Source organism: Homalodisca vitripennis, chromosome 3 (assembly GCF_021130785.1).
Source record: "Homalodisca vitripennis isolate AUS2020 chromosome 3, UT_GWSS_2.1, whole genome shotgun sequence".
Classification (NCBI taxonomy): domain Eukaryota; kingdom Metazoa; phylum Arthropoda; class Insecta; order Hemiptera; family Cicadellidae; genus Homalodisca; species Homalodisca vitripennis.
Window position 1 is genome coordinate 5,450,437 of NC_060209.1, and position 115,087 is coordinate 5,565,523.

The 115,087-nt window shown below is 34.5% G+C and overlaps 2 protein-coding genes across 3 annotated transcripts; both read left to right on the forward strand.

Annotated features, from left to right (window-relative positions):
- Window positions 1-1,286: 1,286 nt before the first annotated feature.
- LOC124356550 (WD repeat-containing protein 26) lies at window positions 1,287-58,730 on the forward strand. Its single transcript, XM_046807617.1, has 13 exons — window positions 1,287-1,654; window positions 18,228-18,327; window positions 26,845-26,904; window positions 35,160-35,296; window positions 37,896-38,030; window positions 43,371-43,490; window positions 46,786-46,924; window positions 47,484-47,744; window positions 49,242-49,387; window positions 52,025-52,233; window positions 52,765-52,959; window positions 55,523-56,510; window positions 56,869-58,730. Exons 1-12 carry the CDS (start codon window positions 1,449-1,451, stop codon window positions 55,588-55,590), a joined length of 1,776 nt encoding a protein of 591 aa, XP_046663573.1. The 5' UTR covers window positions 1,287-1,448; the 3' UTR covers window positions 55,591-56,510; window positions 56,869-58,730.
- A 13,813-nt stretch (window positions 58,731-72,543) lies between these two features.
- Window positions 72,544-99,970, forward strand: LOC124356551 (neutral and basic amino acid transport protein rBAT-like). 2 transcript variants are annotated; one of them, XM_046807618.1, is made up of 7 exons: window positions 72,544-72,724; window positions 74,649-74,842; window positions 78,701-78,847; window positions 78,939-79,072; window positions 88,504-89,649; window positions 98,236-98,450; window positions 98,743-99,970. In XM_046807618.1, the coding sequence occupies exons 2-7, from the start codon at window positions 74,662-74,664 to the stop codon at window positions 98,966-98,968; spliced, it is 2,049 nt and encodes a 682-aa protein (XP_046663574.1). In that variant the 5' UTR covers window positions 72,544-72,724; window positions 74,649-74,661; the 3' UTR covers window positions 98,969-99,970. The 2 variants fall into 2 exon arrangements, with proteins under 2 accessions (XP_046663574.1, XP_046663575.1); XM_046807619.1 differs by lacking the exons at window positions 72,544-72,724; window positions 74,649-74,842; window positions 78,701-78,847; window positions 78,939-79,072 and adding an exon at window positions 86,451-86,685.
- Window positions 99,971-115,087: the final 15,117 nt, after the last annotated feature.

Sequence of the window (115,087 nt, forward strand, 5' to 3'; positions counted from 1 at the left end):
ACAATTCAACATTGTTCTAATGGATGCACAAACTTTCCATGGTTCACGCTCCAATTACTTTCTAAATCCGTTCTTGCCCCCTTCACACTATTTTGGGGAGGGAGGGTTCCATATGAAACCGATCAGAAGTAATAGTTCTAAGTGATATATATAATAAACATTCCTCCCTCCCAAAATCACTTACACATCCTCGTCATTCAATACACAAGAGAATACAGTGTTGTAAAATACTCTGTATTCTATGTCAAATACACTGTATGTATAATTACAGCATAAATAAATTATACATATTTCATGGTGGGGCAAGTACTGTTTGTGATTCAATTTTTACTGAAATTGAATCAGGCTGTTGTCCTTTAAACACATTTAATGAATATATCCCAAGAAAATGTTTTGTAATACAAAAACAGTGTAAAATTAATTATTAAATACCTTAAATTTGTGTTTTTTTTTTACTTCCTTTTGAATGCTTTTAACTAGTTACATTTCTGATACAACCCTCTACATATAATAATCAAAGGTTACAGTCATTATATTTCATGACCAAATTCCGCATTAATGAGGAAACTTCAAAATGTATATATGTATACTTTATATAATCTTATTTAAAATAAGAATTGTGACAAGTAAACTCGAAACTCATATTGTGTCTTGCGGCAGTGAAATATTTTGATGAATGACTTAATTATTATACTTTTGGTTGTCCATCGTTACTTACTAAGTTAGATAGCACTGGAAACATTTTAAAGTAGTACCTTTCGTATTGTACAACATGATAGGAATTTACACCATTATGTAATAATTAACATTTTCATAAGCAAGGATCAAAAACGGAAAAATCCATATACAATATAGTTCCTAGTTAATTATGTAATTCAAACGTGCAGCATCGCTGCGTTGTCAATTTTGCGTAAATGTAAGTTACAAATTAATATCGTTTTAGTATATATTGCTGTAGTATTTAGTACGTCTTGAGCAACAGAATTACTCTAGAATGTTAATTAAATTAATGTTTTTAAGATTTTTGTACCATGCAATAATTATTTAACACGCAATTTTCATATTAATTTTATTGTTTATACCTTGGTGAGCTCTATCAGAAAATCATTGTACTACGTCACGGATCAGCTGCATCGCCGCGCGCAGCTGTTCTTAACCAATACGATCTATAACCAGACTGGTTTGTGACGTCACAATAGTCAGCTGTGTGGAAGAAGTAAGCAACTGTTTGTGTTTTCGCCATCACCTGGCTCGGGCTGGCTGCTGCTTGTGTCGAAGTGAAGTGACTGTTGGCATTCACACAAATTTTTTCCTCGGAAAATCTGTGTGAACGAACGAAATTTCGTCACGGCGTCCCGTTAGCAAGCCTGGCCTCGAGCGGAGAGTCAGACGACGGTGGACTAGCTCCGCCACCGCGAAAGAAGTCACGTCCTTCTTTGGAGGCTACAATGCAGCAACCAGCGAATGGCTGTACTCAACACAATGGAGCTACTGAAGACGACCATATTCCATCATCATCCGCCCAACAAAATGGCACTGATATTGCACCTCACAGCACAACCGTCAACGGAGAAATATCTCCCAAACGATTGGACAGAACGGATTATGAAATTGTGCGACTTATCGGGCAACACTTGAAAACTATCGGGCTTAAGTAAGTGGGGCACTGTACTAGATTTTCCTTTGTGTTTGTTTACTTTCGAAATGCCTGTGTTTTCTACGTCAAAACAGGTTGAATTAGTTTAATAAATTACTCTTGTTAGAAGTTTTGATGCCAGTGAATTTTAATATAGGCCTATTATGTTTAACTTAAAATGTCATTGACCTTACCGCTTGCCTTAAGACTTTGACATTTCTTCTGGTAATGTGAAATTTTATATTTTGTTCTCACCTAAACAAAGGATTTAAATTTTCTACATTTCCTGTTCTGGCCTGATTGTGTAATAGCATTTTGCCCTGTTGGAAGTCATGGAAGGTTTGTAGCTAATTAAGAAATAAACTATCTTTTAGTTTTAAATTGATTTAATTTTTAATTGAATTTACTAATTTAGTATGTAGACTAAGTCAAGATTTGATTCAACTCGTTTCTTGTGGGCTATACTGAAAAGAAAAGGGAAAATCTGGAAGCTAACATTACATTTTTTTATTTTTAGCTATATATTAATTTGGATTCTTCATTAGGCCTAGAGTGCAGGCAGAGAATGCATTTTTTTGTTTGGCCTATTAATACCATACCATTAATTATGGTCAAATTAACTAGTAGCATTTTGAAATTTATCCATTTATTCATTGTTACATACAATAAAGATTTTGGCTAGCTAATAATTTGTCTGGAAATTAACTTAATCTTAAATGATTTAATGAATTTAACTAGGTCAGTAAGTCTCCCATAAGTATATTTTGGTTCTAATTGATTGCATCAAATTGATAAACAGTTATGGTTTGGGTCACAAGTTCGGTATGTATTGATAAAAAAAGTATAGATACCCAAGTTAGAAAGTTAACTAAAACTTACTAGTAGGCTAAATCTGCAATATCGAGAATTATGTTTAAACTAGACCTAGCACCCAAGTCTTTCCACATAATTTCATAGGCTTTGCATGTGTATGAGTTCTCGTGGTTTGAGTGATATATATTTCCGAAGCCAATTTTGAGTTTGCTAGGCCTACATGACATGATCAAAAAAAAATTTTTTTAAGCGTATAATTTACTCCAGCCATAGTATTTTTGATCCATGGTTGATTTTGCCTTCTTCCCGATCAAGAAAAAAAATATATATATACATGCAAAGCTCTGAGATGAGAATCCTACTTCTACAGAATACAACAAAGAATCAGTTAACAAAGAAAAAGTAAAAAGTAAAAAACCTGGGAATAATTATCAACAAAAACCTAGGATGGGCTGAGCAGGTGTTGTTAATGTGTAACAGAATTTTTACTTGTATACATGGTCTCAAACGGTTGCCATTAAATGTCAAGGCTGCAGTATATGTACATCACTGTTCTTGCCGCCATTAGTCAATAACGAAACACATGATTTTAATTATGAATTTATTTCCAAACACAATTTTACTTTGAACTAATTTTGAGTGATAATGTCGAACTGAATTAAGTTTTAGGCTTTTAAAATCCATAGTGAAGCTACACTTTTGTATTTAAAATAAATACATTTGTTTCAGATTACATAAAATAACTAAACTTTTTAAACTAAACAGCGTTTGAGCAGCGTAGTACTTACAAATTACTTTAACCAATCTGAAAAGGTATTTCTGCAGGCACTGATGCCATCAAAAGTACATTCATTAATAAAAAAATAATAGTTTGATTTCAACTAAAATAGTACACAATTTTTAATTATTTTCATAATAACAAAATTTAGATTGTTCAAAACAAGTCTTCTCAAGATAGTTTTTAGATGCCTTGTGTTTGTTCTTATACTTTTCTTGCAGTAAAACACTATTTGATTTCCACCTTTAATAAATTATAGTTTACATCTAATCAATAAAAAGCTGGACAATTCTGATTTAAAGGAGCAAGGTCATATCTTGTAATCATTTAGAACATTGTTTACAAAAACATTTTGAGCCGATATCTGCATATTCATCGCCATTGTTATTGTCATTGTCATTAGTCTTCTCCTACATAAACGAAATAACAACAGCTGGTAATGACGGCACTAGTCTAAATAAAGAAAGCTGGCATTGATCATTTATGAATATAGGTCAAATGTCGTATTCGATAGTATCAATATTTAAAATTGATAATCATACTGTAATCCGATCTTGGTGGTGGCCGCTTATTATATTGTAGCCAATGTCAGAGTGTTCCTGGTGAAGATTCTAGTTTTGCCTCACTTCAATTACTGTGATGTTGTGATCAATGACATGACTGTTGAGCTTTCTAATGAAATTCAGCGTGCGGGCATGTCCATGTAAAACAGGACAAAAATATTTAAAAAATATTTTTATGAAATAACCTAGGTTTGAATGTTTTCAGATAAAGATTATTCTGAGCAATGTTGGCAGCATTGGCTTTTTAGAGGAAAAATTTTATTTTTGTTGGTATTTTGTGTTTAGTTAACACCTGTTAGCAGAGTTCATTGATGGCTGTTTGTTAAGTCTCACATCTCAATTTTATAACTGATTATACATTAATCTAGAAGGTGGCCAGTACCAAGAAGCCATCTTTAAAACAAAAGCTAACTAAAAATATGCTTTTTTTACATTTAGGTTAAGAATTGTTCTTTCTATTAGGATATGTTTTAAACCTTACTTCATGTAACGTGAGTTACCAAAATTACAGATTTTTTCAAGTTTACTTATGTAATACACAACCAATAACAATAATAAAACAGATTCCATTTAAAAAAAACTATTACAAGTATGGTACTATTTTTTTTTTAAATTTTTTAATTTGTTTCAGTTGCAGGAATTTCATATAAGTTTTTCTGTAACGTGAGTTACTGTAAAGATATTTATTCATAGCACTTTAAACATTGTTTATATATTGGAGTTAAATACTAATACAAAACAAGCTCTTAACATAGTTAACCTCAAAACAATTAAATAATTATGGTAATATTTATATTTGTATTGGTCAAAATATAATGCCTGTTTTAATTGTTCAAACATACTTCTAAATATAAGTGTAACATGAGTTACCGAAATTTGTTCCAATATTTTGGGTTTGATCTTATGATTTTAATAAATATAAAAACTTGCATTTAACTTAGATAACCTTACCTTATAAGCTTATATAAATCTTTTTATTCAGGAAATTATTATTTGATTTATTAGACCCACTTTAAGTACACACCAAAATGTTGTAACGTGAGGTTACCACTTCAACCTAGAAGTGAGTTCTCGAGGTAAGCTTTGTCTTTTATTTTGGTTACTAAGTATTCCCAAAATGTACAGTTCTGGGTAGTTTAGTAGGAGGTAAGATTAATATTAAGCCTAAAAAATTAATCTGTAATATTTTAAGATTAAGAAATAATCTTCAAACTTTTCTACTAAACAAGAAAATATATGAAGTGCCTGTTAATGACCCAATTGTTCCTTCGACAAGTAGTGGTACAGTAAAGAAATATTCTATATATAATCTGGTGCACAGTGATGACTCTGACCTTTCTGATGAAGAATCATCCGTTCCGAGTGTTTCTAGTGAACTAATTAGAAAAGAAAGCATCAAAAGTGGAACTTTTGTCCTTGTGCAATTTTCAAGTGAAAAAGACTCTTTGGTTACATGTAATTATGTTGCTATTTGCCAAAGTGGCCAAGTTTGGAGACATTGAAGTAATGTGTATTGAAAAGTGATAAAAACTGTTATACATTCAAACCGATCGAAAATGATGTTACTTTCGTCAAACTTGGGACAAATTTTGAGTGTTCTGCCTCTTCCAGAAATTAAAATGAAAGGTGGAAGATATTATTATTATTTTAAAAACAAAATAAATATCAGAGAAAAGTAAAATGTTAGCTACACAGGACTGTCTAATTGTTTTTAAGCGTTAGTGAATATTCTTTAATATATACAAACCATGTAAAAATGTAGTCTATAATTTACCATCAAGTTATTTGATCTTATCTTTTTATTCTTTCATAGTTGTGTTATAAGAAAAATACAAACTGGAAGTTATAGAACAGGCCTAAAGCAAAAAATATGTTGTTTTTAGAAATAATAAAAACTTGTTTGTACACTGGTAAAAAGTTGTATTATTTTTATAATTAAAAACAAATATTTAATTATGCCAAACTAAAATAATTAAGTGTACTGATACTAAAGTAGTTATTGAACACAATTCAATATATAAAATTACATAACAAAATTTATTTCTACAAATAACAAATGTCCTTAGGAAAGAGACACAATGTAACATGAGTTACTGTAAACGTGAGTTACTGTCAATTAGATCAATAGTATATTATTAAAATTATGTTTTTCAGTTTTTATTGTTGTAGTTGTCCACAGTTAAACTACAAACTCTTGAGCCAATCTTAAGTAATTAGATTAAGAAAATTAAACATTTAGGACAAAAGTTGTTTCATGTTAAAGTTTGCTTTCAAATTATGATGTCCTTTTTGTGTAACATGAGTTACCGAAACTAGAGAATTATTATTACCTTAATTATTAGTCTCAGGAAGTTGAAATCCGGCCAATGTGTATTATAATTCTTGCTTAATACTGCAAGATATTTTTGCTTAATATTATGCTTTAAAAATTCAAATGTTTCAACAAATAACTTAGGACCCATGTTGAAATGTAACGTGAGTTACCATGGACATTGCCCGTGCACAGAATTATTGTATTCAGTTAATTTTCAACTTAAGACATGATGATGATGTATCTATTTATTTTGAGCAATTATCTCTATTAAAATCCAAAGAACTTAGAGATCTTAATTCACTTAGTCTGTTGCATGCAATAATCCATAATGCTTGTCCAAGTTATTTGGGCCAAAATTTTGTTTTTATGTCTTCGATATCAGTGCTCGTAGAACTCATCTTTATTATCAATTTAAATTCATCGGACGGCCTTGTATAATACATCTTTCACTGTTTGTGCATGTCGATTGTGGAACGCTCTCCCTGATAATATCAGAATTATTGACAAGTGCAATGACTTTGGGGCTGAAGTTAGGGCCTTTCTGCTATGGACTCGGTGGGAGTGACGGTTGGTGGTTCTTGTGGTTGCACTTGGGATAACTGCATGTAAGCTGAGTGAATGGAGTGAGTGGAGAGAAAAGCTGATAACGATGTCATAATTTTCTTTGTTGATTATTGTATTAAAGATAGTTTTGTTACAGTTCAAGCAATATACTCAATTTTTAATTTGAAAATGTAAATTTTTATTTTGTATTGTAGTATGTAATTTAGTTTTACATGGCAGTTATAACATTGTAATATGAATTATTTTATTTTATTTTCTTTTTGTGTTTAGAGGTTAAGTGGAAGTTTTAGTCCTAACTTCACCTCTATAAATAAAGACATTTTTCATTTCAATCCTGTCAAGTGATAACTACTTAGGTAGGCTTCATATCAGTCTTTAAATGTATAGTAAAACTGAAGTAATAACTTTGTCTTTTATATCTAATGCTAAATATTTGCTAAAAATGTTTAGTTAAAGCTACATTAACAATGACAATATGTATGTGTTTGTTTCTTTATAAACTTATATATTGCTCTAGATAATAATATTTTAGAACATTTATTTAAAGCTGGAATTGGTACATTAGTTCATCTAGCATTGTTCTTCCTGACTGCTTCAATGGGAGTATTTGGAGTTAATTTCTTATCATCTTAGGAAATTTTCTAAAATAGATGAGTAACTTACCTAATTGCTGCAATCCAAAAACGATGTGAAAACTAATATTTACCCTTAGAGAATTTACACACTATAAATATAAACAAATTGAAAATAGTGGTTAAATTAATTAAAGATATGGTTGTGCTATCACAAAACAATGTTTAGACAGAAAGTTCATTACATTTGACAGGATTTTTCAATTGATATTTCGTAACCTTTTAGGGACCAAGATGGGATTGTTTGCTACTATTATTTATTGTTTCAGATTTAGCTTGTAACCGTACATAACTAAGTAAACTGCCCATAACTTCATCTAGATTCTAATGTGTAACATGATCTACATAAAGATGGGGGGGTTAATAACCCCTCTGTGAATGGGCTAAAACGGCTTCTGGCTGCAGTATATTAAGAAACCACCACAACATTAGGATTATCAATTAGAAATACCTAGGCTATCGAATACGGAAACATCAATAATTATAGTTATTAATTATTGTGTGTTATTTGAGTCATGGTGATGAACATGCTCTATTTGTATTACAAGATTTCAGACATGTTTGAGCTTAAAAAAAAGTAAGAAGTGAATTAACTTTTAATTAATCTCTTTTTCATATTTTAATAAACACACATAGGCCTAGCTAGTTTTTGATTAATTAAATTATTACTTTTTTTAGACATAACAATATATCTGAACTATACTATAATTTTAAATATTTATAACTTAGTTCAGTTCGAGATTTTGGTTTTTTATAGTTCTGTAGTTTATACAATAAGAAATGTAGAGGATTAGATTGTTGTGGTGGTTGCTTATTATACTGCAGTCCTTCTTTGCTTAGAAGCATTTTAATATATTATTTTTCAAGCAAACATTTACAATCATTTATAAAATAAAAGACAAATTTTCCTGGATAGTTTATTAAAAAAATATTGTAGCAATATATTCTTAAGCAAATAGTAAACATATGGAAGGAACCAGTTGTAGAGTTTTAGGACATTTAGGACATTTAATAAAACACATTATTGTACAGGACTATCCAGAAAGTAACAGATGTTTTGAAATAAAAAATTAACCAACTGAAATGGGAACATAAATTTAAAAGCTACACACTTAGGCTATTTTTCAACGTAATCCCCATTCAAATTGAGACATTTATCATAACGTGACACAAGTTTTTCGATTCCAGCTTTGTAGAAATCTGCCGCCTGAGTGAGATCTTAACCACTGATTAATGCCAGCATGAAGTTTAGCGTCACTGTAGAAGCGCTGTTTGCAGGCCAGGTCTTTATCGCTGGAAAGAGGTAGTAGTCACTTGGTGTCAGATCTTGGCTATAAGGCGGATGGTCAAACGCTTCCTAATCAAAATCATCCAAGACTTGTCGTGTATGATTGGCTATATGGGGATGTGCATTGTCATAGAAAAACAAAATTTTCAATTTCCCTTAAACTTGTTTTGTATCGCTCGCCTAGCTTCTGCAATGTTCCACAGCACCTCTCTGTGTTGATTGTTGATCCTCATTCAAAGAAATCAACCAGAATCACACCCTTAGTATCCCAAAAAACAGTTGCTATAATCTTTCTTGCTGACAGAGTTTGGAGACATTTTCTTGGATTTTTTGGAGAATGTGCGTGCCCCCATTCCATAAGCTGCATTTTTGTTTCACAATTGATATGCTTCAGCCATGTTTCATCACCAGTAACGATAAGATCAAGAAGTTTGTTACCATGTTTGTTGTATTCATGAAGGAAAGTTAACGTTGCAGCAAGTCTTTGTCTTTTGTGATCTTCTGTAAGGATTTTTGGAACCCACCTGGCACCAAATTTGTGGTATCCCAGCTTTCCTACAACAATTTCAAGAAGTAAACTTTGTGGGAAATTTTCCGAGAGCTCAGTCATTGTGAAACTGCGATTTTCACGAACTTTGTCATTGATTTTCAACATCAAATCTTCAGTCACTAGGCTAGGCTGACCGCTACGACTATCGTCATGAACATTGGTGTGATCATTTTTAAACTCAGTACACCACCGCCTTACTCTGCTGCTTTCACTCATTATTCCATTTCCATACAATTCACACAGCGATGGATTTCAATTGGTTTATGGTTTTTTGCCAACAAAAACCTTATCACTGAACGCATTTCACAAGTGGCAGGATTTTCAATTGCAGCACACGTTTTAATTAATTACAGTGAGAAAAGTAAAAGAGATACAGATCGCACGTGACTACAGCTCAATGTGTACTGAACGCCAGAGTGTTTTGACACCAAGATGGCGACTGTAGCCCTGCCCAATGCACCATTCAAGAACATCTGTTACATACTGGATAGCCATCGTATAATAGCCATGAGATTAAACATCATAATAAGACAATTGTTTAACAAAATCCTGTGGATAAGCCTGTATATCCTGTATATTAAAATATTTCACTTATCAAAATCTGTTGATTAGTATTATAGTTAAGAAATTATTGCATCACTTTAATTTTGCACGAAAAGATATCTTTAACAAAAAATTTCCTTGGTAATCTATAACTATATTTTGCTTCCTCTTCCAATTGTATATTTTTTATTTCTTTAGGATGTTAGAAGTGAAACAAATAAGTTTATAATAGTGTTTATAAAATACTATCTGTTTCCTGCGGCTTCGCACACATTTTCGTAAGCTTGGCCTGTGTATGTGCACTTCTGGTTCAAGTGAATTATATTTCCAAAACTGATGAAGAGTTTGCCTTGTTGCCACGATCAATAAACTCTGTGTATGTTTATAGCCATTGTACATGTACATGTGCTTTATTATAAAGTGGTCTAACACTCAAGCTTTAAGTTCAACCAGAAATTTATCTTAAAGACAAATATACATCATAACTTAGTGCCTTCAAATAGTGTTTGGCTATTTAATATACGTAACTGTCTCGTAATTGAGTTTATAGTGTACAGGCGCTTTGAAAACTTTTTATCTTTTGCAGCGCCGCCTGGTGGCGAGTTACATCAATGGGCATATAAACCTTCTTCGTAAAAAAATACATATACATACAAACTTTCATAATGATCGGTCAAATAGTTTACGATTCTATAAAGGACATACAGACAAAAATTCATTTTTATATAATATGTGGATTTTACTCTTATAGTAGTTTGAAAAAATACAGTCAGAATGAATAAAAACATTGGTTGTGATTATACAGCTTATTGAGGTGCTGCATATAGATTAAGGTATGCATAAAGTTTTGAAATTGAACAATTGTAAACTAAATTTTTTAAACAAATGTTGGCATACACACATATTACTAATTACATTTTATGTAATTTATATTGAATGTTTCATAAAATGTAATAATATATATTATACATAAATATTAGAGCTAAAGTAAAAAATTATAATGGATTTGAAAGACCAATATTTAAGGTATTTCTATGATTTAAAACTTCTGTAATGATTACACATGTTACAGTTAAAAAATATGTAATTTATTTTTCTCATTCAACTTTAGTTTGCACATATAAAACAACATTTTTTTAACATTCTAATCGAATAAACTGTTTACCAACCACAGAACTTTGTTATACTGTATTCTATTTCTGGAAACTTTGTACAACTATTTCCATTTAGTTGGTAGATTGCTGTAATTGGTCAAATATTACATATTTAGATTTTCTTTGACTTGATCAGTTTAAACTAAATTCTTGTATCATATTTTTATGTTATCTTATTTTATAAGCTAAATATATTGCTCCAGACAAATAAAATACATCAAAATATATTGGTACCAACATCATTGTGATAATGTGAAAGAAAATTGGCCTGTCCTGTTTGCTCCTGCCACATGCCTGTTAATAACAATAACAAAACATTTAATTGATATTTAACGACAATAAGTTGTTTATCAATGTCAGTTCAATACAAAACACTTTTAACAACTAAAATCTTACTGTAAAAAACAAATTTAAATGAGTATAACCTTAAAGATATCCAAATAATTTAAAATTTTTAATGTTAATCAAATGTTAATCTTAAATTTTTTGAAGTTAGTAATTTATATAATGTTATGTTTCATAAATTCATCCACTGTGTAGAATACCCTGCACCAAATTTCTTCAGTTTTCTTTTGAACGATTTGTCATTAGTTTATAATTTAATATATTCTGTGAGCTTGTTATAAAATCTGACTCCTGCTTGAGATGAAAGGTTTTTTTCAAATAAATTTAGCCTGTTGCTGGTGATTTCATTATACTGTATGTAGAGATTGTGGTAATCCCTTCTCTCAAATGAATTTAAATTTTGGATGCAATATTGTTTCAAAAATGAAAAAGAGGTAAGTCCTAATTCTTTCTAGGACAAATACAGTTTCTGAAACTCATTTACATTACAACATCCTCAAATAGCAGTACTGTATGATAACTGATTATAGGGCCATAATAGGCCATTTTTACACAGTTGCTGTGTGCAGCATTTAGTTAGATTTCTCAATACTTACCTATGCCAGAAGAAACTTTTGAACAAACATTATTGATGTGTTCCTTAAAATTTAATCTCTTATCAACGTAAATTCCTAAGAATTTTGTACAATTTACCTTTTCAATTTTTATCAATCATAAGATTTATGTTAAGTGTCCTCAATAGGAACATGGCAACTAGAAAATTTTATATACTTACATTTTGCTGTATTAATTTTAAAATCGATGTTAAAGAAAAGTTGTGCTCCCAAGTTTAAGTCCATAAAAGTTTTCAATTTTAAATTATTTAATGATATTTCACTACATCAGAGCTGTAAAAATATTTTCAAGAGAGTTTTATATACTCCTGTTACTTTCATTGTATTAAATAAAATCCTACTGTATTTAAAGAATCTTTTTCCTACTTTTCAACAAAAGGCAAGAACTGCCATTTATTTTTCACTATTTTGTACTTGCTTAAAATTTTGCTTTACTTTTTAGTTTTAAGTATCAACATTTTCTGTGTTCAGCTGTTTTTTTTTTTTACATTAAACATAATCTAATATCTTAATATAGTGTTTAAAGCTTCAGCATGGTAAGTGGCCATAACAACAAGCGAATTATCGATATTTATAATTATTTAAACTTCCGAACAATAATAAATCAAAATGACAAACTGAATTACGTTATAAGTATTTCATAGTATGGTATAGTTCAACTATGTTTTTATATCTAGAAAGTTTAAAAATAATTTAATGACGAGTTAAAAACTATATATGTTTGTTTATTAAATGTTAACAAACAAAGCAGTGTAAACTTATATCTTACCATTTTGAAGGATAAGCATATCTGACAGCTTGTGACACAAATAACGTAAGTTCATCGCTATTGTAGTTGCTGCCATTACTCAAATACCACACAAATGATTTTACATTGTTTAAATTAATTTTATTAAATAGTGTTATAATACATTAAAAACAGGTAGCTTTAATTAGTAGTAAATAACTATCTTAAAATAAAATTGTATTCGATAGTTCAAATATTTTTAATCAATAATTTAGTTTGCTGATTCAATTGTCGTGGTGGTCGCTTATTATATTGCAGCCCTTTTTAATATTAATACTGGCCTTCGATTAGAACTTAGTCGAAAATTATATATAACAATAACTATATATTATTATTTTCCTCTTATGAGGAAATGTTGATTCTTTGATAACATAACCAAATTCATAATTCATGTTGTAAAAACCATATAACAAGCATAATTTTTGTAATAACAATATATGTAAAATCAATTTAAAGAAGCCTTAACAAATCAGTCAAAATAGACCTATCAGTGCAGGAAACACATATGGCCCGTACTAAAGTTAAATCAAATAACCCTCTAAGCATCCATCATCAATATTTTTGACAACTCGGACTTTCAGTAAATGCCATCATCAAAAATTTTGATGATAAACATTCATGTCTGTAAACTTATTTTGCCTATGCTAATACCAATCAAATCACATTATAACCTATACCTCCATGAGTTTTTCTTTGTTTTTGTTATGGTTTTTTGATTTCTCATAGTCTTTACCAAACGTTAGTCATTTTTCATCAGCTGTTTTTTCAAGCAAAGTGTGTACAAACATGTGAATTTCGCTGTTTATAGTCTATTTTGTCCTTGCTTTCATTTCAATTCGTTATTATGTAGTTACTAATTGTTAGAAATGCATGTACATATTGTTCATGTTTTTCATAAAAGATAATCACTATTTTTACTTTCTTCTATATACGTAAATATTATGAATTGCTAAAAAAACTTACAGTAATGTATATTTCTGTGTTCAGGGCAAAATTTGCTACAAGTAGGCTTTCCTAATTGTTGTATTGCTAATGTATTTAGTACCGGTAAAATATAAAAAGTAAAAACATTGTTATATCAATGTTGTATATACTGTAAGTACTGCAAGTAGGACAAAATTTCAAATGTGCACTTATTCATAAAAATATTTTGTCAACAAATTATTTATGTAAATAGTCCAACATTATACATTTCTGTCTTGGGGACAAAATTTGTTACAATTGGCTATTCTGAATTTTGAATATATGTAATATTTTAAATACATATGCATACTTTATTGCAAATTTTATTTTTATTTTTTGTTTAGCTTTTTAAATTTCTAAACAAAAAAATAGTTTTCTTCTAACTTCATAGTTCACAGCCTGAAAGCACAGTTCTTTGCAAAAACAGTGATATTTCACTTTACATATAAGTTACTATTTAAATTTATTATAAACTTTACAAGGACAGAGGTTTTACACCTCACAAAACGGGTATGCATTTTACAAAATGTGATGGACGCTCGGAGGGTAAAATTCAAAAATGATTCAAATTATTTATTTCGTATATCCTGGCCTCTTTGAAGTACAAAGAGGAAATGTTACCTCTTCAACAAGCTGTTTTTCTGTGTTTAAGCAAGTATAATAGACTGATAAACAATCATTAATTATTGTTGCGTGTAAGTGAAAATAATGATTAAGTTGTACTACGCTGTGTCAGCACTATCATAAATGTGACCTTTGTACTATCTGGTCAGACCAGTTGCTATCATAAACAATGTAATACACTTAATAGTAGAAATTTACATTTCACTAGACTTATTATAGTTTAATTTATTGAAAATTGATTTTACATATTTTTTAGCATGTTGCAGTTTAACTTATTTTATTATTTATTGAAGTTCATAGTGTTAGACCTATTATTTAAATTAATCGTTTGGAAATTAAAATTAGAACTAGGAATCATTCTGAAACTTGTGGAGAGTGCTATTGTTACTAATCTTTTAAAGTAACTCATTCAAGAATGAAATAAAAGTAACCAGTTGGTTGTGTGATTCTGGTCAATAAACAGAAATACAAGTAACTCATTCAAGAATGAAATAAAAGTAACCAGTTGGTTGTGTGATTCTGGTCAATAAACAGAAATACAAGTAACTCATTCAAGAATGAAATAAAAGTAACCAGTTGGTTGTGTGATTCTGGTCAATAAACAGAAATACAAGTAACTCATTCAAGAATGAAATAAAAGTAACCAGTTGGTTGTGTGATTCTGGTCAATAAACAGAAATACAAGTAACTCATTCAAGAATGAAATAAAAGTAACCAGTTGGTTGTGTGATTCTGGTCAATGAACAGAAATACAAGTAACTCATTCAAGAATGAAATAAAAGTAACCAGTTGGTTGTGTGATTCTGGTCAATAAACAGAAATACAAGTAACTCATTCAAGAATGAAATAAAAGTAACCAGTTGGTTGTGTGATTCTGGTCAATAAACAGAAATACAAGTTTTCTCACACTATTTTTATTCTAATTAACAATTTCTTCGACTATATTCACTGTTGTAGGTTTGTTTACCATGGTTAAGGTGTAATAATGCTTTCAATGTTATATACTGCGCAGCCTGCTAGCCAAAGTATAAAAATCCAAAATAATCATAACTAGTTATTTTATTATTCTAATAATAATACCCTGTAGGAAGTTTAAGTTTCCTTACTGGCTGTATCTCATTGAACATTGATAATGAAGCCGTAGTACATAAATACAACCGTTTAAAACATTTTGAAAACTCATTTTTAATGTCTATTAAAAATCTGTAAACTGAACCAGATTGTAGAATAAAAATGAAACAAACTTGTGTCTTCCAAATATGAAGTATTGGAATAACTTAAATAGTTTAATAGGCGTACATTAGAGATCATGTGTGTTCTTGTAATTAGAAAGAGGATAATTTAATGATGGCCAGGAAGTAAGTTAGTTAGTGCATGGAGGGAGCTACCCCAGCTAGTAAAGACATTCACTTGACACGACACCCAGTTAACTGTCGGCAAGTCATGCAACCTTACAAATTACAACAAGCTACTTAACTAATACAGTGCAAAACTCCTCTCCTCGTTCCAGAATTTAAAGTACCAAAGTGATATAATTGAAAAACTGTTTTAACATTAAATTCTGATTTGTGAAGGTTCATTAGTAATGTGTTTTGTTATTCTTTAAAAATTACTTCAACCATTGAACTGTCCTCGATTACAAAGTATCCGATAGGTTGTGTATACCCATCTGTGCAATATCTCTAAATAGGAAGGTCCTAGAGGTTTGAAACTTGATACATGCATTCCTCTTGGTCCAAACAAGAATACTACAGTATTGAATTTGGGGCAAAAGGTGAAAGGGTAGCAAAGTAACATTGTAACATTTTTCGGGTAACCATGATTGCAGCGAGAAAAACATAGAATAATTATCAAACAGAGTGTACTAAAAAGTTAATCGTGTGACATTTTCCAATAAGTTGCCAACACATGTGATGGAAATACCGTGTTGGATTGGTTGGTTTCATAAAAAATAAGGAACACTCGAGTACCTGCAATGTTGTCTACTGTCTGGTCCTACAAAACCTCTTTGTGTTTCTGTTTATTATTTGTACTAGACAAAATAACATTTATTGGTGACATTTTCATTGTTTAATCAGTGAAGAATACACATTCAATATTTGATAAGATAAAAGAAACTGCTTACTGCTTTGGAACTATTAACGGAAATTTTAAAGTTAAATTAAGCTAAATATACATTTTTCAGCATAATTTTTAAATTCAATTTCAAATCAACAACCAAACAAACTGTCAAGAATTAATATTCTGACTCGTTCCAAGGGTTTTAAATAATTGAATGCAGACTACTTACAAACTAAAGTATTCATTGTTGAACTCATATTTTTGTTTAATGCTGGTAATTATTTTGTTCCCTTTTATCGCTGTGGTAGTAGTTCCAACAAACTGCAGTAGTTCATGTGGAATTATTATTAGATACAGCCCAATCCAATACCACATTAAAAATGTGTACAATGTGATGTTATTTATAAATGTATTAGTTTAATTTTTATAGCAAAATAAGGCATTTATTTTTCATGAAAATGTATCTGTTGTATTTGATAACAATCTCAACTTCTTGGAATCGATATGTAGTGTGAGGCTCTTAATTCTTGCCTCATATTTCCTCTCCCCTTCAGAGGTTATAAATAACCAGCCAGTGCCCAGTTCAGGAGAAAACTATGCTTCACTTCTGATTAACATGCTGACTGCTACCAAGAATAACTTTGTGTTCCGTTTGTGTACCATATGCTAGTGACCTTCTATTGTACCATCAATGGCTCTCTTATTTTCATTTTTAGTAGTTATTTTTTCAAAACTTCAATAATAACTCAGAAGGAAAGACTAAGTTTATAAAAAAATGTATCTTATTAAACAAGTGATTAAGTTTGTATATTTTTTCTAAAAACAACACATTTGAATTGATTTTTTACTGGTTTTAATATACAATTTTTTTGGCAAAACAATTAAATTCAGCGTTAATAAAGATAATTTTTATGAAAACAAAATACTATTTAGATACATAATAGAATAATATGAAACAAAAAAAAGACAACTGTGTATATTAGAAAACATTTCTTTTAAACAGTTGATTAAGTTATTATTTAGTTTAAATTGTTTTTTTTCACCTAATGGCTGCATTATGACATTGTCAGTGATTGTAAGAATACGTATTGAAAGTAAAGGCTTTATTTACTTGCCTACATTGACAGACAACTCTGTAAAATGAAAAACAATACAAGTTGTGATGCATGGAGAATAGTACAAGATAATTTTCTGTCTTTCTTTTTCATTTTTTGGGTAAAAAACAATAAAAAATAGAGCTCAGAACTTGATATACTTGTAGAATAAATAAAGTGTAGAATAGATTGGGGTGGAATTTTTTAATAAGTATGGAAAAATAGTTCTGCTACAAAAATTTGTTGTATAAAAAGAACCCTTAACAAACCTTTTGACCCATTTTCTCTTTGATATGGCAGATCTAATTATTTTCTTGTTCAATCAACCATTGCTGTCTTGCTTGTCTTCTTGTCAGCCAGTGTCACTAATAAATCACTCACAATATATCCATTATTTAAAAAAATTTGATTTATTTCATTGTCATTTTGCGTAATTGTTGTTTTCCCTCCTACCCTTACCGCCAGTGTTCTTAGTCTGAAATGTATGAATTGTGTAATGTCCTGTGTTCAGTACAATTTAGGGTAAGGAAAGTGTCAAATACTATGTGGCAAGATATTCTCATTAAACCGTTTAACAATGTATCTCTGTGAGAACAGCTTGTCAAAGCAGAAATTATGTTGGGATGCTTGTAACAGTACTGACGTTGATTTCATAGCCTGGCATGAGGAATGGCATTCATCTTCCCATTGGCAATTTATACCTAGGTGACCCAAAATATCTTTGAGAGCCACGAACTGGGCACGAAAAGGACCAAGGATATCTCTATTACCATGACTGTCTCTCACTCAAATCATTGAGTATCTACATAATTGGGGTTTATATTGTAAATAGTCTTAAGGATTGTAGGGAAGGTTAATTCTCTCTCGCAGAACTAAAATGTTCTAACTGTTGGATTTGTTACAGTCACACAGCCGAGGTGTTGATCCAAGAGTCAGGTTGTCGCCTGGATCACCCTGCCGCAGCCAAGTTCCGCCAACATGTCATGGACGGAGATTGGAACAAGGTAGAGTTGTCTCTCACATTCTCGTCACTTGTGAACAAAAGGATATCTGGCAGTAACTGTCACAAAACAGACCAATATTAGGTGTAATAAATATTGGATCAAGTGATATACACAGTCAATTTACAGTAGAAATGGTTGTAGAGTTCTCTCTCACATTCTCGTCACTTGTGAACAGAAGGATATCTAGCAGTAACTGTCACAAGACAGACCAATATTAGGTGTAACAGATATTGGATCAAGTGATATACACAGTCAATTTACAGTAGAAATGGTTGTAGAGTTCTCTCTCACATTCTCGTCACTTGTGAACAGAAGGATATCTGGCAGTAACTGTCACAAGACAGACCAATATTAGGTGTAACAGATATTGGATCAAGTGATATACACAGTCAATTTACAGTAGAAATGGTTGTAGAGTTCTCTCTCACATTCTCGTCACTTGTGAACAGAAGGATATCTGGCAGTAACTGTCACAAGACAGACCAATATTAGGTGTAACAGATATTGGATCAAGTGATATACACAGTCAATTTACAGTAGAAATGGTTGTAGAGTTCTCTCTCACATTCTCGTCACTTGTGAACAGAAGGATATCTGGCAGTAACTGTCACATGACAGACAAATATTAGGAGTGTAACAGATATTGGATCAAGTGATATACACAGTCAATTTACAGTAGAAATGGTTGTAGAGGTCTCTCTCACATTCTCGTCACTTGTGAACAGAAGGATATCTAGTAGTAACTGTCACAAGACAGACCAATATTAAGGTGTAACAGATATTGGATCAAGTGATATACACAGTCAATTTACAGTAAAAAAAAGAAAATAAAAATGGTTGTAGAGTTCTCTCTCACATTCTCGTCCACTTGTGAAGAGAAGGATTATCTGGCAGTAACTGTCACATGACAGACAATTATTAGGTGTAACAGATATTGGATCAAGTGATATACACAGTCAATTTACAGTAGAAATGGTTGTAGAGGTCTCTCTCACATTCTCGTCACTTGTGAAGAGAAGGATATCTGGCAGTAACTGTCACTTGCCAGACCAATATTAGGTGTAACCGAGATATTGGATCAAGTTGATATACACAGTCAATTTTACAGGAGAAAATGGTTGTAGAGTTCTCTCTCACATTCTCGTCACTTGTGAACAGAAGGATATCTGGCAGTAACTGTCACATTACAGACCGATATTAGGTGTAACAGATATTGGATCAAGTAATATACACAGTCAATTTTTACAGTAGAAAAAAAAAAAAAAATGGTTGTAGAGTTCTCTCTCACATTCACGTCACTTGTGAACAGAAGGATATCTAGCAGTAACTGTCACAAGACAGACCAATATTAGGTGTAACTAGATATTGTGGGATCAAGTGATATACACAGTCAATTTTACAGTAGAAATGGTTTGTAGAGTTCTCTCTCACATTCTCGTCACTTGTGAACAGAAGGATATATGGCAGTAACTGTCACACAAGAATGACCAATATTAGGTGGGTAACAGATATTGGATCAAGTGGTATACATAGTCAATTTACAGTAAAAATGGTTGTAGAAGGTCTCTCTCACATTCTCGTCACTTGTGAACAGAAGGATATCTGGCAGTAACTGTCACATGACAGACCGATATTAGGTGTAACAGATATTGGATCAAGTGATATACACAGTCAATTTACAGTAGAAATGGTTGTGGAGTTCTCTCTCACATTCTCGTCACTTGTGACCATAGAAGGATATCTGGCAGTAACTGTCACAAGACAGACCAATAATTAGGTGTAACAGATATTGGATCAAGTGATATACACAGTCAAATTTACAGTAGAAATGGTTGTAGAGTTTCTCTCTCACATTCTCGTCACTTGTGAACAGAAGGATATCTAGCAGTAACTGTCACAAGACAGACCAATATTAGGTTGTAAACAGATATTGGATCAAGTGATATACACAGTCAATTTTACAGTAGAAATGGTTGTGGAGATTTCTCTCATCACATTCTCGTCACTTGTGAACAGAAGGATATCTGGCAGTAACTGTCACAAGACAGACCAATATTAGGTGTAACAGATATTGGGATCAAGTGATATACACAGTCAATTTACAGTAAAAATGGTTGTAGAGGTCTCTCTCACATTCTCGTCACTTGTGAACAGAAGGATATCTGGCAGTTAACTGTCACATGACAGACCGATATTAGGTGTAACAGATATATTGGATCAAGTGATATACACAGTCAATTTACAGTAAAATGGTTGTAGAGTTCTCTCTCACATTCTCGTCACTTGTGAACAGAAGGATATCTAGCAGTAACTGTCACATGACAGACCGATATTAGGTGTAACAGATATTGGATCAAGTGATATACACAGTCAATTTACAGTAGAAATGGTTGTAGAGTTCTCTCTCACATTCTCGTCACTTGTGAACAGAAGGATATCTGGCAGTAACTGTCACAAGACAGACCAATATTAGGTGTAACAGATATTGGATCAAGTGATATACACAGTCAATTTACAGTAGAAATGGTTGTAGAGTTCTCTCTCACATTCTCGTCACTTGTGAAACAGAAGGATATCTACCAGTAACTGTCACAAGACAGACCAATATTAGGTGTAACAGATATTGGATCCAAGTGATATACACAGTCAATTTACAGTAGAAATGGTTGTAGAGTTCTCTCTCACATTCTCGTCCACTTGTGAAGAGAAGGATATCTGGCAGTAAACTGTCACATGACAGACCAATATTAGGTGTAACAGATATTGGATCAAGTGATAAATACACAGTCAATTTACAGTAGAAATGGGTTGTAGAGGTCTCTCTCACATTCTCGTCACTTGTGAAGAGAAGGATATCTGGCAGTAACTGTCACAAGACAGACCAATATTAGGTGGTAACAGATATTGGATCAAGTGATATACACAGTCAATTTACAGTAGAAATGGTTGTAGAGGTCTCTCTCACATTCTCGTCACTTTGTGAAAACAGAAGGATAATCTGGCAGTAACTGTCACATGACAGACCAATATTAGGTGTAACAGATATTGGATCAAGTGATATACACAGTCATTTTACAGTAGAAATGGTTGTAGAGTTCTCTCTCACATTCTCGTCACTTGTGAACAGAAGGAAATCTAAGCAGTAACTGTCACAAGACAGACCAATATTAGGTGTAACAGATATTGGATCAAGTGATATACACAGTCAATTTTACAGTAGAAATGGTTGTAGAGTTCTCTCTCACATTCTCGCACATGTGAACAGAAGGATATACTGGCAGTAAACTGTCCACATGACAGTGACTGATATTAGTTGTAACAGATATTGGAATCAAGTGATATACACAAGTCCAATTTACAGTATAAAATGGTTGTTAGAGGTCTCTCTCACATTCTCGTCACTTGTGAACAGAAGGATATCTGGCAGTAACTGTCACATGACAGACCGATATTAGGTGTACAAAAGATATTGTGAACACTTGTGAACAGAAGGATATCTAGCAGTAACTGTCACAAGACAGACCAATAATTAGGTGGAAACAGATATTGGATAAGGTGATATACACAGCCAATTTTACAGGTGAAATGGGTTGTAGAGGTCTCTCTACATTCTCGTCCACTTGTGAACAGAAGGATATCTAGCAGTAACTGTCACAAGACAGACCAATATTAGGTGTAACAGATATATTGGATCAAGTGATATACACAGTCAATTTACAGTAGAAAATGGTTGTAGAGTTCTCTCTCACATCTCGTCACTTGTGAACAGAAGGATATCTGGCAGTAACTGTCACAAGACAGAACCAATATTCGGTGTAACAGATATTGGATCAAGTGATATACACAGTCAATTTACAGTAGAAAATGGTTGTAGAGTTCTCTCTCACATTCTCGTCACTTGTGAACAGAAGGATATCTAGCAGTAAACTGTCACAACACAGACCAATATAGGTGTAACAGATATTGGATCAAGTGATATACACAGTCAATTTACAGTAGAAATGGTTGTAGAGTTCTCTCTCACATTCTCGTCACTTGTGAACAGAAGGATATATGGCTAGTAACTGTCACAAGAATGACCAATATTAGGAGTAACAGATATTGGATCAAGTGGTATACATAGTCAATTTACAGTAAAAATGGTTGTAGAGGTCTCTCTCACATTCTCGTCACTTGTGAACAGAAGGATATCTGGCAGTAACTGTCACATGACAGACCGATATTAGGTGTAAACAGATAATTGGATCAAGTGATTATACACAGTCAATTTACAGTAGAAATGGTTGTGGAGTTTTCTCTCACATTCTCGTCACTTGTTGAACAGAAGGATATCTGGCAGTAACTGTCACATGACAGACCGATATTAGGTGTAAAAGATATTGTGAACACTTGTGAACAGAAGGATATCTAGCAGTAACTGTCACAAGACAGACCAATATTAGGTGTAAACAGATATTGGATTAAGGTGATATACACAGCCAATTTTACAGTAAAATGGTTGTAGAGGTCTCTCTCTCAGACATACTCCAAACTTCAGCTCATAACATTTCTCGTCACTTGTGAACAGATGGATATCTGGCAGTAACTGTCCACTTGACAGACCAATATTAGGTGTAACCGATATTGGATAAGGTGATATACACAGCCAATTTACAGTAGAAATGGTTGTAGAGGTTCTCTCTCACATTCTCGGTCACTTGTGAAGAGAAAGGATATCTGGCAGTAACTGTCACAAGACCAAACAGACCACTAATATTAGGTGTAACAGATATTGGATCAAGTGATATACACAGTCAAATTTACAGTAGAAATGGTTTGTAGAGTCTCTCTCACATTCCTCGTCACTTGTGAAGAGAAGGATATCTGGCAGTAACTGTCACAAGACAGACCAATATAAAGGTGTAACAGATATTGGATCAAGTGATTTTACACAGTTCAATTTACAGTAGAAATGGTTTGTAGAGGTCTCTCTCACATTCTCGTCACTTGTGAACAGAGGATATCTGGCACCAACTGTATACAATGACAGACCAATATTAGTGTAACAGATATTGGATCAAGTGATATACACAGTCAAATTTACAGTACAAATGGTTGAGCAATAAAAAAAAACATGTCCATACTTTTCTGCAATGAATTATTATTGGAATACTTTAATCTTATTGCTCCCACAACCTTTGAACCAATTAAATATATATTAACACTTTGTATCCCTGCAGTGGCGTAGCGAAGGGGGGGTCCAGGGGGTCCCGGACCCCCCCCGAAATTTTAAGACCATATAAAAAAATAAAAAAGCATGGAGCAGGAGAAAAAAGGAGAGATTATCATTACTCTTTGTCTACAAACATTAAATTGATTGATTTTAATTGATTAAAGTGACCGTTGTTAAAAATATAATTGTCCTTTCGTTTAATAATCATAAAGTATCAAACGATACTTTTGGTCTCGGCCTTCGGATATTGCAGTGTAATCACGGTAAATTTCTATAGGGCTGCGGTCACAAGACGTCGCAAAGTAAACCTGGACCGTAACACGGCGAACAGTTTAAATTAGGGATCACTTCATTCAAATTCGTCTTGTGGACTAAAATGAACTGCTTAGAATTAAGTTACGACGTTGATTTTAGGTGTCATTAAACTGTAGACGTGTATATAATTATCGAAAAAAATATATAAAAAATCACTTTCGTTCGGACGGAAAATACACTTGAAAAACTCTACTGATTAGAACTTCAACTAATTTGGATTTCAATGATTGAGGAAAATGTGGTGTTTTCGACTGAGTTAGGACGACGATTTTTGTTATCATTAAACTGTACAATGTACCTATATATAATTATCGAGAAAAAAAAATCACTTCCCGGTTGGTAAATACCGAAGAAAAGGTCTCTACAGATTCAAGTTTTGACGATTTTTGGATTTCATTGATTGAGGTAAAAGTGGTACTTATAATTATGTTAAGTGTTTTATGTTAGGACGTTTATATATATATATATATCGAGAAACAAAACAATAAAACCACTTCCGGTCGGAAAATACCGAGGAAAAACTCTACTGATTTCAGATTTTGAGGATTTCTGGATTTCACTAGGTTGAGTCATTGAGATAAAAGTGCGTGGTACTTAGAATTATGTTAGAACATTGATTTTAGGTATCAATTGAACGCCGACTAATACCTATATAATTATCGAAGAAAAAATTGAAAAAATCACTTCCCGGTCGGATAATACACTTAAAAAACTCTAACTGATAAGAAGTTCCGACTACTTTGGATTTCACTGACTGAGGTATAATTTCATTTCCTTAATATATCCGATCGGAAGTATTTTAGTTTTTTTCTCAATAATTATATATTTATTAATCGGCGTTTGGATTAATACCTAAAATCAATGTCCTAACATAATTATAAGTACCACTTTTACCTCAACCACTCAACCAGTGAAATCCAAAATCGTCAAAACTTGAATCTCTAGAGAGCTTTTCTTCGCTATTTACCGACCGAAAGTGATTTTTTCCTCGATAATTATATAGGTAGCTCGAGTACAGTTTTAATGATAACAAAAGATCCGTCGTCCTAACTCAATAAAAAATAACCACGTTTACCTCAATAACTGAAGTCCGAAGTAGTTGAAGTTCTAATCCTTAGAGTTTTTCAGGTGTATTTTATTTCCGACCGAAATTGATTTTTTTTCCGATAGTTTATATACAGTGTAATGATACAAAAAAAATCGTCATTATAACTCATTCATAAATACCTCAATCAGTGAATTCCCAAAGTAGCCGAACTTCTAATCAGTAGAGTTTTCCGGTGCATTTTCCGACCGTTAGTTTGATCTGTAGGCTACCCGAAACAACACTTCGAAAATTGCCCTCATTTTCTAAAGGGTTTTCGGCCCGTCAGTGGCCAAATGTCCCCCGAAGGGGTATTTCATTTTCTCCACAGAATATAGTTGTGTCAATTATACGCTTGAGTGAAGCTCTGATTTTGTTCTTTTTCTTTCTTATCCAGTGAATCCAACATCACTTTGGTGCCTTCTACTCGGCCAGAATCGAACTTTCGTAAAGTTTTCTGTAGCTATACACAGAGAAAATTGGTGGTATTAGAGTTGCTGTGAGAGTTGAATTTGCTATTACATATTTCCACTTTCTATACGGCATAGTTACTGAAGCTCCAAATTTTTTTGTTATTTACCTTTTACATTGGCAAATAACACACAAAACGTCTCCCGGATCCCCCCGGTTTCGGACCCAAATTTTCGGACCCCACCCCCCCCCGAACAAAATTTGCCAGACGAGACGCAGATGGCTACGCTACTGGTACCCTGGGCCCTTAATACATGTTTTCGGCGTGGCTCCCTGGGGGTTTTATGATGATTTTAAAAAAATTCTGTGTTATTACAGTAATTATGTTATAAACTCATACTATATATCTTTTTAAAGATAGAGATACATACTTTTTTTAATGTATACAAATATAAAGTTTATTTTCAAAATAAAATTATTACATAATAATTGAAATGTTATGTAAAATAATACAAAAAAAGTTTTTGCTACATAGCTTGTTAGTTCAGGTAGTCATTCGCCTTAGTGTGGTAATGTTTTTAAGCACAATGGTCTGAATGAAATACAGGGATCTCGCACATTTTTCGTTTAGATCGTTCATAAAATCAATATTTGGGTCCCAGGCGTGTATCAAAATCATCGTAATTTTCCGACTCGGAAGTCAAACAAAAGATCGCGAGAATTGCATCACTTTTGATTTCATCACCCATATTATTTAAACTAGAAAATAATAAGTAAAGAATATAAAAGAAAATCAACGGAAAGTCGAGAAAGAAAGAACAAAGCGAGTGTAAATACAAAAACAAAACACACGGATAACCTCACATTGCTTACATTTGCCTTTACTTCATTCATAATAACTAAATTTCTGATTTTTTCAAACAGTTAATTCACATTTAGAATACATAATAATAACATTTGCTTCAGTATTTGTTCACAAGATTTGTAGAAAAACTTTAGTAAGGCATCACTAAGATTCACAACAAAACACAAACGTGAAACACTACAAAGCAAAATGACAGTACCGACGATCAGCCGCGGCGCCTACATTAGCTGTCTAGACTTGCTTGTAATACGACATAAATATATGTATTTCATTACTAAAACGTGACCCAGGGATCTCAAAACCAACAAATACGAACTTAAACAACCAAATGAACGTAATAAAAATGTTTGAATCCTAAAATAAGATGACTGAGCTAAATAAATACAAATTAAATAACACGACCCGAGTATACTCGGGCGCCCGGTAGCCGGCGTAGCAGTATAATCGCTGCTCGACGCGCCCGACCTATACTCGGGCTCAGGGTACAAAGTGTTAAACTTTTTCAAAGATGGTAATATAACTAAAATCTTGTACTAAAGGTGTACCCAGAGTTTGTTTTTTTTTATTGTGGCACTATTTACTTATTACAAATATTTTATTAAAACTAATATATTTTGTTACAAATTTTAGGCTGATAACGATCTTAATGAATTGAAATCTCTTCTTGAGGGATCTTCCAGCAGTTTATCTGTGAGTATCAAACTTTATACTGTTCAAAAATTACAACAACAGTAATAATGATAAACAATTTATTATTGTTAACCTATAGAAGTTTATAAAAGCATTTACTTACTAATAATTAAAACCAGAGAAAAAATATTAATTAAGAAGTATTCAAAACACACACACACACACACAGTTGTTAGTAATATATCCCTTGAGCTGGCAAATTAACTTCGCTTTTGGTTACTATCCATAATCATAATCATAATTTTTATTGCCATTGATCACATTTTACATATAATGAAATAGACATAGTCATGTATTAATAATAATAGACATAATAGATAAAATAGAATAAAATATTTTTTTAATTAGACATGTAAAATTTACAGTACAATTTTACAATATTGCAGTTTTACAATATGTGAGTTTAATTACTACTCTGGCACTATTTAGTTATTCAGAATCAAAATTCTACATCCACATCATGATTTAGGAAATCCTGTAGATTATAAAATGGATTTTGTTGTAACCAATGCAATACCTTACACTTAAACACCCCAGTTGAGGCAGTCCAAGCTGTTACAATATGTTTATTAAAGAAAACAATGCTGTTCACCATGTGAGATGAACCTGTTTTGGGCAGCCTGTGCTGGGGTATATCAAGCTTATCACAATTTCTAGTATTATATGAATGCAAATCCTGTCTAAGTGTGAACGAGCGCAGATTAGTTTTTACATATAATAATAGATGGAAGATGTATAGGTTTATAATTTATTGTGAGAATTTCTAAACTAATAAAAAGTGGTTTACAGTGTTCTAAGAATTCAGCACTACAGATTGTTCATAAAACCCTCTTTTGTATTATCAAAATATCTTTAACGTGAGAAGAATGACCCCAAAGTATTAATCCATAAGAAATATGAGACTGAAATAAACCAAAGTATGCTGTCCTCAAGTATTCAATAGAAACAACATCTCTTAGTTTGCAAAAAAGATAACTTACTCGCGAGAGCCTACTGCATAAGTTATTAATGTGATGGGACCAGTTTAGTTTAGAATCAATGTGAATACCGAGTAATTTTGTGGATTGGACATCTTGAGTGTTATTGGATAAGCTAAGAATAATGTTTTGAGTTTTTTCTTGGTTACATAGCAATTTGTTAGAGGAAAACCATTTTAAAGTTTCATTTTCAGCTTTTTTAATTTTAGTGAGTAAATAAGGGAGGTTTTTATTACTTGCAAAAAGGGAAGTGTCGTCTGCGTAGACTACTGAACTAACATTAAAATTATTTGGTAAATCATTTATTATAATAGTAAAGAAAAAGGGGCCAAGTACTGAGCCTTGGGGGATACCCATTTTCACTGGTTTTACAGAAGCATTATTACCCCCCATTGAAACATATTGATTTCTATTACTTAAGTAAGACCGAATTAGATTAGATGATTCTTCTGAGACTCCATAAAATTTCAATTTCTCTATGATAATATTAAAGAGGACACAATTGAATGCTTTACTTAAATCCATCATCGAAAGGGCTACTGATTCTTTATTTTCAAAGGCATTAAGAGAGTAATTTACTACTTCCATGACCGCTTTTATAGTTGAGCGACCTTCTCGGAAACCAAATTGGGAATCAGATAGAAGATTGAATCGTTCAAAGTAATGGGATAGCTGTTTATGCATTAGTGACTCTAATATTTTAGAAAATATTGGAACAATGGATATGGGTTGATAATTTTGAGGCAATAGCCTATCGCCCTTCTTATAAACTGGAACAATTTTGGAGGTTTTAAGCAACTCAGGAAAGTAACCAAACTCGAAACATTTGTTAAGAATAAATGCTAATGGTTCTTTGACAATATGAATAGTTTTTTTTACTAAAAAATTTGAAATCCAATATAAATCCGTACTTTTGGAGTTGGAGAAATTTGATACAACATTCACTACCTGGTCCCCAGTAACAGTTTGCCAATAAAAAGTGTTAGGAGGGACTGGATTATTTCTTAGAAGGTCAGAGAATAAAACGTTAGTGGATGGGATGCTGTTTGAAAGTTCCCAAAATTAATAGTGGTATTGAGTCAGATAAATATACAGGTTTTTTTTATGAAACCCATTTTTTTCATAGCATGGTAATACTGCAGATAACAAATAGGCTACTGCTATTTTAAATAGTTTGCTTTCCGTTTCATACATGTCATAGACTCGGTTAACATGAAGTCAACTGAGTGGCTAGGAAGAGCCACAAGACACTATTATATTTTTAATTAGTTTGCTTTCCAAGTCATACATGTCATAGATTCTGTTTATGTGTGTTCAACTGAGTGAGTAGGAAGAGCCAAAAGACACTATTATATTTTTAATTAGTTTGCTTTCCAAGTCATACATGTCATAGACTCTGTTTATGTGTGTTCAACTGAGTGAGTAGGAAGAGCCAAAAGACACGATTGAGTTTTAATTAGTATTTATTTCGAGTCATAGATGTCGTAGGATTGGTTGTCGTGGGATCCACTGAGTGACTAGGCAGGACCTAGTACAATTAAGCTGTACTTAAATCAGGCTAATTTATTATAAGCTTTAAATCTATGTAATTATGAAAGTAGCAAATTGCCAAATGTGTTTCCAATATATTATTATAGTGGAGGTCTCAATACAATGAATCAGAGTTTAAGAACATAACTGAAAAAACAGTAGGTGGAGGTGCAGGTAATGGTAAAACACTAGGCTTTTAGTTTAATATGTTATTTACAAACATTAAGTAATAATTTTACCATTAACCCATTGCTGATCACTGACGAGCAGCGGCCGGGCCTAACGGCACGATGACAAGCTCAGGTCGCAAAAGCGGTCTGCTTTTAAGTTTCCCTCCAAATAGTCTGTTAGATCGGGCGATCGTCTTCACTTGTCAACTAAAGAGTGTTTAACAACGGTCTACGTTTAGAGTTTTCAAAAGTTTTATAAATATCCTACAGATCGCAGTTGTATGTTGAAGTTGAAAAATCAGTCATATGAGTTTACTCTCTGCTTTTTAGCGCTTCTGATTGGTTGTTTTCCTCAGTTGTATTATAATATTTTTGAGGTTAGTGACACAGAACTAAACGACGCAGATGTACATGTTGGTGGGTTTAGTCTAGACAATGGCACGGATGTTGTAATCGCTTCACCCTAGCCGCTTCATTTAGACTATGATTCAGACATCATCCCTGCCACCCCGGAAGCTTGCTCGCATGTTATCGTTCCTACATGACGGATACCCCAGCAGGCCCATGTTCCATCTGAACGAATACCATCACAGCTGAATTTTCTAGTATACAATAGCGAGCGATACAATGTGGCACACCATTGCTGTTCGTGCTGCCGCTGACCGTAAATTAATTCGATTTAACGCCAAAACAATTCGATCCGCAATGGGTTAACCCTGGAACTGGCAAACGCCCGATATCGGGCGTTTTAGTCGCATCCTAGATGGCAGCGCCCGATATCGGGCGTTTTAATACGTCTTGTATTTCTCAATATTACGTACTTAAAACACGATCAAAGAGTATCGGTATTGATACCAATCGATAGAGGAAGGTTTCAATTTATGTAAATAATACACTAATAAATAATTTATCGTTTCGTTACACCTCCATATGTCTTATAAACTCTGAACTGTTTGTTTACATTCTCCCGCGTACCACGCTAGTTGCGTGCGCAGCGATCAGTCAACTGGTTCATTCGGCTATTGTTATTTCGTCAGCTGCTTGGTTTCCTGTCCTGTTTTTATTGTTTGTTTGAGTTCGTTGTAATGATGGTTGTCTATATTACACAATAATAGTAAAGTCTTTTGTGCGTGTTTTACGTAATGGATCGTAATTTCCGCGATCGTTCAAGTGACATTCGAGAAACTAGTTGTACATTGATACCAATCGAAAAGAGAAGGTTCAATTTATGTAAATAATGCACTAATAAATAATTTTATCGTTTCGTTACACGTCCATACATTTTGTAATCTCTAAACTGTTTTGTTTACATTCTCCCGTGTACCCGCGGCTAGTTGCGCGCGCAGCGATGAGTCAACTGGTTCATTCAGGTATTGTTATTTCGTCAGCTGCTTGGTTTCCTGTCTGGTTTATTGTTTGTTTGAGTTCGTTGTAATGATGGTTTGTACGAGGGCTGTTCAGAAAGTAACCTCCGTTGGTCACAGTGCGGGTAGTGGAGGGGAGTAGCGCGCCATCTGTGCATTCACGCACTAAGCAGGTCAGTCGGCATCAAGCTGTAAGTCGAGTGAACATCGTACCTGCGCTAGTTTAGTTTTGTGGCAGTTTGAAATGTGTGCTGCAATAGAAAAATACCGCCAAATGTGAAGTGCTTGCTGTTTTATAAAGACGGTTTTTTACAGCCAAAGGATACTCTGCAGCAGCTATTCATCGTGAGCTTTGTGCCGTGTACGGACCACAAGTCATGAAGTGAAGGAGTTGTCCGTGAATGGGTACGTTTTATTTAAAAGTGGACGAGAAAACGTTCATGATGAAGAGAGGGAGTGGTAGACCATCCTTGGTGGACTGACGAACTCGTTCAGACAGTTGATGCAAAAGTTCGTGAAAATCGACGTTTCACAATGGCGGAGTTGTCTACTGATTTTTCCACAGATTTCTAAGACTCTTTTGTACGAGATAGTGACAGCAAGATTGGGTTACCGTAAGTTATGTGCACGATGGGTGCCCAAAATTCTTACCGACCACCACAAAACTCAAAGAATGGCCTCTGCATTAGACTTTCAGTCACGTTATGCGGACGAAGGAGAACCATTGTTAAACAGAATCGTGACCGTGACGAAACCTGATTAAGTACGTAAACCCTGAGACAAAAGAACAATCAAAGATGTGGGCACATTCAGATTCGCCTACCAAACCAAAAAAAGCCCGGGCAAGATTTTTCTGCCAGAAAACTGATGGCAACGGTGTTTTGGGATGCCAAAGGGGTGTTGTTGGTTGAATTCATGGAACGTGGGACGACCATTAATCAAGACGTGTACTGTGAAACACTAAAAACATTACGACGGGCTATACAGAACAAACGCCGTGGTATGCTGACTTCCGGTATCGTTTTTTGCACGATAACGCCCGACCTCACTCTGCTTGCAGAACAAACAGCCCTTCTTAAGTCCTTCAAGTGGGACGTTTTCAACCATCCACCTTACAACCCAGATCTGGCGCCAAGCGACTATCACCTCTTCATGCATATGAAGAAATGGCTCGGGTCCCAGCGGTTTGATGACGACGAAGAGCTCAAAGATGCGGTCACAGCTGGCTCAAGGCACAGGCGGGTGATTTTTATGCAGAAGGAATTTCAAAGCTTGTGAAGAGATACGATAAGTGCCTCAATCGTGATGGAGACTATGTCGAAAAAATAGTGCAAAGATGTAGTTGTAAGATGTATATATTAAAATATATTTTTACTTAACTTGGTGTATTTTTTTCAATCGACCGGAGGTTACTTTCTGAACAGCCCTCGTATATATTACACAATAATAGTAAGTTTTTTGTGCGTGTTTTACGTAATGCATCGTAATTTCCGCGATCGTTCAAGTGACATTCGAGAACTAGTTGTACATGAAATAAGCAACGATGAGGATTCTGATTTAGACATTCAATCAGAACATAATTAAAAAAATAGGCTATATAATAAAAAAATAGAAAATTAATATAAACTAATAGTTACAAGATTGTACAAATCCAAGTGAGCTTTGAAGTTCTTACTTTTGTTGGTAAGTAGCACTTTCGAATGTCAGTGTATGATTTTTGTATCGTTTTACCACATGTAAAAATAAATACCTTATAAACTATGTGTTGTTTTTATTTTTACTCAGAATTAAATGCTCTTCCTTTTGTATATTTTGAATTTTGCATATCACTAACAACAACAATTTTATAAATCAAAAACTTTGAACTAACTTTTCTTTTTTCTAAAAAAAACATTTTTTCCTGGAGAGTGTAAAGTAAGGGTATTTTTTTGTTTTAATTATATTATGTGAAAAATGTTCCTTGAACAATGCTGAATAAAGAAATATATAATATGTTATAGGTAATTTATAGTAAACATGTAATAATAAAATAAATATAAGGCAATGTCATGAAGTACTAAAACACTCTGCCACTGAGAGAAATATGACCGCCAGTTCCAGGGTTAAAGAAGTAAAGTAGATATACACAAGCTGTATATAATTCAGTACCTACTTTTTTATCCAGCAATAACCCTGTGTACACTGTAAAGCTCTTTAACCCATTGGCCTAGACTCACGTATATACCATGTGCAGTGATGCACGGACCGAACCTGGACTCACGTGCGCAGCACGATCTAGTGACGTTGCGATGTACTATTTAAAGTATTTTTAGTTTTTTCCCGTTAGATGGTATGCCAATACGCTTTCTGCAGACCTTTTGAGTTGTTGGTGAGTTCAGGTGTGCCAACTATGGCAGAAAAATATTACTTTTGTCAATAATTGTAATTTATTACCAGTGCTTATTTTTTGTTGATACTAGGATTATGTTACTCTAAAATTACGGCTAGCACTTCTGACAATATTAGTGAAAGTTTATTACAGTAGTTTTATAAAATCCATTTAAATATTTATTTGTGATATTCGGTAAAATTTTGTTGTTAATAAAGGCTAAAGGCTAGCCTGCAAAATAGAAACAACGTCGTTTGTCGTTTGTTTGTGAAGTTTTATTTTTTTATTTATTATTTTTATTTTATTTTTACAGTGTATTTTTTAGTGTAAGTTCTGTGTTTTTATATGCAAATTGTGTGTGAATGCTACAAAATCTGCGACCCGTGCGAACTGATGGAAAAACTGCACTTGATGAGTACTCAAATATAATTTTTTAAAATAATAAATGTTCAAATAAAAATGTTAATATAATTTATTTTTCATGACATAGAGTTACTGAACAATAATATATATTCAGTTTTTAGATAATAAATCATTTTAATAGTAAAAAAAAATTAAAACTAAAGTTTTTTTACATAAAAAACCCAACATTTTTGTTATAATTAACATTATTAGTAAATTTAAAACTAAATAAAAATTAATTTTATAGTTGTAAAATGTAGCCTAGTTTCTTAGAAACATGATGGTAAAATAACCATGGTAATAACTTAATAAGTTAGGTTTCTATAAAAATTATACGAAACCTTTACACTTTCAGCAAAATTAAATGCTAGTTCAGGTCCATGCAGCACCAGAAAAACTACTAGGCCAATGGGTTAATGCTCTGGTTAAAAAAATATTAATATTTAAATGTATTTAAGTTAATATTTTTTTAGTTTTCATGGTGTCAAATTTAATTAAAAGCACATGTTATTTTTATTTACTGCATGTATATATGTACAGTAATTTAAATAAACCAAAATTAGGTATTTTTAGTATGTAATTATAATTTCACAAAGTTACAATTATTATAGCAGATACCATAATAGTAATGCTATACTAGATAAACAATTATTAAATATTAATAAAAGATAGCAAGGTAATACTTTGATATGGTTGTGTATTATAATAAAAATACAATAAAATGTAACTTTAGAAACTATATAAAACTACAAATTAAGTCACATTTCAAAGTAGATAAACTCACACAACAGTCAATAATAGCTGAGTACCAGTTTACAAACAAACTAAGCGTGCACAACAGCTGATTGTCACAAGCGAGTATTTCCACTTAGATACCAATGAAGCACTTTCACGCATTCTGACAAAATGTTATAGAACTAACAATAATATATTATGTTTTTCTGAGATAACACAATATATTATATTTAGAATGTTTAGAGTTCAATTTGATCACTAAATCGTTTCTTGTACAGCTTACAATGGATTATTTCCAAAATGCTGATTAGTTATGCCAAGATTAATCAAAATAAATTGTGAGGATTCCCTGTACCAAGCTTTGTTTGTGAGTTTAAGCCCAAGAAACAAGTTCCTATAATATAATGTAGTTTAATCTAATTGAATGACCTTAACAAATTTAAATTAGATATAAATAATAAATAATTAGATTAACAGAAAATAATACATTTCATTCATTAGCAATACGACACTAAAATCTATATTTCTAAACTGTAGTATTTTTGCATGTGACACAATTTCCTTTTTGAAACACTGTAAGAAATATTTTTATTTAAATACAAGAAAAGCTAAACTATATTTCTTTCTAAGTACTTAAATACTTTAATTTGCCTTTTATCTAAAATGATGCCAACTGAATGAGGCTGTAACAAGTGGTTGTTTTGGATAGCAAATGAAGTTTCTGCTGCTAGAACAAAAATACTTGGAGTACCTGGAGGATGGGAGGGTGCTGGATGCTCTTCATGTATTACGCAACGAACTGACACCTCTACAGCATAACACGGCACGAGTACATGAGCTGTCCAGGTCAGTACAATTACAATGAATAGCGATGTTACTGTAATTTATAATAATTAAATAAATAATAAATAAATTGAGCTGTCTACGCAAGTAATTTATGACAATTAGAAATAATATTGAGCTGAAAATACACCTTTGGAATGAACCTCCTTCTAAACAGTGGGAAGCAGATCGGTATGTATTATTAGAGCCAGCACTGTAGTGAACCTCCCTCTAAACAGTGGGAAGCAGATCGGTATGTATTATTAGAGCCAGCACTGTAGTGAACCTCCCTCTAAACAGTGGGAAGCAGATCGGTATGTATTATTAGAGCCAGCACTGTAGTGAACCTCCCTCTAAACAGTGGGAAGCAGATCGGTATGTATTATTAGAGCCAGCACTGTAGTGAACCTCCCTCTAAACAGTGGGAAGCAGATCGGTATGTATTATTAGAGCCAGCACTGTAGTGAACCTCCCTCTAAACAGTGGGAAGCAGATCGGTATGTATTATTAGAGCCAGCACTGTAGTGAACCTCCCTCTAAACAGTGGGAAGCAGATCGGTATGTATTATTAGAGCCAGCACTGTAGTGAACCTCCCTCTAAACAGTGGGAAGCAGATCGGTATGTATTATTAGAGCCAGCACTGTAGTGAACCTCCCTCTAAACAGTGGGAAGCAGATCGGTATGTATTATTAGAGCCAGCACTGTAGTGAACCTCCCTCTAAACAGTGGGAAGCAGATCGGTATGTATTATTAGAGCCAGCACTGTAGTGAACCTCCCTCTAAACAGTGGGAAGCAGATCGGTATGTATTATTAGAGCCAGCACTGTAGTGAACCTCCCTCTAAACAGTGGGAAGCAGATCGGTATGTATTATTAGAGCCAGCACTGTAGTGAACCTCCCTCTAAACAGTGGGAAGCAGATCGGTATGTATTATTAGAGCCAGCACTGTAGTGAACCTCCCTCTAAACAGTGGGAAGCAGATCGGTATGTATTATTAGAGCCAGCACTGTAGTGAACCTCCCTCTAAACAGTGGGAAGCAGATCGGTATGTATTATTAGAGCCAGCACTGTAGTGAACCTCCCTCTAATCAGTGGGAAGCAGATCGGTATGTATTATTAGAGCCAGCACTGTAGTGAACCTCCCTCTAAACAGTGGGAAGCAGATCGGTATGTATTATTAGAGCCAGCACTGTAGTGAACCTCCCTCTAAACAGTGGGAAGCAGATCGGTATGTATTATTAGAGCCAGCACTGTAGTGAACCTCCCTCTAAACAGTGGGAAGCAGATCGGTATGTATTATTAGAGCCAGCACTGTAGTGAACCTCCCTCTAAACAGTGGGAAGCAGATCGGTATGTATTATTAGAGCCAGCACTATAGTGAACCTCCTTCTAAACAGTGGGAAGCAGATCGGTATGTATTATTAGAGCCAGCACTGTAGTGAACCTCCCTCTAAACAGTGGGAAGCAGATCGGTATGTATTATTAGAGCCAGCACTGTAGTGAACCTCCCTCTAAACAGTGGGAAGCAGATCGGTATGTATTATTAGAGCCAGCACTGTAGTGAACCTCCCTCTAAACAGTGGGAAGCAGATCGGTATGTATTATTAGAGCCAGCACTGTAGTGAACCTCCCTCTAAACAGTGGGAAGCAGATCGGTATGTATTATTAGAGCCAGCACTGTAGTGAACCTGGTTGTGACCCCTAACAGAGCTATTAAACGAATAGAGAGAAATGTCTGTGTTACCATAACACTGCAATATACTTAACAAAATTTCATTGTCCTACACAATCTAAAGCATTCAAACTGATCACAAGTTGCCTCTCTCTAGTCCAAGGCAGTCTTTTCATTTAAAGCTTGATTTTTCAAGACTCAAAAAACAGAAATACGTCTGTACAGTACTCCTACCAGATAGGAGGCATGTACTTGTGCCCATGACTTGACCAGTAAGGTTGACAGTGAGGCATGGCACGAGACAGAAGTACTTGTGCTTATGCAAACATAGACTAGATACTTCCACTGCTTGACTTTCCGATACACAGACCGATGTTTTCATGTATGCCTGTATAACTTTGGACTGCTCCAGTCCCACACACTATGCCTCCTAATGTAATTTTCTTCAAGATTTGAGTTATTATTTTTAAATATTGGAGTTTTCTTGAGGCATTTAGGGAAGACTTCCTGATTCAGGAAGTATTTGTCATGGAGCAAAGATTTTTATATGAAACATGAATGTATTCCTTCAAAATCGTTAAAGATCCAGACTTAATGATATATTTGGTTTGAATTTACAACTTTTCTCTCTTCTGATAATTTGAATCAGCTGAGTGGCCGAACATAATAGAACATCATACCGGCTTTTTTTGCATTGTGCTATTTTAGTTTTATTTATATTTTATTCACTTAAAGTATTACACTTAATCATTTAAAAAAATACATACTATCAAAAACATTTTAAAACTAAATAAAATACTGTATTAGTGTATAAAAGAGATAAACACTGCTCTATAAGTGTTCAAGTTAAGAAGTTGTATGCCTACTTGTGAAACATGTTTATGAAATGTTCGTGTGTAATATGAAATGGTATGCGTGTCACTACAAACACTATGTTCTGTTTTTCGCAGCTACATGATGTGCAGTGAAAGGGAGGAGCTGCTGGCCAGAGCGGGGTGGGAGGGGAAGGGTGACAATTCCCGCACCTCTCTCATGGACAAACTGCAAGAATTTCTACCCCCCACCATCATGCTCCCTCCCAAGAGGTATGTTTGTACCATTCAAGCTTGCATTACTGTAATCTAGTGAGCACTAATGTCTTTATGTTGAGAAAAGAAATATAAAGACTTGGAATCAAAAAGATGGGGGACACGTATGTAAAGTCAAAATGTGGTTATTGCAATAAAAATGTAACCAAAAGTTGTGGTGGAATAAAATGTAATGGTGAACGTAGCTATTGGTTTCATTTTAAATGTGCGGGTATATCCAATAAAGGTTTTGGTAAGCAAGAAGTCAAACCATCATGGCAATGTAATAAATGTTCCTGGTCTAAACTAGAGGATGCTGCTGAAGCTAACTTGGTAAATAATGCAACTGGTACTGGTAAGGTTATAAGCAGTTATACTCTTCTTAGTGACTGTTGTTGATCTTTTGATCACATTAAAATTTTAACAGATCAAACTTTTGAACTTACTAAAAACCAAAATGAAATCAGGAATCAACTGAGTGAGGAATCAACTACAGTCTGATAACGTCAGGCTCATTTCGGCTTGGAATAGCCAAGAGGCTATTGGTGATGTATTGCTGCCTGATATTTCCTGTGCCGGAAATTTAAAACTACAAAGGAACAGAGAGACAATGAATAATCATAATGCTCATAGTCGATTGGGTTTGAATCATATGCCTAATAGGCTAGTTAGTGGTGTGACTGATTTACAGTCGGTTTTCATTCCTTACGACAATAATTTCTGTGTAAAACTTGGTCATAAAATGGAATTCAATCCTCAAGATAGGCATATTTATATAAGGAATGAGGTTATATTTGGTAATTCCCTGGATGGGACAGATACTGATGTTAATAACAAATTTCTTCTGTGAAGTCTCATTGGCCTAATCAACATGTTTTAAAGTCGGTAGATCGCCCTAAAGATAAATTCATAACTGGTTCTGCGACTAATGATGAACTAAAAGTGGCAGAAAGGCACAGGTGTCTAGACTTGACATTGATGTAGATTGCGATACAGTTTAACAATATCTGAACAATGCTGAAGTGAGGAACTTTGTGGTTTGAAAACATTACAAACATTATCCAGGTACCGATCTCTTAATTGGGACAAGGTTTTTACTCCGGAATTTTGGCTCTCTAGCATTTATGTTAGCCATTTAGTTTTTCAAGAAAACAATATTTTTTTTAAGTACTCTGAGAAAGTTCAGTTAAGTAATGAAATACATCCTTATGATACTATTTTTTTTTTTTTTTTTATTTAATATCTTTATTTATATTTTGCACATGAGTACAATAAATAGCGTCACTAAAAATAAGTTACTATAATAGTTATGAGTAAAATCATAATATTGTATAAAATTCTTCAAATGAAATAAAATGCCTTTTGAATTAAATACTTTTTTAACATTGATTTGAACTTCTTTATGTCTCGGACACTTGATATTATTTTTGGAATTGATTTTAAAAATTTGTATTCCAGCATAAGAAGTTTTTTTTTTATAATACTCCAAATTATGCTTAGGTTAATACTAATTCCTTCTTATTTCTAGTGTTATATGTATGATTTTCACAGTGACTCTTGAAACTGGACTGATGAGTCTTAACATACATCACACATTCTAAAATGTAAAGGCTATGCACTGTTAAAATATTTAGTTCAGTAAAATGATTTTTAAACTGATTCTTCCTTATCAATTTTTAACATTATTCGCAGCGCTTTTTTTTGCAAGATAAGAATTTTATTAAAATTTTGATTTGTGGTTCCTCCATAACACACCTATTCCATATGCAATATGGGATTGAATGTGGGCATGAAAGACCATCTTTAAAGCTGATAAGCTGCATAAATAAGACAGTCTTTTAATAGTATATATTCCAGAATTGATACGATTTATCACCTGTTCAACATGCAAATCCCAGCTAAGGTTGTTGTCTATGATTAGTCCTAGAAATGTTTGTATTGCGAACTTGATCCAAACAGGAATCATTTAATAAGATATTGGGACTTGAGTGTTTTCTACTTTTGTTTGGTACTGAAAGAAATAAAGTTAGTTTTCTCCGTATTTAGAACTAATTTGTTGTCAATGAAAAATGTTTTGTAATTTTGAAAGTTCCAAATACACCGTTATTTCTAATTCAGCTTTCCGTTTTGGCAGAAACGATTAAGTTTGAGTCATCTGCAAATAAACAGAGCTGGTTTTTTGTTATTTTCAAGAATACTAAGGCACTTTGGCATTTCCCTTATGTAACAAATAAATAATAAAGGACCCAAAATAGACCCTTGAGGAGGTACTCCATTTCTTACTATTTGGATGTTAGATTGAAATTTTTGTAATTTGTTATTTTCTATGTGAGATATCTCAACATACTGTTTTCTATTGGAGAGATATGTTTCAAACCATCTTAGATGGATGTTATTGATTCCTAAATTTTTCAATTTCCCGAGTAAAATGTCATGAGATATGCTATCAAAAGCTTTTGACAGATCCATGAATATTCCTGTTACATTTTTCGTTTTTGTCAACTGATTCTATTATAGATTCAGTGAACTCTACCAATGCTGTTATAGTAGATTTATTTTTTCGAAATCCATGTTGTGCCTTGTCATAAAGATCATTTACCTCTAGATGTTTGACTAACCTATGATACATGGTTCTTTCAAAAATTTTTGAGATTGATGGTAAGATTGAAATTGGACGATAATTTTGAATATCTGTTGCTGAGCCTTTTTTGAAGACTGGGATAACCTTTGAAACTTTTAATTTGTCAGGAAATATGCCTGTAATGAGAGAAGAATTTATTAAATGCAATAATGGTTTACTTAAGGAATGTTTGACAAATTTTATCCAATTTCACTGGAACTCCATCATATCCACACTAGACGATTTATTTTTGAGAGAGTCAAAAATTTGTATCAATTTCTGTTTCAGTCAAGGGCGGGCATTGAAATTTTAATAAAATGTTACCAGGTTTGTGATTGTCACATTTGTCATATTTTGGCTGTACTGAAGGAAGATCCTTTAAACAGTGCATCTGTTCACATTTATAAAATAATCATTAAAGGAGATTGCAATAAGAGATGGATCACTAATAGATGATTCTTTAGTTTTTTAGTACAAGATTGCCTTCACATTTACTTTTATTTCTTTTTTGTTTCTTTATTTATAATTTGCCATATAACTAGGTTTAGATGTCTTTTTGATGTTACATATGATACATAGATTAAAGAAAAGTGTTAAAAAGTCATCTGATCATGTCCTGCAAGTTACGAGGGGGTACCCAAAAGTAACCGGAATTGTATTGCTGGCAGCCGGCAGCGTGTAGTACACATTCCTGCCGCTAGGCGTGTGTCGCGCAACCCATTGCGAGCTCAGTAACCCCAGTTCCGTTGTCCTAGTGCATTCTGTTAGTTCGTAGTGACGGTTTTCTCTAACCCTGTTTTGTTCTTGTTTCGTTTTTTGTCATGGCAAGTTTAAGTGAACAACGTGCAGCTGTGAAATTTTGTTTTTTACTTGGTAAAAATGCTGCAGAAACTATTTTAATGTTGAATACAGCTTACAAAGATGATGCTATGGGGAAAACTCAGGTCTATGAGTGGTTCGCTCGATTTAAAAATGGCGACATGTCGATTGAAGACAAACCTCGTTCTGGACGTCCATCAACCTCTCGAACGGACAAAAATGTTGAGAGAATTCGTGAACTTGTGCTCACCAACCGTCGACAGACAATTGAGGAACTATCAGAGAGTAGTGGGTTAACTTGGAGCTCGGTTCAGCGAATTTTAACAGGAGATTTAGGACTGAAAAGGGTTGCTGCCAAATTTGTTCCTCGACTTCTGACTGACCATCAAAAGGCACATCGAGTTGAAACTTGCCGCCTTCTGAAAGAACATCTCGAAAATGATCCCGATTTTCTGGAAAAGGTAATTACTGGTGATGAGTCATGGTGCTATGGTTATGACCCAGAAACGAAGCAACAGTCAAGCCAATGGAAGTCGCCATCTTCACCTCGTCCAAAAAAATGTCGGCAAGTCAAATCAAACATCAAAACCATGTTGATTTGCTTTTTTGATGCTAAAGGCATTGTTCATTCTGAGTTTGTTCCTCCAGGTCAGACTGTCAACCAAACATTTTATTTGGAGATTTTAAGAAGATTGCGCAACAATGTTCGCCAGAAAAGACCCGATTTGTGGCAGACTGGAGACTGGTTCTTCCACCACGACAACGCACCGGCACACACAGCCATCTCAGTTAGGCAGTTTTTAGCCAAAAACGGCATGGTTCCGCTGCCCCACGCACCTTACTCGCCTGACCTCGCTCCATGCGACTTTTTTTTATTTCCACACATGAAAAGAGGCTTGAAAGGTCAACGATTTGACAGCGTTGAAGAGGTTAAGAAAAAAACGAAGCTCGAGCTTGCAGCCATTTCTAAAGATGACTACAAAAAATGTTTTGATCAATGGAAATACCGTTGGGACAAGTGTATTAGTTGTAATGGAGATTATTTTGAAGGAGATAAGGTCGTATTGTAAAAAATTTGATAATATATAATTTTTATAAAATAATTCCGGTTTTTTTTTGGGTACCCCCTCGTATTCAATAAAATTCCTCTAACTGTAAGGCGGTAAAATTACGTTAAGAAGAGCAAGATTAGTCAATTTTTTCTTAAACAAGCATTTTACTCAATTAGTGAGTTTGTATCTGAACAATGGACTGAAGAAGACTTCTTGTTATAAATTCCAATGTTGCTTATTACTGTGACTTGCCTTATAAATTTGTAATGAAATGTCTCTTTGGTGAATAAAAATTATATTCTAGTACTGTACCTTCCACAGTTTAAATAAACTGAAAAACATTTCAGGACAAAACCTCAACTTGTTGGCCAGAAATTGTTCTCAACCTACGTAGTGAGACATCCAGATTCCATACAATAATGATTGGACAACAGTTCTCAAAGTTAGTTTACTATATGATGCCCTTGCAAGATCTGTTGATATGTTTATTATTAATGCTCAAGTTTATGAATAAAGTGAGTAACATGAGAAATTTGGTCACAAAATATGATTTTTAAATTTCCAGATATTCGAAAATTGTCAAATATCTAAATTAGTCCATAAGGTGAATGTCCAAAAAGTACAATGTTGAGGTTTATTGTTTTAATTTTCCTGGCAAATATTTACTTGAGAATTTCGTAAGGTTATAAATTCAAAGTAGTAATTTGGAAAGCGAAGAGATTCTTGTGGTGTAATTTAGTGTTGTAAGGGAAAAAGATAAATAATTCATTGTTAGGCTTATACAAATCATGTAGCGTTACTGTATACATTATTTTATTTCTAAAGTAGGATAGGTTACAAGAGTATTAATTTGTATTTTCTTGTTAGGTTGTACACACTTCTGAACCAAGCAATAGACCTGCAAAAACACCGCTGCCCATACCACAACTCTAGCGATGATCTGGGGTTGAAAAATGTGTCTTTGCTTGTTGATCACCACTGCTCAAGGTAAACAAACTTATTCGCTTGCTGATTTGTATTATTAAACCAAGCAATAGACCTGCAAAAACACAGCTGGCCATACAACAACTCTAGCGATGATCTGTTGTTGAAAAATGTGCTTTGCTTGTTGATCACCACTGCTCAAGGTAAACCAATTTATTCACTTGCCAATTTGTATCGCTGACAAACAAATAAGGCTCTCCATACCAAAACTCAAGTAATGATCTGGGGTTGATAAAAGTGTGCTTGTTGATCACCACTGCTCAAGGTAAACCGTTCTTTATTATTAGTAAATCAGTTCTTAAAACAGTGTGCCGACATCCACAATCTAACCTTGGGACGCTTTGCGCTGGGCGTACCTTAATTATCCCTATCAGCCACGGTAATGGCTCGGCGTTACTGTACATGTTTATACGCATCTACAGCTGTTTATGCACCAACATCCTAGTAGTAGGATGCTAAATAAATGTCCGTTGTAAGTTGCTAATGCATTAAAAATAAGACATTTATAATATTCAATGGTCAGCTATATTAGAAAACTGTGGTTATAGTTGATGAGCTTATTATTTGTCAGTTATTAGATGATAGCCAAGTTACTGCACTACAAATTATTGTGTATGTAGTGCGTCTATTAGCAACCAAGGAGGAAGAAGGAAAACTATTTTCACTTGTAATATATGCAATACAGGCATACTCTGTGTTTACCAAACCATTCTATCACTGTTGTGTACAAATCGAGCTATTTAATCCTGGAACTGGCCGTAATTTTTCCAAAAATAGCACGTTTTGTGGTTTTGTAAGGGATTTTTATTTTAATCAAATATTTTTTAAGATACATAATGTATTTTTTCAAAATATTATATTAAAAAAATGTTATACAACATTTAAGAAACTAATGTCACATTGTTTCCGGTAGCCATGTCAACCAAAAATGTTTATATGTGAGTTCTATTGATTGATTTTTGTTAGTCAATTGATCAGAAATGTACTATAACAATTTATTTTGAAAAGAAAAGTTCTTAACAAACAATTTAATATAATATTAGTTTTTAAAAAAAATTTTCGATTTTTAGTAATTTTTTTCCTGAACATCTGGTAAAATTGGACGTTGGTATTTAAAGGGTCAAACATAAATTTATCAACATACAAAAATTAGTAAGGAATAACATATTCTACAATGTATAGATAGCATCCTCACTCACAAATTATCAAAAAAATATTTCAGTAAAAATAGTTTGTTAGTACTTTTGAATAATGTATCTATACAAACTACAAAATTTACAAGTCGCTTACTACACTATTTTGTATGTAATTATGAGAGTTTGGATTATTGTTGGATGAACTTTGTTTACTTAAATATGTGTAGAATAAAAAATTACATCACTTTGTTATATTTTTTCTATGACAAAGGGATTTTTAATTTCTACATAAGTAAAACCTGTGAAATAAAAGCTTAACTTTAAGGAAGTACATTGATTAAGCTTATTTTCAGTCAGTAGGATCAGGCATAATTAATTCACTAAGTAATGGTTTATCCATGTCAGATAAGACTTCATCCATAGATAACAAACTAACGTTGTCTTCTGATTCACTACCCAGTACATTCTTATGCCACTACTCTTCAAATTAACACTCATTATGAAATCTTTTTCATAAAAGAATGGTGGGGTTTCAGTAATTCGTAGGAAGATAGTAGGGACATTTCTAGATGTTATATTGGTATCTTTGAAAGCTCCAACCCAAAAGTGTGTTTATAAGCTGTTCTAGCCTCAATTATTTGGAGATCGATGGTAGGCCGGCAAGGACCTCTGCTGTGGCCTCCAAAGAGTTCAGACCTGACACCTTGTGATTTTTTCTTGTGGGAGTACATCAAAAGCGTTTATTCACAACAAATTCGCAACCTGAACCACTTAAAACACAGGATAAATGAAGCAATGGCAACCCTAACCGAAGAAATGTTAACTAAGCGACTAAGGGCACACATATTGAAATTTATTAGTTATGTAAAAAAACCTATTGATCACACTATAACCTCTTAGTGTATAAATATATTAGTTAAGTAATTTTTGATGCATTCAATGTATACAAAATGTATATTCAATAAATAAAAAGATTTTCAATTCAATATAGTGTCCGGTTTTTCAACAGGAAATTGTGTGCAAAGCTGCGGGTAACTACTAGTATACGATTAATTATTTACTCAACAATAAAAATATTGAACCTATATAAACATATGCAAACGTGTGGTTCCACCAAATTTAATCAGTTAGAATAGAATAGAATAGAATAGAATAATTTATTGGCCACAAGATATTTCACACAAATACATAGGCAGGTCAGTATAATTTATAATTGTACTTCACTAGTTAAAGAAGTCATTGTCAGTCCATTGACTCAATAAAAACTCACTTATTGAATAAAATGCATTATTTAACAAGAAATTATATAATTTTGATTTAAAAGAACAGTCTTTTAATTTTTTCATTTCCATAGGCAATTTATTCATGAATTTAGATGCAATGTGCAGAGGGTTTTTTTCACTTTTGCTAATTCTATGTGGAGGTAAATTTATTAAATGGCTATTTCTTGTATTGTACGAGTGGATTTCATTTCTGAGCATAATTCTGTCTTCATTTTTTCTAAGATACAACAAGCATTGCATTATATACAGACAAGGTAGAGTGAGAATCCTGAGCTGTACAAAAATATCCCTACAGTGATCAAGCCTACCAGCTCCAGCAATGATACGGATAGCCTTTTTCTGTAGTATAAATACCTCTTCGGCATGGGAGGCTCCACCCCATACAACAAGACCATAGGTAATATGTGATTGGAAAATACCAAAATAGGCAGTGCGGATCCCGTTCTGGTCCAATTCACCACATAAGCGTTTTAAGGCATAAATGCTTCTGCTAAGTTTAATTTTGAGACCAATTATGTGTTGATGCCAACATAATGTTGGATCAAGGGTTAAGCCCAAAAAAGTTGGATTTTCTGTGTGTTTACTTAAACCTTACACAAACTTCTATATTTTTCGCTTGATTAATTTATAAAACGCTATACAAACGTTCATACACACTAATGAAAAATCTAAAAGATACAAATAAAAAGTAAACAATACACTAGTATTGACAATGGTGTAATAACAACCGAGAAATCACTATGGCAATGAGATGATGGGTAGTTCATATCTAGCAGCTAAGTCGGTGATTGTGCAACAGAAAAATTTCTGTAGAATTAAGTTATTCCAAAGTTGTAATTATAATGAACACAATGAGTACAGACAGGTGTGGTGTTACAGAGAACAATTCCCCTGTGAGACCCTGCAGGTACTAAACGACCACTGCGACGAGGTTTGGTACTGCCGGTTCTCTCCGGACGGCCGCAAACTTGCAACAGGTTCCAAAGACACCACTGTCATCATCTGGGACGTCGATCCGGTGAGACTTAGACACCTGATTGTACCCATTTGAAAAAGTTAAAATCCAGCGTAAACATTCCAGTTTTATAGTATAAAACAGATCAGAGCGTGGGAAAATTGTACTCAACTGGTAGCTCTGGTCTCCATTAAAACTTTCAGTCAGTTCTGTCTCTTAAACAGAACTATTTAATATTTATTTTGTATCAGATCAAAACAAAATATGGTAAGCATTTCAGGATAAAATCCAGGAAATCTCTACGGCCCTGAGTGATTCTGTGTATTACATAGAACTCTTTTCTAAAAGCTAACCAACATGAGCTTATCAAACTGTTACTTGGGTAGGACTGAAAACCTAAACAGTACTATTATAGAAAATCTGAAGCTTGTAATTTTCATAGAAAATGTAAAGTTTGTAACTTAACTGTTGTCTTAGTAATTCATTATAACTCTACATAGAGTTTATAATTATATTTATTGAAGTAGTGAAGCAATTCAGATATAACATCAATTTAATAGGGATACTTTTATACTTTAAAAAATCTTAAAATATTTTATCTGACAGTGAATGCACGTTACAGGATACATTGACATGTCACCACCGTAAAACGTTGGAAGGCCATTCGTACGGGGTGGCGTACCTGGCGTGGTCACCGGATGGATCACACCTGATAGCCTGTGGTCCAGAGGACTGCCCGGAACTGTGGATCTGGAACATCGAGACCGAGGAACTACGGGTCAAGGTGTCCCAGTCACCCGAAGACTCCCTCACATCCTGCAGTTGGCACCGGGATGGTAACAAGTTTGTCACTGGCGGTATCCGTGGCCAGTTCTATCAATGCGTGAGTATTACTGTACACTTATCACTAGGAATTCGTACTTTCTTAGAGATGATAACATAAATTGATAACTAAATGACATGTGTTGTATTGGTGGTTGTGCAGATTTCTTTAAGTATTTGTAGATACAGCAAGTCTCTCTATTATTGGAGGTTGCTGTAACCAGAGCTGCACCTCATTTGCCTAAACTTTGAAATCTGCCGGACACTGAAGACAACTTGTTGGTACATGACAGAGTGTGTTCCTGCATTGTAAAGCTGATGTTTGTGTTCGTGCCTGCAGGACATTGAAGGCAATGTGGTGGACTCATGGGAGGGTGTGAGAGTAAACTGCCTATGGTGTCGGTCGGACGGCAAGACTGTGCTTGCGGCTGACACCCACCACAGAGTGTGTTCCTGCATTGTAAAGCTGATGTTTGTGTTCGTGCCTGCAGGACATTGAAGGCAATGTGGTGGACTCATGGGAGGGTGTGAGAGTAAACTGCCTATGGTGTCGGTCGGACGGCAAGACTGTGCTTGCGGCTGACACCCACCACAGAGTGTGTTCCTACATTGTAAAGCTGATGTTTGTGTTCGTGCCTGCAGGACATTGAAGGCAATGTGGTGGACTCATGGGAGGGTGTGAGAGTAAACTGCCTATGGTGTCGGTCGGACGGCAAGACTGTGCTTGCGGCTGACACCCACCACAGAGTGTGTTCCTGCATTGTAAAGCTGATGTTTGTGTTCGTGCCTGCAGGACATTGAAGGCAATGTGGTGGACTCATGGGAGGGTGTGAGAGTAAACTGCCTATGGTGTCGGTCGGACGGCAAGACTGTGCTTGCGGCTGACACCCACCACAGAGTGTGTTCCTGCATTGTAAAGCTGATGTTTGTGTTCGTGCCTGCAGGACATTGAAGGCAATGTGGTGGACTCATGGGAGGGTGTGAGAGTAAACTGCCTATGGTGTCGGTCGGACGGCAAGACTGTGCTTGCGGCTGACACCCACCACAGAGTGTGTTCCTGCATTGTAAAGCTGATGTTTGTGTTCGTGCCTGCAGGACATTGAAGGCAATGTGGTGGACTCATGGGAGGGTGTGAGAGTAAACTGCCTATGGTGTCGGTCGGACGGCAAGACTGTGCTTGCGGCTGACACCCACGACAGAGTGTGTTCCTGCATTGTAAAGCTGATGTTTGTGTTCGTGCCTGCAGGACATTGAAGGCAATGTGGTGGACTCATGGGAGGTGTGAGAGGGTGTGAGAGTAAAACTGCCTATGGTGTCGGTCGGACGGCAAGACTGTGCTTGCTTGCTGACACCCACACAGAGTGTGTTCCTGCATTGTAAAGCTGATGTTTGTGTTCGTGCCTGCAGGACATTGAAGGCAATGTGGTGGACTCATGGGAGGGTGTGAGAGTAAACTGCCTATGGTGTCGGTCGGACGGCAAGACTGTGCTTGCGGCTGACACCCACCACAGAGTGTGTTCCTGCATTGTAAAGCTGATGTTTGTGTTCGTGCCTGCAGGACATTGAAGGCAATGTGGTGGACTCATGGGAGGGTGTGAGAGTAAACTGCCTATGGTGTCGGTCGGACGGCAAGACTGTGCTTGCGGCTGACACCCACCACAGAGTGCGCTCCTACAACTTTGACGAGCTTACCGACCAAAACATGTGAGCATATAATTAGTATTCTAGTCTAGTACATCTGGTAAATAAATAGTTCTTATATACCGGGTGAGTTTTTAAAGTGATCCAATAGCTAACTTTTTAATTACACAACTTATCACAACACTTTAAATTTGGAACTTTTATAAATATGTGATTTACAATTTGTCATTGAGTTTAATGAAACAGCATTAAATGTTGTCATTATTATGTTGAGTGGAATAATGAATGGTTGATAAGACAAACTACCTGGACAGTCTGCCATTGTGCTAACCCCTGACATTTGGTGAAGGATATTCATTAAACCGCATGTCGATATAGTATTTAATCGTTAATTTAATTTAGTAGTTAATCGTATTTAATCGTCGGTTATGCAAATTTGGCATGACTCTGGCACAAGAAATCATCCTTCCTCCCTCTAACAGTGAAGTCTCGTGAATATTTATAAATAGAAGAGGTCGTCTTGTTTTTATTAATGAATGTATTGGATTTTTCACTCAAGGCACAGTGTACAATAAATAGTATCAATAACATATTTAACATTCAATATTTTAGGTATATTTGAATTAAAACATTTTAAATGTGCTATAATCTAATGTCACTTTTCTAAGTAATTAAAATGTACATATTTTACATCTCTGCCACATTAAGCCCCATAACATTCCAACAAGTAAGCCCTAGGGACAAATTTAACATATGTTTGAATGGAGAGAATGGAACAATATTGCATTTCTTGGATTGAAAATTGATAAAACAACTCACATGAGATCTCACAACAGTGACATCAACTCTGATCTCAACAGTATAAACTTGTGGTCAGTCAATCATTAGTACATGTTCAGTGCTCCATACAGAAGCACATCTACCTGTGGTTCAGGGAGAGTAGAACATTCTTTAGTGGCAGTGCATGGATTTTGATCAGTAGTAAATCTTTTCAGTTTGAGAATTCGATCCATTGTAAAGTTTATTACATTGTAACATTAACAAACAGGTTCTAATAAACTTAAACAAGAGGTGAAAAATGAATGCCTTAATATGTAAACAAAACTTTCACCAAGACAACATTTTAACGTTTAAAATTCAATTCATATTATACTCTCTCACCACTTACAAATGTCAGAAAGTGGAATACAGGTAATTTATGTAGGTTTGCACGTTTCAGTTGTGGTATTCATCCACGTCATGTTATTAAAGGGTGATTCAAAAAGAGCGCCGGTTTTGATATATCAAATTAAGAGATTTATTTTAATTATGATATATAATGAAATCTGAAATCAAATACATAAATATGTTCATCTAACCTTCCGATTTCATGTATGAAAAATAATGTCATGCATGTGTCCTCTTCTGCTACGCTGGCACGCAACAACTCTGTCCATGAAATTAGCCATGACTGCACAACAAGTTTCCACTTCAATTTGGCCGACAACCCGTCGAATTTCCTCCTTCAACTCATTGATGGTTCGGGGTTTATTGGAATAAACTAATGACTTTAGATAACCCCAAAGATGAAAGTCACAAGGTGTTAAGTCACACAACCTTGGTGGCCATTGATGGTCGGAATTACGAGAAATGACGCGAGAAAGTGGTCACGGAGCAACACAATTGTTTCACGGGCAGCGTGGCAGGTGGCACCATCCTGCTGAAACCACAACTGGTCAATGTCTATGTTATCCAAATGAGGCCACAAAAACTCCCTAATCATCGTACGGTATAGGTCTCCATTCACTATAACAGCTTACCCTTCCTAATCTTCAAAAAAATAAGGGCCAAAGACGCCGCCCGACGAAAAGCCGCACCAAACTGTCACTCGTTGTGGATACATTTCCCTTTCGTTAATCATGCGAGGGTTTTCTGAACCCCAGATACGGCAGTTCTGTTTATTAACAAATCCATTCAATTGGAAGTGCGCTTCATCACTGAAGATGATATTCATTGTGAAGTTTTCTTCCTCCTGCGAATTTCTCAATACCCAATCAACAAACTGTCATCTCTTCTGGTGATCTGCCACTTTCAATTGTTGCGTCAGATGAATATTACAGGGGTGATATTTGAGATCGTACCGAAGAATTCTCCGTACAGAAGAACATCTTAAACCCAATTGTTGAGAACGGCGACGTATTGATTTCGCTGGGCTAACAGCCACACTGTCACGAACCACCTCAATGTTCTGTTCAGTTCGGGCACAACAACGACGTCCAGAACTTTTGAGGTCGACTGTCGAACCCGTTTCTTGAAACTTTTTCATGAGTCTGCGAACTGTTGATTCATTCGGTGCTTCATTACATCCTAGAGTACCGTGAAGTCGCCTAACAGTAGCCGCATAACTCTTTCCACTCTGATAAAACGTTTTCACTATTAACACTCGTTGCGCAGAAGTAAACTTCTCCATGGTTAGACACAGAATGCACTAATGAGAGAAATATCAGCTGCGTCTACAATCGGAATGTAGTCAGAAAAGAATCAAGGTCAAACATTCTTGCCAACCGATAAAATAAAATTTACCAGTCTTTTCAAAACCGGCGCTCTTTTTGAATAACCCATTATATATTAATTGAATTATGTATTTATATATTAATTAATCATAATTTGATTATATATTAATACAGTAATGTGATCTGATATTGTGTTTGTGTTTTGTAGTCTACACGAGGATCACCCAGTTATGACATTCTGTGTGAACAAGGCTGACAGGTTGGCACTACTGAATGTGGCGACGCAGGGTGTACACCTGTGGGACCTCCAGGACAAGGTGTTGGTGCGCAAGTTCCAAGGTGTCACCCAGGGTCACTTCACAATTCATAGTTGTTTCGGAGGTGTCAATCAGGACTTTGTGGCAAGTGGCAGCGAAGGTACATTGAAATTACTGGTGCACGTTTTACAATATCAATTGTGTTATTATGTTTAATTCAGTAATTTCACAATGAAATATGAAAATTGGGTGAAAACAGAATTTCACTGTTTTAATTTATAGTACGTTTAACATAATTTTCACAAACATTATAGCACTGTGTTAGGAACTTATTGAATAACATTTTATTTGTATTTTTTGCAGTGTAATAAATTTTGTAAAGTATTCTTGGAGTCAAAATTCAAGAATAGTATTTAGTATCAGATTTGAAATTAAAAAATTAAGCCAAAATAAATTTTATTTTTGTGTACAAATATAAATAAAATTTGAAAACTAATTTTTATTTGTTGTTTTTAAAAATAATGCAAGGCTTAAAATAAATATATGGTATTCTTATTTATTAGAATGAAATAAATGTTTTTTTTATTTTATTACTTGATGGAAATGATATATTTCAAAATGGTGAACAAATAAAGGTGAAATAAGTAATTAAATAATAAAATTGTAAAGAATGAATTGATTGTGAATACAGATAACAAGGTGTACGTGTGGCACATGAAGCGTGAGCTGCCGATTGCCACACTGTGTGGACACTCCCGTACTGTCAACTGTGTGGCCTGGAACCCAGTGTACCACTCAATGTTGGCGTCAGTCAGTGACGATTACACTGTGCGCATCTGGGGCCCGGCACAGCAGTACCGCACATCTCCCTCACTCTTCAAGCCTGGTGAGCGTGAACATTCGTATCTTATCTTTTCTGTGTCTATAGATCCTCAGTAAAACACAAAACAAAATTTATAGTGATACTATATGGAACTATTTTGAAGGTAACAACATTAATGGAGACAAATAAATAAATATGAATAAAAAAAATAAAATTCCCTTTACTTTTTGCATCCCTTGTGTATTTGTATATATATTGCATACATGAGGGAATAAAAAAAAAATTATTTATTTGCCTACATTAATGTTGTGTCACCTTCAAAATAGTCCTCATTAGATATTATCAACTTGTGACAGCGCTTCTTCCAATCACTTCCAATAACACTTCTCAAACTCGATCTTTGGGATAACCTTTAGCTCTTTCAGTGATGTACTTTTAATGTCGTCTACATTTGTAAAAACAATGTCCTTTAAGGTTCTCTTTATTTTTGGAAATAAAAGAAAGTTACACAGTGAATATCAATCAATCAATCAATAATATCTTTATTCAAGACAAACATAAAATGTACATGAATGCGTCATTCTTAATAAATAAATTCAAGGTGATGTTATATTAGTTGTACATATATACAATCCTTTTAATGTAAATTATTTTCAAAAATCTTAACATAGTTATAAAATAGGTTTAATATTATTTAAATCGATTTTATTACCAAATTATAATTAATTCCACTAGACTTCAGAAATCAAAATCAAAATACATGGCTCTGGGAGTAAAACTCTCTTCAAAGTTATAACATGATAAATCAATTAAAAACTGTTTTAATTTATTTTTGAATCTAACACTATTGTTTTCATTCCTGATGCTACCTGGCAGGTTCCCCATAAACTTTATTCCCATATAAGTTGGGCTTTGCTTAAATTTTTCTTTATTATGTTGTTTTATTACAAAGTTATTTTTGTTCCTAGTATTATAATCATGAACATGTAGTTGTCGTGGTAATTTAGTCTCATTATTTTTTACATATAATACTGTTATATATATATAGAGGCTGTATACAGTCATAAACTCGAGCTCTGTAAAATATAACTTACATGACTCATCTTTTTTGAGTTTTAGAATCACCCTAATTGCCTCCTTTTGTAGACGTAAAATTTTATTCAGGTTTACAGCAACTTGTTCCCCCATACACTTCAATCCCGTATGCGATATGTGAATGAACCATGGCATAGTACACTGATTTCAAGATTTGTTTATTACAAAAAGGTGCTAGCCTTCTTATTGCAAAAATTCCTGAACCTATTTTGTTACATATTTTTTGTACATGAATGTTCCAATTAAGTGTATTATCTAACATGTAGCCCTAAAAATTTAGTTTCTTTATCCAGGTTTTTCATATTAATTTTGTTTGATTCAACATTTTTGCAAGTAAACTCTATAAAAGTAGTTTTAATATCATTGAGTAAAAGATTTCTGTTATTTAAATAACTTTTTAACAATGAAACTGATAAGTTACATTTCTTTTTAGTTGTACCTAATGTCCATATCGGCAATGCACAAGCTTATATCATCAGCATACAAACAAATTTTACTATTCTCAATTATATCATACAGATAATTAGGTAAACCCCCCAAGTAGCACAAGAACAGGAAAGGGCCTAATATTGACCCCTGTGGGACAGAGTAGGTCACATTTTTTGTATGAGACCTAACATCATGCTGATTATTTTTATTTAAATACTTAACATTAACAAACTGCTGACGGCCTTCCAAGTATGACTTAATCCAGCTAAGCTCTTTACCAATGATACCATAGCTTTTTAATTTTTCTAGTAATATTTTATGATCAACACTGTCAAATGCTTTGGTCAAATCTAGGAAGGCGCCAACAATGTTGTATCCCTCATCTAAGTTCTCTAAAATGTGTTCAATATAATTTCTCTATATGGAATACCGAATATAGATACTGGCGCATCGTTACAATATAGATACTAGCGCGTCGTTACAATATAGATACTGGCGCATCGTTACAATACTGTGTGAGCAGGTGCATTGTCATGGTACAAAGGCCATGGATTTATATGTCAAATGGTTTAATCACAAGAGATTGTGGCCGGTTGGTCTGAAACACCCTGTATAAGGAAATCACTGATCCCGGCTACCAGCTTACCACAGACCAGTGATTGTTATAAGTGCACACCGGACCGCAAAAATACCTAAAGTCAAGTGCAGGAATCAAACCCCCGATTCCAAGGCTAACTTAGTAGCACCTCAGAGCACACAGCCATCCTGACTTGATGTCTTAAGTGTGCGGATAGCTCACTTACGATATCCAGTATTGCTGTTCAAGTCAACTGGATTGCATGCCAGTTCTAGGGTTAATCTTGTACAGGTGATTGAATAATTAAAATACCATATAGTAAAATGCGTATGAACTTAAAGGAAAATACGTATATTCTATTATGAATTTTATTTTTTAAGTTTTAAGTGCTACTATGAATATGGGCTTAGTTCCCAAACATGCAAAGATATCATACATCTTATTCAAGTAAAAATTTTGTTTTCCATTGCTGAGGACTAACTGATGTCTGAAGTGGACAAGGTAAAGCTCTCTGTTCTGTTGCAGGATTTTCAGGGGACGGGTCGCCTTCACCTTCATCCAACGGCACATCTTGGCCCGACATGGTCTCGTAGTTTTGGCCTTCCTTTTGATCATCCATTGTTATAGATTTAAATATGTATTGTCTTTGAAATTACTATATTTTGAGTTATTAGTTTGGATTATCTATTAATAATTAATTAAAGATATATTTAATTTCTCTCATATAGTCCGAGTTACGTTTAGTTTAAATTTTAGATATTTTATGTTTCCGAACCAGATCGTAATACTGGAGTTGTTTGTATCAAACTGTGAAATTGTCGTTCAGAATTAAATTTTTATGACTGTTAACACTATGTTTGATATTAATTGTTGGCTTGCATGCTAGTTGGGTATCTGATCTTTGGAGAAAGCGTAATAAGTAATAAAATTCATACTAATATATACATTAGTTTTTAATATAATTTTAATGTGTTAACTTGCAGATGGTAGTGATTTATCCAAATGATTGTGAAATTCAATAGATGTGCCTGTTTTTATAAGATGTTCTCAAAAATTAACTAAAGCTGCCTGGTACCAGAAAACAAAGCAATTTAAATATTATTTAGTAACAAAATTAATTCTGAAAAACCAATGTAAAGGTTTATCTGAAGAAAATAAATGTATCCTATCAATATTTTAGTTTTTCTTTTATTGGTGTTATGTGTTTTCAAAAGAAAATAAATTATTGTTACTTACATTCTGTGAGAAAATATAATAAATAATTTTAAAATATGTTACCTTCTATAACACATTGTGGGGTGTAAACAATTAGGGGATATTATTAGATCATTTAATTCAAGTAATATTGTAGCCAATAACCATTATGAGCTTTATGCATTATAATGGCATGCCATTAACTTTAATTGTTTTATTACTAACGTTATTCAGCAATTATGTGATTCATTATTCTCCAAGGTCTGTAAACATATCTGGTGATACTCATAGGCAATTACATGATTCATTATTCTCCAAGGTCCGTGGACATAACTGGTGATACCCACAGGCAATTATATGATTAATTATTCTCCAAGGTCCGTGGACATAACTGGTGATACCCACAGGCAATTATATGATTCATTATTATTCTCCAAGGTCCGTGGACATAACTGGTGATACCCACAGGCAATTATATGATTAATTATTCTCCAAGGTCCGTGGACATAACTGGTGATACCCACAGGCAATTATATGATTAATTATTCTCCAAGGTCCGTGGACATAACTGGTGATACCCACAGGCAATTATGTGATTAATTATTCTCCAAGGTCCGTGGACATAACTGGTGATACCCACAGGCAATTATATGATTAATTATTCTCCAATTTTCAAGGTCCGTGAACATAACTGGTGATACCCACAGGCAATTACATGATTCATTATTCTCCAAGGTCCGTGGACATAACTGGTGATACCCACAGGCAATTATATGATTCATTATTCTCCAAGGTCCGTGGACATAACTGGTGATACCCACAGGCAATTATATGATTCATTATTCTCCAAGGTCCGTGGACATAACTGGTGATACCCACAGGCAATTATATGATTCATTATTCTCCAAGGTCCGTGGACATAACTGGTGATACCCACAGGCAATTATATGATTCATTATTCTCCAAGGTCCGTGGACATAACTGGTGATACCCACAGGCAATTATATGATTAATTATTCTCCAAGGTCCGTGGACATAACTGGTGATACCCACAGGCAATTATATGATTCATTATTCTCCAAGGTCCGTGGACATAACTGGTGATACCCACAGGCAATTATGTGATTAATTATTCTCCAAGGTCCGTGGACATAACTGGTGATACCCACAGGCAATTATATGATTCATTATTCTCCAAGGTCCGTGGACATAACTGGTGATACCCACAGGCAATTATATGATTCATTATTTCCCAAGGTCCGTGGACATAACTGGTGATACCCACAGGCAATTATATGATTCATTATTTCCCAAGGTCCGTGGACATAACTGGTGATACCCACAGGCAATTATATGATTCATTATTTTCCAAGGTCCATGGACATGACTGGTGATACCCACAGGCAATTATATGATTCATTATTTCCCAAGGTCCATGGACATGACTGATGATACCCACAGGCAATTATATGATTCATTATTTTCCAAGGTCCATGGACATGACTGGTGATACCCACAGGCAATTATATGATTCATTATTTCCCAAGGTCCGTGGACATAACTGGTGATACCCACAGGCAATTATATGATTCATTATTTTCCAAGGTCCATGGACATGACTGGTGATACTCATAGGCAATTATATGATTCATAATTCTCCAAGGTCCGTAAACATACAGTTGTCTGTCAAAGACAATTAATTTTGAGATGAAATCTGTAATTCATTATTAAACACTCTAGGTAGAAAGAAACTAAAAGGAGTTCAGTTTTGAATAGTATAATATGTAATAAAACCCACAGAATATAGTCCACTAAAGGGATTGTACAAACCCTTTAGAACGTGGATGTGCTAAAAGTGAGAGGGGGGCTGTGGCAGGTAACTCGTGTTCCTGCACTCTCCTATTTATATATTATTATTATCATGGTAGAGCTGCTAAATAAATATGAAAAGTAAACTTAAAACTAAGTAATCTAATTAAAACAAAATAGCTATTTTATTATTTTGTCATAGATGAATGTGAAAACATACTTTACAAGTAGTGGATGAACTTGTCAGGTTCTAATACCACGTAATTAAAATATTTTATTTTAAATTTGTACGACAGTATAAGTTCAAAGTGTTCTGAAATGCACATATATTCAAAATATTGTGAAGAATATTTTTAGATTTGTGAACAAGAATGAAGGCAGTTTTGGGGAGTGTTTGGTTAGTGTACTGCTCTGTGATGGCTCACAATATTATTTGATTTGAACTTAATTGATTATACATTTCAGACACAAATTGAAAAAAAATCATCAAATTTTGTGCTGAGAAATGTTTATAATTTTATTTTGTTTTAACCTTATAAAGTCATATTTTCATTAGTACGACTGAAGACATAGTGGCCTTACTGATAATTAAGTATTTATTCGTGACTCATCAGAGAATACTTAGCTTATTTTAAAGTATCTTTTAAGAAACACGAATATTGTATTTTAATTTAAAGACGTTTTTAATTTTGTCCTGTTCAGAAATATAATTATAAAAACCAACATATAGTAATTATTGTTTCTTTTTTTATCCCCTGGCAAGTTCCGTAAAGCCTTAAGAAAACCATTAGTTATTGTTTTGTTTATTTACCTTATAAACAGAAGAACACAAAGGCAATACTTGGACTTCCAGTTATGAAATGTTCTGTTGTATATATCGTAGTAATATTGTTGATTTTTCACAGTGAGGTTTTAATAATAAAATCAAAGCAATGTTTATTGATTGAAAAATATTTGTCGTTAATTTTGCTGTGAGAATTTAATTGTATTATTTCTATCAAGGACAGTTGTACTTTTATTTATTTAGTTAAGTTTTGTTTCTACCGTCAGGTATGTACAGGCGGCCATTGTGTTACCTCTGGAGACCATAGCCTAGCAATGCAGACATGTCCCATTCAAATACAATTGTTACGTTTCTTTCTCGTTTATTATTCTATCTTGTAGATTGTATACAATCACAAAGTATACTTTATTGTTTGCCAGATGCCTTTTCTCAGGTGTGTCATTGAGCTGCATTGTTTGCCACGGCAGCTCGGTCTCTGTGTATTTGTGGTGTGTAGTAAAGTATACTCGTATTGGATTGCTGATAACTTCTAATCATTGTTGTGACTACATTGTAATTCCCATAAATCAAAAGGTTTGAATGTTGCGTAGCAGCTGGTAGCGTAGTTCTCGAGTGTTGATATTTTTCCAACGTATTTCCCAGCTCATGATGTGGTAGGCACCGAACGTAACGTAAAGAAGCTTTTAGGGCAGTAAGTTATGTAGTTGTCGTGCTGTCCTTTCATAGCACACTAAAAATATAGTCCCTCTTAATGACTTTTTTTGTCAGTGTAAAATCAGTAATATGTTTATAAATTACATTTTTAATAAGAGTGATTTATTGATATTTTAATGATACTTATTAAGTACTATTAAGGTATTATGTATTTTAACTTGTAGTTAAATTAAACTTTATTTTTTAATCAAAATTTTCGTTTTTAAGTGTCACAAACATTTCTTTTAAAACTGAACTGTCCCGAATGGTCGTAACTTTGTCTGCTTGTGTTTGACTACAGTTTTACTTTATGTTAACAGTAACATGAGCAACACATATTTTGTACTTGTTCAGTTGTTTGTTTACTATTTCAGCTGTGATAACACATTTTCGAGCCTTTAAAAACAATTCTTGCAGTCACCTTGACAACTGAGCAACGGCAGTTCTGTTTCCGAATTTACATGAGACTGATCAGAACTGATTTGCTTATAAAACATATCGTTGAATTGATTAGCGACTCTAGTGGGCCAGTCTTTCTTGTCGTATATGTATTATATCAAAATAGTAATTCATGTATTTGGTGTCAAATCTCCATATGGAGAGTTTGGTTGCCATCGTTTTAGTCATCAGCTTTTGTAAGTAATTTAGCTGTTATCCGTGTATACATCATCACCGGAATCATCTATTCAATGATTGGAAAATATTCTCTTTCAAATAAAGTGTTGAGGTTGTAGTCTAAAGGTTGTCTTCAAGTAAGCATTTCTTTCACAGTAGCCTAAATTTGTAGTAAAGTATTTTTTTACAAAATGTAGTAATAATAATTACTAAAAATTTTCAAAATTTCTAGTTAGATTGGGCTTTTAAATTATTTATTCCTTCCAGCAGACTGTTGCCATTGTGCACTCTGGGATATCTCTACTGGCTAAGTTGGCCAAACTGTTTAGTTGCTCACCTGTGTCACGAACTGCAGCCTTATATAAATATTATACATACATCAAAGTTATTTATTCTATTGGGTTTTAGATCTAGGTAATTAAAAATAAGTTATCGTATATATAGTTATAAGTTAACAGTATATTAATTTTGTACTGTATTTTGTATCCGGCTAGAGTAATGATTTTTTAAAGTATATATATATATATATCACAATATATAAATGAAGGATATATATTTTTGGATGTATATCCACTAAATATATATCTCAGTGTGTGAATAAATAATTAGTTTTAAAACTGAGTTTTGTTTCAATTCCTCCCCAATAATATCTGAATATTTTGCTTTAACATAATTGAGAAGTTAATTCAATTTGATGTCAGTAATTTATTGTGTTAACTATTCTTAAAATTTACATTGCTGTCATAACATTATATATAGAGATATGACCGGTGGCCTTGAGATGCGCAGAAGGCAAGGAGTCCAATAAAGTGGTGGGGGAATAAAGGAGTGGGGGAGCGACTCAATCAGTTCTCATGCTGTGCCTGAGGAACTTCGCTCTGCAACCTCGTATACGCGCCGTCATAAAAACATTATCTTGTGCAAATCCATGTGTAGTAACGCCCACTGTGTGTTCATTATTTTCATTGTATTGTGCTCTTAACGTTTTGATTAAAACGTTGTTATGGAAGTTAATGTTAAGAAAAAAAATATGAGGTTGAAAGGTTATACACATCCAAACATGTGAAGTAATTGCAAATGTTTACCACTTTATGAAAAATTAAATGAAAACCACAACACACATTTAAATTTTAACTGGACTTTCAGAAAGCACACTAAGACAGGAGGAAAAACAAATAAGTCCAATGGCCATTTCTTTTAGTATGTCAACAATGTAAGGAAACGTAAACATTATTAAAAATGATCTGAAATGAACTGAACAATTTTGATTTGGGTGTATTCGGAGAACAATAAATGATTAATTCCATCGACAGCATGGAGCAGCTGAATTGATATCCTTATCGAATTTGTTAAGAGACATGATATAAAGGGAAGTAAGTGGCTTTGATAACAATTTTACTGAAATTAGGATTTCGCTGGAAGAAATCTACCAACAACAGAAACATTTAAACTGATTGTTGGATATCCGTGAATTGCGTATAAAATGTGTAAAAAGTTTAACTGTATGCAGAAATTATACAAGGGTTGAACTTATAACTGTACTTTGGGGCTGAAGACAATCTAAGTAAAAGGACAACACTTTATAACTGTCCATGCAGGTGGAGAACACTGATAATGCTCTAATTATGTTTAAATCAGGAAAGAAATCAGGAAACTACCATAATGAAATGAGCTACAACGACAGTTATGAAAAATGGGTGAACACTATATTACTCTCAAGTCTGAAAGATAATTGTATTGTGATATATAACGCCCCTTATTATAACGAACAAGAAGATCCTGCACCAATAAGATTAAGTGAAATGGTCAAATAACTAGCAAGTTTAACCTAACTTCAGTACAAGTATAACCAATACACATAATGATGCAACGCAATACGAACAGGCCACTGATTTTGACAGTTGCCACAGAGGCAGTGCCATGACTGAGCCAGGAACCGAAAACACTCAGTAGAAATAGTAGCATTGTATCCACTCCCCTAGCTCAGAATGTATCCCCACGTGTTCACTCCCCTTCACGCATTTCACCGGTCATGCTGTACCTGATGCACAGTACTACGTCTTGCATATTTGATTTTTTACTAGTGAAGCACACTTTTACTCTTACAACTTGCTGATCCTTTTACTGGTTAATGAAATTTGACCAGTGGAAATTTCTCTAAGAATTGAGTTCCTAAGACAGGCCCAAAAATTAGGACAGACGATAAAAATTGGACCTTAAACTCAATTCAACTCAACTAAAATAAGTTTTCCTTTCAAGACATTTCCAAAGGTTTGTACTTGTAATATGAATGAAAATTGACATCACATACAGAGGGGTGACAAATTATTAGACTCAATCATATTTTTTATCAAATTTTGTTGTTACATCATTTTAACAGTACTTTTACTTGATGGACATGGGTAAATAATGTTGAAAATAATGTTTAGTGTTATATAGTATACACTTCTCACAAATTTTCTCAAAGTCTGTGCAATACAGTACACACATTATTCTAATCTATCAAAAGAGCAAAAAAATTAAATCAGTTGTTTTCTTACCTTGTGTGTTTTCATAACCTCAAAACTACTATTTGTGTTGTAATGTGCCTTGATGTTTTAGTGGTTGTCGGATAAGATGTGTTTTTTTTTTTTTTTTTTTTGACTAATTTATTTACAATCTGTTTATATACAACAAACAATAAGTAAATTTGATGATAAATCTTAAGGACATGGTTAATCAAAGTTCATTAACCTTAATTAATTAACATAAGCATTTAAGAGATTGTTCATCTTTAAAATCGATCAGCTAAGTTTAAGAAATCATGTCTTTTTAGCCGAAATTGATGGTCACTGTTGTCCAGCAGATTAATAGCCAAGTAGTTAGGATGAGAGTTTAATTTGTTTTGATACTTGATGCAGAACTTTGGAATTTCTTCAGTAACAAAAGGGATATTCGTGTCTCTGTGAATGACTTCATTACGAACATACCATGGGGCCTGTAATATCTTTCGGAGAACTTTAGATTGGAAACGCTGTATAATTTCAATATTTGATGTAGAAGCAACTCCCCACAGTTGAATTCCGTACGTCCAGATGGGCTTTAGAACAGTCTTGTACAACAACAGTTTGCTTTCTATTGATAAATGGGATTTGTTCCCAAAAAGCCAATTTAGTTTTGAACATTTTGAATTTAATTGGAGCCTTTTGTTCCATATGTGTGGTTTCCAAGTCAACTTCCTATCGAGATGTACACCCAGATACTTAGCTTCATTTCTTTGAGGAATTTGAATGTTGTTTAAAAACACTGGTGGACAGGTGTCATGTTTCAACGTAAATGTGACGTGAACAGATTTAGTTTCATTCACTTTAATTCTCCAAGTTTTAAGCCAAACTGTGATAGAATTTAAGTTAGTTTGTAGAATTTGTGATGCTACAACATGGTTGGAGTGGGATGCCAGTACGGCAGTGTCATCGGCGAATGTTGCTGTCAAAGAATTTTGATTAGTTGGAATGTCTGCAGTGAAAATTAAGTACAGCACTGGTCCTAGTACACTTCCCTGAGGTACACCAGAGTTTATTTCATTCAGATCTGAAAGACAATCATCAAACTTGATTTGAAAATACCTTCGTTCTAAATAAGATTTTATAATGTTGTAAACAGTGTGAGGTAGATGACTTTTTATTTTAAATAGAAGCCCTTCATGCCACACTTTGTCGAAGGCTTGACTCACATCGAGAAATGCTGCAGAACAAAATTTTCTTGATTCCAAATCTTGCCTTATTATATTAGCTACTCTATGGACTTGTTCGATAGTGGAGTGGTGCACTCTGAAACCAAACTGATGATTGGGAATTAAATTGCATTCAGTTATAAAAACCTGAAGTCGTTTTAAAAATAACTTTTCGAATAATTTAGAAGGTATAGGTAGTAGACTGATTGGCCTGTAGGACATTACTTCGTTTTGAGGTTTTCCTGGCTTAGGAACAACAATAACTTGAGCCACCTTCCATTGTGATGGGAAGTATTCAAGCCTCAAAATAGCATTAAATACGAAGGTAAGAAAGAGTATGGCTTTCCTAGGAAGCTCTTGTAGTATCTTACCTGTTATTAACTCATAACCAGGGGCCTTTTTGGGATTAAGATTTTTAATCTCGTCATATATTTCAGATGGTTTAAAGGAGCCAATAGGTAGTGAGAGTTGGTTAGGTGAATCAAGAAACTCCTTTACAACATGTCTATTATCAAAGTTGTTATCTACAGGGTATGGTTTGAAAACATTACTAAAATATGCAGCAAACAAATCAGTTTTCTCTCTGTTACTTTTCGCCCAAGAACCATTTGGTTTAGATATTGGAGGAATGGGCACTTGCGGTTTCTTTGTGCTTTTTGTTACTTTCCATAAAGAATAGTCTGTTGCTTCAGTTGGGGAGAGATTTGAAGTGAATTCTTGAAACCATATGTTTTTTAAGTTTTTAAGCAAAATCTTTAACTGTCTTGATGCTCTGTTAAACATTGTTTTATCTCTTACATTTCTAGAATTTTGCCATATTCTTCGTAAGCGACGTTTTTGAGCAATGTGCTGCTTAATATATATTGGGTAATTGATATTGCCACACGTTGTATTATTAAGTTCAGGCGTTGCACTCCAAGCAGATTTCTGAACAGTATAATTAAAAATTTCCACAGCGTTGTCTATTTCCTCTCTTGTTTTAAGTGATATATTAAGACTTAAACTGTCATTTAACGTTTCACGAAACTTCACCCAGTTTGTGCCTTTATTCGATAAGGACGCTGCCTTTTCTTTCAATACAAATGATGAACTTATTGATAGGATGACCGGAGAGTGATCGGACGACAAATCAAGAGATGAAACAGCCTCCATATAGTTAGGAGAAATACCTCCCGTAACAAAGAAATCAAGAAGATCTGGAATTTTGTTGGGATCTGAAGGCCAATAGGTTGGTTCCCCTGTAGATACGTAACTCAAGTGATTGTCATTCATGCAATTTAACAAATTTCTACCTCTAGGGTTAATCAACCTTGAACCCCACATGACATGTTTGGCATTAAAGTCACCACCTGCTACAAAACGAGGCCCTAAAGTTTCGAAAAATTCGTTGAATTGAAGTTTGGTAATATTGTGCCTCGGGGGACAGTAAACACCAGAAAATGTAAGTGGTCCCATCCAGTCCTCAACCACTATGCTTGTAGCTTGAATATGATCTTCTTGAAATCTAGGTAATTCATAATGTTTTATTTGTTTTCTGATTAGCACAGCGCTACCTCCATGCGCCGTATTGTCAGGGTGGTTTGTAGAATAAAAAGTAAAATTTGGGATTTTGAAAAAATTTAAGTTTGTAAAGTGGGTCTCAGAAATTAACATAATATCTATTTTGTGTATTGAAATAAAAAGTTGAATATCTTGGCCATGTCGGGCCAAGCCATTGGCATTCCAGAGTCCAATCCTATAAAATCTATTCATTTTAGTTTTGATATGACAGTTGTCAATAGGTTAATCAATGTACCTATTTGCTGGGCTTGTTGAGACATCATCATTTCGAACTTATTTAAAAATCCATCAATTATTTGATTCAGATTGTGATTTGCTTCTACATTTGATTGACCTGATGCCACTCTAGCATAAGATAAGGTTGGTGATACTGGTTGAGACTGATTACCTGTTGAATTTTGAGTACGAACAGATATAGGTCTATCTACTTCTCGATCTTGCACTGGAGGAGGAGTGTCTTTTTTTAACGCTGGTCTTAGAGGTGGAAAAGCCTTTTTCTTAATATCTTTGTAAATAGAGCAACCTTCATAGTTGGCTGGGTGCTCACCACCACATAATACACATTTGGGAGGAACATTTACAGATTTATTACAGCTGCTAGTATCATGATCTGAGCCGCATTTTACACAGCGGTTTTGGTACCAGCAGTAAGCCTTTGTGTGCCCATATCTTTGACACTTTTTGCACTGCACCACATCATTACGTTTGTAAGGGGGCTCAAGTACAATTTTGGCATTTAGTAGGAATTCAATTTTAAAAATGTCTTTGTTGTTTGATGCTGGCTCTAAGTCAAAAAAAAAAATTGACAGTGGATCTTTAGATTTGCTACTTCTAAGGTTCGACACATTCCTAACTTTGTGGTTATAAGCTTCTATAGCTGTTTTAATTTCCTGGGGTTCCGTAGAGAAGTGCGTATTCTTAAGCACTACTCTATAAGCTCTGTCACCCTTTATTTGGTATGTATGGAAGTTTACTTTCATGTTAGTTAAATGTTTGACTAATGCGCGGTAGGCTTCAATAGAATCAGTGTTAATTTTTACTTTATCTCTAGCTATGCATTTAAATGAATATGACTCTTTTTTAATTACTTGTTCAATGTTTACCATCATTTTACTTATGTTGACAATGTTGGGGACAAATATAGGTGGAGGCCTCACCTTCGTCCTACATTTGTCGTCATTCATCGTTTCTTCTTCAGAGCCAAGGTTGGCGTTACTCAGCATTTCAAATCTGTTGTGCAATTCAATAGGTCTAGCAGTTTTTGCAACGTACTCTGTAGGTCTACAAGGTTTCTTAACATCTGAAACGTTGGCTGTTGACAAATGTCTTTTGTTTCTAGTTGTTTCGATTTGCCACTCGTTTTGATTATTGACATCGTCATTAGAAATAGTTTTTCCTGAAATGATGTTCATTGTTTGCTTATTAGAACAATAATTGTGATCATTAGTTATGGTATCAAAATCCAAACAGTTTGAGTTGTTTGAAGGGGCAAATTTTAAGTTGTCCATTACCTTCTCACTTGAAAAACTACTAATAGTAAACAAACACTGAAAACAATTAAAGTTAACGGGTAAGGTTAGTTGTAGGAAAAGTACTGGAAAAAAAGATTACGAAAAAAATCTAAACATTTTTATGTACATTATGAACAAAAATGTTTTAAGAACTGTTTTATATAGTTTTAACCACTAATTGGGTAAAAAAAACTACATTTTAAATTAAAATAAAGGACACAACACTATAAGATATTTTAACAACAGTTTTTTAGTTTTCTTGACATAAATCAACTGTTTTGTGTCTTTTTACTCTGTAAAACCTTTGCCAGAAAATATATTGGTAATGGGCAAAACTGCAGATTTGTCAGCTTGTAAAATATCTATGACGTAAAATATCTACTTCTTCTGAAAGAAAATCATTATTCGCAAAGGCAAATAGCATAAAGACTCAATATATCACAAAAGTCTGTAAGCAGGATTAAGCGGGCCTCTAATAATAATACAATTTATGAATCTAGTCGAGTTGGAAAATGTGGCCGCAATGAAAAATAGAAAAGGAAACTAAAGAACATGGTTCTCAACAACAGAAGAAGTACTAAAGAGCAGTTGGCAAAGGAAATGAAAGCATATGGGGTCAATGTTTCACCCAGAACTGTTCTGCGAACCCTTAAAGATGAAGGCCTAAATGCAAGACGACCTCGAAAGAAGCAGAAGATATCACCAGCCATGGCTAAAAAGCGCTTGGAGTGGGCAAAAGGGCTAAGACACTGGACTCAGGATGATTGGAAGAAGGTAACAAGTAAAACGTTACGTTATTTACACTAAAAAAACAGCGAAGAATGGTTCCACAGGCCAAAAACTGGTTTCCAGATGATGGAATTTGTGTTTATGCACGACGGAGCGCCATGTCACCAAGCAAAAACAGTTAAAAGCTTTTTAAATTCAAAAGAAATCAGTGTTCTGGCTTGGCCAGGAAATATCCCGGATATGAATTCGATTGAGAATCTTTTGGCTATAGTAAAAAACAGGATGAGAAAAGAGAAAATTACTACAAAAACTGGTTTGATAGACTTTAATAAAAATTTGGCACCATGACCAAGAAATAAAGGATTCTTGCAAAAAACTGATGGAAAGTATGTCTAACAGATTGGCATTGCTTATAAAAATAAGGGATTACATACTAAGTATTAGATGTGTGTAAAAATAAAAAATGAATAAAATGTATTGAAAAACTATGTTGAGTCTAATAATTTGTCACCCCTCTGTAGAGCAGCATCTGTTCATGCTGTCCAGTTCCAATCTAGATTAGTACAAACTTTTATAATATATTTCATAAAAATCATATTAATAATAGAATAAGATATTCTGTATCTGTAATTTACAAAACAATAACTAGTAAAAAACTAATGAAATGAAAATAAAGACCATAGAATTTATAAATAAATTGAAATGTCACATTTTATTATAATCACACTACAAATTCATTTTATTACTTTTTTGTTACAGATATATGTATTAAATATGGAAACGGACAGACCAAAATTAAATATTATCACAGAGACAATGCTGCATAGATGTTAGTAATGAAATGAAGACAACAGCTATATTAATTCTTATAATACTAGGCACACAAGTAATTTCGGAATACGACATTCCTAATACTCCAGGAATGCGACAGATTCAGACCTTCAATGTCAGCTATATAAGAATATAAAAAAGCTACAGTAAAACTTTTTACTAATTTTAACATAGACATATATGAGTCGTATTATGTTACTACATTTACATTTCTGTCTAGTACTTATCAACTACAAATAAAATATAAAGTTTTTCTTGTCGAGAATTTTTTATTTGGAGACAGGGCAGGATTTACATGTGAGCTTAAAGGGGTATAGCCCAGGAAGGGAGATTTCAGGAGGCGCACAATGTCAGGTAATAATTTCAGAAATATAAGCTATTTAAAGTTCAATAGAAACTGATAACATTTATTACAACAAAACTTTTAAAACATAGTGGAATATAGCACCGAAAGTACAGGTGCTGCTAGTATCGAAAGCGGCTCCTGCTACTACCATCCTGCTGGTTTCTGTACATTATAGTAGGATATATCGTGTCGCGGCACTCGACACTTGTGTGGGGCCCATGCACACTAAGCAATCATCTTACAGACCGCCCGCCACATCACCGACACCGCAAAGTACAAGTACTGCTAGTATCGAAAGCGGCTCCTGCTACTACCATCCTGCTGGTTTCTGTACATTATTGTAGGATATATCGTGTCGCGGCACTCGACACTTGTATGAGGCCCATGCACACTAAGCAATCATCTTACAGACCGCCCGCCACATCGCCGACACCGCAAAGTACAGGTACTGCTAGTATCGAAAGCGGCTCCTGCTACTACCATCCTGCTGGTTTCTGTACATTATAGTAGGATATATAGTGTCGCGGTACTCGACACTTGTGTGAGGCCCATGCACACTAAGCAATCATCTTACAGACCGCCCGCCACATCACCGACACCGCAAAGTACAAGTACTGCTAGTGTCGAATTAGCGGCTCCTGCTACTACCATCCTGCTGGTTTCTGTACATTATTGTAGGATATATCGTGTCGCGGCACTCGACACTTGTGTATGAGGCCCATGCACACTAAGCAATCATCTTACAGACCGCCCGCCACATCGCCGACACCGCAAAGTACAGGTACTGCTAGTATCGAAAAGCGGCTCCGCTACTACCATCCTGCTGGTTTCTGTACATTATTGTAGGATATATAGTGTCGCGGTACTCGACACTTGTGTGGGGCCCATGCACACTAAGCAATCATCTTACAGACCGCCCGCCACATCGCCGACACCGCAAAGTACAGGTACTGCTAGTATCGAAAGCGGCTCCTGCTACTACCATCCTGCTGGTTTCTGTACATTATTGTAGGATATATAGTGTCGCGGCACTCGACACTTGTGTGAGGCCCATGCACACTAAGCAATCATCTTACAGACCGCCCGCCACATCACCGACACCGCAAAGTACAGGTACTGCTAGTATCGAAAGCGGCTCCTGCTACTACCATCCTGCTGGTTTCTGTACATTATTGTAGGATATATCGTGTCGCGGCACTCAACACTTGTGTGAGGCCCATGCACACTAAGCAATCATCTTACAGACCGCCCGCCACATCGCCGACACCGCAAAGTACAGGTACTGCTAGTATCGAAAGCGGCTCCTGCTACTACCATCCTGCTGGTTTCTGTACATTATAGTAGGATATATAGTGTCGCGGTACTCGACACTTGTGTGAGGCCCATGCACACTAAGCAATCATCTTACAGACCGCCCGCCACATCACCGACACCGCAAAGTACAGGTACTGCTAGTATCGAAAGCGGCTCCTGCTACTACCATCCTGCTGGTTTCTGTACATTATAGTAGGATATATCGTGTCGCGGCACTCAACACTTGTGTGAGGCCCATGCACACTAAGCAGTCATCTTACAGACCGCCCGCCACATCGCCGACACCGCAAAGTACAGGTACTGCTAGTATCGAAAGCGGCTCCTGCTACTACCATCCTGCTGGTTTCTGTACATTATTGTAGGATATATCGTGTCGCGGCACTCGACACTTGTGTTGCGTTGTGAGGCCCCTGGGTTGTAATCGAATAATTAAAAGTAAAAGTTCAAATCACCACAGGCCAGCCAAAGCGAGCTTCTAAGGATCACGATATTACGCGCGAACATTCTTGTTGCTTAGGAGCAATCTAAGTTTTGTTCGGTTCACAAGAAAGTAACTACATCGAGGAGAGAGTAATATAAAGTGGCTTAGGGAAACAGGCCGATGTCAACTATCTTAGAATGCTGTATGCACGTAAAATTAGGGTAAACATCTGGGATGATTCCAGTATAAGTTAACTAATCTGTGTATCTGAACATAACCTTGCCGAATCCGAGACATGGCAAAAGTACTCCGCGAAGTTTTTTATTCATTTATTGGTCAGAGTAATTTTGTAAGCTGAAAAGTTTTAGATTATGAATTGAATTGAAATTTTATCTGAAACTGTTTTGTGTAAAATGATTTAGCCTACAACAAGAATCGGCGGCATTTCAGAACCCGGGATGACGCGTAGTTGAAACAGTATCACACCATTTCGGCCGCGTAATACATGTAGGCCTTTTGTTCGCAATGAATATTATTGTTTACGATTCATTTATTGATATATATATATATATATATATATATATATATATATATATATATATATAATATATATATATATATATATTTATAATTTCAATAAGCAATAAGCATATGATCGGGAAGACCAAATACCTCAAACGACTTTTTATTTACATTAAATTGTATAAATGGCAATAGCCTTATTTAATTTCAATAAACATTGAATCACAAAAAGTACTTGCTCCGCCGGGAGCCGAACCCGGTATTTGGTCTTCCGATCATATGCTAGTTTGCTTAAAACACATATGTGACAGATACGGCCAAATACAAATTAATTGAATCGGAAAAAGTAAGCGCTCTGTGGTGTAATGGTAGCACATTCACCCGGCAAGTGAGAGATCCGGGTTCGACTCCCGGCGGAGCAAGTACTTTTTGTGATTCAATGTTTATTGAAATTAAATAAGGCTATTGCCATTTATACAATTTAATGTATATATATATATATATATATATATGTATATATAAATGAATGTTTTAACTTCATAGATAATATAGACTTCAAGTTTTGTAGTTGATTTTTGTACTTAAGCGGTAAAATATTAAGACTTTCTATAATGTATAAAAAGTAATAACTGGACATTTTATATTTATAAAATAACAACAGTTTACATTTATTTAAAAAGAACTTAATGTTTTACGACGTTTATTACATAACATAACACAACAGCATAACATTATGCTACAGGTTAAATAACATATGATGATGAGCCCACATTACGTGGGTTATAAGGTAAAGTTTGTTACAATTGAACTGACAAAGAAACCAACTGTCCAAATACGATTTTCAGAAAGAAATGTACTCAAGTTTAGTTTACCAAGTTAGTTTTAGTGTTTATAATTACAGTACGAGAGTGATTAATTTTGTTTTTCATAAAAACGTTTCGTGGGGCATCACCATGGCCCCTCCCCTGCATTCACTACTGATAGTAAGGAGCTGTTATTCAGTGCCATGTCCTGTGGTATTATGTAGTAAGCGCTGTCGCTCGCCTCTTACCTGATCTGAGTCGGCATGTACAAACTAAATATGTACGGTACGCAACGTTGGTTGAATGCCAGCAAGGCTCACACGAAGATCTAAATGCTACACCAGCTGTACGAACGAGTAGTGCTCTGAAGACATTTTAAAAGAAACAAAATTGTTGGATAATAGCCCACTCATGTAAATTTTCCAAGTCTTGGTTTAAGATTAAACATGATGTTAAGTATTTTATAACCTTTCAATTTAGAAATCATTCTTAAAATTATGTTGTTGGTTTCCTATATCTCGAAACACCTAAGCCAATAAGGGATAAAGCCAAGAATTGGTACCAAAGTGTGCAAACGTTTTACGTGATTATGTCTCCAAGTTTATGTGAGTTTAATTTCACGTGTTTGAAGGAATTGTGTCAACTGAATTAGATTCGTCAGTGTTCTTGACCTATACTAACTAACCCAAGCGAGAGAGCCTGCGCAGGAAGTGGGATCTGCTTCTGCCAGCTGCTCTGCGATATTGATCGCTGCTTCCGAAATAGCTTGTGACGTCATGTGATCAAGATGGCGCCGTTTATTGACTTCAATTAATTGGCGGTCGCTCAACAACTTCTAGATCCCAAAATGTTCTGCTGAAACCGTTCAACAAAATTTTGTTATGTGAGTATACAACATTGCTTTCAGTATGACTTATCCGTTTCATTTTGTAAATCTATAATAATTATCTACAATGATCTATAAACCTTACATTTGATTTATAATTCCTTTTTGTAGGATCATTACACTGTACCTAATTAATTGTCTCATAAAATACAACATAAAAAAGATTAGTACATTTAAAAAGCCTATCTAGAGAACAATGTACATGTAAATTACAGTGAAGAATGATTCTATTGGTTGGTTGAAGCTAACACTCATACCAAGTTATTTAATTTTGTGATAAGAAACATACTATCAATTAATTTTGAGACCTGAATTAATATGGCACCGCCAAAGAGGAATCTGAATTTTAAAAAGTTACTGCATAGTTACAATTTATTAATTTTAATACACGGTTTTGCTTGAAATTAATAACTGAAGCAATAAAAACTTATTCTTTGCAGCATGGGCTGTACTGCTGTAATTAAATTTAGTTAGTCAGTTGTATGAATGCATAATTTTAGAATTCAACCAAAGTATAAAAAACCTAAATATTCAAAATTTCTTTTGTTACTAATAGTGTTAATTTAGTTCATTTTACTTTATCTTGGATGAATGTTGTTTATGCTTAATCATACATTTTAATGTTTTTTATTAAGTTAGTTCTATTAGCTTCAAAAAGACCAAATTACAAGTAGTATAATATCAGTGGTCTTGGTCATCTGATCTTTAACTGTTTTATTAATTATCTCCTATCATTACTGCAGAGTTATGTATAAATCTATTCTGACAACTTAACATGTTTCAATCTTATAAGTTATTTTGTTTTAAGTTGCAGCAGAAGTTAGATTTTGATTGATCTATATTGCATATTGATTGCTAAATGAAGTATAATAACGTTCCTTAGAAAAATAAGATTTATGTTTTCTATACTATACTGATTGCAGTTTTGAGGTGAGCATTTATTTTAGTTTGAACGTTCCATAATACAAGATTTAGTATTTCTATTTATTGTACATAGAAACAGAAGCCTTGTCAAGGTGCTCCAGGATTTTAAGAATGAGTAATACAGTTTTTGTGTCATGTACTATTAATACTATTTGTTTATGTTCTAATAAGTAAAAGGTTTTTTATAATTAGGCAGTTCGTTCTCATACACTCAATATAGTGTAGCCCTAAAAAGTTTTAATTTAAAATAAAAATATTTCATTTAAAAATCTTTTTGTTGTTTAGTGTAATGTATATTGTTGTGTTAATAACTGAATCATCTCACTTTTAGAGATGCCTTTCGATTAATGAAAATTTTATATTTTAAACCTAAAATCTTTGAGCAATTGGAAAAAAAATTGAAATAGTAGTAAATGTTATTAAAACAATACTTTTCCAATATTTATCACACACAAAATATGGAAGAGTTGAAAAATATGTTGTAGCCAAGCACTGCATTGAATCAGGACACAGAATATCAATTAAGAATCTAAATTTAATAAAAGAAGTCACAAAACCAATGAACTTACATGCTTGGGAAACACTACACATACACAGATACAAAGAAACTCATAAACAATGAAGGCCCTATTGGAAATTCCAGTTTTTTTCTTATCAATTTATTAAAAAATCAAACTGTAGTAATATCTAATTTCTCATACTGGCTGGAATATTTCCAAATTTTTGTATTTGCATATTTATACCATATAGTATTTTAATTGTAATAAAAATAATGTAAATATTTATTTGTGGAGTCACTTGATGATGAAGCCTTTGATTTCGAAAGGCCACATCCGAAAAATAAACTACGTTTGAAAAGTATTATTTTAATAACATTTACTACTATTCTAAAAATATAAACATAACTTTTGTTTCTATTTTACAGTTTCAAAGAATATATTCTTTGGTAAAATAAAACAACAGTAAATAAATTAAATCATTATCCATTATTTTGCAGATAGGCAATCAAGATGGCAGAGCTCAGTAACATGGCAGGTGTAGGCAGTACGGAGGGATTGTTTACTCAGACTCTGACTGCTCCTTCACCAGAATTTCTCTTAGTCGATGAAGAGTCCTCTTCCACTTACCCCCTTCTGACACCTTCACCTCCAGCAGAGTTCGACCACCCTTTAGCTCTCGACACTCCTCCTGGTCAGCCCCTAGTTTTGGAGAAACTAATTATCTACTCTATATGTATTCTGTGTATGTGATTAGTAAGTAACTATGTAATAATTAAAGAGTCAAATTGGTCTGGAGAAGAAACCGTTCATTTTTACGAAACAATACTTAATATACTTTTCAACATAACCTCCTTGAACATGTACTTGTTCCAACGGGCTAGAACCTTTTTTATTCCGGCTGCACTCTTTTAACATTTGAACCACTTTTCCACAAACTTTTTCACATCCTCGTTTCCTGGAACCTGTTCCCACGTAATGCCTCCTTTAGTGTACCAAAGAAATGGAAATCATTAGGTGCTAAATCAGGACTGTAAGGGGGATGAGGCAGTACTTCCCAGCCCATTTTGTTGATGATTTAATGGGTTAGTTGAGCAGTATGAGGACATGCATTGTCTTGTTGGATAATCACACCTCTCCTCTGAGATCCAGGACGTTTCTCTCTTATGGCTGGCTTCACTTTGTTTAAAAGCAAATCCGGCTGTTCCTTGTATGCTGCTCATTGAAATAATCGCAAAAAAACTTGACCTTCACCGTCCCAAAACAGTGTCAACATGACTTTTCTTGCTGAAGCTTGGGTTTTACATTTTTTCTAGCCAGGTGAGTTGGTGTACTTCCACGCTATGTTTTGCCTTTTTGATTTTGGCTCATAATAGAGAACCCAGGTTTCATCACAACTTAAAATCTTGTTGAGGAAGTGCTCATCTTTTCTTGCATAACGTTTGTTTAGCGCTTTGCACACTCTCAACCGTGCTTCCTTGTGTAGCCATGTCAAGTCGTTTCGGACTCACATGTTTTTTGGTACTTGGTACTTGCGGGAGACCTGTGCCTATAAAAGGGTATAAATGACATATATAAAACATATATATATATAACTTAGTAAGAGTAAACAACCCAATATTGAAAACTTACTTATTGTTCTTGTGATAAAAACAATCAAGCAATAAAATCACAACAAAAATGTAGTAGAATATACTGAATATTTGACAGAGAGTAAACAATTATAAGGATTAGCAGCTGCAACTGACAACTCCAGTCGATTTTGATTATAACCCTGTTATCCCAATGAGGGAGTGCTAGCAGTGGGTAGACCAACATTACCATAACTGAATATTTTTTCCTGAGGGAAGGAGACAGTTGTTCCAATACATAGTCCTAAAAGGACCTTTGCTCCTCGCTTACTCATATTTGTGTCCTCAGAATCTGAGATTTTTACAGAAGACGATCAGATTTGAAGGCTCCTGTTCTCTGATGTCCTTGGGGCTGAGGAGATATGCCCTTGAGGAATCTTTTCTAAATTTTAGATATGGCAGGACAGTTTAACCATATATGCTCCGCTGATTCCTCCATTTCTCCGCAGAGTCTGCATTCATCAGTCTGGCTAAGACCCACCTTCATAAGGTGTTTTCTAAGGGAGCCATGTCTTGTCAGCATCCCTATTATCATTCTTATCCCTCCTTACTCTCTAGATACCCAACCCTCTAGCATGTTACAGATAATGTTAAGAACTGTACCAGTACTAACTTGAACCTTATCCACTATCATTTCCACAATCACGTGGCAGCCAGCACGAACAATGTTAATAATTCAAATTACAAATGGTTAAAACTGCAGGTTGGCCAGAACAGTGTTTGTAAATCACTGAGCCGTGACCATTTTTGAACTTCTCTAACCACTTGTAAAGATTTGCATGGTTCATACAACCTTCACCATAAACTTTAGACATTCTACAGAATATATATTCACTGGTTTCTCACCTTCAGTGATTAAAAAATGAATAACAGAACGTTGTTCAACTAATGTGGAATTTTCAAGTGGTGTACTTTCATCTTTAAATGTATTTTCAAGGCTATTAGCAAAACAATGCTGATAAATCAGCTGATCAGGGTTTATCCCAGTGATGCCAACTTAAATCTATAAAAGTACCAAACTTGCTATACCTATACTTTTTCCCCAGACCAATTTGTTTCTTTAATTATTGAATGACCCTTGGCTCATTACATGCTAAAAGTTATAATTAACATAACTTAAAATGTTTGCTGTGTTAAAACTAGTTACACTTAGTCAAAATGCACCCAGAAATGAGTAAAGTGAACTTTTGGTATAATCCTTTCCAGCTAATTAGAAGGCAAGAGCGCAGAAGATGGTTTTGTGTATAGAAGTGGGCCATACGGACTGTTTTACTCACTGATAAATTTCAAGAATGTTTTCGTCCCGATGATGCACCTAATTTTTTTCCATAAACTAATCTCTCTTCCTGACATAGTATATTGCATCAGAAGTTTTAATTTTTTTTATTCTTTTAAGTTTATCTTGTTGTTTCACCTGTTCTTTGGAATAATCATTTTAATATCTCAAGGATATTTGTATTTTATTGTTGCAAGAGAAATGTATGTTTTGCATTAAAAATAGATTGTCTTAAAGTCTTCATAAAAACGCGATAGATTCAATTGTAATTAATACTGTACAATTGTAATTCACATCTTGCCTTAATAAATATTTGTAAGTCACAGTCAATTATAAAATTTTCACTAAGAAAACTATCAAATGTTTTAAATTTTATAACTATTTAATTTATGTAGACAAAGTCTAATTGACTGATTTACCCCTGAATTATGATATTGCATTTTTAATTAGTAAATGATCAAGTAAAATTATTCAAACTATGCTTTATTCTGCAGATATTATATATGTACACATTTAATTATTCCTTTACATTAAATCAAATGTGCAAATATATATGTATATTATCATCTCTCAGAAAAATAGATAATGCGGGAGAAATTTTCAGCACTATTTTATTATTATACAGGTAGAGAAGTGAATATTGGTGTACCATTTAATGCAAATTTTCAATTCTTATGACTTCAAATGTGTAGTATTAAACAAATTCATTAATAAAAGTTTCATATGGATCAATTAATAACCTATTTTCATTCATTTCAAAATAATTAAACATTACTAACATACTTGTGGAAGTTATTAAATGTAAATGCAATTTCAAATTTTTTAACCCTTTACCAATGAGAGGTGAAGATACTGTTTTTAAATGGTTAGAAAATTATTTTCTGTACAGTCAAAGTCCACAAGTGTCTCCCTTTCACTTTTTTATGCCAGATAAAAGTTCAACTCTGTGTAGTGAACATATCTAGGAGAATTTACATTTATTTTAACCCATATTTATTTTAAGCAAATATAATATACAGACATGTCACTTGTCTTTAAACCCAGTATAGGATTTTCTCAGTTAGATCATTATTTAAAACTACTTTTTGCTAAAGTTACTATTTGAATATCAAGTAAATAAAAACGTAAGGAAGGCATGTAAAATAATATTTCATCATTAGGCCTTGAATAAGAGTTTGGGTTGGTACGCTAGGTCTGCTTCACTTGGGAATACAAGGTAGGCTCCAGGTATTGAGTGTTGAATTAATCACCAGTTTACAAAACTTGTAACCAACACTCGGGGATGTGGGTCTCGAACTTTATTGGAAAAAGTAATAAGTTTAATTTTAAAAGCATTGCTGTGTAAAAGCAACTAGTTTAAAAATTTGTTAAAACTAGTTTAAAAGCATCTAATTTATTAACACTTGAAATTAGCTCACCATTACAAGTTATGTGATATGGCAGCTGAATTGAAAGAATTTGGTCAAGCTAGTAAGTTGGTCCTTCCATTGTTTCTTGACTTTCCACAAGGTCACCTTCCTGTTGCAAGTCCTATCCATATTTCCTGTACAATCTTTCATTCCTCTCTTCTAATCATGTGGCCTGCTCACCTTACATTTCTGTGTAATTGACAAATGTCCAATCGTCTGTTATACCCATATTTCAGTGCTGGCCTACGAGAGGCAGTTGTCACCCTCCAGTATAGACACGGACCTGAGCTCCATCCCCACTCTGAGTAGTGTGGCCCCGGCAGTCGACTATGGGACTCTGGCTAACTGTCTGCCCCCGCCACCTGTCAGCCAACCCGACACAGGTGAGCGACACAGCTAGCTGTCGTGGTATCCTGTGTTAGTACAGTTTATCCTTGGTGACTAGACCATTGTAATTTATCCATTGACAAACAGGAAAAGTGCTGGAACCTCACAGCGGCATGGGGTCATCGTCCTCCAGTAGTTCTGTGCTACAAGACACTGCAGCTTCTGCTCAGCTGCTCAACCCTCATCACTACCTCAACTTGGCCAACGATGTCACTTGTCAGGTCAGTCTAGTTACGACACATTCTATTGTGATGTGCTACCACTGTTATAATGTAGCTAGACAGAGTGGTGCCCCCTCCCCCTCCAGTGTAGTGAAATGCACCCTTCCTGTCTGCTCCAGTATCAGTATATATACAGGGTGTCAATTAAGTCTGGAACCTCTTTTTTAATTTTTAAACTACAATATAAAAAAATACCAAAGTTCACACGTGCTTACTGGTGATAGTAACGCACATATCTGCCCAATTACCGACCAGATAATCCCTTTGGGGGACTGTCCACAAGGAGTCAGACAAAATTCTTAAATAGCAGCATAGGTCAAGTTTGGTATCAAATTAAAGGTCTTACTTAGCAGAGTACAATTCCGCAAACCGGACTTAAAAAGGTGGATTCATTCAGTAGTTATAGCTATTTGAATTTTAAAACGATTGAACAATGATTATTAAGTATTACAAGTAAACACCAATTTTTAAGTTAATTCTTGGACTATGAGATTTCTTAGGTGCGCCAAATCTCGAGGCTTAGTACGATAAGCTTTATCTTTGAGGTATCCCCAAAGAAAAAAATCCAGCGGAGAAAAAAAATCAGGGGAACGAGCAGGCCACTCTACTGCACCACGTCTTCCAATCCATCTGAAGGAATATTGTATACAAGTATTCTCTAACAAAGAGAGCAAAGTGTGGTGGCGCACCATCTTGTTGGAAATAAATTATTTGAAATTGTCGACCAAGAGCAGCAGGAATGTAGTGCAGGAATTATCTCATTTTGGAGCATTGCTAGATACGAGTCACCATTTAAATTACCATTGATAAATAATGGGCCCATAATTTGATTTCCTATAATACCTGCCCAAACGTTAAGTTTCTGTGGATGCTGTGTATGACTCAATCTGCCACTTTTACATTCTAACAGTAGTTGTGTTATTGGTAATAATTATTGATTCCTGGCTTCGATTACTACATTGTAAGATGATGGGAGGGGAACATTTTTAACACTTACTTTGATCACAGGTACTTAAAAATTGGTATTTACTTGTAATACTTAATAATTTACATTGTTCAATAGTTTTAAAATTCAAATAGCTATAACTACTGAATGAATCCACCTTTTGAAGTCCGGTTTGCGGCATTGTACTCTGCTAAGTAAGATCTTTAATTTGATACCAAACTTGACCTATGCTGCTATTTAAGAATTTTGTCTGACTCCTTGTGGACCGTCCCCTAAAGGGATTATCCGGTCGGTAATTGAGCAGATGTGTGCGTTACTATCACCAGTAAGCACGTGTGAACTTTGGTATTTCTTTCTATTATGGTTCAAAAATTAAAAAAGAGGTTCAAGACTTAATTGACACCCTGTATATATATCATGTGTTCGCACAACTTATATATATATATATATATATATATATATACATATGCTTCGAAGTTGTGCGAACACATGATATATTATGTAAAAATGTAAACATTAAAAGATGTCCAATGAAGTAAATGACAAGATGGTCAATTATGTCTAGATTTATTTATACATTATCTTAATCAGAAAACATGAGATATAGAAAACCAATATTAATATAATATTCAAATATATGATGGTTATTTACACCTATTTAAAAACTGGTTCATTTCTTATAATTGAAATATTTTTCAGCCAACTTGTTCAAGATGATACTACAAGCCTGTTGATGCTCTATGCTCAAAATTCCTAAAGGACTCAGCCTGAACTGAAAAAGAACAATTAGAGCTTTGAAAATGACCTGAAAAATTTAAATAAGGTTAAAAACGTGGTTGTGGACAAGCATGACATTTTCAAAGTTATAGCCAGTAACATTGATATGTAATAAAATCACTTCTAAAAGATCTTTTGCTTATTGGGTCTTTAGGAAAAGGTCTTTGGGCCTACATGGTTCAGAACTCAAAATAAAAGTTTTATCGTTTTCTTGTAAGATAGATTACTCCAACTATACTGAAGAGCACAATGTCAGTTTTAAATAAGCTAAATATTTTTGTAGGCTTTTGATCCATTTCATTAGTATCAATAACAAAATAATTGTTTTGATCAATGTCTACGATACAACTATGACTACTTTATTTATCTTAATGTCCAGTCTCACGTCTGGTTTGTTATTAGTGAGTTCAGGTGAGGTCTGTGTGGATTTGTCATTTTCAGTCTCGATGGTAGGTGGGTTGGAACTTATTTCACTACCGATAGTTTTTTCCCTATAATTTCATTGTTTTACTTATAGATTAGATTTAAAAAAAACAAATCAATTTTCTGACGTTTGTTCCTTTTTCTTCCTGGTCCTTCCTTCGCTTTCTGCACTTGCACCACTAGGTTTTTTTAGACATTGCTTTATTATATTAATTTTTTAGTAAATCGGATTAATATATGTAAATCATCTGTTAGAAGTAGCACAGTTCAAACTTATCTTTAACAGTCGCCACAGTCACACTAATTAAACCACCACTTTCGAGAAGTGCAGTAAACATAACGAGTGATTAATGTGTACTGAGAACTGGGAAAGAACTAAGAAGGGAACAATTAATAGATAGACTATTTACAATGAATTTCTAAACAGATTCTCATTCTTGTCTAACCTCTACCACTTAAGTGCCACTGAAATTATATCTGCTGCAACATCTGTTTATGAAATATACAAATACAGATACAGAAATCTTTATTTGCTATCATCAAGATAGAAACAGGCGTCATGTAGGCTACATTATTTATAGAAAAGAGTCTATTTGCTTGCCAATTGCCATGGTCACTCTCTCCAAGTTAAAAATTCATTGACACTGTAGAAGGGTCTATCTGCTAGCCAAGATTTTAATTTCCTCTTAAAAACTTCCAGCTCCAAGACCTTCAAGGATGCGGGTAAGGCATTGTAAAATTTTGCACCTGCGTAAGAAGGTTTTAATTCAAAGAGCTTCAAGTGATGGACCGGCAGGTTGAAGTCAGTTCCATGTCTGGTGCAGTGTGTGTTAACACTGATGTCCTGATGTCGCTTATTTATTCCTAGGAGACAAGCTAGTGTTGTAGACTGGAAGATATATATATATTTACAACGGTTAATAACTTCAGATGTTTAAAGACTGGCCGGCAACTATCTTGCATTTTCATTCCTTTTATGGTTCGGATGGCTCTCTTCTGTAAAATTAGAACTCGTAAGTTATGTGCAGAGGTTCCACCCCATACCGAAACTCCATAGTATATGAGGCTCTCAAAAAGGGCATGGTAGGCTGTTAAAGCTGCCTCCTCTGTGCTGACAGATAATGTTCTTTTAATGGCGAAGACAGCTCTGGACAGCCTTTGACAGAAAACATCTATGTGCTCATTCCACTTAAGATATCCATCCAAGTGTAATCCGAGATGTTTAATTGAAGTGACAGCATCGATGTCAGGAAGGTTTGAGACTTCATCCCTCTTGGTGCCAAAGGTAACCTGCTTGGTCTTGGAAGCATTGAACACAAGATTATGCCTTGTACAGTAGTCCACCGCCAAATTCAGGCCAATGTATGTGTTTATTTCGAGGCTTTCAACAGACTTCTGAGAAGTGAGTAGGACGGTGTCGTCTGCGTACATGATGGCCCTACAATAAGGCTCCGTCACTGCAGGCAGGTCATTGGTGGACAGCACAAACAAGAGTGGGCCCAAGACCGAGCCCTGAGGAACCCCCCTCACCATGGGCTGAGAGTCTGATCTGGATGTGGATCTGATGACTTTGATGGATAGAGCTATTTCAACCACTTGGTTTCTGTTAGAAAGATAAGATCGAAACCAACACAGTGCTGTATCTCGGATACCAAGATGATGTAATTTTGTCACAATCATGTCATGGCTTAAACAATCAAAGGCCTTGCTCATGTCAACAAAAATGCCCACAACACTATCTCCATTTTTTATGCCATCCACAATAAATTCAAACAGATCCACCAAGGCTGTGAGAGTGGACCTACCCTTTACAAAACCATGTTGTCTATCAGTGAAAAGATTGTTGATATTTAGGTGTTCGAGGATTCTAGATAGAACAATCCTCTCGAGGATCTTAGAGATAGTGGGGATTAATGAGATGGGCCTGTAATTCCCTATTTCATCTTTACTGCCTTTTTTGAGAAGAGGAAAAACTTTAGCGGTTTTTAGTTTTTGTGGAAACACACCCTGGGCCTACGACAGCTGGACGACATGAAGCAAGGGTGGTAGAAGTTCATGTTTGGCTGCTTTCAGTATTTTAACTGAGATTCCATCCACTCCCGTTGTAGATTTAGGCTTCAATGAATCTATTGTAATTGCAAGCTCTTCAATTGATACGGGTTTCAGGATATGCATAGTTTGTTCCACAGGGATTGCGTGAGTAGTTTCAGCTTGGTTATGAGAAGGGCTGCTATTATTTACTCTAATTGTTTCATCTGCTATTGGTGTAAAGTATCTGTTAAAGTGATTAGCTACGTCTGTAGCATTATCTACCACTCTTCCATTTACTTCAAGGTTTATGGCATTTACAGAAGACTCTTTGGACGATTTCCTCTCACCATTGATTATTTGCCAAACAGCTTTGCTTTTATTCATAGATTGGCTAATGACAGATGCGCTCTTTTCTTTTCTTAGAGACCTAAGTTTTAAGTCATAGGCTTTTTTTAGTCGAACAGCAGTCTGTTTATCATTGTCTGAATTATTCAGGATGTACTTCCTTTGAGCCTCCAAAAATTCTTCTTTCAATAGCTTTGCTTCTTCGTCGTAGCATGCAGATATTTTGTAGTTGCGGTTTTGTCTAGACTTCTTCAGGGGGCAGTATATATCTAGATTAAAAGTTAGAGTGTGAATCAGAGACTCATATGCGCCATCTGCATTGTCCGAACCAAAAACTCCAATCCAGTTCTCAGCTGCTAGATTTTGTTTTAGGTTGTGTAAATTTTCTGCATTGAGGTGACGACGAAGAGAAGATTCTGTTATTCGTTGTCTTGCTGGGAAAGTGAGGTGACAAAGCTGACACGTGTGGTCTGAGATCGCCGTATGCATTATATCAACCTTAATAAGATTTGTACTGACGTTTGTACATACGACATCAATTGATGTTTGTGAAGATGCAGTAATCCTAGTTGCTGGGAGTTGAAGCCTCGTCAGGCTGTGTGAAGCCATAAGGTCATTGAAAAGGGTTCTTTCAGGCAATGGCTGCAAGTTGTCGATATTGATGTCACCTATTAGAAGTACCTTGCCCTTGTCTGAAGATGGAAATGAGCCCAGTATATCTGACAGGAGCTCAAATGCTCGAACGATAGTTTCTTGTGTTTTATAGGAGGGCGATATACTCCTAGAATGTATAGAATTTCTTTGCCACTCAACTTGATGGGTACTCCTGCTACCTCACATATCAATGGTAGACTTTTACATTCCACGTTTAAATTAGCAGTTTCGTTTTCTAGGGTACATTTTTTATATATTGCTTCACCCCCCTTTTGCCGATTTCTTCTCCCGAAGGCAGAAATCAAACTATAGCCAAGTAATCTGGTGTTAGTGATTAGGTTGTCACTTTGTCCATGTTCAGTAATCACAACAATGGTGATAAAGAATGCAGAAGATGATTGAATCTATCAATCTTATTGCCAATCCTATCAACATTTTGGTGTAGCACAGTTAGATTTTTTGACGTGTCCATCTTGAATTTATGAAAAGACGTCTTCTCTGAATAACCTCTCTGCTTTTCTTCAATGGGCTCTTCCATAAAAAAGAAGTCTCTTGGTGGCATGGTTCTTGAACTGGTGTATCTAATTCACCTGATGCAGTAGACTCAAATACAATGTCACTTGCTACCGAACAAACACCTACGTGCTTGGTGTCAGACAAGTGCCCTGTAGGTGGTCTGTCTTTTATTTGGTTTCTTTTCAAGAATTGTTCAAAATTACTTTCATAAAAGGCTTCAAGACACTCTTTTTTATCCAAGGGGACTGCAAACATTGGGGGTTTATTTCCTAGTTTCAAAGCTGATTGTAAAGCTTTAAGCTCCGAGACAACGTCCAATCTTGTTTCAACATCTGGGAGAGAACTACTATTTACAACTGAGCTTGTTATGTTAGATTTCTTGTGTTTCAAGTTTTCTTGTTCAAATATTGCATTTCTTCTTTTCATATATTTGGCTGCTTGTAAGGAAATGCTGAAAACATTCTTTCTGTTTCCTGAGCTAACTTTTTTACGTTTTGTTGGTGTACAATTAGGTGAAGTAGTAGTATTTGTATCAAACAAATCATAAGATAACTGCTTATTTTCTATGACTGATTTAGTGTTTTGTGTATTGTTTTGGAGGGCTTCAAATGCATTTTCAATTCTATCCTGCCTTATTTTCATTTTAGTCATTTCGAGGAGCAGAGAGGAGTTAGAACCATGAGCTGAAGATTCATTAAAGTCTGTCTGTGTTTCAATATTTCTGTAAATTTTGTCTGTTAAAGTAGGAGATAATTCAGCACTCTTTTTGAGTTGAAGTGAATTATTCTCTTGAGTCAGTTTCTTTACTTGTCCTTCAAGTTTGGTAACAAGTTCTCTTCTTTCTTCTTGTCATAATACTCAAAAGTAGCAGTCAATTCCAGCCGCAGTTGATTTTCTTTTCCTAGTTGCGCTTCTACTTCCTGAAGAGTTTCTGTGAGAGCTTTAATTCTGGAGATAAGAAGAGATTTATCGTTTTCTAGTTCTTCTATTTCTTGTTGAAAGTAGGTATTATTTTTAGTGTTTAACTCCTTGATTTTTTTAGCCAGGTCAGCGTTATAAGATTTCATATTCTGTAGTTCTTGTTTTAGCTTTTGGTTTTCACAAAGGAGGGCACTCCCAGCTTCGGCAGCTAGAGTTAAGGGTGTTTCTAGAGCTTGTTCATCTTGCTCATCATAGTCTTTTATTTTGTGTTCAATTACGTCTATATTTGTACTGCTGGAGTTTGTTTTGCACATGTCCCACTTCCAGAGATTGATTTCAATTTTAAGTTGTTGAACTGATTGATGGTCCAATTCAAACATTTAGAGTGATACCATTGTTTGCATTCTCCAGTGCAGAGGATCACTTGATATATTACTCCATTATTGCATATTCCACAAGGGTATTTGCTTGTCATTTCAATAAATGTTTACAATAGTAGCAGTAATAATAATGATTATATACGATTACTGCTTCGCCGACAGAAAACTGCTTTACCGACAGAAAACTGCCTTACCGACAGAAAAACTGCTTTGCCGACGAAAATCTGTCTTATCGACCAATTAGTTTGAACGATCGCACTGGGAGCGCTTGCTGCTGGCCAGCCTGATTTCGTTGTTGGAAGGAAATTTGTATCTCGTAGGTTGGCAGATGAGGAACAGACGAACATCAGTTGGTTATAATCAGCTGATTGAGGTTAGTGTGTTTGACGAGTCAACCGTCAAATAAAACCATGGGATAATCTGTATTGTTGATGAGTCAGCAACGTGTATTTTAAGTCTTCATCTTTGAAGATCAATTAATTAATAACGAGATGCTTGGATTAAAGTCATCAGATTGTAATGTCTGTTAAATTTGTGCGTTATATTAATAAAATATGGCAATTTATTTACACAATACTAGCCCCAGAAATAACCGAAAACATGTGGATTACGTGACTGATGTGAGTACCGGTTCTTTGAATTGCTCTTGTGCATTTAAAACTTTGAAATATTTTAAATGTTATGGTTCATAAAACAGAACATGTTCAGAACAGAACATGTTATACTTAACAGACATTGAAGCTCCTTCTTTTGCTGTTTAATGTCTTCATTTGAAAGATCTGTTGTACAAAGAAAACATATCCAGTACAGAAGAAATGCTGCTGTCACAGTTAAGGCGCGTTCACACCGCAGTCTGCAACTAAAAAATCGGCAATTTTTTAAGAAACGCCAAATAAATTTGTTGCCAACTTTTCGTGTTGCCAACAAAATCCTCGAGTTGCAGACAGAATTGCGTGTTTCCACTCAGAGTCGGTAAATATTGCAACTTTCTTTTGATCTTTATCTGCAACAAAATTAAACGCCAAAAGTTGCCAACATTTTAGTTGCCGACTTTTATCTGCCTCCTTGCGCAGGCGCGCGCGCAGCGCCTCCACTGGTCTCTCGTTGCGTCTGTCTCTGAACCTAACCTATTCGTGCGTTCTATTCGTTGTTCTCCTATTTGTGCATTTGTGGTTGTGTTGTGGTTCAGTTGTTGTTATATTATATATTCAGTTGTGGTTCAGTTGTGCTGATGATGGAGGATGCTGCTGAAGGAACCTTCGACGAATTGGTTTGGTCTAAGGACAAAGTATTAAAACTAATAGAAATGTACAGGGAAAGGCCGCTTCTTTGGAACGCCACAAACAGCTTCTACAAAGACAAAAATAAGAAATATTATGCTTGGCTGGAGATTGCTGTTGAACTAATTCTTGAAACTCCCATCGGTTTTCAGTTCACCTGACATTGAATCAGTGTTATCCTTTTTCAAATCATCCAAAAGCGCACTACCACTATATCTACTTCTAGCCCGTAGCGATGGCCTTACCCAGAATCTTCTTGGCGTTGGTTGCGTAGCTAAAATGTAGCAAGCACTTGCAGCAGCAACCACATCCTGCACTTTCCACATCTTGATAGAAACTAGCCTAGTCCCTAAAAAAGTTGCAAACAGTGCAAAATAGCGCACACTAAATTGTTGGCAATTTTTGTGTTGCCAACAACTAAATCTGCAACTAAAAAGTTGCAAACATTCCTAAAATTGCCGACTTTTTAGTTGCAGACTGCGGTGTGAACGCGCCTTTAAACAGATATATTTTGTCAAAAGATCTCCAACACTTACATCCAAATGTAAGTGTAGTAGCTCTTAAAATGTTTTTGTGTTCACCCACCAGCAACTGTGCAGCAGAACGTTAATTTTTTACTCTTTCACGAGTAAAAGAATAATTTAAGATCCAGAAAAGGCCAGAAATGCTCAATTAACTTAGCTGTTTTAGCCGTAGGAAAAGACAACATGTCAGCTTGACTTGAGAGATGTCATTGATACATTCGCTAATAAAAAAAAGCTAGGTGTAAAAAAATTCAAAAACTTAGTTTGAACTTTTTTTTAAATTTTACTATGCATTAATTGTTTCAGCTGTCAATAAACAATTTAATCATTGAATAGTTTTTTTATTTCTTTGTTAACTGATGTTGCTTGATAACCTAACCTTACCGAACCTAACCTTGACTCTTAACCTAGACTTAGTTTAGGATTCTCTTTGAAAAAAAACATAGATTTTTTGTTTATTATTACAGGCCAAGAGGTTTTAAATTGAGTATAAAAACATTCATTTCTGAATGGGAGTTGTGAAATGTTTTGGGCCCATGGGCGGAAAATTCATAAATCCAAGCCCTGGATGTAGGTACTGTATTTAGACTTAGATTTACTAGCACTCACTGCTATGATTCTCATTATTCCGCAGGAAAATGGAGGGATCAAGCCAGGATTGTGTGGGATCACTCTGGGTGTCAGGAAGAACCCCAAAGATTTTTGCTTCCTTGCTTGGAACTGGCCACTTATCCGGAAATGCTGCTTCTGGGGAATGATGTCTCTGACTGTAGCTTGTGTCTGTGTCATCATCGGTTACATAACGACACTGCCTACTCGCTGTGACCCACCGAGATCTTGGTACCAAGGCTCTCTCATCTACGAGATATTCCCTGCCTCCTTCCATGACACCGATGACGATGGTCAAGGAGATTTGAGAGGTATCAGTGCCAAAGTACACTATCTAGAGTCAATGGGCGTCCGAGGAGTGAGGCTTAATTCAATATTTCCGTCTGAAAACTATCCAGAGCACTACTACAATGTTGAGAACTTAACACAAATAGAGCCCGTCCTAGGTAGTTTTGCAGATTTCAGGTTTCTCGTGAACACACTCCATGAACTGAACATTTCACTTATCCTTGATCTACCTTTGGGTTCATTTTTTAAACACCAGGAGGAAAATGCGAAACAGACCAATTCAGTGGGACACGCACACCACGTAATAATAAACAATCATATACTTAACAGCAATGTGAATAAGACCGTGTACTTGACCCCGGATCTTCACGGTGCCATTTCTGAAGTCCTAGACTTCTGGTTGAGCCATGGTGTCGATGGATTTTATTTGAAAGACTTAGAGAACCTTGTCGGTGACGAGAAATTTCAACAACACATCAGACAGTGGAAGGGAGTCTTGAAAAGGCATAAGCAAGGATTTGATAAGATACTGATCTGTTCTGAAAAAGTAATCAAAATCTTGGAAAATGACCAGATCTTGAGTACAAAATTAGCGACGGTACTGACACACTTTGATCTTGTCGACACACATATCGAGATGTCTAGGGACGTGAAGAGCCAGATAGATGCCGTGCAAGGAGGAGTGATGTTCAGTCGCCCTGGATACCCTTGGCCACTGTGGACCCTCGGAAGCATGGATACCACACGACTAGCATCTCGCTTGCCTTCTGCCAACGCTTCCTTGGCTGCAATCCTCGTGGGGATGATGCTACCAGGTACTCCGTCTGTCTTCTACGGTGATGAGATAGGACTGGACAACCTACACGACACTGACAAACAAGATGTGAGTTCTATTAGTTTAAACTAGCTAATTTTTTCCACAACAATTTTGAAATTGCCATTGTATGAAGTTTTCTCTTACAGAACTGAACAAATTTCAAACATTTCAAAATATTATAGTAGTAAAATGTTTTCTTATTATGGTTTACAATCACACTTTTGTAAAAACAAATGTTACACTACCAAAATGAAATGAAATGAAATGAAATATGCCTTTATTCAAGAGGCGGAGTTAGGGCTATTTAGCCCTCTCTACCACTCAACCTCACATAATATACAGATATATATATACATATTTACATTTAATGACCTTAAAACTATAACAAATTCCATTTTAAATTTAAATTTAACCAAAATATATACTACTATGTAATAATTAAAAATCAAATTTATCAGCTGAATATGTAGAAAATTTTCAAACAAAGATAAATTAAAACTTAAACAAAATGAGGGAAGACCGAGTAGAGAGTAGCATCTTTACAATATACTAGAATAAATTTTGCATTGCCATTGGACCACTGCACTGTTAGTAGCTTTTCACTATAAGGATGATCTTAGAATATCTCAAGTGGCAACCTTTGTGGCATGTCATTTACTGTACTATAATAATATGTATTTATGGATTAAGCTTGAAAGCAATGTCAGTAAGATCATATAATATTAATAGACAATTTATTGGCTGGATATGTTATACAAGAAAGACGAGAAGGATGATCCAGGGTTGTCTCTTGCTTGGGGATATAATTTTTGTATATTTAAATTACATGGATTTAAACCTAAAAGTTGAGATTTTTATGTGCAAAATATTACCCAAAGTAATCATTTAAGGAAGTTGGATATTTATGGGGTGCAAACTGTATTCATGATAATAAGGAAGCAGTTTGGGGAATGGATTTGGTTTTTTAATCAAAAAAATATAAATAAAGGAAGGAGTAAAAAGAATGAGGTGAAGTAATAATAATAACTCTATTTGTTGGATGGATATGTACAAATAACAAGAATATTTATTAATCAATGTACCCAATATATTATACATTTTAGTGGAAGTATAATCTATTCTAAGTATCTTTCAGATGATAAAAGTGTTAATTTGCATATTTTATTACAATATTGTTGTTTAATATCACTTAGGTGATATTTTAATTATTACTTATTAATTAGGATTTAATAGGATTTAAATAATACAGCACATGTTCACAACACAATGTATTCTTCCAACCATCTTCTTCTTAAATCTATCTTACATTGTGCCATCACAATACTGGTACACTGCCACATTCATATCAATATAGATATGTACTATATAAAATATACAACATATTACCAATATGTAACATCCTCCTTTTTTTTATAAAAATGATAAAACAACACAAACAGATTAAAGTTAATATAATTATGAAAATGGATGTTACCAAAAACTTTCAAACAAAAGTTATCTCTAAACAAAGTCATTCAAATGAGCAGGCTTTCTGATAGCCCGACCACATCTAGTTGTTTGGTTTTGCACTGGCCTATCAGGAACAACATTAGGTCTTTCAACAACATTTTCTATATTGTTATCATTTGGCCTACCCACATCATTTTCTACAATTAAATCATAATAATTATTTTTACCAACTTCATAATAACATTTTCTCAACATTATTCTATTTCTACGATACACTTGCCCATATTTATCTTCAACTACATAGCTTCGTGGGGGAAAGCTTAACTTTTCAATTACTTTACCACCTATCCACTCTTTACCTTTTTGAATCAAAACATTATCACCTTTCTGAAAACTACCAAGTGATGACTTTGATGTTCTGTCATAATATTTTTTAGATTTTTCATTTAGGCTACTTCTGTTGACATTAATTATTTTAGGCTTGAGGTCATTAGTATTTACAGGCAATTTTGACTTTAACACTCTATTCAAAAACAATTGTGCAGGACTGACATTCACATTACTAAGAGCAGTATTTCTGTAATCTAAAAGTAACAACTCAATATCCTTACCACTATCCTTGGCCCGTCTCAAAAGATTTTTGCATATTGCAACAGCTTTTTCTGATCTACCATTACTTCTAGGATAAAATGGACTACTTGTCACAGTTATGAAATTGTACTCATTGGCAAAAGATTTGAACACTTGAGAACTATAGGGAACATTGTCTGAAACAAAGCGTTCTGGTACACCAAACTGAGAAAAAATATTTTTCAAAACTCTAATAACACTGTTGGCTGACTTATCATACAATTTTCTCAATTCTACCCAGTTAGAATAAGCATCAGTAACTACCAAATAATTTTGACCACCATACTCTAGTATATCACTATATACAAATTGCCACGGCCTACTAGCCGTTTCGTGAGACATTAATGGTTCTTTTACGTTTGCAAACCTATATTTTTCACATATCTGACAGCTCAAAACTAGGTTTTCAATGTCTCCGTTTATGTTAGGCCAATATAAAATTTGCCTTGCTCTGGCTTTACATTTAACTACACCAAGGTGAGATTCATGTACTAAATTTAGCATACTTTGTCGCAAAACAGAAGGAACGATGATTTTGTTGCGAAAAAATAACAAACCATCTTCATATGATATTTCATCTTTAACTTTATGATAAGTTTTCATTTCATTACTCAAACTTTTATATGAAGGCCATCCTTCATGTATGTATTTAACAATACCTTTCAAAACGCTATCATTCTCAGTAGCACTTTTAAATTCAAGTTTTTTACTTTCAGACATACTTAACTGATTTTTTAGGCTATGAACCATAACAGATTTTCAAGTTCACTATTCAAATAACTTTCATTCTTTTCATTCATTTTACATGAAACTTTTCTAGACAATAAATCTGCTAAAATATTAGATTTTCCAGGTAAGTATTTAACTTCAATATTATACTTAAGTAGATTAAGTTTCAACTTTTGTAACCTATTAGAAACCTTATGCATGTTTTTTGAAACAATTGAAACCAAAGGCTTATGATCAGTATATACAGTAACCTTTTGACCATAAATAAATTTATGATACTTTGACAGGGCAAAACACATAGCTGCCATATCCTTATCTATTATGGGATACCTTATTTCTGTATCGGTTAATGCTTTAGAAGCAAATGCTATCGGATACCCTTGTTGAAGGAGACATGCTCCAAACCCAAAATTAGATGAATCAACAAAAATTTCACACTCTTTCTTAGGATCAAAGATTTTAAGCGATGTTGCCTCAGCAATCTTAGACTTATGTTCTTTGAACGCTTCTGAATGATCTTTTGTCCACAAAAAATCAACATCTTTTTTTAGCAATTGCCTTAAGGGCTCAGTTAACTGACTCATGTTATGTACAAACTTAGATAAGTAGTTAGTTACACCTAACACACTTTGCAATTCTTTTTTACTTTCCGGCTCTGCTAACGCAACAATACTTTTGACACGTTCAGGCTCTGGAGTTATGCCTTCTTTAGAAAATATCATACCAAGATATTTGACACTGCTTACTTTATACTGTAATTTTTTAGCATTGAACTTAACATTATTTTTTAACGCTCTTTCCATTACATGTTTTAAAACTTCATTATGTTCTTTTTCTGATTCAGTTGCAATTATCAAAATAAATTCCTACATTAGGAATATCACCAAACATTTGTACATTATATTTTTGAAAGATTTCCGGACTTACTCTTAACCCAAAAGGTAGTTTGTTGTACTTATATTTACCAAAAGGAGTTATGAAAGTTGTTAACAAGCTACTTTCATGATCTAATTCAATTTGATGAAACCCATCTTTCATATCAAGTACAGTAAAACAAGACTTTCCTCTCAACAATAGCTCTAACTCATCTGCAGAGGGAATTGGATAAGGATCCAATTTTACACAATCATTAAGCTGAGCAGGATCCAAACATATACGTAAGGATTTATCTGGTTTCTCTACTATTACAATGTTATTAACCCAATCAGTCGGATAGTCTACAGGTTCAATTATTTTATTTTCTTTTAGCCTATCAAGGACCTCTTTTAGTTTAAGTTTGACTGATTCAGGAATTCTTCTAACAGAATTTATTACAGATTTAGCATTTTCTTTTAACTCTAGAGTCAATTTTTTAGGGAACTTTCCTACTCCAGTAAAGAGATTTTTATGTTTATTTACAAAACTTTCTTTAGTATCTGAAGCTAGACCTACTTGCAAATTATTAACTCTTTTAATCAAATTCAACTTTACGCAAGCAATTAAACCAAGTATTGGGACACTTTCGGTTTTTACTACTACATATTTTATCCTGTATTTTTTACCATCAATCTCCAAGTCAAGAACAATATTTCCTAAACAACTTAACTCTTGATTGTCATAGCTTAGAATTCTACTATTATTAGGCTCAAGTCTTACCTTAGGTAACTTCAACTGATTCAACACATGTAATGGTAACACATTGCACTGCGCACCACTATCAAGCTTAAAACTCACATTTTGATAATTTATTTTCACATTTTGCATCCACGACAACACTTCCACTTTCTTCTCAAGACTGTTTACCTCTCTGGACACATCTGCTTTGGACTGGACCTCCCTGGACACCTCAGCTTTGGACTGGACCTCCCTGGACACCTCTTCTTTGGACTGGACCTCCCTGGATACATCTTCTTGGAATAAGGCGCCTATGAAAATATCTTCCATGTCTTCTCGCTCCAACGTAGCTTCATGAACGGTTTTCTTAAGTTTTGGTTTATTTTTATTTGCTCCATAACAACCAATGGCATAATGGTTCTTAAGTCCACATTTCCTACAAGTTTTTCCATACGCAGGACAATTAGCCCTAGTATGCTCAGTTCCACATTTTAGACACTTATACGTTTGTCCTTTATTAAAATCTTGACGAGCTCCTTGACCTCTTGATTGGTCGCTTAGTTTTTGGTTTGGACTAAAATTATTGTTTTTAGGCTTATCATTAGTGAAATACTTAGGTCTTATATAACCTTTCTTCTTGATTGCATGCAAGCCTACGCTATCTGCAGTACCTAGGCCTACCTTTCCTTGAATCACCTGTGCTTGCTGCCTACTCAGTTCAGCAGCTCGACACTGATTCAACGCCTTAGACAAAGTTAAATCGCTTTCTCTAAGTAGAGCTTCCTGTAACTGTTTGTCGCTAATACCAATCACTACCCTATCTCTTATTAGACTATTATTGATGATAATCTGCCACAGATAGCTCCAGATAAATTTAACGACCACTACATTAATATTGGTAAGGAAATACTTAGTAAGTATCAGACCAACAATAATAATAGTTTAAGACACAGTGTTTACCTTGCTAATGCTAAAAGTTCACAGGTCAGTTTTATTTTTAAAGAAATAGACGAGAAACAAATATGTGCCATAGTTAAATCTTTAAAGCCATCTAAGTGTGAGGATATATATGGCTTATCCAATAAAATAGTGAAATTCATTGCTCCTCTTATAATCAAGCCCTTGACTTATGTAATTAATCTTAGTTTGTCTTCCTCACGTTTTCCAAATTGTTTAAAACTTTCAAAAAGTATCCCCTTGTTTAAAAAGGGCGATAGATCCTGTGTAGATAATTATAGAACAATAACGATTGTTTCGGTTTTTTCTAAAATATTAGAGACTTGTGTTAAAAATCAGCTCATGGATTTCCTAGATGTAAATCAAATCTTATCAAATAGCCAATTTGGGTTTAGGCCGGGCTACTCAACAGTTAAGGCATTAGACAATGTTGTGTCTCAGATATTGACAAGTTTTGAGGATCATGAGTACTTGGGATTGACCCTGTTGGACCTCAGCAAGGCTTTCGACAGTATCTCTCATGATATTTTATTAAATAAATTGCAGTATTATGGAATATGTAATGATACCTTACAGTTCTTCAGAACTTATTTGTGTGGTAGACTACATATGGTCAGTGTTGGTGGTCAAGATTCGTCTGTAAAAGAAGTCCTTGCTGGGGTCCCTCAGGGCTCTGTCCTTGGCCCCCTCTTATTTATTTTGTATGTCAATGACTTACCAATCAATTTGAACTGTAATACCGTATTGTACGCGGATGATACATCTATAATAGTAAAGGGCAACTGTGTACATGATGTTCTTAGTAACACTAATAGAGTAATCAATACAGCTTCTATGTGGTTTGAGTCTAATCTCTTAAAAATGAATGATAATAAAACTGAAAACATACTATTCTCTCTAAGAAGTATTGAAATGCAAGACTCTATATTGAAACCGGTGAAGCTCTTAGGGATAACTTTAGATTCTAAGCTTATCTGGCATGAGCATACAAATAATGTAATTTCAAAGTTGTCAAGAGTTTGTTTTTTACTACGTAAACTAAAGAGCTGTGTTAGTAATAAGTTACTTAAAATTGCTTACTTTAGTTTTTTTCATTCTCATTTGTTGTATGCTAACATTTTATGGGGTAATAGTGTAGGTGCAGAAAGAGTTTTCCTGTGGCAGAAAAGAGCTATAAGAATTATGTTTTGTCTAGGTTATAGGGATAGCTGTAAATCATATTTTATTAACAATAATATAATGACTCTTCCATGCATTTTTATTTTTCAAAATTTAATTCATGTACGAGAAAACGTAGAAGATTTTACAAGTTTTAACAATATACATAATTATCACACACGACATGCTAATGACTTAGTTTTGCCTACAATGAGATTAACCAAATACAGCAAGAGTCATAAATATTTGCAAATCAAGCTCTTTAACAAGCTTCCCGAAATGTTGAGGGTGTTAGATTTACAAACTTTTAAATCAAAAATTTCCAAATGGCTCATCACTCAGGCCTTCTACTCTGTAAACGAGTTTCTGAATTCAGAGGTAGCTTAATGCTTAGCGTTTATCCCATCATATGAAATGTCCATACTTTTGTAGGCCAGTATATTTTACTGTGTTGTTTTTTGTTTTTTAACTGTACATTATTGTAATATGTATTGTTTTTATGACTGACTTTGTCAATTCTGTAAAGAAAAATGGCAATAAAAATGATTCTGATTCTGATTAGACTGTCTTCGTCTTCTTTAAAATCGCAAGGTTTGGCTAGAGCTTTCAATGACGTAACGTAATGATCTATAAGTTCATTTTCTTGTTGTATTCTACTAAAAAAGTTATACCTACAGTACACAACATTCTTCTTAGGATTGAAGTATGCATCATAGAGTTCGATCACTTTTTTGAAAGTATCTGCTTCGTCTTGTTTAAATGTATTATAAATTTCCATACCTTCATCCCCTATGCAATGTAAAAGCATTGCTACTTTAACCTTGTCTTCTCTTCCATCATTGCCTGATGCAAGGAGGAAATTTCCAAACTTTTGTTTAAACAGAGCCCAATTGTTTGCTACGTTTTCATCAATCACTAACCCTCGAGGTTGTTTAAAATCCATTTTTAGGTTATAATTTCAATCTATTAACATTACTTAAAAACAAGGTTATCGTGATTATTACTTCACGACACTACTTTTACAGTATTCACACCTGACACCATGTTTAATATCACTTAGGTGATATTTTAATTATTACTTATTAATTAGGATTTAATAGGATTTAAATAATACAGCACATGTTCACAACACAATGTATTCTTCCAACCATCTTCTTCTTAAATCTATCTTACATGGAGCTGTGTGCCATCACAATACTGGTACACTGCCACATTCATATCAATATAGATATGTACTATATAAAATATACAACATATTACCAATATGTAACAATTGTTGTTATTATAGATGTTACAGTTGGATTTTTGAATCTGCTTTTTATATTGTATAGCTAAATTATAAATAAAATTTTATTATGGAAAGAGTCTACAACGTTCTAGAGCTTTTGAGTGGGAGAGCTCTCAGTATGTGTTTTTTTTGTCATGATATCTTGTAATCTATTACATTTTCTTCAGAGAATCAATCCATATCCATATCTCTGGAAATATCGAAAGTAGACCATTTGTGTGTGTTTTTTGTCATGATATCTTGTAATCTATTACATTTTCTTCAGAGAATCAATCCATATCCATATCTCTCTGGAAATATCGAAAGTAGACCATTTGTGTGTGTTTTTTGTCATGATATCTTGTAATCTATTACATTTTCTTCAGAGAATCAATCCATATCCATATCTCTGGAAATGTCTAAAGTAGACTGTTTGTACATAAGTTTGAGGTACAATATTATTTAGTCAACCTAACAATATATTATTTTTGAGACCTTTTGTTTAAATGATCAATGTGTAAATTCCATAAAAAATTCACTTGAATTCCTAAAAATATAACAGAATCTACATAATAGAAGCTGTAGAACCACTGTCAAGTTATTCTAGTTTTATCACTCCCTTTAGAATTTCTAAGAGACCATAAAATTGAGGAATTGTAAGAGATCTTAAAGTACCTAGTTTTTAGATAAGTTGGAAACAATGACAGATCTTCTATTTTTACCTGAACTCGAAATTCATTTTTATGTGATTCAGCTTAGTTTCTAAACATTGTGACAGTTTTAGCAAAGTCTGACTGAAATAAAAAATAGAAAGGGTGAATATAGAATGAGATGATGTGATAAACCTCGTACACCTTTTGTCAATACAGTTTCGGGACATCAGTCATGCACATCACCTGGGTATGATGCACTGGCGTATGAATGCTCAGCGCACACTACACTGGCTGCCTCGTGTTCAGGCACATATGCCACTAGACTCTGCTCGATGGATCTCTGAGACTGCAGTGCTCCGCGACAGTAGTCCCAGCATCTACATGCACGCGATCTGGCGAGAGGGTAACCTCGTGCCTAATTGTGCAGTTAAGTAAGTTATTAGAACATTGCATCATACAAATTATTCATTTATTATTAATGAGCTTTCCAGTTTTCAGACAAGAGTTGTATGTCCACCAGTAATTCTGATTTATATACCTATAGAGTAGTGTAATTTTTTTAAATGCCAATAAATTTGTTTATTTTCAAAGTAAACAATAATTCAAAATTAACTCCAACACCAATACCAAAGAGAGACCTCACTTTTCTCAGTCACATGATTGTATTTGGAAGCTTATATACATTTTTGGAATTTCAATGTTCTCTTATATGTGTGATTTCAGGTACATTGACAAGACGTTGATAGTCCTAGAACGTCTGTACCCTCGCAGACATTCATACGTGATCGTTGCTAATCTGGGCAGTGAAACAGAGACACGGGATTTGTCAAAGGTCTTCTATGGTGGCCATGTTGTCTTATCTACGGGCGACCACGCCGGCAAGTACCTCACCTTCCACAAACTGACGATGTTCCCTGGCGAGGCCATGATCGTCAAACTGGACAAGTAGAACATCGGTTTGGCACACCTGCAAGTGGCAACATGTTAGCACTATACTTCAACAGACTGATACTGGAAGTTGTAATACAGTTTTGTATGATTTAAAAAAATATCAGTAAGTACACAGATCATATTTGAATACCAAAACCTAAACATTGTTTATTAATTTTCTAATTGTTCACAAAAACAACAACGATGCTTATATATTATACTATCCAAATACTGCCATTAACTTTACATTGATGGAATAGTATACATGCACATGAGGAACAGTATACATAATATGAGTAATAATTATCACATAATACTGTATTATATTTATGATAATCTATTACAACTTTCATCTGAAAAAATATATGAGAAGTAAAATATTATTGAGTAGTGAAACACTCATTAGCGCAGATGATCATGGTACTGACTGAAAACATCTGCCTTTTTGTAGTTTTTACTGTTTTGATGAAACAATAATCGATTTAAAATAATAATTTTTAACCCCTTCACGGTTTTTTATGTAATACTAGCTGTTTCCCATGGCTTCACATACTTTTTGTAAGCTTTGCCCATGTTTGAGCACTTCTGATTCAAGTGGATTAAATTTCCAACACAGACGTAAAGTTTGCCTTGTTGTCACAATCAAGAAAATCTGTCAAAAATGTATGTTTATAGCCATTGCACATATATTTTATCGTAAAGTGGTCTAATACTCAAGCAATAAGTTCAATCAGAAATCTATTTTAAAAACAAATTTACATCATACTTAGCGCCTTCAAATAGTGTTTAGCTATTTAATACACATAACTGTCTTGCAATTGCAGTTTATAATGTGCAGGCGCTTTGAAAACTTTTATATTTTGCAGCACCACCTGATGGTGAGTTACATCAGTGGAAATAGCATATAAACCTTCTCCGTGGAAAAGCACATATACATACAAATGTTCATAATGACTGGTCAAATAGTTTCTGAGTCTATCAATGTCATATATACAAAACATCCTCTTTTATATATATATATATATATATATATATATATATATATATATATATATATATATATATATATTATGTTCATTGTAATTGTGTGCTACTGATGTAATATTGTACAAGAAGCATTTCTATGACCTCCACGTGTCACACAAGTATTACTGGCATATTCTACTAGATGTCAGCACTTACTTGGTTCTCTGTCACGAGTGTTCGCACCTTCGTGAGTTCATTGTAATCGCACAGTGCAGACAGCTACCGCGTGTTGTTGCTTGTCACCCGTCCTGGAGCATTTTATGGTTATATTTCTATTGTTTATTGTACCAACGCACAAATAGACGATTGGCTTTGTTTGTGTGATAATCTCAAGGACACAGGTAGTGAAAATGGCTAAGTGGACAAATATATACAACATTTTTAAAAGACACTAAAAATGATTTTTGCATAAAAAATATTTATATATTAAACTCTACAATCCTGACTCTTTAAAAATACTATCAAATCAGTCAGTAAAACATAATTTTAGATACAAAAATTAAACCGTTAAGGGGTTAATTACTACCTTTTGTGTTCAGTGACTTTCTCTTTGTGTTACTGTTTTTTTAGACATATATTGTAATATTCTATATTGTATTTCAGTTGTTTTAGCATAATTTGTTTAACTATAAGAAATGTATAAAATTTTTTATCTTATATAAAAGGAGCAATTTATATCAAAAAGAAGTTTTTTATTATAATATTTACACTTGTATGTACAGTTGTAAACATATGGTACTTAGTGCATGAATTCCTATTAAACAAGGAGTTTGTTAGATTTATAAGACAAAACAAATTAAAACTACAAGAAAAACTAAAAACAACTTCAAGGTTGAAATTTCATGTTGCTTCGTTTATGGTTGTCAGTGTAAAGTGTGTCTAGGGCACAACATTCACTCACACTCTGTGAACAGAGGTTACAGTGACAGTTTGACAAATGGTGGACCTGGCAGAAAAGATGGCAGGGGATTGTAAAGGAAGTACCTTACTAGAAAACAGAGGTTAAACAAATGAGTATTAATAGATACTGAGAGTACAACACTTGCTTCCTCCAAATCATATCATAGTTTTATTAATTTTGTTAATGGCTAATTCTGTTGAGTTCTTACTTTCTACTGAATAAACACGGAAAGACTGTGCATAGTTAGAAACGAGTTATATCAGTGATTATACAATTACAGAACAATTTATGGTATAAAACACCTGCCTTAGTTGTATTGCAGTATTGGTGAGATGGTAATGCACAATAAAGAGTTTGTTACAAGGTTTGAATGTCAGGTGAACTAAGACAATATAAACTTGATATGCAGATCTAGATCTACGAGTATATGGTGCAAGAAGGCTTTATTGTGAGGGTCCCTAAATTGATTATTTTATTAATTCTGTTGTAAAAAGGAAATAGCAGAACAACATCCTACTAATTTTTTTACACATTGTACACATATGTGACTGCTTTTGTAACATTGGGTTACAGAAATATACACATGGAGTTAAACATAAATATTTAATTCATTTGATTTCGTCCAGCAGAAAATTACTTAATATTGTAATTAGGGAAGGATTAACAACCATGTCTAATGAAGTTCCATCCCTTCGAAGGATCCTCAATACAGTTGATATATCATCAGTTATATCCACACATTAGTGTTTTGTTGTAAGTTAAAACAAAAAACACACAACACACGACACAGTTACATTTAAATAAACGATACACATATGTATATAACTTGAATCGATACAACGCAATGGATACATGTTCGCGCATGCTGGACGGACAGTTTGCAACTATTATTGTGGTGTAAAGTCGCAATATTAAGGAACATAAGTAGGTAAATTTATAATTCATTAATATTATGAACGCTCCAGCAGTAGGAATAAACTCTATCCCTCAATTACTTAATTTTATTGCTTTGTATCCTTGGTGGAAGTAGGTGGGTTTTAATGGAAAAGACATTTCTTAGATACTTCCACAATAAATTTATTAAAAATAGCGCTTTCGCCGGTTAAGGCATCATCAGTTTTTACATTGTTTACTGATTATCATATTTATTATTAAATTATAAATTTAACATCCGCACTGTTTTTAAGTCCGAAAATAATATAAGACGCTATTTAACAAAATTAAAACCGAAAAACAAACATCAAGAAACCAAGAATGTGATATATAAAATTGACTGTGGTTGCAACAAGACGTATATCGGCCAAACATCAAGACCTGTGGAAATTAGGGTAAAAGAACATATTTATAATTATAAAAAAGAAAACGTTGAAAAATCTAAATTAGTTGAACATGCAGTAAAAGAAAACCATCATATAAATTTTGAATCGTCTAGTGTAGTGTTTAAAGAATCTTCCTGGACTAAAAGAAATAAAATTGAAAGTGCGTGTATGACAGTTTTAAAAGATAATTGTATTTCCCAACCTTCCGTAAATTTCAGTGATATTTTTATACCATTAGTAAAAAAAGAAATCCATTCCAAAATTATGAATTGCAAACCATATTTTTCTACATAATTCTTTTATAATTTATTAGTTTTTGGTCTTTACAGTTTGTTTTAAATTTTATTCTTTTTATCCATATGTTTATTCTATTTTACACATATGTTGTTTTCTGTAAACAATGTAAAAACTGATGATGCCTTAACCGGCGAAAGCGCTATTTTTAATAAATTTATTGTGGAAGTATCTAAGAAATGTCTTTTCCATTAAAATACTTAATTTTATACCTAATTTGTATCCACATTATGAATCTTATCGCAGTGGTAAACTATTTTTGATATAAATAGCAATGTCACAGTTGAAATACTCATAACTTTTCTCTTGTGTTAAAAATTACCATTAAGGTGTTATGGAACAGAACATGCACATAACAAATAATAATGTCAGTTATACCTCTTACAAAACTTACAAAATTTGTGAGAAAAAGTGAATTTCTCAGGAGCTTTCCAACAAAATCATAATTGGTAGACCTGACAAACCTCTCCATTTATTTTCATTGAGCACTGTGAAAATTCTATAACATTGCAAGAGCATTGTTGATTAGGACATTCTCAACGGCAATGAAACACAACTAATTGATTAGTTTTTCCTGTATTAACATTTTTGAAGTAACTAAACTGCTGAAAAAATTGTGAACAGGCTTACTAACAAAATACAGCCGGATTTATACAGACCTGGACTATAAGCCTTACAAAGACTGACTCTCCCTTTTAAAATGCTAAATGAAAACTGGGGTTTTTTTAATGACCACTTGCTTTTCATAAAACAATTTGAATTTACTAAAACAAGTAGAAGAGGCCTGTGATTTTACAAATAATTTTTAAAATACAAATAAGTTTTTGCTTTTGTAATATATTTGTATATTATGTTAGTATTGGAAATGTGAAGTCGTTAGAGAGCAAGGCATACCTAGTGCTGACAATGCTCAGACAGGCATCCATGCTTCACTGGGCGGAAATGTGAAGTCGTTAGAGAGCAAGGCATACCTAGTGCTGACAATGCTCAGACAGGCATCCATGCTTCACTGGGCGGAAATGTGAAGTCGTTAGAGAGCAAGGCATACCTAGTGCTGACAATGCTCAGACAGGCATCCATGCTTCACTGGGCGGAAATGTGAAGTCGTTAGAGAGCAAGGCATACCTAGTGCTGACAATGCTCAGACAGGCATCCATGCTTCACTGGGCGGAAATGTGAAGTCGTTAGGGAGCAAGGCATACCTAGTGCTGACAATGCTCAGACAGGCATCCATGCTTCACTGGGCGGAAATGTGAAGTCGTTAGGGAGCAAGGCATACCTAGTGCTGACAATGCTCAGACAGGCATCCATGCTTCACTGGGCGGAAATGTGAAGTCGTTAGAGAGCAAGGCATACCTAGTGCTGATAATGCTCAGACAGGTATCCGTGCTTCACTGGGCGGAAATGTGAAGTCGTTAGGGAGCAAGGCATACCTAGTGCTGACAATGCTCAGACAGGCATCCATGCTTCACTGGGTGGAAATGTGAAGTCGTTAGGGAGCAAGGCATACCTAGTGCTGACAATGCTCAGACAGGCATCCATGCTTCACTGGGCGGAAATGTGAAGTCGTTAGGGAGCAAGGCATACCTAGTGCTGACAATGCTCAGACAGGCATCCATGCTTCACTGGGTGGAAAATGTGAAGTCGTTAGAGAGCAAGGCATACCTAGTGCTGACAATGCTCAGACAGGCATCCATGCTTCACTGGGCGGAAATGTGAAGTCGTTAGGGAGCAAGGCATACCTAGTGCTGACAATGCTCAGACAGGCATCCATGCTTCACTGGGCGGAAATGTGAAGTCGTTAGGGAGCAAGGCATACCTAGTGCTGACAATGCTCAGACAGGCATCCATGCTTCACTGGGCGGAAATGTGAAGTCGTTAGGGAGCAAGGCATACCTAGTGCTGACAATGCTCAGACAGGCATCCATGCTTCACTGGGCGGAAATGTGAAGTCGTTAGGGAGCAAGGCATACCTAGTGCTGACAATGCTCAGACAGGCATCCATGCTTCACTGGGCGGAAATGTGAAGTCGTTAGGGAGCAAGGCATACCTAGTGCTGACAATGCTCAGACAGGTATCCGTGCTTCACTGAGCGGAAATGTGAAGTCGTTAGGGAGCAAGGCATACCTAGTGCTGACAATGCTCAGACAGGCATCCGTGCTTCACTGGGCGGAAATGTGAAGTCGTTAGGGAGCAAGGCATACCTAGTGCTGACAATGCTCAGACAGGCATCCGTGCTTCATTGGGCGTACTTTTATTTTACTCTTGTGCTTGTTCAAGACTTGTGTGTTCTATTTATCATTTTTATGTACTTTTACTGTAAATTAGTCAATTATTTTCACTTCTTTTATCAGTCACAATAGTTTTCTTTCTAAGCTCGTTTAAATTAGTGTTTTAAGAAGTGTTATAAATGAAATACAAATTTTCTTTATAATTTTAGTAAGCACAATTTTAGGCACAAAATTTAGTTCTTTAAGTAGGCAGTAGGTAATATTACTGTGATTATTGCTTAGACCTTAATGTTAAATTGGCAAAACAGAATTCTTCTTTTTACATCAGGGAAAAAGGTTATTGTAAAACTTAGCTGTGTTTATTTTCACGACTAATTTTTGTACTTCTGGTATTGATATTGATTCACAAAGTAAATAACATCCATCCATTTTATTAATAAAACTAGTTGATTGATTTATGTAATTTTAGAGTAAGTTCCACAAGTATTATCTTGAACAAGAAAGACTGTTCTCGTTAGTGTTATAAAATAAATATTAAATATTTTACCACATTACCTGCTGATTTACTTTTATTGATGTTTACCTCCTCCCATCCTTGAGTTTGAGTTGTCTTCTCTTGATGATTGCTCATAATCATCATTTGTTTTCTTAGAAATACATTTTTATGTTGATTTCAGATAAAGGTTTTAAAAATTACTCTTAATATAAAGAGTAGTGCACTAAATCTTATTTCTTTAAAATATATTTACATCATCACAGCACATTTCAGTTATAAAATAATCAATATCGTGCTTGCTCGGAGAGGTTGTAAGTGAGAGGTTCAGAATTGCATTTTTATTGTTGTATATGGTTGAAATTAAATGAACATATTTTGTATACTATCATGTATCAGTTCCCCTCTTTCCATAAATGCATACTTACACCTTAGATTGTTCATGAGTTTTAACAAAATTATTCAATTAATTCTTTCAAAGTTGTAGAAATATTTCAATGATCAATAATATATCTGGAAATTGAAAGAAAGTGAAATCTCTTACATGGAAAATGATATTGCTGAACATCTCTTCCTCGTGCACTTCACTCACAAGTGATACAACAGATCAGTGCACATGTAGACTTTGCTACAATTTGTAATCATTTTTATTTAAGAGAGAATAATCTCAGAGAAATCCAGAGCTGAACTAAAGTCTTCAAAGTTACATGGTTGTTAGTGAAAAGATTATTGTCTTGTCCCTACAATGTCACAAGCACTCATCATAACGAGAGTGACTTCTGCCTGGAATACTGCACAATTGTAATTATGACTGGAGAATATATAATACACACCCAATCAAACACTTTCTCTTCACATGACCAAAGGACGGGTCAGCATTTTCAAAACAATGATGATGTTTCAAATACAGTTAATCAAAAGCCATCTTCTTTGGGGACAGATTTTATGAATAGGGTCTATAAAAACTAGTTTTAAATTATAATAAACTAGCTGTTACCCGCGGCTTCGCATGCAATCTTTAGAACCGAAGTCCTTATATTACTTAGTAAAAGCAATTATGATGTAATATGATGGGAGTCCTATAAAAATTTTTAAACGTAAGTAGGCATACATCAGGTAGATATTATTTAAGTTCATGGTAAATAGTATCAGAGTTTAACTTAATTATTATATCATGTTTGGCATGTGTAGGAGCATTTCTGGTTCTAATTAATTATATACATAACGTCACAGCTGAATCTGCCTTGTCATCCCGATCAAGAAAACACAAATCTCGGATCACACAGATCCGACAATCTGGAAACTTACTTTGGTCAAAAAGCGTATATTTCCAGTCCTTGTCATATATTTCAGGTCTAAGATATTTCCAGTACCATAGTAGAGTTTGCCTTGTTGTTCTGACGAAGAAAAAATATATATACTTACATAGGACCGAGATGCCTACTTCAGTTAAAAAGTGCCTATTAGAGACCGTTTAAATTCACTTACCTACTATGTCACAGTTTAGCTTGCTACATTGCCTCGATCAAAATACTATATACGTTCGATTATCTAGTTCTCGGAAATCTATTTTGGTCAAAATCGTGTTGACATAGTTTGAGTTTGCCTTGTCCTGATGAAGAAAATACACATATAAGTAGGACTAAAAAGCCTATTACGACCTAGGGGAGAGTCCTACCTACTTCTTATGTACTTTCGGTATAATAGGAAAATCCTTATTAAGGTTATGCAACATTCCAAAATAATCGTTGTTAAAGTTTTGCGTTACACTTATTTTTTGGACTGTAGCCAGGGAAGGAATGAATCGTTGAGCCATTTTAGTGTTCATTTCTCTGTTTTCCCTTAAGCCATTGTTAAAATGTAATATCATGTCAAGGAAGCCCCCAGTTTAACGTAACTGATGTGAAAACATTCATAACTTTGTTCATTAAGGTTAGTTTTATAACAGTGTTTAATGCATTAGATGATTTTAATTCGTCACTGGCGCAATCTGGAGTACAATTTATATACTAATGTTTTATTTACTATCTGCATTACACTACCAATCAAGCACTGTTTACTTATTATTGATAAAATTTAAATGTGAACAGATGTTTCAGAAAGTTTGTCAAAATATAGCTGTCAACAGCTGTTTAGTACCAGTTTAATTTTAATTATGAAACGTAAAATCTACAATTTTTTCTGAATTCCAAAATATTCCAGTAACTTTCTTAACTTTTTCTTCATAAAAACCTTCCTCAGATTTCAATGAACATTTTACAAAAAGAATTAACCGAATTGGTCCAGCCGTTATCGAGATTAGCACTTGCCAACACATTTTGCCATTCATTTTTATTTATGATTCGTTACCATTATTAGAAAGTAATGGGAAAGAATTTATCATGTATAAACAACCACAAAGAAAAATATTTTAAGGCAGTGTACTTCCTGATAGAAATAAAATATTATTCCACTATCTTGTTTTATTTTCACATAGATGCATCATATGTTTGGTGTAGTAAAATATGGTGTAGTCATAAATAAAGATTCAAGTAACAAAATAAAGTTTTAAAACATCTAGTTGACAAAATATAATTTTCAGAAATTAAAAATGTAAATTATACATTACAATCCAGAATATAATTAATGTAAAATCACACAGAATGATGAAACTATCTTATTCATTTTCATTGACAGTAAAGGTAACAGAAAGATTTATTATGATGAGCCAAAAAATCTGGCACTCTTGTTGACTGACAGCCAACTTGGACTAGAATGGACATAGTTAATCAGTCAGGTTCACGATTTCTGACTAACATGGTGAATGCTGTTGTTCATGGAACCATCAAACATGGGAAAGGTACTAAAAGTGTATGATACATTGTTTTAACGATCTTCACAGTTTTATAGGATTAGTTTGTAGTCTAAATAATAAACTATGAGTAGATCATTTTAAAGGCATGTCATTTAACAGACAGAACAATATGCATTCAGAGACATGAGAACTAATCTACTAATTAACTACCACACCATGTACTGGCAAGAATATTTTGGTGAAATCCAAGAATGTAGCGCCAACCATTTTTATTCTAACAAACTTTGTTAATCTAAACCAGTGTTTGTGATACTTACAATGCAAGAAAAATTTTGGAATACCTCAAATATACAAATGTATAATTAAAATAAATACATGTAAAAAATAATAATGATTAATTAACAAAATAAAAAATGTAAAAATAAAACAAATAAAATTTACAAGTTAGTTAGTAAGTTTTTTTAATTTAGTAATTAAATTTATATTGTGGATAATTACAGTGTGTGTGTGTGTGTGTGTGTGTGTGTGTGTGTGTGTGTGTGTGTGTGTGGTGTGTGTGTGTGTGTGTGTGTGTGTGTGTGGTGTGTGTGTGTGTGTGTGTGTGTGTGTGTGTGTGTGTGTGTGTGTGTGTGTGTGTGTGTGTGTGTGTGTGTGTGTGTGTGTGTGTGTGTGTGTGGTGTGTGTGTGTGTGTGTGTGTGTGTGTGTGGTGTGTGTGTGTGTGTGTGTGTGTGTGTGTGTGTGTGTGTGTGTGTGTGTGTGTGTGTGTGTGTGTGTGTGTGTGTGAGTGTGTGTGTGTGTGTGTGTGTGTGTGTGTGTGTGTGTTGTGGTGTGTGTGTGTTGTGTGTGTGTGTGTGTGTGTGTGTGTGTGGTGTGTGTGTGTGTGTGTGTGTGTGTGTGTGTGTGTGTGTGTGTGTGTGTGTGTGTGTGTGTGTGTGTGTGTGTGTGTGTGTGTGTGTGTGTGTGTGTGTGTGTGTGGGTGTGTGTGTGTGTGTGTGTGTGTGTGTGTGTGTGTGTGTGTGTGTGTGTGTGTGTTGTGTGTGTGTGTGTGTGTGTGTGTGTGTGTGTGTGTGTGTGTGTGTGTGTGTGTGGTGTGTGTGTGTGTGAGTGTGTGTGTGTGTGTGTGTGTGTGTGTGTGTGTGAGTGTGTGTGTGTGTGTGTGTGTGTGTGTGTGTGTGTGTGTGTGTGTGTGTGTGTGTGTGTGTGGTGTGTGTGTGTGTGGTGTGTGTGTGTGTGTGTGTGTGTGTGTGTGTGTGTGTGTGTGTGTGTGTGTGTGTGTGTGTGTGTGTGTGTGTGTGTGTGTGTGTGTTGTGTGTGTGTGTGTGTGTGTGTGTGTGTGTGTGTGTGTTTTGTGTGTGTGGTGTGTGTGTGTGTGTGTTCACACAGTTCACAGTTCACAGTTCACAACCACCTTTATTCAAAAAATTTTCATAATTTTTACAATGTATTTTCCCAATGCACCATGCAAGGTGCGCGCGGGAACATCTTAAACTATATTATTGTTAATTACTGTTTGATGCTGGCAGTCCTCATCATGCAACAGTCCCATTCTATATTACCAAGCAGAAATTTGTTGATTTTTTTTCAGACTGAAATTTAAAACTTTCACTGTAAGAATTGAGGTATCTACTGTATAAATCCATCGTGCTATGCATTAACGCCAAATATTCAACAAAGATACATTGAAACTACACATGAAATTGATTAATCAATTACCTCGCACCGATTCCGCACAATTACCCTATACAAATAACTCTAATTTCAACAATGTATAATAATAAATAAGCAACATATGAATCCATAAATACATAACAAATGAACAGTAACAATATAATAAATGTATGAATACAATGTTTAACAATAAATAATTAACATTATGATATATCTATAGATATTATAACAAATAAACAATAACAACAAGATAAATCTATAGATATTATAACAAATAAATAATAACAACGAGATAAATCTATAGATATTATAACAAATAAATAATAACAATGATATAAAACTATAAACTTATAACAAGTACAGCAAAAGTGAATTAGCATAGAACAAGTATGCTCTATTCAATAATAAATACAAAAGTATATGATAGAAAAGATAATGAATAACTAAATAAATAAATAAATGGGGCGATTTAAGCAACTCTGATCTCAATCTGGCACGCTTTCAGTGACATAAGTTAATGCTTTCATTTTTACTTTAGGGCTTTTTTCTCAAAAAATAATTCATTGCCATAATAGGCTATGAACTTGTTAAAAAGTGTTGGGCCCCATGTAGCCAGAACTGGCATCTAGAGGAAACTGAACCAAAAAGAGGCAATTCAAGTTGATAAAACCTGGAACTGCGTGTTGTTCTATTTACGGCTTTGATTTTATGGTGATCTAAATATTTATGTACATGCATTAACAAGCAAAACTTAATACAGCTGGTCAAAATTTAATATATTATGTTCTTTAAAAATATGGCTAATTCGGTTTGTTCTTTGTAAACCAAACATTATGCGTAATGCGTGTCTTTGCGTCATTATTATTGGATTTAGAATTGTTTTAAATGTTCCACCGTAGTGTATTAATCCAAATCTTAAAATACTCTCAAACCAAGAAAAATACAGTTGCTTCATGTGTTTATCTTTAAGGTGCTGCTTAAGATGGTATAAAGAGTAATTTACTTTCCTTAGCCGTTTCGATAGAAAGTTGATGTGGTGGTTCCCATTTCAAATACCTATCAACATATAAGCCCAGATACTTCACACTATCCACAACCTCAATACTGGAACAGGTACACTCATACATACAGCAATGTGAATGACAAACTAAGTTAAAAATAATTTCTTAAATATAATCTTTATCATTGGATTGATTGAAAAAAACAAGACATTTTTGATTTTGAAATATTGATTAAAAGTTTATTTTTAATTAGCCACTCCGACACCGCACTCAGATCCTCTTTAATCCTCAGTTTTAGTGTCTCTTTGTTGAAAGCAAGAGCACACTAAGGCAGTATATCATCAGCATATGCAAAGACTGATGAATGTAAAGGTAGTTTTAATAGGTCGTTTATGTATATAAGAAAAATAATTGGACCAAGTACACCACCCTGAGCCGTTCCATAGAGCAGTTCTAAAGATTCACTATACGATTTACCAATCTTTACCATCTGTCTCTTTTAGTACATAGAGACATGAGCCAGTCCAAAGCAGCACCACCTATGCCATTCATTCTTAATTTTTATTGACTAGTATATGGTTATCTAGAGTATCAAAAGCTTTTTTGAAAATCAAGATACACGGCCAGTACGTATTTACCCTGGTTTCTTGAGTACGTTATACTAGAAATGTGTTTCTCGAGTGCCAAATCTGTCCCCCTGCCCGGCAGAAATCCGTATTGGTTTTTCCGAGAGAAGTAACCTAGTGTTAAAATAGTCCAGCAACTTATTTTTAGCGATTGTTTCAAATATCTTTGCTATAGTATTAATAACTGAAATCGGCCGGTACGATGACACCTCTGACGGGTCACCAGACTTTAGGACGGGTGTCACAGAAGCTGTGTGTGTGTGTGTGGTGTGTGTGTGTGTGTGTGTGTGTGTGTGTGTGTGTGTGTGTGTGTGTGTGTGGCGCGTGCGCGTGCGCGTGCGTGTGCGTGTGCGTAGTGCGTGTGCGTGTGCGTGTGCGTGGTGCGTGTGCGTGTGCGTGTGCGCGTGTGCGCGCGTGTGCGTGCGCGTGTGCGTGCGCGTGTGCGTGCGCGTGTGCGTGCGCGTGTGCGTGCGCGTGTGCGTGCGCGTGTGCGTGCGCGTGTGCGTGCGCGTGTGCGTGCGCGTGTGCGTGCGCGTGTGCGTGCGCGTGTGCGTGCGCGTGTGCGTTGCGCGTGTGCGTGCGCGTGTGCGTGCGCGTGTGCGTGCGCGTGTGCGTGCGCGTGTGCGTGCGCGTGTGTGTGCGCGTGTGTGTGCGCGTGTGTGTGTGCGTGTGTGTGCGCGTGTGTGTGTGTGTGTGTGTGTGTGTGGTGTGTGTGTGTGTGTGTGTGTGTGTGTGTGTGTGTGTGTGTGTGTGTGTGTGTGTTTATATAATGCCATTAATTTTGTTTCATATTCATATTCCATGTGGTGTAAAAATGTGATTTAGAAAAAATTTTGATTGTTCTACAAAACATTATACGTATAGTTTATATATATATATATATATAATATAATTTTTATATAATATTAACGTAATTTACCTGCTCAGGTACGTGTTCATTATTCTTATAGGCTATCTGTCAGTAAACAAAGTAAGACGTGAAAATTGTTTACAAATTTGGTTTAGTTTTAAAAATACAAGTGTTTAATTATTATTACAACCCTGTAAACATAAAAGTCTGTAAAGATATGTTTGATGTAATAATTTGTGCACAACTTCTATGGTATCTAGCTAAACACATGGCAACAGCTCTAACTTGGTATCCTCAGGATGGTATTGGGCATATATACGAAGGTCATTCAATAATTAAAGAGACAAATAGGTCTGAGGAGAAAACTGTTGATAGGGTAATTTTGGTACTTTTATAGCTTTAAGTTGTCATCACTGGAATAAGCCTTGATCACCTGATTAAACATTGATATTTTTATAACCTCAAAAATACATTTAATTATGCCAAGTTCAATTGGAAATTCCACTTTAGTCTGTTATTCCTTTTTTTACTTGCTGAAGGTGAAAAAACCCAGTAAATATATTCTCTAGAGTGACTGAAGTGTAACGGTGAAAATTGTTTGAATAGTGCAAATTTTTACAAGTGGGTAGAACAGTTCAAAAATGGCCAAGACTCAGTAACTGATGAACACCGTCCTGGCCGACCAGTTTGAAGTTTCAACTCCCTCAATGGAAAGTCGAAACTGATGACGTAATTCGTGCTGATCGCCGAGTTGATAGTTGAGAAAGTTCATGTGAGTATGGGTACAGTTCATAATATTATTAAAAGGAGTTGACACGGTTACACAAGGAAACAAGGTTGAGAGTGTGCACAGAGCTACAGGAACATTATGAAAGAGAAGGTGAGCACTTCCTCAACAAACTTTTAACATATGATGAAACTTGGGTTCACTATTATGAGCCAGAATCATAAAGGCAAAGCACGGAGTGGAAGCACACCAGCTCACCTGTCAGGAAAAAATTCGAAACCCAAACATCAGCAGGAAAAGTCATGTTGATGGTGTTTGGGATGCTGAAGTTCAGATTTTTGTGATTCTCTTGAAGAGCAGCATACACAATTAACAGCCAAAGTATTGGCAAAGTAGTAACTTGGATATGCTTTTGAATAAAGTGAAGCCATCCATGAGGAGAGAAATGTCGTGGATCTCAGAGGAGAGGGCGATTCTCCAACAAGACAATGCATGTCCTCATACTGCTCAACTAACCCAAGAAACCATCAACAAAATGGGCTGGGAAGTACTGCCTCATCCCCTTACAGTCCTGATTTAGCACCTAATGATTTCCACTTGTTTGCTCCGCTGAAGGAGGCATTGCGTAGAAAGAGGTTCCAGGATACCGAGGACATCAAGAAGTTTATGAGAAATTGGCTCAAAGACCAAGATAAAGAGTTCTTTGCAGCTGGTATAAAAAAAGCTTGTGGTCTGTTGTAATAAGTGCATAAATTTTTCAAGGGGATTATGTTGAAAAGTAGTAAATGTGATGTTTTGTAAAAAATCAATTTTTTCCTCTCTAGACCTGTTTGTCTCTTTAATTATTGAATGACCCCTCGTAGTACTGTACCTGTCTTTATGTTTTTAACTTTAATGGCTTCAATTGAAAACTTTGTAAATGTGACCATAATCACAGATGAATAATTATATTTGCTTTAAAGAGGTTGATCACACCAGAGCTGTTCTTTTTTTTTTCAAGAAGTTTGTAAAGTATGATGTTCTATAATAAGTATTTCCCATGTTTTATTAATCAGGAGACAATATTTGGTATTAAAATTGAACTAATCACAGACAGTAAGAGATAGACATTCAGACAATATGTAAATTGGTATGCTCAACTGGCATCTCACTTACATTCCAGTTGAGCAGTAACAGTTCTCCCTCCACCGACAGAGGCAGTGTGATTTAGTGTGATTTAGCCTTATACAAAAGACCACCGAGACCCCATTTATTTGTAGGGGGTGAAGTTAAGGAGCAGGCTACAGAAACAATACAACAATAAACAATGTCACTCACCAATGCTGTAAACATTGAGGGAGAGCCGATAACAGTGAGGAGTCCTCAGAGAACGGAAACACCAAGATTGCAGATGATCGCTGACATGCAGGGTTCAATATTTCAATGAGTTTGAGCTCATCATAGCTGATTTCAAATTTCACACAGATGGGTTTACTTCAGAGACACAGGTACAAATATATTTGGCACATGTGGGGATTGTAGAAACTGGAGAAGTACAATCAAATTTGTACTGGCCGATGTGTATGGAGAGTGGTTACTTGTCAAGCTGGCAATTCTGACTGTTATAGAAACTGAATTAGACTATCAAGAACTGGTGATAGCCTTACTTATACTAGGCACAAGAGAAATTTCATCCTTAATCCACACCATTTAGTTTCCTTTTTGAGAAAACTATTATCTACGTGTGTTATATAGAAATACCCGATGGGAGCAATGGCGATACTCCACCATCCAGAGTTTATTCAATGAAGGACATACATTTTGTAATTGGCAAACACTCATATTTGATGTTTTCTCTGACCTCTATCAATATTTGCAATGAGGAAAACATTCTATTCTATACGGTGGTGAGAGAAAAAGAAAGGGAAGAGCAAAAAAGAGTTATGAGCTACATCCAAAAGGGGTGGAAACAAAAGAAGAATTGCACATACAGACAGACAGACAGCTCTAAATCACACTGCATGTCGGTGGAGAACTGTTACTGTTTAACTGGAATGTAAGTGAGATGCCAGTTGAGCATACCAATTTACATATTGTCTGAATGTCTATCTCTTACTGTCTGTTAGTTCAATTTTAATACCAAATATTGTCTCCTGATTAATAAAACATGGGAAATACTTATTATAGAACATCATACTTCACAAACTTCTTGAAAAAAAAAGAACAGG

Coding starts and splice junctions, on each gene's coding strand:
- LOC124356551 (XM_046807618.1), top strand. CDS start 74,662: ATGGCAGAGCTCAGTAACATGGCAGGTGTAGGCAGTACGGAGGGATTG. Junction 78,848..78,938: donor TGTCAGCCAACCCGACACAG/GTGAGCGACACA, acceptor ATTGACAAACAG/GAAAAGTGCTGGAACCTCAC. Junction 98,451..98,742: donor GTGCCTAATTGTGCAGTTAA/GTAAGTTATTAG, acceptor GTGTGATTTCAG/GTACATTGACAAGACGTTGA.
- LOC124356550 (XM_046807617.1), top strand. CDS start 1,449: ATGCAGCAACCAGCGAATGGCTGTACTCAACACAATGGAGCTACTGAA. Junction 47,745..49,241: donor GTGGCCAGTTCTATCAATGC/GTGAGTATTACT, acceptor TCGTGCCTGCAG/GACATTGAAGGCAATGTGGT. Junction 49,388..52,024: donor GAGCTTACCGACCAAAACAT/GTGAGCATATAA, acceptor TGTGTTTTGTAG/TCTACACGAGGATCACCCAG.